At 42.0% G+C, this 144,179-nt stretch overlaps 1 protein-coding gene across 1 annotated transcript; it reads right to left on the bottom strand.

The window, feature by feature from the left end:
- Window positions 1–42,292: 42,292 nt before the first annotated feature.
- On the bottom strand, window positions 42,293–123,469 carry LOC146811660 (serine protease 27-like). Its single transcript, XM_085615094.1, has 6 exons — window positions 123,337–123,469; window positions 105,963–106,127; window positions 104,202–104,367; window positions 96,487–96,761; window positions 82,957–83,126; window positions 42,293–42,889 (listed from the first exon to the last, which is right to left on the bottom strand). The coding sequence occupies exons 1-6, from the start codon at window positions 123,467–123,469 to the stop codon at window positions 42,617–42,619; spliced, it is 1,182 nt and encodes a 393-aa protein (XP_085471220.1). The 3' UTR covers window positions 42,293–42,616.
- Window positions 123,470–144,179: the final 20,710 nt, after the last annotated feature.

Here is a 144,179-nt window from a genome sequence, read left to right as displayed (position 1 = left end):
CTTCATCTTGATAGGCTTTTAACGTTTCTGTGGGAATAGTTCCTACTATTAATTCTTCTAAAACTATTTTTAATTTGGACACATCTAAAGGCTGAGGTTCAGCATCTTTTTGCTGTAAACTCCTTAGCCATTCACTCAATTCATCAGAAGTAGGACCTATAGGAATTGTTTCATTTCGTGTTTGTTCTAAACCCTTTGGTGACCCTGGTGCTGATTCTGTCGTCATTATTGCTCTAATCATTAGACTCTGATTTACTGTCAACTGTTTAGGTGTTCTTTGTTTAGAAATTCCTACCGCTTGTCTCCATGGATTCCCCTTTGAACCTCTTCTTTGCATTTTGGTTTGTTTATTACTGTTATAAGGAATCGTCAGACAATGCTCACTATCCTTTTGTTTATCAAAAATAGGCATTACAGGTCTTATGGTTAAGGGAACAGTTACAGCTTCCAAATTTTTTGTTAATTCCCTAATCTTTTCAGTTAACTCTAAAGTTGCTTTTGCTAATTCAGCTGAATTTTCATTTGCCATTTTACCAGGTTGTGCATTTTCTGTTTCTCTAAAGGGATTATTTCTTCCTACCTCATGTGGTATTGATTCAAACTTTATATTTTGTGGTGCTTCTTTTACTGGGGCACTCGGTGTCAACATTGTGGAATTTGATTGATACGGGGTGGATTTTTATAAAACATGTCATCAAGAACATCATCCTCCGACTCATGCACACCATACTTATAACCTCCCTATTCTGTATTATTTCTTTTTTCTGTACATTTTCTACTACTAATCTCTTCAGCACTTCTCATAGGGAACATACCGACAGTCATATTTGCACTTCGCCATCTCCTCATTCTATCATCATGATTCTCTTGTCCACACGGTCTACCAAACATATATTTGTACCTTCTGCCACTCCGCTATCGTTCTCTGTCATACATCTCATCTTCACATTCTGTCAATGCTTTAGGTCTCGGTTTTAGTTTCATCATTCTTTCTCTTAAATTCCTCAATACCGCTAAATTGAAAGAGCCATGTTCCGGAAATGCCAAAACTCCATCATCTTTTGTATACTTTGCCCAATTGTCTAACCAAATACATGTATGATAACCATATTTTGCAACCATAAAGGATGCTGGTGTAAAGACTAAGGGCCTGATTTATATGTTGGTGGTATGCAATGGCGAAAGAATATACATACAGCCAACATTTTGGTCTGCCCGTCCGATTTAAATGCGGGCTGACCATAGGTTTGGCTGCGGTGGTGACTACTCTGTCACCACCATAGCCAAACCTCTCTGATGGCCTGATGGAGTAAGGGCCATTGGAGAAATGGTTATATGTCTGCCCATCCAATCAGCGACCATTGGATTGCCATAAACAAGGCATCAAAAGACCCCTCCTGACTTAGGGCAGGACTTCTGGCACTACTTTTTCAAATTCGTGAAATCCATGAAAGGATGTCAGACATAAACATTAAAAAAATAAAAATGATCCCCCTGCGCTGGGAGAGAAATCTCAATGCAGCAGGGACCGTGTATTTTTCCATTTTCAGAAATAACCCTCCACAGTGAGGGATTGTTCTGAAAGACAAAAGAAATGCTGTCCAGTCTGCCACATCGTAGGCTGGCCAGCATTGCATTTTTGCCAGAACAGAGACGTTTTAAGGCATGGGCAAAGTGGGCAATTGCCCAGGGCCTTCACATTCCAATGGCTTCCTCTGGGAAAGAAAACATTCTCTCGTTTTTCACCTGTTTCCCATTTCAACCTGTTTCCCTCTTCTCTGCCTACCTCTACCTCTGACTCTGTGTCTCTCTAAACCCAGTGTCATCTTAAGGATTTTTGACCCCCAGATAAGATATATATTTTAACTGTTTTTGTGTGACCCTTTCACTGAAATGAATCATTAAGTAATATTTAGCTTCATGCGGGCTTGAATTAAGAAGAAACAGGTAATAACATTCAAAGTTGCTCTGAACAGGGACTCTCAAAATATGCCTTACCCAGGCCCCTAAAATTCTTAAGGTTACACAGGCCAAAATTGCTCCTGGCGTGTTGGCATCACTGCTAACACAGGTAGGGTTCACTAAGGGCCTGATTTTGAGTTTGCCGTTCTGTGGATCGCCAAACCCAGGGTGAAGTAGTGGTGGGAGTGTACCCCGGCGATCTGACCGCTGTATTCTGAGTTTGGCGGTTGGATCGCCATTGGACCTCCGTAACCGCCGGTAATCCACGACCCCCTGTTGGTGACACAGTGGCCTGGCCCAGCAATATGCTGGCAGTGCCATGGCGGCACCATCAACCATTTTATGAGTTTCATAACCACCACAATTTTCATGGTGGTGAGCCCGCCATGAACACTGAGGTAGTGAGGAAACTAAGGGGGCCCTACATGGCCCCCTGTTGCCTCAGGGCCATGGGAATGCTTGCAGGGGGGCACATGGTGTTCCCCCCTGTATGCATGCACCCCCAGTTCCTGCACGGCATGGGCTTAACAATCCATGCGGTGCAGTAAATTGCTTTGGCGTACCCATTGCAGTGCCTTACTAAGGCTCACCGCCTGGGGCCGCCACAGCATCACCCGTCAGACCAGGAGAAAACTCCTAATCTGGAGGATGGTCTCAGTATAGTGTTGGTTGTGTGGAAGCAGGGCGCTGGCATCGCGGCCCACTGCCACACCACCAAAGTCGTAATCAGGCCATAAATCAGGTGGTTCAGCAGTGGTTCAAGAAGTAATTAACACCAATATTATTTAAGAGAGTTAACATTTCTTCCTTATTTCTGCATACAAAAGATAGAACAGTAAGAAGTGCACAATGGATTCATTTGAAATACATTCATAAATACATTTGTGTCACTGCACTACCTCTTTGTGATAAAGAATAGTTCTTATAACAATGTGTAACTTCGAAAATACCTGACAAAGTGAATAGATTTGGTGTTTGTATAATTATAAGATCTTCTAATTCATCACTAACTATATTGAAGATGTGCTGTACACCCAGAAGCATTGGATGCTTCTAAAGGAAGAAATGACATTTTCTGCACAGCCAGTGGTAGGTACAATCATACATATAGAGCAGCACAGTTGACAGCAGTATATGCATAATTCACTGTACATCAAGATAGTTGTAGTTTGTGAGGTAGCAGTTTAAGTTATTTATATTGAAGGGTTACTCCATTGAAGGTATGATAATCCCAGATATGAAAAGATCAAACATGCAGCCCTTTTATAGCCTTGAGGAAGAGGGAGGTCAGAGTACAGCACCAATCACAAAAATTACTTCACACGAGAGCGACCTTGGTCGCTAGTCATTCTTTTATACTGTGATAAGTTATTTGGCTAGTGTTTGGTAGCTGTTAGGAACTGTGTTTAGGGAACATGTGATTGCACGCTGAGCAGCGCCTCATGCCACTAAAATTGCTTTGAGGTTGAGTAGGAGTCCAGTCAAGTTAAGATTTATCTTGGTGATGCCCAGTTGTCAGCACTGATCCCATTCATGCATGTAACTGATGTCTTATAACAGGCCATAGGACTGACAGTTGGATCACAAAAGTTGATAGACTTTTTATTCTTGCAGATGTTCTCACAGAACACTCAGTCACTTAATACAATTAATTTATTTCTGCATTTGCTTGACTGGGTCCAGCCCACAATCAGAAGATGGGTATGTTTATCATCTAAACACTGTGCAAGGTACTGTTCCTAGGGGGTATGCATGGTTTCCAGAAAGCAATAACCTTGACGTCTGTAACACAGGTGGGATCAATTCCTAGCCCAAAAGTTGTTGAATCCATTATTGTAACATTAGCATAAACACAGCTGTGACAAATCCTATTTTTTCACCTTTGCATGAAATCAATCAATTAGATTAGTGCTGAGAAAAAAACAGCAACCTATCGCCCTAATCCTTAGAGTTGTTGAGTATGCTTATTAAACGGAGCCTGGAAAAGGGCACTGAATGAGAGGTTTCAGCTCTAGTTCTTTTTATTGGTGGAGCATCATGGAAACACATCTCCTCTCAAATCAATATTCCATTCCAGTCCTTTGGACCACAACTTTCTCCCCTTCAGGCTGCCAACTCGATTCCCAAAGTAAAAAGGAGTTATAAGGAGACCCCTTCCCCATTGCAAATTAGTTACCAGCCCCAACTTGAGTGTCATTAGCTCATCAATAGATTGTGATTGCAACTGTGGTCGTAAACTATCAATCAATCAATCAATCACATGTTTGAGCGCGGCTACTCACCAGTAAGGGTCTCAAGGTGCTGGGGAAGCGGGGAGGTGCAGGTTCCAGTACATCAAGGAGGGTGTCTGTAGAAGAGCCAAGTTTTGAGGTTTCTCATGAAGATGGGGAGAGATATTGGCTGTCTGAGGTGGAGCAGTAGGGCGTTCCAGGCTCTGGCCTCGAGGAAGAAGAAGGAGCAGCATCCCGATCTGGTCTTTCTGGCGTGAGGAACCACAGCGTAGGAGAGCTGGGCTGATCATAGGGTTTGATGGAGCGGGGTTTTCTTAAATTCTGTGTACCCCCTCTATTTTATGGGTTTTAGACTAATACGAATAATGTCTAATATTAATTATAATAATGGTTTGCAGTTTGGAATTAACCAACATTACTAATAAGAAACTACACGTGGGAACTGCATTTGCATGGCCTAATTAATACGTATAAACTGATTTGCGTACGCATACTAATGATAGATGATTAGAAATTATATGTTATAGGTTGCTTATGTGATGTAAATTGTGATTTTGTGCTTTAAAATAAGTATTTGTTGTGATGCGCGTTGTTTATTGCTAGATAAATACAGACACATAAAGTGTTTAATGAGGGAATAACACTGTAATAGCCTTTTCCATGTATTAATTACGTTTTGTGTTCCTTTTACTTAAGTTGACATAGAGAAGTGGCCATAAAATGGCTGCCATTCCTATTCCTTGACAAAGCGACTGAGTGAATCACAGTGGGGTGATGTGCGCATGCGTCACTGCCTGAAACGGTGGCTTCTACACGAACCCGACTAGATGATGACACCCAAGGACAGCCTGGGATTCCTGCCAGTTGACAGAAAGAGAAACAAGTTGAAAAGATATCTCGGCTGAAAGAAATAAAGATGTTACAAAAGAAACCAACGAAACATGTGAACCCAGACGGACTAGTGTGGAGAAATCCAAACAAAGGAGTGACTGATATTATGAACTGCCATGGTGCGATGACATTACAAGTCACATGACTTTGCGAGAATTAGGGAAACGCAACAGTTGCAACATTCACGGTCATGGATCTTGTGAAAAGAGTAAATTTAAAGACAATGGACAGTCCTTAAACCAAACTTGTGTGAACCGATGACTTCATAGATATTAATGCTGGTGAAACTGAATTTGACCCGGAAGGCTGTTTAAAAATGTTACTGATGAATATTAAAAATGTATTAAACTAGGGTGCAACATTTAGCGATGGGAAGCAAGTAGAATGATCCCAGTGGACCAATCAGCATTGTTTAAAATATGTACTGTATCATTTGTTTCCATTTATTTTCCTATAAAAGTCATAGACTAGAGAGGCTAAAAAACTTTCCTTTTCCATTGCTTATTGATTTCCTGACACTACGCTGACGGAGTGGACGGTGACTCTGCTGGACAGTGGTCTGCCCGAGACTCTGATGGACTGATCTGAATGCCCAAACGTCTTTGCGGACTTACGATTATTTATTGGCACAGAGACGAAAGATTTGAACCTGACTTAGATGACGACAATTAGCCAGAATAGGTAAATATACTGATAGGGATATTGAATGTATTATGACGTATTTTCCATGCTTTCTATTAGATAAAATATTTCTTTATTATTACTAGAACTGTGTCGGAGTATTTTATTTGAGTGATTAATTATTTCTAGATTGTTTAGAAAAGTTAAGTGTTGCTATACCCTGCAACTCAGCAGATCCATGGCCTATCCATGGGAGGATTTACTAGGTGATGTTTAGATTCTGGTGAGGTAGAGAAGTCTATTGCTCAATATAGATTGTGCGTATTTTCCTCCCATTCCAGCGTACGGAGTGATTATCACCTCTTGTGTGACTGTAGATCTATGCGGAATGAATGTTGGTGTGATGGGCCCCACCAATGAATGAGTGTGTGAATGTTGGAAGATCTATGGTTTTGTCGTTGTAAAGAGGGATTTAGCATTCCGCGCTGGAACAGTTTTCTTGGTAGCAGAGTTATGGTTTGCTATTGTCTTGGGTTTAGCGACGATTGCATGTAAATAGCTCATGGTTTATTGATTGGTATTGATTATGTACTAACACTCTATGTTGAGTTTCGTCGAGTTGTATGTTGTTTGCACGGCTTCTGGGATGTAGGAAGTCGGAAGTAACAGTTCCGTAGTAGAGCAGAGGTAATCGCTGCTCTCGGGAAAGACGGAATTGTGGTTGCCCGTAGGTACACAGGAAAACGTGTGACAAGTGAAGTTGCACGGCGCATTGTCTGGGTTCGATTCGACAACATCGTCGCGTGTTGTCATTAGTGACATTCTCGGTGTGAGAGGAGTGTGAATGATAGCGAAGGGTTATCTGTGAAATTTTGGTCTTAAGTACCAGGAAACCAAATGGCATGCCGATAACGCTTACCACTGAAAAGGTAGCAGGTACATTCTGAGCTTGTTAGAAGGACAAAGTATAGGGATGCGCTGCTTTGTTAACAAATGCTATATTCTGTAGAAGGGCAGAGGTAAGCGCTGCTCTCGGAAAAGACAGAATCTGTGTGAGTGTATTTTATTTTCCGTGTAAAAGTGCGTGAATGAAAAAGGCATTCAGGCTAATTACGAAACTCTGGTATCGTTGATGATCTAGAGAAGAGGGTTAGTTGATGCTTGTAAGAAGGGTAAGGTAGAGGGATGTGCTACTTTACCAACGAATGTACTGATTCCGTAGTAGGACAGAGGTAAGCGCTGTTCTCGAGAAAGATGGAATTCTTGTGAGAAAGGTCTTTTGCTGTTCCTTGGTTAGCGAAGCGGACAATGGAGATGTTGTAATGTTGTTACTAACAGAATTGTAGAAATTGATACGGGGAAAGATTTTCTGCGCGGAGTTTGTAAAGGAGGGGTCAGTCAGCGAGAGGAGGAGCAGGAGAACGGAGCTGCCGCAGCGGCTGCTGACATCAGTACGACCGCGCTGGGATTGGACAGTAGGTCAGAGGCGTGAACGCTCCCTATTGGTGCGTTAGTGTAAAGCCGCGCTGGGAGTGGAGAAGGACAGTGTGGCGTAAATGCTTCAGATTGGTGCGTTAGTGTGAGTCGCGCTGGGACTGGAGGATTGTAATAGTGACGTAGACGCTCCTGATTGGTGCGTTGGTGTGAGACGCGTTGTAAGTGGACAGAATCGCGGTACCATTGTAAAGGAACTAGGAGGTACGTGAAAAGTACGAAAATGTATTACAAACCACCAGAGAAAAAAAAGACGTGGTTTGGGAAAATTAAGAAGTAGTTTAAAAAGGACAAGCAGGTTAAAACAAGGGAAGGACAGTTACTTCCACCGCCGAAAACCCCTGCATCTTTAATGATTGCAAAATATGGCTATCGTACATGTATTTGGCTAGACAATTGGGTAAAATACACCAAGGATGACGGAATCTTGGCGTTTCCAGAACATGGTTCCTTCAATTTTGCAGTTTTAAGGAATCTCCGTGACAAAATGAATGACTTAGAACCAAGGCCTAGACCTACACAGTTTGAGGCATTGGCGGAATGGGAAGACGAGATGCATGAACGAGAAAGACAGAGAAGTGGTAGGGGATACAGGTTCATGTTCGGTAGACCCTATCGACATGAGACACATGACGATCGAATGAAAAGGTGGTGAAATTTAAGTATGACTGAAGGCATGTTTCCGGTGAGAATGTCAGGAGAGAATGAAGGACGGAAATGTACAGAGAAAAGGCGAAATGTGGAATCAAGTGGGTATGAAGCAAATGAATCAGAAGATGATGTGCTTGATGAGGTGTTTTATAAAAATCCACCCCCGTACCGACCAGAACCAGAAACTCCAAGTGCCCCAATGAAAGAAACGATGAGAACAATTAAAACAGAGATTATGTCACCAGAAGTAGGGAAATGTAACTCTACAAGAGAAGCAGAAAAACAAACAGAAAGTAGTAGGAATAGTGAAAATGCAGCAGAATTAGCCAAAACTACCCTAGAATTAACTGAGAAAATAAGGGAATTGACTAAAAATCTAGAAGCAGTGACCGTCCCAGTGACAATAGGTTCCGTGATGCCTATATTTGAGAAACAAAAAGACAGCGAACATTGTTTGACAGTACCATATAGCAGCAAAAATCTGATCATGGGCCCAGAACGGACTCAAATTGAGAATCCGTGGGGACCGACAGTAAATATGTTTGAACCGAGTGTTTCGAATAGTTCGTTTGTGAATCAGAATTATGCTGAAAGGAGTGGGATGACAAGGGGAACTGTATTGGAACCACAAAAAGCCCCGGAACAAGTAAATGTAGAAAGCACGTTAGGATCCTTGGTAGAAGAATTAAGTGAATGGCTTAGAGGGCTACAGAAAACAGACCAGGAGTCCCAGTCATTAGATGTGGCCAAATTACGAATGATACTAGAAGAATTAATAGTCGGAACTATTCCGGTTGAAAAATTGAAAAACTACCAGGATGAGGAAATATTATTCCTTTGTAAAAGTGCAACCTGAAGAGCAAGAAACTTGCATGAAAAGCTGGGGGAAATTGCAAATGAGATGGGAATAGAGATTGATAGGGTAAAGGCCCTACAAAAACCTTACAGAGTCGACTTTACAGAGAAAGATATTGAAAACCTGAACACTACAGGACGAATAGGCCAGATTAAAGATATAGTTGGTTTACTAAGAAAGTGGGGAGATGCAGACAAATGGAGGAGTAAGTGGTACAACAGATGGGATGATACCTCAGAGAAAGCAGTTTCAGCATTTCCTGTGAGAGAGAAAGAAAGGGTAGCAACAGAATATCCCATGAGAGAGATTCCAGGAGGAGGGTATGTGCATGTTCCATGGACAAGACAGGACATTTTTTTCTTTTACAAATGATTTCCCTCGACTACGCGAAAAGCCCGTCGAGTGGTACCGGCAGGTAGACAGTTTCGTGAAATTGTCAAAGGTATTGTGGATAGATTTGAACAGTCTATTCAACATAATTGTACCTGCTGATTTGTGGTCTAAGTGCAAGTTGATGATCAATTGGCCAACCAAGGAGTATCCTAGGGATCCAAAGACAGGAGCTCCCGATCCAGAAGTAATGAAAAAATATGAACAGGTTATAGTCTTCCTGAAGAATAAAGTACCCCCCAAAGAAACTGATTGGGTAAAGATTGACAGAACCCATCAGGAAAGCAAGGAGTCAGTACATGCATACTATGAGAGGTTGATTCAGGCGTTCAAGCAGTTCAGTGGGGATGAGAACCTCAGTGAAAAGGATTTGAGCCATTTCGTGTACAGGTTTGTATATGGATTACGCCCAGAAATTGGTGACATGATTAAACAGCACACGGTAGACTGGCAGAACAAGAAAATAGATGAAGTGTTGAGACATGCTAAGTACTTCAGTGACGAGATTGAGGCAAACCAGCGAAAATTGAAGGAAAAGGCAATGTGGGCGCAGGTAAAGGTAGCTGAATGACAGGAAGCTCAATTGGTCGAGCAAGCAAATAACCCAGGTGCAAAACTCGGATTCGGGAAAGGGAAAGGTAATCTAGAAGAAGCCAAAAAAAAGTTTCCATGTCATAATTGCGGCGAGCTAGGGCATTGGAAATCCGAGTGTAAAAACCCTCCGAATGCTAATACTGAAAATCAATCATTGAATCCACAGGTGCAGAAAGAGGTGGGTGGTCAACTGCAGCAGCAGCAGCAGGTGAATGCCTCACGGAATCAGGTGCCAAAACCGCCTTTTCCGCAAAGCAGAAACACACAGAAATATAGCAGTGAGTCGGGATTCTACAATGAAGAACAGGTAAATAAGCCATCACGCGCTCGCAGTATTGGCTGCGACAAGATGGAAGCGATTCAGAGGTAGGATATTGACGGTAACGAAAGGAGGAAGAGGAGTGAGTACTTGGCGCAACTCTAGAAGTAGACCAGACAGGACCTTTAGTGGATGGATAGGTTAATGATGAAAACATTACCTTTTTAGTGGATACTGGTGCTACTCGATCAACTGTTAGGTCAGCTGATGTTAAAAACCTTCCTCTTTCGGATGAAACAATCCAAGTAGTTGGTGTATCTAACCAACAGTTGAAGACATACCTTACTGAACCTGTAAAGGTTAGTATAGGGAAATTTTCAGAAATGCATCGATTTGTGGTGTGTGACACAAGTCCTCTTAATTTGTTAGGAAGGGATTTATTGTGCAAGATGAATTGCACCATATTTTGTACGCCTGATGGAATAGCTTTTGAGACAGCAGATGAGGACGTTTTGTATAAAATGACTATAGCTAACAGAGAGTGTGAAACTGTTGGGACATATGCAGTGTTTAATCCAGACGAACTACCTCCAGAATTGAAAAGGTCAGTAAAAGCAGAGGTATGGGATTTCACAGGAGAAGATGTAGGTCTAATGAGAAATGTAGACCCAGTAAAAATAACTGTAAAAGAAGGAGTAAGTTATCCAAACATTCCCAAGTTCAGACTGACACCTGACATAATTGAAGGAATTACTCCAATAATTGAGAAAATGATCAAGCAGGGAATACTGAGAGAGATATTGAGCAGTCCATGTAACTCACCCATAATGGGTCTGAAGAAGCCAAATGGGAAGTTCAGGATAGTGCAAGACCTGAGAAAAGTGAACAAGATTGTTGTGCCTTGTTTTCCAATTGTGCCAAATCCATCAGTGATTTTGTATCAGATTCCCCATGATGCAGAATGGTATACAGTGATTGATGTGTGCCATGCATTCTTTTCCATCCCGTTGCATCACGACAGCCAGCAGATTTTTGCATTTCGGTTTGGAGACCGTATTTTGGCATGGTGCCGAATCCCACAGGGGTATACAGAAAGCCCCTCAATATTTAATCAGCTATTGAAAAAGTCATTGGAGAGTCTGCAGATGCCTGAAAGTTCAGTGTTAGTGCAATACATCGATGACCTCCTTGTGGCATCGAAAACACGTGAGGCTTGTGAAGTGGATACCATAGCATTGCTGAATCATTTGGCAGATGGAGGATTGAAAGTATCTCCAGCCAAGCTACAATTCTGTAAGAAAGAAGTGCAGTATTTGGGACACAACATTGAAAAAGGGCTGAAGAAAATAACAATAGATAGAATCAGAATCATAAAAGGAATGAGAGCTCCCATGACCCAAAGGGAAGTGAGAATGTTTTTGGGAATGGTAGGGTACTGCCGCCAGTGGATCAGCAATTTTTCGCTGATAGCAAAACCTCTGGTACGGCTAACAAGGAGTGACATAAAAGATCCCCTTGAATTGAACAAGGAAGAATTGGCTGCATTTAAGAAACTAAAAGAGAGTTTGTGCGAAGCCCCAGCCCTAGGTATGCCTGACTATGAGAAAGAGTTTGAATTGTACTGCAGTGAGAGAAATGGCTGTGCATTGTCTGTGTTAATTCAAAAACACGGGAGACTGAGAAGACCGATTGCATACTATTCATCAATGCTTGACTCAGTGGCTGCAGGTTTGCCTGGTTGTCTGAAAGCAGTGGCTGCAACATGTCGAAGTTTGGAGCAGAGTGAGGGAATTGTGATGGGATATCCTTTGAAAGTGTATGTACCTCATGATGTGGCGATTCTCTTAACAAGAAGTCGTACTCAGTACATGACACACAGTCGGCTGACTAAATATGAAAAGGTTATCTTAGGAGCAACAAATGTGAGTCTTGCAAGATGTATGAATGTGAATCCTGCAACACTTTTGCCTGATGGTGTGGATGTGGAAGTCAGAAACAAAGCAGATCATGATTGTTTGGATGTTCTTGACTACAGCACAAAACCCCGTCCAGACATAAAAGACATACCTTTGCCTGAAAGTGACTATGTGATGTTTGTGGATGGGTCATGTTTGACAACAGAAGAAGGGGTACTAAGTGCAGCATATGCAGTGTGCACGGTTTCAGAAGTGTTGGAAGCATCCTATCTAAAGGGAGTAATGTGCAGCACATGGCCAAGGTGGTGACTATGTCACAACTGGGAACAAATTTGCTAATGACATGGCGCAGTATTGTGCAAGAAATCAGAATTCGGTCAATAGGGCAAAGGAGAAGGAGATGACTTCTTGTTCCTTAATGTTTACTAACGCTGTAGGAACATGGGAAGAGGTAAGACAACTGCAGGAAGAGGCAGGAGAGGAAGAAACTAGGCAGTGGGAAAAATCAGGATGTGCACCAAGGAAAAAGGACCAGGTATGGGTCTATCGAGATGGAAGACCAGTCATGCCTGATAGCATGATGTCTACCATGGCACGTATGTATCATGGACAGGGACACATAGGGAGAGATGCCATGATTAGGTCATTTAAGCAGACCTGGTACAATCCAAAATTCAGGCTTATAGCAGAAAGCCTATGTCAAAGATGTCTAATCTGTCAGCAATTCAATCCTGGAAGGAGGACAGTGGTGAGTCTAGGGACCATAGGTCGAGAAGTAGGGCCTTTCACCAGAATGCAGAGTGATTTCATTGAGATGCCTCCTTATAACAAATTGAGGTATGTTCCAGTCATGGTTTGTCTGTTTTTCCGGTGGGTGGAAGCATATCCAACAAGAAGAAATGATGGGTTGACAGTTGCAAAATTGCTTTTGAGGGAATTTATTCCTAGGTTCGGGTTCCCGGTGACCCTGGAATCAGACAGAGGAAGGCATTTCCATAATGAGATTGTGGGGTTGATTTGTGAAGCATTTAATGTACAACAGAAACTGCATTGCGCTTACCGCCCAGAGGCTTCTGGTGTGGTCGAACAAATGAATGGTACAATCAAGAACAGAATAGGTCAAATGTGTTTAGCCATGGGAATGAAATGGCCTGATGTCTTGCCTCTAGTTTTAATGACAATTCGAGCAACCCCAGATAGAATCACAGGGTTAAGTCCTCAGGAGATCATCATGGGACGTGCCATGCGACATGCTTTTGTTCCAGCCAACAAGTTAATGACAATATCTGATGACATGGTATTGGAGTACTGTAAAGGCCTGGCTGACGCAGTTCATTCTGTGTTTCACCAGGTTGGACCAGATGCCACCACCCTTGAGAGAAAGCCAGCCCACGATCTGTGCCCAGGAGATTGGGTGAGAATCAAAGTGCACAGAAGAAGAAACTGTTTGGTTCCCAGGTGGGGAAAACCAAGGCAAGTCATTCTGACAACGACCACAGCTGTGAAGTGTGCTGGACTGAAGAACTGGATTCATGCCAGGCATACTCTAAGAATACCGAATCCCGTTGGCTGTAAAGAGAAAGAGTATTACAACGAGTCAGAGTCTAATACTGAATCAGACAACGAAGAACCAGAAAAACCAGAGAGCTCTGGAAGGGGGGAGAAAGGACCAGAACAGATATTGGTTCCTCGAAGTATCCCTCTAAGGCACAGATTGCAAATCTCTGATGACAGCTCAGACTCTGAAGAGGAACAAAGAGGTCAAAGCTTCAGAGAGGAGAGGAGAAGAAGGAAAGAAAAGGAGCTTGGAGAAAAGGCCCTATAAGAAATTCGAGAACAAGAAGTTCCAGATGAAAACTCAAGAGAAATTCCACCTGAAGTAGCAAAAGAAAGTGAACAGGGAACAGGTACAGAGAGAGAGGGACAGATTGCAAAAGACCCCCGAGGAGGTGTAGGGAACTGCAACATCCAGACAGGTGAAGGGACAAGTAATCAAGATTGCGTATCGGAGACGCGAGGAGGGACAGAAGTAGAGAAACAAACATCTGTGGTGGACAAAGAAACTGGTGAAAAGGAAAAGCAAGTTGAGACAGAGTCTGAGGAAAGTGGAAATGAGAAACCTGAAGGCCGAGCTTTGAGAAAGAGAGCTTGGAGAGAGGAAAAGAATGAAAAAGATGAAAAAGGTGTCCAAGAAAGAACATTGAAAAAGACTGTTAAACCAGAGGTTTGGCCAAACAAGATAAGAAGGCTGAGATATCAGCTGACTAGAGTAAAACCGTCAGTAGCTGAACAGGTGAATGAAGTCACAAGTCAAGATAAGCCTAAGGAAGACGAAACAGCAGAAACAGCTGTAACTCAAGAGGCTAGGAGAATAAGTAAACCCAACCAGAAGTATAAGTCACCAGAATGGACGTACGTGGCACTGCCTGAAGAAGAGCAAGAGGCAGATAGTCAAGGAAATCCAGAGGAGGCTTTGCTGAAAGTGGTTGAAGAAGAAGAGGAAGCAGGAATCCTGAGAGTTATCTTGTCCAACATTGGAGAAGAAGAAACGGAGGTTCAGGAGATCCTGTATCCAGATTATGAGAAAGAACAAAAGAACAATGAAATGCCGAATTGAGTAAACAAAGAAGCTGTTGATTTGGAAAGTAGGAAATTAACAAAGTTACGTAGGAGCTTAGTAGCTCTAGTTTAGAAACTAGTCATTGAATAAAAGAGGCTAAGTCAAAAGACACAGTTCATTTTAGTAAAATGGCTAACACAGAGAAAAGTAAAGGTAGATGTACCTTCATGAGAAGATGGTGCAAGAAATGTTGTTGTTGTACAGGATTCTTAATGCTTTTATGGAGCATTCTAGCTCTAGTAATTTCTTTCAAAGTAACCATAGACAAGGTAGGAGGACATGTTGAAAATAAAACTAACATAGATAAAATTGTAAAAGTAGTACCAACAGTTAAAACTAATGTACATTTACACGAAGATAGGTCTATTAATGATATTTCTAACAATGTATTTTCGAAATTATTGGATGAATATGTAAAAACAATGGATGTAAGGGATTGCTACGTTTGCATGCAATTACCTGCTTCTGTGGCAGAGGGAGTGACTTATCATCATCTTCCAGTTACTTATGGAATAACATGCAGTATGTTAGTCAGTTTGTTTTATAAATTAGAGAAATTAGAATATAAATATTCAGATGTAGATAACATTCTTGGACAATTGCCTACGAATAACGAATCAAACCCAGCTAAAACTGCTAAAGTGTTAGGTGAAATTTTCATAGAAACTAATGAATTAACATTGGAATATATTTTTAGAAATAATTTAACTTGTAGTTTGAAGAAAGAAGAAAAGACATTTTTAGACATGGTTGAAGAAAGGAGATTGAAGATGCACAAGAAAGCAGAAGGAAGCAAAATTTAGTGCGCAGGAAAAGAGAATCTTGGACAGAAATTGTGGGTGATATTTTTAGTGCATTGATACCAGCAGTGGGAATAACTCTGAATGCAGGAAACATTAGAAAATTATCAACAGTAGTGGATCGCTTGTCAACAAGCACTGCTAATGAATTCTTATTGGTTAATACTGAAATGGTTGCCATGCGTGCTATGGTGATGCAAATTCGACTTGCCCTTGATATATTATTGGCAATAGAGGGTGGAGTCTGTGGAATGCTGAAAGTTCAACATTGTTGCACTTACATTCCAGACGAAAGCAAAGATCTAAAGGTCTATATCAAAAATATTACGGAATTACATGAGGAATTAGTACCACTGGAGGCTGAAAATGTATGGACGAGGGTTGGAAAGAAAATTGCTGCTATTAAAGATTTCGTAGTTAAATTAGGTAGTACCATTATAGGTAACATTTTGTTTCCATTAACATGTGTAGTTGTTGCCTTATTAATATTAAGGTTAGGATGTATATGTTGTAGAAATAGAAGATTAAAGAATAAAACAAAAAGAGAACACTTAAAAAGAAAAGAGAGAAGTCAAGATATTGAAATGGATGAGATTGCCTTAGATGAATTGAAAGAGAAAATATATAAGAAAGCAAAGAAAGAAGAAGCTGAAACTAAACTATGAATAAGAAGTCATTTCAAATCTCCGCTAAAAGGTGTTAAATTTGGGTGATATGTGGTGATTAAAGAAATCACCAAAGGGGGGATTGATGGAACGGGGTTTTCTTAAATTCTGTGTACCCCCTCTATTTTTTGGGTTTTAGACTAATACGAATAATGTCTAATATTAATTGTATTAATGGTTTGCAGTTTGGAATTAACCAACATTACTAATAAGAAACTACACGTGGGAACTGCATTTGCATGGCCTAATTAATACGTAAACTGATTTGCGTACGCATACTAATGATAGATGATTAGAAATTATATGTTATAGGTTGCTTATGTGATGTAAATTGTGATTCTGTGCTTTAAAATAAGTATTTGTTGTGATGCGCGTTGTTTATTGCTAGATAAATAAAGACACATAAAGTGTTTAATGAGGGAATAACACTGTAATAGCCTTTTCCATGTATTAATTACGTTTTGTGTTCCTTTTACTTAAGTTGACATAAAGAAGTGGCCATAAAATGGCTGCCATTCCTATTCCTTGACAAAGCGACTGAGTGAATCACAGTGGGGTGATGTGCGCATGCGTCACTGCCTGAACCGGTGGCTTCTACACGAACCCGACTAGATGATGACACCCAAGGACAGCCTGGGATGCCTGCCAGTTGACAGAAAGAGAAACAAGTTGAAAAGATATCTCGGCTGAAAGAAATAAAGATGTTACAAAAGAAACCAACGAAACATGTGAACCCAGACGGACTAGTGTGGAGAAATCCAAACAAAGGAGTGACTGATATTATGAACTGCCATGGTGCGATGACATTACAAGTCACATAACTTTGCGAGAATTAGGGAAACGCAACAGTTGCAACATTCACGGTCATGTATCTTGAGAAAAGAGTAAATTTAAAGACAATGGACAGTCCTTAAACCAAACTTGTGTGAACCGATGACTTCATAGATATTAATGCTGGTGAAACTGAATTTGACCCGGAAGGCTGTTTAAAAATGTTACTGATGAATATTAAAAATTTATTAAACTAGGGTGCAACATTTAGCGATGGGAAGCAAGTAGAATGATCTCAGTGAACCAATCAGCGTTGTTTAAAATATGTACTGTATCATTTGTTTCCGTTTATTTTCCTAAAAGTCATAGACTAGAGAGGCTAAAAAACTTTCCTTTTCCATTGCTTATTGATTTCCTGACACTACGCTGACGGAGTGGATGGTGACTCTGCTGGACAGTGGTCTGCCCGAGACTCTGATGGACTGATCTGAATGCCCAAACTTCTTTGCGGACTTACGATTACTTATGGGCACAGAGACGAAAGATTTGAACCTGACTTAGATGACGACAATTAGCCAGAATAGGTAAATATACTGATAGGGATATTGAATGTATTATGACGTATTTTCCATGCTTTCTATTAGATAAAATATTTCTTTATTATTACTAGAACTGTGTCGGAGTATTTTATTTGAGTGATTAATTATTTCTAGATTGTTTAGAAAAGTTAAGTGTTGCTATACCCTGCAACTCAGCAGATCCATGGCCTATCCATGGGAGGATTTACTAGGTGATGTTCAGATTCTGGTGAGGTAGAGAAGTCTATTGCTCATTAGGGATTGTGCATATTTTCCTCCCATTCCAGCGTCCGTAGTGATTATCACCTCTTGTGTGACTGTAGATCTATGCGGAATGAATGTTTGTGTTATGGGCCCCACCAATGAATGAGTGTGTGAATGTTGGAAGATCTATGGTTTTGTCGTTGTAAAGAGGAATTTAGCATTCCGCGCTGGAACAGGTTCTTTGGAGTGGGTGGAAGATGAGTCGGCTGTTCAGGTATGCTGGTCCGGTGTTGTGAAGGGCTTTGTGTGTGTGGGTGAGAATCTTGAAGATGATTCTAGTCTTGATGGGGAGCCAGTGGAGTGTGCGCAGGTGCTGGGAGATGTGTCAGTGTCTTGGCAGGTTGAGGATCAGTCTTGCAGCAGCGTTCTGGATGTTTTGTAGCTTGCTGGTGAGGTTTTTGTTTATTCCGGAGTAGAGTGCGTTGGCATAGTCAAGTCTGCTGGTGACGACGGCGTGAGTGATGGTTTTTCTGTGCTCGAGGGGGATCCATTTGAAGGTCTTACATAGGAGGCGGAGGTTGTGGAAGAAGGAGGATGCGACAGAGTTGATCTGGTGGTCCATTTTGAGCTAAGAGTCCAGGATGAAACCCAGGTTTCGTGCGTGGTCTGTGGGGGTGGGTGGGTTTTCGAGGGCAGGGGGCCACCAGGTGTCGTTCCAGGCAGCAGGGTGTGGGCCCATGATCAGTACTTCTGTTTTGTCGGTGTTGAGTTGTAGACAGCTGCTTTTCATCCATTTAGCAACAGCTTCCATGCCTTTTAGAAAGTTGTGTTTGGCTGCTTTGGGTTCGCTGGATCGGGAGATAATGAGTTTGGAGTCATCTGCGTATGAAACAGTGTTGAGTCCGTAGGTTCTGACTATGGGGGAGAGCAGAGCCATGTAGACTTTGAAGAGCATTGGGCTGAGGGAGGACCCCTGGGGGACTCCACAGGTGGTTGGTGTAGGGTCCGAGAGGAAAGGAGGGAGTCTGACCCGTTGCATTCTGTCGGAGAGAAAAGAGCGGATCCAGTCGAGGGCCTTGTACTGGATCCTTGCTTCATGGAGTCTGCGTGTTAGGGTGCGGTGGGAGACTGTGTCGAAGGCCGCTGAGAGGTCGAGGAGGATGAAGGCTACTGTTTCTCCTTTGTCCAGTAGGGAGTGGATGTCGTCTGTTGCGGGGAGAAGGGCGGTTTCTGTGCTGTGGTTTTTTCTGAAGCCTGATTGAGACAAGTCGAGGATGTTGTGCTCTTCGATTAAGGTGGTGAGTTGGCTGTTGATGGCTTTCTCGATGACTTTCGCTGGGAACGGGAGTAGGGAGATGGGTCTGTAGTTTTTGAGGTCGGTGGGGTCTACCGAGGGCTTCTTCAGGAAGGGGTTGATCTCAGCGTGCATCCAGGCATCGGGGAAGGAGGCGTTTGTCAGAGAGCGGTTGATGGTGTGGGGGAGCATGGGTGCGATGGTGTCGGCGGCTCTGTTGAAGATGTGGTGGGGGCAGGGGTCCATGGGGGCCCCGGAGTGGATTAACTTAATCGTCTTCAGTGTGTCTTTGGTGGTAAGGGCTGTTCATCTGTCCATCGTTGGCTTCAGGGTGTCGGGGGTGGTTGGTGATGGTTCTGTGTGTTGGTTGTCTTCGTTGAAGTTGTCGTAGATGTTCTTGTTTTTGTGGTGGAAGAAGGTGCTGAGTTTCTGCAGAGGTCTTGTGAGGGAGGGATGTCAGTAGACTCGCTGGTGGTTTGAGTGAACTTCTTGATGATGTTGAAGAGTTCTTTGCTGTTATGTGCGTGTGTGGGGATTCTGTCTTCGATCGCTGTTTTCCTCGTGTTTCTGATGAGTTGGTGGTGGGTTTTGGTGGTGGCTTTGAAGTTGTTGTGGGCTTCTGTGGAATTGGAGTTCCTCCAGGCCTTCTCGAGGCAGTGGCATGTGTGCCTGGACTCTCGAAGTTCGGTGGTAAACCATCTAGATTTCTTGGCATGGGTGTTGTTGTTCTTCTTGAGGGGGCTATGGTGTTGGCGCTGTCGGTGATCCATCTGTGAAGAGTTCAGGCTGCGGTGTTGGGATCATCGTCTTCCGGGGTGGTTGGGGTCGAGTTGCCGAGTGAGGAGGTGAGCTGGTTGTTGGTGATTTTGGTCCAGTTTCTCCATGGGAGCATGTGCTGGTGTCTGTGGATGGTTGGTGTTCTGAAGGAGAAGTGGATGCATCGATGGTCTGTCCACGGGAGTCCGGTGGTGTGGCTGAAAGTGATGGAGTTTCCTGTAGTGAAGAGGGGGTCGAGGGTGTGTCCTGCTGGGTGCGTGGGTTTGGTCATGATCTGGCGGAGTCCAATGTTGGGGAGGTATTCCAGGAGGGATGTGGTGTTGGGGTCTAATTGGTTGTCGAGGTGGAAGTTGAGGTCTCCCAGTAGGGTGTAGTTTGTGGATGTGATGGCTTGCGGGGAAATGAAGTCCGTGATGGAGTTGGTGAATGGTTCATGGGGTCCAGGGGGATGGTAGATGAGGGTTCCCCGAAGGGTGGTGGTAGGGCTGGCTTGTATCTTGAAGTGAAGGTGTTCCATCAGGTCTGTGGGCTCGCCGGGGAGTGTGCTCAGGCAGACTGTGGATTTGTGGACAATGGCAATTCCTCCTCCCAGGCAGGTGAGGCAGTCTTTCCGGGAGATCTTGTATCCTTGGGGAATGGTGATGGTGATGGCGATGTCCGGTCCCGAGGTGGTGTTGGGCCAGGTTTCCATGAAGAATGCTACATCCGGGGTGGTGCTGTCGATAAATTATTTTCCATTGGGAAATGGGAGTGGGGACACCTTTTTCATTGCCCCTGCTATTTCAAATTCAGAATCAATCACAAGTCCTTTTGCAAGCTGAAAGAATTTTCCACTTTGTAGAGGAGTGTTTGTACATAACAATACAACAATACAAAACATTCACAAACCCTATGATTTTGTGATATGAGACCGTTACTGATAAAACTGACTTAAATGCAATTTTCGCCTTAAGTACGAACTCACAGGTCTGTGCTCATCGTTTTTTTGATGGAAATTACAGAGAATGCAATCACATTAGTCCATGCGCCAAGACACTGCAACTTGGGAGGTCTTTTATGGAGATCCCTGGTGTTCCACAAATGCTCCTACTCCTTTACGTTTTCCTGCAGGGGAGGCAATTAGAAATATGATTAAAACCTTTGCAAGACGAAGGTGAAGGCATTTACTCTTCTAAAGCAAAGTAATCTCCTAGCGTGTGAAGGTCGTTATTTTTGTTTCATGTCCCTTACCTCCATTTTTGTCCCTGTTATGAACAGGGAAAAAAGCCTTTACACTGTCCACACTACATAGGACAGTGTAACCTCCTTCTGTGACTTTAATGATGCAGGACCATGAAGGCAGTTTCACCCATCAGACAGCCTGCTAGATGTTGATTAACATGGCATGCCTGTATAGAGGTGCAGCCTTGCTGACTAGATGCATTCGGATGCTTGGTTTCAGCAATTGTAGCTCTTGGGCCGGATCGCCACTGGTTGTTCATCTTCAGCAGTTGTAACTTCCCAGGGCAAATCATGGCTTTATCATCAGTGGCAAAAATGACTCCTTTTCCATAACAGCCCCAGCATCAGACAGTGGTGCATCAATCTCTTAACACATGGCATGGATGCTGAACAAAACAATGTTGATCTGTAGTTGAATATCTGGACAAATTCACTATGGGAACCACTTGAGGAAATTGTGAAACCCTTCACAATATAGGTCGATTCCTGGCTTTGTTCCCTTCTGGGTGTTTCTCATGCCAGAAACATGATTGTATTCTCGTCCTGGACAGTGTCTCCTACTGTAGGACTAGACACTCTCAGCTGAGAAGGCAGACAGACAGGCCTTTAGGTACAAGGCAATTCACCAGCTCCTTTATCAAGAAGTGCAAACTTCAGGTGATGTCCCTTGCCTCTGGGATACTGGTTGGCATGCAGATACCAGCCCTGGTCACACATCAGCTTTTCATTAATTCTGAAGAGCACTCCCTTCCTTGATTCTGAAGAACCTGGAACTAGCACACAGTGCTGTGGTCTGGGTCCCTCTGAAAAATGTCAAAGCAGGATCTGCCCAACAAGATTCTTACCTGGTAAAGGCAACACCAGGGTGAGGTATAGCATATAAACAGCAGTGTTAGAAAGGAAAACAGAACCGGACACTGACAATGGTTTTGGTTTAACGTTCCAGGACTGGGTTTTTGAGTCTGCACTCACGGGCAGGATGGCAATGTCTGAAGCTTGGAGAGGATGTCAACCTCAATTCCCCAGGTTGCACAAGCGATGGCCTAGTAGCCCAAAGTCTTCTGCAAGTAAACTGCCTTTCCCTAAGCCCTTCGTTAGCAATGACAGAACCACAGATTGGGAGGGGCCATGCTTTTAATGGGGCAGATTAAGAGCAGCTCTTACCTCTGATCACCCAATCAGAATTCTGGTGATGTTATGGTCATTACGTCTATCTGGAACTACACCAGTAGGGAATTAGAAGCCCTTTCTAATCTACTTTGAACTCAACTCTTTATAAAGAGAGAGAAAGAGATTTCAGATTGGTGAACATTAAGGCTACATGCCAGAGATGACCACTGCTTCTCCTTTCTCTCAAATAGGAATCACGAAGGGAATAAAAGGAAGTTATTCTTAGGGGTGCGGGGATATGAGTATTTAAGCTACACACCAGAGGTGGCTATTGCCTCTTCTTTTTCTCATGGCAGGGAAGACTTTCTTGAATAAGTTTATCTAGGGAAGGGTCTGGAGGAGTCAACAAATCCCCGCCATATGGTCAACTCATGGATAATATCTTCTTATCTAGAGAACAAATGAGGCTATAATTAATTGAACTGAATATCATAGGAATATGAAGGCCACTGATAAAGACATATAGGCATCAAAGACACAGAAGAGAATAAGCTGACAGAGATATTTTATAAATTTACTTTATTGCACAAATTGTAGTACGAACATTCTCTGACCTATGGATTGATCATTTCACATTTTCATATTTCTACTCATTTTTGAGACAGAGTATGTGGATCCACTGTTTAAGTTTCAGAACTAATTTGGGGTGATTATCTTTCAAATGTCATTTTTGGCTGTTGGTCAGATACAGCCATTGTGCTAGGTGATGTCTCTTACAGCAGTATCAGTATTGCCGGCTCCAAGAAGGAGCATCCAAAACAAGGACACAATGAATTGTGAGATCTCAGCACCTGGCTGTCACCAGCCTTCCTGAGCAGTCATAAAGTACAGAAAGTTTTAAACTTTGTCGCCTTTAAGAAGGTAACCCCCTTTATCCCTCTGCCTACCATCTGCCCTATGTTGTCGCGAAGAACTAATCAGCTGCTTTTAGTTAACAAGGACCTCACTGAATTTCCTTGGGTGGACTCTTTCCATACACCCTCCTTTCAGCATCTGAATCTCCACCCTGTAGCTACAGAGATGCAACCAAAACAGTTTCACTGCCTGAGAAAGCAGTATCTACTCTCAATCAAGTGCCATGATTAACTGGGGGCTATATAAAATTGATCCCACTAGTCCCAGCATTTACACTTTTGCCACACAGAGTCTTAATAATAAAAGCTTGCCACACATCCACTACACATACATGCACTTGGAATGTCACCACAAAGGTCTGTGAGTTACACAGACTATGGTACTGGTCTTGACACTCAGTGCCTCTTTGCTGGCCTTCCAAACTCTTCTGCCACATGTATCACTCTTTATCTAACCCTCAGAGTTCTTCAGACCACTTGTCTGGTGCTGAAGCTATCAGTGCTGGTCTTGGTTTTGAGGGCAATCACACCTGGCAATCTGGGTTCTTTGTTACTCAGAATCCCTCTATGGGCCATCTAGGATGATCTCTCTGGAGCCTCCTTCAATTTCTCTTCTGCTTATCATAGCCTTCTTATGATCCTGAGCACTCTTTAGCCCTTTGACCCCCTTTGTTAGCCATTAACCGTTTGTGCTGGCTTCAGCCATCTGACTTTTTCAAACTCTTTCTGCCATCCTTCACAGACCTCACTGCATTTCAACCTCCCCCACAGTTAGACCCCTCTGCCAAGTTCTAGTCCATCTTCCCTCTGATCCACACTCAGACTATCATGCCAGCATCGGCAGTTTCTGCTATCACTTAGAGGACAGAGTGTAACAGTCCTGGCTTCTTCTTGACTTCATATGCTCTGATTTTTCAGCAAATACTTACCAGTTCTATAGCTTGACTGAAACGAGGGGGAAGGGGGTATAGGTGCCGACAGCATTATAAGCATGAATAAGAGCCATTTACAAAGAGGGATATCCTAATGCATATGGCCTAGACTCATATAGATGTCCTTCTGCTCCTGGTCTTCTTCCTTCTCTTCCTGGTCCTTCTATGCCTTTTAGAGTTGGTCCTCCTCCTGGTCCTGTCCTATTCCAAGTCTTCCTTTCCTGATTTGTATTGGTGCTCCTGGTCCTCATCCTGGACCTGGTCCGAACAGCTCTGGTTGATCACCCTAATACTGGTTTCCTGAATCTGGTGCTCTTAGTTCTAATCCATCCTAATCCTGGTCTTCCTGGCCCATCTTCTGACTATTCCTTCCATTATCCCTTCCTGAACCTCCCGACCCTGTACTTCTGATCCTCCCTACCATGACCCTGCTGGTCTGCTGGGTTCTTCTCTATATGGTTCTGTTTCCCCTAGATCTTGTACTCCTTGTTCTTTTGATTTGGGTCTCGCTGATTCTCCTCTGCTTGTCCTCTGTCCTCTTGGTCCACCTGGTACTGTGTTTACAAGTATTCATCCCCCTTCTTGGGCTGGGCCTGGTAATTTTGTCCTTGGTCTTGCCCAATTGCTTTACATGGTTCTGGTTGTCCTTTTCCCCCTGATCCTTGTCAGCCTGGTCCTGCTACCCCAGCTCCTGGCTGTCTTACTCCACTTGGCACTTCAGTTCTTGGTCCCCTTGGGTCTGGCACTAGTCCCTGAGCCCTGATCTTTCTCATTAATCTGATCCTTCTCCATTTGGTTCCTGGTTCTAATGGCCCTAGTCCACCTATTCTGATCTGACTAGTTCTCCTGATCCTCCTGAATCTTAGCATGATATTTTTGGCCTTGTTCCTCCTATTGCTTGTCATTCTGATTTTGCACTAAGCTGTCCATTTAGTCCTGATTCTACTTGTTCAGGCCATTCTGTTCTTATGCATCCACCTTGGTCATCCTGTCATCCAGCCCCCCACCCCCCTTCTGGTCCTCCTTTGCCTCCTTGCCCTGATCTTCCTTGCCTTGGTATGCAAGGACCCGATTCTTCTTTGCCTCTGTGACTTGATCCTCCTGGTCCCCATGGTGAGGTCCCACTGGTCCCCTTTGCTATGGTCCTCTTAGCTCTTGCCCTGCTAACTCTGGTTGCTTGGGCATCTGCTCCCGATCCCCCAGGAATCTGTTCTACTTGTCTTCCATACTTTCGGTAATATTTTCCAACTACTGGTCGACCTATTCCTGGTCCTCATAGTGTGTGTTCTCTTCCTGGTTTTGTGCTCTTAGGCTTGTTTTCTGGTTCTCCTTTTTTTGGTCTTTGTATGCCCAGTACTCTTTGTCCTGGTCTCCCTGGCCATCCTGGTCCTTCAAGCCCTTTTCTTTATATTTCTTCCTGGCCCTCTCTAGACATTCATCCTCTTGACCTGGTCCTTCTGATCCTCATTATTTTTTGCAGACAACCAAATACTCCTAAACATCAACATCACACAAAATATCGGTTTGCCATATCTGAAGCTCCTGAAATGTAAGTTTAATTCCTATATTTCTTATTTTAAAATTATATTAACATAAATGATTTTTATTAAAAAAAGATATTAATGCTTTCCTAATTCATGCCCTGAACTTTGCACATACTCCTGTACATTTGCACCTAATTTCAAATACTTCCCGGATGCTGCATCCTAATTACAAGATGGCCTCCACCTTACTATTGCCTTGAGACTCTGTTTTCTTCATGTCAGCTAAATAAAGACCTTAACACTATTTATCTGACCACCTGTCAAATAGTTCATCTCTATTTAGCTTGTAGATGTATAAACAGTGACGTTTCAGATATTTAGCTGGCAGCTGACTAAATAACAGTGATTATGTGCTATTTTACTGGCCACTGGGTACGCAGAAGAGATAATGCACTGTTTGGCCAGAGGCCATATAAATAACCACTTTCATTTTTTTATCTGTATTCTTATTAACCCTGGGCGTAGTACTACGCTACGCTCGTGGAGCGTGAGTAGTCTGTGCTACTACGCGAATTGCACGTAGCACAGTGGTTAAAACGCGTAGTGTAGCGGGCATTTTTTGCTTGCTCGCGGTCCTCAACGTCAAGTTGGCGACCGCGAGCAAGCAAAATCAACATGCCGGCGAGACTTTTTCCTCATTCGCGATCAGCAACATTATGTTGCCGATCGCGGGCGTGGAAAATAAACCTCCCGGCGAGATTCTCAACGCGGGGAGGTCAGGTTTCTCATTGCGAGTGGTGGCGTATGCTCGCGACTGCTCACGTTGAGAAAGCTGCAGCTCGAGTACAAATCTACTTGAGCGGCAGAAAACGACCACTTGCACTGTGCAAGATGCCATTTGCAATGATTGCACAGTGCGGACAAGCATCCGGCACTGTGCAATCAGTGCGAACAGCATTTCCCTACCGCACTAAGCAGTTCACGTAGCTATGCATAGCGTGCATAGTGCAAAGTGCACTTCGCGTAGCTAGGCGTAGCGCTACTACGCACACTATGCTCAGGGTTAATTCTTATTATCATTTGAATTTATTTTAATGGCTACAAAACAGATAAAAAGAAACTATTTAAATATATTTAAATATGCACACATTGAAATGTATCCACTCATTAGAAGGATAAACACATATTCAGATCAATTGTTCTTCAACCAATTACCAAAGTTATAAAAGGTTTTCTTAAACTGGTTGAATGGCCGTTACTTTTTATGTACAACTACTTGTATTTTCTAGTGGCAACCATTTTTCTTCTCCATGCTAATTACTACAGTGGGCATGGGGACCTCCAATGGTGGATATACGGATAACTGCAACTGCTATAAAAATAAACTTCTGTGTTCCTGACTCCAGCCCTGCTATCTTGTGGTCACTGTATCAAACGCATACCATAGGGCTTACAGCTAGTTTAGGTTTTATACAAGGGCTAATACCAAAAACACCTGCATTCAAATAGATCCATCTTGATAGCTGGAGTAATTGTTTGAGATCTGCATATTGAATGTATGAAGATGCACTTGGGAGTAGTTTAGCTCCTCTAACACAGAAATTGTTCAAAGCACACATCTAGGATCATATTATAGGCAAGAGTGAAAGCACAAACATGCTTCAAGTTTAGATGCTTAATCCTCATTCTTTCCCAAAACAATTCTCTCATTTCTGACCATGAATTATTTGAATGTAATGGGAGATTTCTTCAATAAACTTGCCATCAGTGATATGAGAAGGCATAGCAGGTGTGGTCCGCAGTGTTCCCTTCCCTTAAGATGTCCCAAGATCTTCCTTGGTTTTGTAGAGTGAAATCTTAACGATAGACCCAAGTCTTCACAGCTGTCGGAGTAATACAGTAAAAAATGGAACTAAAGTTGCTATGGCCCCCATTGTGAGTGGTTTCTTAATTCTGATGCATCCAGTAACAGCATTTATTGGCCCCATTGGAATTATGAGATCCGATGTGTTTGCACAGATCTGTTTTTTTCCACACAGAAAATGAAGAATTACTGTTGGATTTGGATCTGGAATCCCTGCTTTCCTGGTAACTCCTCATTACTAAAAGACCCTTGGGGTCCACCTTCTGAAGGCCTGGATTTTCTCAACTCTTGAAGTCACTGGTAACCCAGCTATTGGGGGGGGGGGGTCGGGTCTGGGCCACTGGTAATGAGGGATTAAGTGGTATTTATGCAAGTACTTGTGGCAAAATGAATGGTTTTAGAAAACATGTTGCAACTTTTTAAATTAATATAGCTTATAGCTGACCCATTTGGGGATATGCTGAGTATGTATTAAACATATAGGGGGGTCATAGTGTTCTTTTTCTAACATCATGGTCTTTAAAGGGTTGTCATAGTGATGAGATTCTGAAAGAGTGATGCCTGTGTGATTAAGTGGTAATGCAACAGAGTAATGTTGTTGTATGTGGTTGGTGGGCAACATGAGGAGTCTGTTCATGGTCGTGAAGAGAACATAGAATTCTGGATCTTCACCTGGAGTTCAAGACTTGTGATTTTGAGACAGGAGGAGTGCACTCTGATGCCAACCAAGGGTCCTGGACCTGGTGGGGCATCTCTTGGGATCTGGTCTATCTGCAACACAGGCCAACAGCAGGACCCCAGGAGGTCCAATTTGTGCTAGTCAACTGGGCAGTTGCAGTGAGGCCTCTGGAAGCTAGTTGTGTCCCTGTATCTCAAACAGGAGATCAGACAATATTTCCATAGAGTCATATTCAGAGAGCAGTCCTTCTTCTGAATCTTCCACAGGTCCAGGAGGTTTTTGAACGTGCTACATTTATACCTAGTGCCAGATTTTGTGTGGGGGAAATCCCTGGTCTACTCTCCATCTCGCCTATGGTCGGTTCTTCCCCTTCTCCTGGGTTTGACTTCAAACTGTCTAGGGTGGCAAAGGCAAGGAGAGGCCTAGTGTCAAATTAGTCTGTGTGTGCTGCTGGCAGGTCCTTTGAAGTGTAATTGAGGCGGAGCACAACTGTCCTGTCAGGAAAACTCACTCACTTCACATCTAGGCCCCTTATGTCCCCTTTTGACCCATGTCTAGAGGGAATGCACAACACACCACAGGAGAGCCTTTCACAGCCAAGTGCCCCTGGATGCTGGCAGAATGGTACATTTGTTTTTGGCAGAAAAATTGCAACTTACCTCAAGAGGCATTTTCATAATAGTAACTTAAAATCCAACTTTACCATTAAAGAGGATTCTAAATTATCATTTTACTTGGGTGGAAGAAGCAGTTATCTATCTGTTCCTAAACTGAAGTTATCACTTATTAAGTTTATTTAAATACCAGGCACCTTGCTCTATGATCTTTAATGGCCTATCTTAGGAGGTGCCATCTAAATAGTATAAAGGAATGCTTAGGCCTGCCAAAAAGTTAATTTTACCAGGTCAGAATGGCAGTTTAAATCTGCACTACAGGCTGCAGTTGCAGGCCTAAGACATCTTTTACAGAGCTATGTTAGTGGGTAGCACAATGAGTGCAACAGCCTACTAGCAGCATTATTTTACAGACCCTGGATACATGTTCTACAGATTACTTGGGCCATATCAGTAAATTAAATGTGGCAATCAGGTGTAGGCTAATTTTACCATTGTTAGAAGACAGGGCACAACTACTTTACCACTGATTAGAAGGGCTAAATTACTAAAAGCCAACAAAAACGGCTTTGACAAAGGAAGGCAAACATCTACGGTGACCTTGCAGAGAGGGTTTGATACAACAGATTCATCTTCACTTTAAAAACAAGTGGAATGGCTCCAGTTATCTTTAAAGGGACTAAGCACCCTGGAAACGTTCCCACTTTCCATCATGTTTCTAATCTACATTCATTTCAATTGGATCACCATCCAGAGCCATTCTATCTCATCCCCTTGGGGACTTTAAGCTTAACAGGTCTGCTGGTGCATTTAAAATACTGAACACAATATAATTGAAACAAAACGCACAAAGAGCAAAGGGTGAGCACACCTTGCAACAGTTGTTCCCGGTAAGGAGCGACCCGAAGGATGAAGCATGTGGAGTGGTCAGCTTCCTATTTATAGAAAACCACCTGACATGCCTTTTTTCCCCAATAGTAGATCGTAACAAAAGAAGGTGAAGTAGGTAATTCTTATTTACACTGCTTTGGCCTGAGTACCTTGGTGTTTGAGTCAAAGTTTAAGTATGTCATCGTTAATCAACTTTGTACTTCGTTTCACTTGTAATTCCAATGATATATTTAGAGATTTCAGCACTTTCAGAAATTCTGGCTGACCAAAATCACGGCTTACAACTCCACACCATTTAAAATCAGAATTTAAAGACCATGATCTGTCAGTTTTGTATTCAGAGACTTTACTTTCATCGTACAATCATCTTGGGCTTTGGTTTTTAATCATCTCATAAGTCATGTTTCCTTCTCGATGGATATTCAAATCGACTAGTTACACATGGTTTCTAATAGATTCTTTTCTATGAAATATTCTGAAATTGTGGACAACATTTTCAGCTGTAAGCAGTGTTTTTTTACTAGGTTCTCTTGGTTTTAGTTGGTGTTTTATTAAAGAAGTGAAATGTATCATGTTTTTCTGCTTCACAAATATACCCTACAATCCCCAAAAAATAGTTTGTGCTTCAAAATACAGTAGAAATCGCCTGTAACTGGTCACCTGGAATTTTTACAAGGGTTTATGGTTAAAGTTATCACTAATTGCATGCCTTTTTGCCTAAAAGAGCCCCAGTACTGTTGACTTAACTCTTAGGAATGTGCCTACATAAAGAATAAGGGCCTCATTTGGAGTTTGGTGGGATGGAAACCTGCTCCTTCACCTCTAAGCATTGAGCTTTCCCTGCCACATTAGAGTCTGTGGAACTGGGAGTGTTCTGGCAGCTGTGCAGAAAACCTTTTTAACAGATTACAGTGATGGTCATGGTGCCGTATTGGCGTTGGAGTGACCATCATTGTTTTCCATGAGTCGGTGGTGAATGGGGGGCACAGCAAATCAGTGCACTGTAAAATAATGGTCTCACACATTCTTGAAGAAAACCTTGTGTGTCAAGGCCATTACTATTTCCTTTTCCGCAAAATAAATTCAGAGCAGGTTGAAAATGTTATGATGATCGTTTGGCCTTCATCTGAGCCTTAAGTGCTTCCATAGATGCACTCAGTTGTGGCTGACACCCTAATATTGGGTGGGGCAACCACTGACCAACAATGCCTGGTCAACAACATAGCTGTCAGTCATGGCTAGTTATAAACAGAGTTTTTTAATGAACCGCCGCTGAGAACTCTGTTGTTGAGGCTGAAGGCAGTGTGAGTCTTACAGCGCATCAGCGGGTTAAGAATAAAAAAATTAAAATGTACTCGCCCACTGCATGCACTGGTGTTATGTTTTTTTGTATAGGTACCCCAATATAGGCTCAGGTAGCAGCCTAACCTTTCACCTATATTCTCCCCCACCATTACACTACATAACAGTTCTTGGGACTGACCTTTTACCTAGTTATGGTACTGCTTACAGGACGTGGGGATTTCCCTGAAAACTAGCCTCATTCATTATGCATGAGGATTCTTGGAAACTCAGAAGGACCACCATCTCCTGCATAATAACTATGTTTAAGGGTCATTCCTTCTGTCATCCTAAGTCCGACATGACACAGCAAGGTGTTTCAGCACACCTATTTTACACTAGAATGATGCTAGTTCAATAAATGCTTATTGAAAAACGTCCGCACCGTTTATTTTGTGTATCTCTCTGAGACAAAGTGAGCACAAGTGACTGAGTAAAAAGTACTGTACTGTTTCCACAATCCCTGTTGGGACAGAGTTGTCATGTTCGATAGTTGCCAAGAACTATTCTCTCCTTGGTAAGAGGGGTTTCTAGTTGCATTGTGAGCTAGCTGGTATACAGGCAAACATACCCGGTGAGGGTGTCTGGAATCAGACTGGACACCAATCCCACAGTCTATGTTGTCTAAACGTGCAGATCCCCTTGGCGCCGGCCTGGTCTGCAGGCTGCAGCAGTTCTTCACACTAACCCGACTGCTGCTCTCATGCTGCTGATGTTAGCAGCATGAGAGCAGCACTAGGATCAGCTGGAGTGGGCAGCCATGCTCCTGTAAGAGTAAAGCTACTAACCAACACTGGGTCCTGGCTCAAAAAAACTCAGTAGGACTGAGCCCAATTAACCGAAAAAACAGAACATACTGTCCAAACTGAGAATGACTGCACATTTCACTTTGTAACTCCTATCATGAAAAATAAAACATGAGAGGAGGGCTTTATGAATTTCCTTATTACTCAGGAGAATATTTATTATTTATTTCACGTTTCTCTCCTATTGTGCGCTTAACAATAATTCATTGCGCGTTTATCTTTTATACAAAACAACACAATACAATACATTTCACAACAAAACATAATGATCTTAATCCCCTGAATGAAAAATACATACCACATTCACTCTTCAAGCATTCATGGCCAATATACTCTTACATACAATACACATGCACTGAACAAAAGAGGTCCTAATGACACCTTTCCTTTTTTTTTGGTAGATTGACTCCCGAAAAACTTATAAGTCAAAGTACTTTATCTCTTTTTGGTACAATAAAGGTACAGAAGAACGTTGTTAATAGGAAAATCACAGATAGGTGCAATAAAGGACCAAACTGGTCGACGCGTTTCGAACCCCTATATTTTTAGGTTCTCTTCAGGACCAACCAATTTCTGTAACAAAAAGACAACAAATCTGTTTTAGGTATTTTAAAACAACTCAGAATTTCTAAAGAACCGCCAGCGTCTAAGCACACCCACCTTCAAAAAGTGCCTCAAAATTGGAGTCTTAACTGTCTGTAATCGATCCAACTTGCCCCAGGGCTGTGGAACACAAATGGAAACCACTTATATTATCGTTTTTCATCCACAGAACAGAAGAGACATACAAAAGACAAACCAAAAGGCTGTTGAACATATCCGTTTAACTCACCATTCGAGATCGATCTGTTATCTCTACGGGGCGGCCCAAACACTGAAATGGAAGTTGATTAAAATCAATCGGAGGATGGATGGGTGCTAACAACCACTCAAGTCCAAAATGAATCCCATATTAGCTTACCGGATTCGGGGAAGGCTGCCTTTTTCGCCGGCTAACAATCAAATGCTTAATTTTTCTTTCTAAGAGCGAAAGGAAACACTGGTCGGTAACCTCCTAATAATCTCCAAGGGCTACAGTGAAACACTAGTACGAACCGGGGAAAGGTGCTTACCTAAGTGAGTTCGCTTGCTCGTCTCACGTTGGAATCCCGTGCCGGCATCTGAAAACAAAAGGCGGTAGAAGTCGTCGTAAAAACTGCTCCGCTGGCCAAAACTAAGTTACAAAAGACTGCGTAAAACTTCCTGAAGAGGGAGACGGCTTACCGAGATTCCTCCTCCAGCTTCTCGTAGCTGCATCAGTCCATTGGTAATACTCCTAAGGAGTCTGGGAGTGAGTAACGACTAAATGCTCCCGGGTCAAGGAATCCCGTTGGCTACTGGGAGATGTAGTTTTTCTGTGCCGATAGTTGAACGAATGGTGGGATATTGAGTTTTTTTGGATGGAATGCTAGTCAATCGCCTTGTCGGTGTCTCTAAGCTTTGTCTGCATTTAAAATACGAAAGACATAGTAAAAGGAGGGCACCCTAAATGGAACATCTTCAAACTAATATGATCTAATCAAACAGAAATAACACCACGAGGTCTTATGCTGTGACCATCGCCATTTAGACCAATGGTCTGAAGATCTCCGCTATTTCATTTAGACCATTAATTGCCGTGTTAAATTTCATGATAAGTAATGCTTCGCGTTGACTTAAATGGCCTTCCAAATCACCCCCGCGGGGGTCTCTCTCAATTTTGGACAGTACTGTTTATTTGAAGTCTTCCTCACTATGTGTCATTGTGACCCAGTGGCTGACTAGTGGGGCATTTTCCACTCGTCGTCGAATCCTCGACTTATGCTGGGTAATGCGTTGCCGCGCCTCCTGGGTAGTCGTCCCGATGTAAAGCTTTGGACATGGGCAGGTAACTGCATAAACAACATTCCTCGTTTTACAGTTTGTGAACGTATTATGTCTCCAATGAATATTGTTAAACGTGAAGACATCTCCTTCTGTAGTTTGCTCACAGCATGTGCAGGTTCCGCATTTGTGGTCTCCTACAATTGGTGGCATATCAAACATACTTCTCAAAGTCGGAGGTTGCTGTTTTGGTAAAGCCGCTCGCACGATATGGTTGGCTATACTTTTCTCTTTTTTGTATGCAAACAAAGGAGGGATGGAAAATTCCTCATGAAGGTCCTTAATCAAATGCCAGTTAGCGAGGATGAGTTTTCGGGGTTGGTGTGTGTTAGGGCAAAATGTTGTGACACAGACTGGTCTCCTGCCCATTTTCTTTGTTCTTTGCTCCAACAATGTTTCCCTTGGTGTCCACCAAGCTCTCTTGAGGGAATGTTTAAGTAATCTTTTGGGGTATCCCCTCGCCAATAGACGATCTCTTAGTTTGTTCGCATGCACAAAATACTCCTCTTTTTTTGTGCAGTTCCTGCGAATCCGCAGGAACTGGCCATATGGTAGGTTTTGTCTCAGACTTCGAGGATGGTTGCTGGTATAATGTAGCGCCTTATTCCTATCCGTCGGTTTCCTAAAAAGTGTAGTTTCTAGATGTCCATCTGATACCTCCACTTTAACATCCAAAAATGTGATCGATTCATTTGATGATGCACAGCTGAACTTAATGTCATTTGACCTTTCATTGAGCCAACCAACAAACTCATCGAGTGATCGCTGTGTGCCTGTCCAGATTAGAAAAATGTCGTCAATGTAGCGCATGTAACTGGAGATGTTTGCCAGAAAAGGGTTGTTATTGTATATGAAATTATTTTCATATAGACCCATATATAACACCGCTAATTCTGGGGCAAAGGGACATCCCATAGCCACGCCTCTTGTTTGGAAGAAGAACTGTGAATCAAATGAGAAATAGTTCTTAGACAATGAGAACTTGGCTAATGCCAAAAGGAATTCCGTGGGTACTTGCACCGGTCGCTCTCTTTGACCCAAGAACCACTCTAAAGTCTCCAATGCTTGATCCTGGGGAATCTGGGTATAGAGCGATACCACATCCAATGTAACCATCAGTTGCATTGTGTTATCAAAACACACGGATGCTATTCTGTTGAGAAAGGCAGTAGTGTCTTTCAAATGGGCCGGGATTTCCTTGATGAATGGTTTAAGGAAAAAATCAATATATTGAGCCACTGGCTCAATCAGTGACTCACATCCCGACACTATAGGCCGTCCTGGGGGATCAAGTTCACTTTTATGCAGTTTGAGCAAAACATAAAAGACCGGTATTCTAGGGTTCTTATTCTGTAGAAAGATGCATTCTTTAGGACCGACAAAACCTTGTATGTAGCCTTCCTCGATAATATGGAATAGTTGATTTTGTAATTCCTTTGTTGGATCCTTGGAGATTTTTCGATAACATGCAGCATCCTCTAACTGGCGTAGTACTTCTTTCTTGTATTTATTCACGTCCCAGATAACAATTGCACCACCTTTATCCGCCTGTTTTACCACTATCGATCTATCATTCTTCAGGTCCATCAGAGCATCTTTCTCTTGTTTGGCTAAGTTGTACTTGACATAGCCTCTTTTGCCTTCCATTGCCTGTATTCCAGATAAGACGGTTCTTTCGAAGGTACTAATTTCTTTAGGGACTTTGGGGCCTGTTGGACAAAAAGATGATTTTTTCCTCAGTCCAGTTAGTTCTGTTGTAACAACTTCAGTAGAGTCCGAAAAAAACGTTTTCAAACGAATTTTGCGGCAAAACTCCATTGTTTCCAACTTCATTTTCACAAAGTCTGTTGATCTAGAAGGAACAAAACTTAAACCTTTCTCCAATATTGACATTTCAGCAACTGTTCGAATTTTATCAGACAGGTTGAATATCGGCGAGGAAACTAGCTTCTGTAGTACTGGCGGCGTGTCCTCATTTCCCATGGTTGGGAGTATCGCAGCCGTCCTCTGCCTTGTCGTTGGCCTCGGGCTAAAAAACGTGCCTCCTGGTTAGATATTTGCGGGTCCTGATTTTGTTGATTAACCCTAAGATTTTGATTTGCCCTAGTGTTTGTGTCCGTAACCTCGCCCGAGGATGATGATGATTCCGAGAAGGTGATGAATTTCTTTCGTGACCGTCCTCGGTAATTTTGGAGGTAGTTTCTCGAATCGTTATTAATATAAAAGTCTTTGTTTAGATAAGGGTAAGTAGATTCCAATGAAAAATTATTTTTGTCCAACTCAAACTTATTGCTTTTTTGAATGACTGTGTAGTCTTTGAACTCCAAAGTCTCCTTTTCAACCTTTTCTAATAGGGCTTTTGCGTCAGTTAGATTAGGATTGTTTTTAATTTCAGTCTCCAAGTCCGCGATCTCTTGTAATTGTACCAACGACAGCCTATGTGCTGTCTCCACCATTAGGACCATTAGGTCCCGGCTGCATTTCGTCTCAATGCAGCTATAGCCTTTCTTGTATATCGGATCATCAATGAACACGGCCGGGATGTTACGTATCTGTAGTCCCGATGGAATTGTCCCTTCCCTTAGGTGTTGTAATAAGAAGTGCCCATGAAGGTCCGTCCGTATTTGTTTTTTGCGTAATCTCGTTAGTTTGTCTGACTCATTCTGTGTTTTTGCAGTGACACTTAAGGTGGCAGATGCAAAGACTGGTGGCTCTCGTATTAAATTCTGAATATGTTCTTCGCTATAGGCGAAGGCATCTTTTTCTGCCATCGCACACTAAGATGGGGGATGACAATGGCTCAAACATACAAAGACGTACTGAACAATTAACAACACGACAGTTTCACAAAAACATCCGATGCAACGCACGGCACATGTATTTCACACCAAAAGTCGCTAAAGCCTCGTGGCCCTTTTTGCCACTCGAACGACCTCGCGGGCCTCTGCCCGCTCCTAAAGCTACTAACCAACACTGGGTCCTGGCTCAAAAAAACTCAGTAGGACTGAGCCCAATTAACCGAAAAAACAGAACATACTGTCCAAACTGAGAATGACTGCACATTTCACTTTGTAACTCCTATCATGAAAAATAAAACATGAGAGGAGGGCTTTATGAATTTCCTTATTACTCAGGAGAATATTTATTATTTATTTGACATTTCTCTCCTATTGTGCGCTTAACAATAATTCATTGCGCGTTTATCTTTTATACAAAACAACACAATACAATACATTTCACAACAAAACATAATGATCTTAATCCCCTGAATGAAAAATACATACCACATTCACTCTTCAAGCATTCATGGCCAATATACTCTTACATACAATACACATGCACTGAACAAAAGAGGTCCTAATGACACCTTTCCTTTTTTTTGGTAGATTGACTCCCGAAAAACTTATAAGTCAAAGTACTTTATCTCTTTTTGGTACAATAAAGGTACAGAAGAACGTTGTTAATAGGAAAATCACAGATAGGTGCAATAAAGGACCAAACTGGTCGACGCGTTTCGAACCCCTATCTTTTTAGGTTCTCTTCAGGACCAACCAATTTCTGTAACAAAAAGACAACAAATCTGTTTTAGGTATTTTAAAACAACTCAGAATTTCTAAAGAACCGCCAGCGTCTAAGCACACCCACCTTCAAAAAGTGCCTCAAAATTGGAGTCTTAACTGTCTGTAATCGATCCAACTTGCCCCAGGGCTGTGGAACACAAATGGAAACCACTTATATTATCGTTTTTCATCCACAGAACAGAAGAGACATACAAAAGACAAACCAAAAGGCTGCTGAACGTATCCGTTTAACTCCCCATTCGAGATCGATCTGTTATCTCTACGGGGTGGCCCAAACACTGAAATGGAAGTTGATTAAAATCAATCGGAGGATGGATGGGTGCTAACAACCACTCAAGTCCAAAATGAATCCAATATTAGCTTACCGGATTCGGGGAAGGCTGCCTTCTTCGCCGGCTAACAATCAAATGCTTAATTTTTCTTTCTAAGAGCGAAAGGAAACACTGGTTGGTAACCTCCTAATAATCTCCAAGGGCTACAGTGAAACACTAGTACGAACCGGGGAAAGGTGCTTACCTAAGTGAGTTCGCTTGCTCGTCTCACGTTGGAATCCCGTGCCGGCATCTGAAAACAAAAGGCGGTAGAAGTCGTCGTAAAAACTGCTCCGCTGGCCAAAACTAAGTTACAAAAGACTGCGTGAAACTTCCTGAAGAGGGAGACGGCTTACCGAGATTCCTCCTCCAGCTTCTCGTAGCTGCATCAGTCCATTGGTAATACTCCTAAGGAGTCTGGGAGTGAGTAACGACTAAATGCTCCCGGGTCAAGGAATCCCGTTGGCTACTGGGAGATGTAGTTTTTCTGTGCCGATAGTTGAAGGAATGGTGGGATATTGAGTTTTTTTGGATGGAATGCTAGTCAATCGCCTTGTCGGTGTCTCTAAGCTTTGTCTGCATTTAAAATACGAAAGACATAGTAAAAGGAGGGCACCCTAAATGGAACATCTTCAAACTAATATGATCTAATCAAACAGAAATAACACCACGAGGTCTTATGCTGTGACCATCGCCATTTAGACCAATGGTCTGAAGATCTCCGCTATTTCATTTAGACCATTAATTGCTGTGTTAAATTTCATGATAAGTAATGCTTCGCGTTGACTTAAATGGCCTTCCAAATCACCCCCGCGGGGGTCTCTCTCAATTTTGGACAGTACTGTCCATTTGAAGTCTTCCTCACTATGTGTCATTGTGACCCAGTGGCTGACTAGTGGGGCATTTTCCACTCGTCGTCGAATCCTCGACTTATGCTGGGTAATGCGTTGCCGCGCCTCCTGGGTAGTCTTCCCGATGTAAAGCTTTGGACATGGGCAGGTAACTGCATAAACAACATTCCTCGTTTTACAGTTTGTGAACGTATTATGTCTCCAATGAATATTGTTAAACGTGAAGACATCTCCTTCTGTAGTTTGCTCACAGCATGTGCAGGTTCCGCATTTGTGGTGTCCTACAATTGGTGGCATATCAAACATACTTCTCAAAGTCGGAGGTTGCTGTTTCGGTAAAGCCGCTCGCACGATATAGTTGGCTATACTTTTCTCTTTTTTGTATGCAAACAAAGGAGGGATGGAAAATTCCTCATGAAGGTCCTTAATCAAATGCCAGTTAGCGAGGATGAGTTTTCGGAGTTGGTGTGTGTTAGGGCAAAATGTTGTGACACAGACTGGTCTCCTGCCCATTTTCTTTGTTCTTTGCTCCAACAATGTTTCCCTTGGTGTCCACCAAGCTCTCTTGAGGGAATGTTTAAGTAATCTTTTGGGGTATCCCCTCGCCAATAGACGATCTCTTAGTTTGTTCGCATGCACAAAATACTCCTCTTTTTTTGTGCAGTTCCTGCGAATCCGCAGGAACTGGCCATATGGTAGGTTTTGTCTCTGACTTCGAGGATGGTTGCTGGTATAATGTAGCGCCTTATTCCTATCCATGGGTTTCCTAAAAAGTGTAGTTTCTAGATGTCCATCTGATACCTCCACTTTAACATCCAAAAATGTGATCGATTCATTTGATGATGCACAGCTGAACTTAATGTCATTTGACCTTTCATTGAGCCAACCAACAAACTCATCGAGTGATCGCTGTGTGCCTGTCCAGATTAGAAAAATGTCGTCAATGTAGCGCATGTATCTGGAGATGTTTGCCAGAAAAGGGTTGTTATTGTATATGAAATTATTTTCATATAGACCCATATATAACACCGCTAATTCTGGGGCAAAGGGACATCCCATAGCCACGCCTCTTGTTTGGAAGAAGAACTGTGAATCAAATGAGAAATAGTTCTTAGACAAGAGTAAAGGGCTTTTGCCTGCTCTCCACCTAGTTGTCTTAGACAGCTGGGTGGAGAGGTTTACACTGCACATGTCAGGCTGGCTGTTAGAAATGGGGGTCTCTATTTGGCAATGGTTTTGCACCTTGTCCAAGTAGGGACCCTTCCTTCTAGTCAGGATAAGGGAGTTACACTCCTAGAATATCCCCTGTTCACCCCCTTGGTAGGTTGGCACGAGCTGGCAGGCTTATCTTAGTGTGTAAAGCATTTGCACATAACCAACAGTAAAACAGTGTAAGCACTACAAAAGGACACCACACCAGTTTAGAAAAATATCCAATATTTTTATTTACCTAAGACAAGACCAAAATGATGAAAATCCACAATACAGTACTTAGAAATCTTCAGTTAACAAAATAAACTTGAAAAACAGTTCCTTGAAGTCGATAGCTCTGTCCGGGGCTATCATGGCGTCGTGAGCAAACAATTCCAAACAGTTCTGGCTAACCGTGGCATCGCGGGCCAGCTACAGTGTCGGAAAGTCCCGCAAAACAGTACCTTTAGAAATGCAGGACGTCGCCAACCTCTTGTTAAGCTTCCGAAAGCACAGCGTCCGCAGGCGTTGGTTCCTGATCCTGAGGTGCAGGAGTCATCGGGCCGTTGAAGTCACACGCGTTGCAGATCGAACTCCTCGCGGTTGAAGTCAGGAGCGCTGGTGTCGGCAGACGGGGGGTATAAAGTGCAAAGTGCAGCAGTGCGGCGCGCGGTGCCCTCAGGTTGTGGTGCGAGCAGCGGCTCGGTGACGGTGTCAGATGGCATCGTCTGTGAGACCAGGGTCATTGTGCAAAGTGATGTGGTGCTCGACGCGGAGCTGGCAGGTTACGGTGCAAGCAGCGGTGGTGTCGCTGCTGAAGCGCTATTGTCGGCTGTTGAACTAGAGTCGTCGGTAGGCCAAGGCTTCAGTGCAGGATGAGGGCGGTGCATCATGTAACTTTACAAGCGGTGCCCTCAAACCATGGTGCAAGCAGCAGCATCGATTTTGTCATAGAGCGACATTGTTGGAGGTACCAAGGAGGCATCATGAAGTGAGGCAGTGCAAAGTGCGGTGCCCACAGGTCGTGGTGTGAGCAGCGGTTCTATGGCGGCATCAGCAGGCATCGTCAGTGAGACCAGGGTCACGGTGCGGCATTCTGGCAGTGCCCTCTGCGGTGCCTTCAGGACACAGAGTCGGCAGCGGCATCGAAGACGACGTTCTGCCATTAGCACAGTCCCCAGTGCTAATGGCAGAAGAGCTTGAAGTCTTTGCTATTCCTGAGATTATTGAACAGGGGGCACACTACTTTAAGCCCTTGGAGAAACTCACAAAAATAGATTGCAGAAAGTTCAAATCCAGGCCTTTCACTGCCCAAGACAGAAGCAGCCACTCACAGCAAACACAGCAAAGCAATTAGCATAGTGGTAGTTTCTTCTCACAGCTTCTTCAGCTCTTCTTCTTGGCAGTCTTCTTGATCCAAAAGAGTTCTAAAGTTCAGGGGTTTGGGCCCCACTTTTTATATCCCAAAATCCTTTGTCCTCTCAGGCAGAGAGTGCCTGTGTCCAGCCAGAACCAGTTCGCCCACTCTGGTGTAGCTTCCTGGCAGGAGGTGGAGACAGCATTGTCAAAGGCAGACCAGACACATTCAGGTGAAAGGAAATCTCCTCCCCCTACTCTAAATGCAGCCTAGATCTATTCAGCCCTTTCCTGACCCACCTAGACTCTCTGGAGCCACTGCTCCTCTCCAGCCCGTGTCATCCAAAACCCAGATAGTCAATCCACAAACCCAGCAGAGGCCCACTGGAGGGCTGAGCAAGAAAATACCTACTTTCTAGAAGTGGTATTTTCAAACACAGAATGTAAAAATCACCTTCACTAAAAGATGCATCTTTAGATTCTGAGTTCACGCATACTAAACTTTATTTCTCCACCTAGTTCCCAGGGCCAGTTATGTTTGTAAGACGTTATAAACAAACTCCCCATTATGTCCTATGGGAACAGGTAGCCTTGCAATAGTGAAAACCGAAAATGGCAGTAATTCACTATCAGGACATACCACACACATCATGGCATGTCCTACCTTTCATATACACTGCACCCTGCCCACTGGGGTACCTTGGGCCTACCTTAGGGGTGACTGACATGTAAGAAAGGAGAAGGTTAGGGCCTGGCAAGTGGGTACACTTGCTAAGTCGATTTGGCAGTCCCAGACTGCACACCGGCTCTGCAATGGCAGGTCAGAGTTACATTTACAGGCTGTTTGTGTGGGAGGCACTATCCAGTGCTGCAGCCCATTAACAGCATTTGATTTGGCATGCTCAGTGCACTTTAATAGAGACTGACAAGTAAATCAAATATGCCAATCATGGAAACACCAATTCATAACACGATTTACAGACAGGAGCACTTGCACCTTTACACTGATCAGCAGTGAGAAAGTGCGCAGAGACACTAAGCCAGCAAAAACAGAGTCAAACCGGGAGGTCAGAAAGCAAAAACTCAGGAGAAATATGCCAAAAGATGCCAAGTCTAATACTGGCCATCGTAAGACAGCTGGCCAAAGTGACATATGCTGTGTAAACTGGTAGAGTGAGCACCACTCCCCTCCCACAGTCAGTAGCGTGAGCAGCAGTGGTCCTGCCTCGAACACGGCTCGGGCTAAGCAAAGGGAAAAATAAAATGGTAATGAATTTGTTTTATTTCCATTATATTTTTCACCTTTTACGGCACTGGCAGCAGAGGGGCAACACTCCTCTGCCCTAATGGAGGGGCCACTACTGGACACACTTAAGGCTAAGAGCTTCTGGACAAGCACAGAAGTTAGGAATGGCTGTTAATTCTGCTTCAGTGGTGAATACAGAGCAGAAGCAGAGCAAGATCTCTGAGTATGGCAGGCGGTCTACTGGGCAGAAAGTGGCTTTAGCTAAGCCTTTTGCTAAATGAATGCACCTTGGGGTTGCCTTCCATCCTATAACTGTACTGCACATACACGTTAAACACTCTCTTTCATAGCCTCGAGTCCCTTTGTGGTTAGGACCAACCGAGAGTGCTACATCTCAGCAGATACATGTGATTGGAGACAGAGGCACTTTCAAAATATTACTTTATTGATAAGAGAAGATAATCCACAATTATTTTTGCGTTGTCTTCCAGTAGGTAAGCACACCCTTTTTCTTCACCGGGGAAGGTGTACTAAACAGGTGAGACTTTTCCTCGGCATGGAATACCTGGTATGGGGTGTTCCTTCATGGACGAACTTGAAGTATTGGTGCTGACCAGAATAATCTTGTTGGGAATGGCTTGAAATTCTGCTTCAGTGGTTATTACAGAGCAGAAACAGAGCATGATGGAACTCCACTAGGCTGCTAACTGTAAGTGGTCAGTAAGGACAATCCTGAGCAGCTCATGTGTTAGGTTACATTCCAGAAGGCTAGGAAGAGTATGGCAAGTGTCAATGTAGGGGGGATGTTGCCTGGATGGCCATTGCGTCCATAGGACAGGGTGATATTTACCAATCCAAATTTAAATTTTGGCACTTGTTCTTTAATCCAATGACTGTAGGAAGTAACTAAAGTGTAGATGCCGGGGCGATAGGGTAAGGCACATCCGACTCCCCAGCTCACAATGCCTGCCTGGAACCAGGTGTTGTTTATGTTGCACACCAGAGGGCCTCCAGAATCTCCCTAGAATAGAAATATAGAGTCATTAGATATGTATTGCGACAGTCCTAGCATGGACACCCAAGTCCTATGATGGTTTGACACAAGTATTGATTATCACATTGTACCCGCTTTAAGTAGCCAATTATGAGTTGCAAGCTAATGGAGCGGTGGTAAAACAACACCCAAGAATACCATCATCATGTCGCTTTAACCTGTATTAATGAGATTGAGACACACAAATTTAGAATATCTTCCAGTCCTGGAATTACAGGGCTGTTACTAGCTTGATATTTCCCCCAATGTTTGACCAAAAACTCAGCAGACAAAATGCTGGGGTGAAAAACTCCCAAACCACTAGCAATCTTTCTATGGAATTTATAATCCTAATTCAACCGATAACTTCTGTTGTTGGCTGAATCTGAATTGAAGACTAGTTCCTGACTGATCTCTAAGCGGTTAAACAAGATAGGGGTTCTTACGCCACTAAAGCACCCCTTATTGTGCATATGCAGATACATCATTGTCCTAATGCATCATAGCACAACATTTTTTGGAACTCCTTGTCAATGTACAAAATAGGTATTTCGAGGTGGTTGGCAACATTGAATGCACATTGGCAGTATCAAAGTCAGCCGACATTGATGTTGTTTAGGAGTCACCAGGGGTTGCAGCTGTGACCCATGGCTTGCCACATGCAACCCCTGGACCTGCCTTTGCGACCCCTGTCCTTAGTAGTGGCAAAGACAATGCCAAGACAGAAGGTAAACAGTGCTGTGATGTGCGAAGTTTACTTTTTGCAACTCCTATAGCTATCCTAGGGTTTAAACTCTTTGTTATGTAAAATAAATACCTTTGATTTGATTTGACCTACAACAATGCAATGTATACTCTCCCAAATACAAGGTACACATGAAATACAAAAATACATTTTATAAACAAGATGCTGCCTATTTTTATTACTGTGACCATATGGAAAATTATGTGTTGGAACAAAAAAAAAATATCTCTGTTCTTTTACTGAGGTGTTAACAATGGTAAGGAATAATTTAAGTCAATATCACAGTTCACATTCAGTAAATGGCCTGCATAAAATAATACACGAGAACACCATCACTATTGTCTTTTTTTTAACATAGTTTTGTTTGTCTTCTTGTAAGTTACCGGTACATTTTATGCTTTGGGGATAGACGAGGGAAACGATTAAATCATGACAGTGTTATAAATAATTTGACTTCTTAATGTTGTTTTGTGTTTATGTAGTCTCCTCTTCCTACAAACACTTCATTTTGCACAGAATAAAAACATAAATATGTAATGTTCCTATCTTGTCAGCACACTATTTAAAAAATAGTTAGTGTGCAAAATTATTATTTATTTGTTAGTAACTGTTGTGTTATTCTATAGTGCTTAACTTGAGCAATGTTAGTTACTGTGGTGCCAACTGGATTAATATCATGTAACATCACTTTCAGGAGCATTCAGAGTCAAAGGTTATACTGTCACTGATCAATGGTCACATGTCACTTCCTTTGAAGTCCTTGGGTTAATGCGTGGTTATGTGAAGTCGCTTCTGCAACCCCAGTTGTTTTGTTGAATCAGCGCCCATGCCAGGCGACATAATATCAAGAAAAGCATATAGAAGTTCAGTTTTGGTACGCAGGGTGAGAATACCCACTATTGCATTGAGCAGCACAAAATAACAGGAAACAACGTGTGACTGCATGCCTAATTTGCAGAGTTGTTTCCCATCAATCTATAGTGAAATAGACTTATTTGTTCACAATTCTTAAGGTGCATTCACATGACATTTGACCTCATGATATACTAAAATATGGTTTTAATTGACTTTTGGCCCTAGCAGTAGCTTAAGAAGTGCCTCACGCAGATTTTGAACTTGATAACATCAGAGGAAATGAGAAATCAAAATAGATAAAAATTCTGCAAATAAGGAAAAAATTGAAAAAAGAGGTCCACAAAATCTTGCTGGTTCTGAAAATTTGCAATTTTAATTACCAAACATAAGGGTAATTGTGCCTGATATTGGAGTTAATACCACCTTGCACCAGGGGCCAAGCCTTAGTTCATCACTTGTTACATGAAGTTACCTTGTGTACAATTGTGGCTAAATTGTTAACCAAGGAATAGCTACCATGGGTAACAAGATGTCACTGGCCTTAGACTAACCTCAACATTTCTTCCTCCCAGACACACACAAACTACCTGCAGAATTAGTGATTTTCGAGAAGATGGTGCTTAGAGATATAAATGTTTATGGCAACAAATGGAACTATGTTCACTGCAACGCCCCTGAAGAGGAAAACATCGCTTGAAAATCTCTAAGAAACAACACTGAGATTTTAGTAAAACCAGCAGACAAAGGGGGTGGAATTGTGATTCTGAATATGACTGACTACTGTGACTACATCTATATACAACTATAAGAAGCAAATTACTGCCTAAATATTGACTGTAACCCGACCAAAGACATATAAGCCACAATCCATAATATTAGCAGGAAAGGACTGGATCTAGAATTTTTGGGTCAATATGAATTTGAGTATCTGAAAAGACCTAATCCATGCATCCCTGTTTTCTACACATTGCCCAAGGTCCAAAATATCAAGAACTCCCCACGATAGACTTATAGTCTCCAAATGTGGTTGGTTCTAGAACCGCTTTGTAAGTATATTGACCTTTTCAGTAAAGCACGAAGGCCCATATTAGAGACAGCATGGATTTTATCAACACCATTGAAGGTACACCCTTTGATGAATCTATAGATATTTTTGTCACTATGGACATTCAAGCACTTTACACCAATATTTCACAACAAGAGGCTCTCAGGGTTGTCTCAGAAACACTAGATTGGAGACCACAACCTTGCCAGGATCCTACGTGGTTCATAGTGTTACTCACAGAAATAGCCCTCAACTAAAATTATTTCCTTTTTGGCAACAATTTTTACTTTCAAAGGAAGGGTGTTACTATGGGGGATGGGTTTGGGCCAGACCTAGCAAATCTCTTTATGACGGACTATGAGGCACAACATATATTTGCCAACAATCTGTACAATGATAACACCACAAAATGGACTATTTATATTGATGGCGTTTTCCTATTATGGAACGGTCCCATCTCCAGACTAAATGAATATCACAATTGGACGTTTAGTGACATCCAATTCACGATGAACCATGACATGCAAACAATTTCATTCTCACCTCTGAAGGTCCTATCAGACAACAAACCGTATACATCTCTAATCAGGAAGCCCACAGACAGAGGTTCTCTCTTACAATACAGGAGACACCACCCCCAAAATCTAAGAGAAAATCTTCCTTTTGGACTATTTCTCAAGATCAGATGGAGTTGTTTCCGTAAGGAGGATTATTTTATGGAATCTGACACCTTACTTGCAGGGCTACCTTAAAAGATTGGCCAAACAAGCCTGTAGTAGGGCTTGGTACTACCAAGAGAGGATCTCCTGGTACACTGAGCCAGAACAGAAAAAGTGGATCACTTGATTTGTGTAAATACTTTTCAGCACGGTAAGTAATGAAGTCAAAGTCATTGTCAAGAAACATTAGAATTTTATTAAAACCACAATACTGCAACCAGATAGACCTATGTTTGTTTTCAAGAAGGGACCCAATAACAAAGATTTGATAACCAGGGCAGCACTCCCCAAATCCCCTACACTGACATCACAGTGTGGTTACCCCCTGTTGCATGTCATTACAAATTTGGGCATCGTATAGCCTGCAATTATTGCAAGGACACAAAGGAGTTTGTTTATGATGACACATGGTTTGTTCTGAGATCATCAATGACAAATTGTAACTCTGATAATGTGGTTTATGCCATTGGTGTATGCCATATGGCCTACATTGGCCACACAACAAGGTGAAGAGTTGTATATTACAACACAGGAGTCAAATAAAATGTAATGTGGTGGGGTCCCCCTTGACTGAACATTTCCAGGAGCAACAGCACACAACAGAGGATATCTATTGGCAAGTGATTGAACTGATAGCACCGAACCCAAGAGGTGGCAATACGACACACATCTTGATGAACGGAGAATTGAGGTGGATTCAATATCAAATTAACTGAACAGCCTTGAGGATTGGAGACAGGCCACCACTTTCTAACCTTCATATTATATGAATTGCTGTTTTCCCTATGTACAGGATGAATGATCCTATGGCTATGTAATGTAAATGCTTACAAACAATGCATGTTATTAGTATTTAGTTTCACTTCTTAGATATCTGTGTGCTACCCGGTCTGGGCTGTCTTTGATATGTTTAAGGTCCCCCTGTGTTTTGGTATCTACAATTTGATGCACAATAGGATCTCCATTGTTGGGTGGTGATCCATGGTCCACTTCATTCCTTCAGTTTAGTTGTCTACTATGACATTTAAAAAAATCATTTTTTCTAAGCCCTTTTCAAGCTATAACCTTGTGGTATTTCCTTATGCGCCTTATCTACAGAAGGGTCTTTTGCAGGGTTACTCAGTCATTTCTGTAGTGGATTTAAAATAATGACCTTTTTATTCAATCACTTTTTTGTAATTAATGCTTGTTCCTTTTTTAAGAACCTACACTAAAGTATTCACTCGGGTGCAGGAACACTTTAATTCACTCCTTCCCCTTGTTTTACGGCCCCGTTTGTGAGCCACTTAGTCTGATGAATCTCCAATTGCACACTACATGAGACACAGACTAGTAAGAGACACACGACTGCGCGCTGCCTGTGCATTCACACACAGCGACTACAGAGTCCAACACTGATGTAAGTATGGATCCACTGCATCATAACACACCTTTTCAATTCTGTTTTCTGTGAGATGGCCTGCGCACATCCAGTGTTTGTTCTTCCTCAGACATATCCAAGGAGCTTATTTTGCATACTTGACAGTGGGTATGTTGTTCCCACTTTACACTGCCTGCCGTATCTTTTGTTTTTACACTGCGCTGTGGTGTTTTCTTTTATCCAAGCACACTGCCCATGCCTGAGCTCTCACATTTTTACCCAGTAGGGGTATCTCCCTCACTTATTTGTCCTCCATGGGTTAACACTGACTTGTACACCTACTTGTCAGATGTGCGAGTTATTATCTAATGCAATGCTTTTGACTACTCCCTGATGGCAGCCTCTTTCGTATTATTGTTTTAGATCGGTGTGCGTATTTGATGGAGCAAGGTTTCATATAAAAAGAAACTTTCTCGTATGCAATCCTCTCGAATAACCTGTAACATTATAACCAACATGTTTGTGAGTACTAACGTTGCACCACATTTTACATATTGTATCTAGGCGAAGCTTTTCTATGTATTTTACTAACCAGTAGCCCGAGTGTCCTTAAAATGGCCGCCAAAAATGCAGGAACTCTTCTGCACATACGTCTACTGCATCTACGTAGTATGACATCTCCTGTCGCTTGGTGGGAAATCTTTGCAGCTGCGCAATAGCTTTTAACATAGCTGCTCGAAAACCTCGCATTAACGCACATGCTGTGCTGAAAGTAACCTATGCAAATTTTACTAAGCCATTAATGCAAAAGATATATTAAGTTAATGGGGTTAGAGTAGAAGTAAGTGGTATACAGTGAATTCATTTAATTCTGTATTCTAACATGTTCTTCTCTGACTTTATTAATAGCTCGTATTTGGACCTTGGAGGGTGACCAACGTCCCTGTTCCTTCGCGGAAACTATGCATGCGTGCTATATCCTTGTCCTGAGACCAATGAAGTCATTGAATGGCTGCCAAACCATGTGCCCAGCAAGGACATGGGAAGATCAACTTTTGAACCTATGAGCGGAAGAAGCTGAAACATTGTACTACAGATTTATCGATCCACATATGAAATGCTTGTGGGAATAAAGCTTGTGGGTATTAAAATTAAGGGGCGTGGAATTAGACAATAGAACTAAAGAAAGTTATTACACTTAGTATGGTGTGATGCCCTCACCCACTGCTTGGCCCAATCAAGTTGAGGGGTGTACATTGAATTGAAACATTTGGGGGTGGATCATACACTCAAATTGGTATAACAGAGGTAGGTTTTAGTTAGTTAGACACACTTGACCCACTTGATGCCGATGCTATGCTGAGATGCTGCCCGATTTTGCTATAATCTGACTGAAGAATCCAACACTAGGGAAGAATCGCGGAACAACTGAGGATGCACATCTAGGAAGGGGTCCGGACGGGCCCGAGCGAGTAGCACCAGAGAGGGTTGTAACGCTGGAGTTACACTAGAAGAGATCACCTTCCCGATCCTGAACCTGTCCTGAATCCTTGATACTCTGATGTCTAGGTCCTCACATCATTCTAGGTAAATATAGCTCTGTGGGGTTATGCTCCGTATTTGCTCTTTGTTCTTTTCTCTCCTCAGGTACTGTCCTCACAAAGATTCTTGCTGAATTGAATTTAATCTAATTGTATTTTCTTTCCTGATGGAGATTTTGGTGTATCTGTGTCTAATTTGACCTGACTTACAAAATTATTAATTCAGATAAATCTTTAAAACTCCTACAGTGTCTGTGGTTCTTTAAATTAAAAGTTAAATGTGTTATTATTTCCTCCCTCTTCTAATCTACAACTAGATGTATCGACAAAGTACATTTACTTAGGAGACAGGGATGGTAAGAATACTAGTGTAAAGGTTCTCTAAGGTAAATCAAAATTGATGACCAGCATATATTTGCTAGCTCATTGAATGTATGAATGTATATGGGACCAAATGTTGTGTGTATGCATGTTTAGAGCTGGTAAACTCCGCTGCATCAAATTCTGTTTCACTCAGATTTGCTACATTACATTCATCTAAGGAAGAGGTAAATATACCTCAATGCATGTTATTATCCCTGATTTGTCGAATATTGTGATTTATAAGTCAACATGAACACATCATATGTTCCCCCTTATCATTAGTTTTTATGATTTTTTTGTAGCCGTCTTTTTTTTAATGTCCTGATGAATACTCTGACCAAATTGAAACTTTGGGGTCGAAACATTGACGTGTTTATTATTGACTTTAATGAAGGATTGCGATAGGCAGGATCCTGAATCCAGGGCCCCCCACATTAAGAATTGTTGCATTTTCAAGTCAACACTTATTGTGTTTTTGTATATGTATCACTGCCTACTGCCACTGTGCCGTCCACAAAGAGCACCTACTTGTGATGCAGTAACTGTCTGTTGAGACATTCATACCACATGTAAATGTTTATACCCTATGTATGCACATTCTTGTGTTCACAAATATATGGGTATTCATTAAACAGCTGGTCCTTTTCTATCTGTTTGAGACCACTTGTATTGCCTATACCTAGGAAGCAACAGCTTCTTTAGCTTCCCCCAAGGGAAACATTTTGTATGTAAACTACACTTTTAACTGCAGCAGAGGGAAGAGTAACACCAACCCAACTTGGCTCCAGGTATGCCGGCTAGAAAGGTTCACAGATGAAGAGATGAGTTGGCAAAGAGTTAGCCCTCTTGCTGTAGCCTCCTGGGTGTTACCACAGAAATGGTTCCTTGATAGTTAGCTATGGCGCTACAAAAAGACCTCGGCTGGGCAGATGTGCACTCCAAGTCCATCTTCCATGTTAACCTCGCAGTCAATTTCATCAGTAATTAGGCCTCTGTGGTGACTTATTTGGTTCCCTTTCTCTTTGTCACCTGAGCAGCCTAATTTCAAAGGGCATTTAACTAATGCACAATCACCTACTTTTCGAATAGCTTCTCTCCCCTCCACATGATGATTAGTTTTCTGCATTGAGAATCCAGCAACCCTCCTAGGTGGGATACTGGCTCCATAATGTGGTGGCTGGTATGCCCGCACATTCTGCAAATCAGGATGGTGGATGACACAATCTATGTGCAGGTGTAGGGACTAAGCTGAAGTGGCATAGAGCTGGTTCCATATCATATCCCAGCTTTGCTCACTTTTCTAGGAGATTGCATCCAGCACTCCACCCATGCATTGACCTTCTTCCAGCATGATGTGATGTATCAGTGATGAATGCACCTTTTTACCAGAAAGAATTAGAACTCTCACCCTCAGAATGATGGGCACTTGTCAGTCTTGTGGTCTGTCTGTCTGCACACCATGTGTCACCAAAATCTCTTCTGGCTTTGGCAGGAAATGCATTGGTGGCCATCGTGGTGGCAAAATACATTTTTTGAAGAGCAAGTGGAATTGTCAATGACCACTGAAATATTTCCCATTGAACGACAAGTAGCAAGAAATAGGGAGAAGTCAGCACTAACTCAGTACCAAGTTTGGGCAATCAGGTGTTTAGTCCTATCCATCAGAAGCTATATTTAATGTTATTGCATATGGTGGCATGTGTCAGGATATATGTTCAAGTTGAAAATGGATGAGATCCCAGCCAGTCCCTCTGGCATGGGGTTTTAAATTATCTCTCACTCTGCAGACATGCAAAGCAGAACCTTTGCTACAGTAATGTAATGTTCCTCAATGTTTGTGAGGCTACAGCTAGTGGTACCACTCATTAAAATCTATCTCTTAGTACATTGAGCCCCATTGAGATCCACCAGGATTTCATACCACCTACCTGAACAGTAGCATCTCCTTCCACCCACCACCCAGACACCTCTAGTCTGCAGGACTGCTAATCACATACATCCCATACATACACAGACCCAGATCAGGAGGACAGTATGCCCTCATATTGTTTCTAAAGCATACAACAGCCTACCACTCCACATCAGAGCCTCCTCTCATCGTGATGCACAGACCTGCCTGTGGCTATTCCAGTTGCTAAAGCCCCTCTCCTTTGTTATAGGCCCTTGCCTACAGCTCAAGCCAATAAGTAGAGATCGGGGGCTTCAACAACCAGTACAGCCCTTGACAACAGCCTGTAGGGCTATATCATAAATGTCTTAGACTCATGTGAACTTGAGGTAAATGTGCTCACAACAGGATAAGGCACCCAACACAGTGACCTTCCTACATTTGGGTGGGAAACAATATAGAGGAAAGCACTGATGAAGAAGCAAATTACACAAGATACCTAGTCACCAAAGTGAAGGCCTTACATTCTTTGCATCTTTTCTTTCAGGCCTGGTTGGTGGCCAGGTACTGATCTTTGGGTCTCGCACCTCCAGACTTGCAGCATATTTAGAATATTTTGTTGAGTATAGTGATTCAAAGTAATGGATAGATGTAAAATCTTTCAGATGTCACTTTTAGAAGTTGAAGATGCATTCAAACTGATCACAGCAGAGTTGTTTTGAGCATCTTTTCCAGTTTTAAATCCCAAAATTTGAGCTGCAACTTGAGCTGTAAAGTTACAAGATAACTCATGTCATGAAGCACACCATATTACAGTCCTAAGAGGTCCCTTAACAGGCTAGTTCTGGGAGACATTGCATTGATTCATTTCAACAGAACCAGTCAGAATAACACACCTGAGAAAGATTTGTAACTAGGAAACCCTGGACTGGAACTTGCTTTAAATGACACAGAGACATCTAACAACCTGCCTCTTGGTGCAAATGGTCCTGAATTAACCATGAGGAATGCAGATGACATCTGGAAAAGAAAGCTGTAGAGACCTTGATTAAATCGGATTGAATATTCCCATTTCCTATCGCTCCTTGTTCCACAGGTTTAAAGGCGTTTCTCTTCAAAGCAAGCACACAGCATGACAAAGTGTTGCACGCTTCAGCTGCTGCCTTTAAAAGTACTTATTTTTCAACAAACCGCGGCCTCTTTGTTGATACCATTGCAGCTTCCTGTGGCCACTGCTATGACATGCTCAGGGAGGCTCCCGTTCAAAGCCTTCATTCCTTGCAGTCTGGGTGGCAGGAAACCCCCTGGATGCTCTGGGCGATTTCAAATGATTTTATTATTAGGGTTAAGAGGGCATTTGATGTGTTTGAGGTTCCACAACCATAGAAGCCACTTAGCAAGCGCTTCCCACATGTTTTTTGTGATGGAGGGATATTATTGTGTTCGTTGGAGGAAGCCACTGCTCTTAACCACTCTGAAGTCTATACGTGGGATAAAAATACAATCCAGTAGGTCTCGCTTTTGCTGGAGTTGCGAGATCTGCTGCAGAGTCATCTACGGGACACTGTTCTTAACCTTGAAGTGTTGTTGAGGATGCAGTCGCCATGCACATGGAGCCAAAGCAGGAAGCAATTAAAATGGCCGCTGTGCTAAAATATAAAGCTCGGCACCTGTGCCATGGTGATATAAAAAAAGAATACTGGAAAGGTAAGAGGTACGTATGTAATGAATATAGCCTCAATCAGTGCTATATTTACGCCAATATCCAGCCGGATAGAGGCACTTTTAATATATACAATAATTAACAATGGAACATAAAATGCAAGTCAAATAACAGTGGGATACAAGCCTGTATCCGAAGACCTACATATCAGACAAACGGTAAAGTACAAAAGGCTCAGGCAGTTTGTGGTTGTTTCAATCAATGAATACTTAAATGGCAAAACAACTAATATGCAAAAGGTCACCTTCACACAAAATTATGTACAAGAAATACTGTGTGTAAGGTTGACAACTGTGTTGACGGCATTTCGATCCTTATCAAGAGGGTATCGGATCATCATCAGGACTAACGAATAAAGTGCCTGTAAACAATTGCCTAAGATTTCACTAAATAATGTGCATCATAGATACAGAAAGGAAAAAAGGGGGAAAAAAAGGGGAGAGAAATGCATATTGTGGAGTCAGTCGAAGAATTTGACAAGGACCAATTTACGCTAAACAGATTGTAATTAGAGCAGAGATAAGTGTCAGTTACGTGTGAACTCAAAAAGAACGGTGAAAATAAAAGGCGTAACACGAATGTTCAAGGTGCGGAGTGGTAAGGATGTGAAGATGCGAAATGCAGACGAAAAGTGGAGTGAGCGCGTTGGCCATGCATTATTGAGTGAATCAGTAAATGGCCGGGTGGGTCGATCCTGCGTGCAAGCGGTAGGCAGGGTGACATAGGTATTCAGAAATATTACCTCTGAGGGCGGCCCGATGGTCGTGGGCTTGGGAGAGACCCTCACGTAAATAAGAGATTGTGACCTGGGGATGAGAAAAGGGGTTCTCGATGGGTGAAAAGGGCGACGGGGCGAGTGAGATGGAGAGAGTCTCGCTCAGGCTTACCTAGTCAGGTTCAAGGCGGTTGCGAAAGAGAAGTATTGTGGGGACACGGGTTCGCTTAAGTCTTTTATTTGTAGCGAAAATATTTTATAAAATTCCACTGGAATATTGTCATCTCCAGTGGCCTTACCATCGGGGAGGCTAGCCAAAGCAGTTGCAATTTCCTCCCAGACAGGAGAGATTTCCATTTGAATGCTACTCTCTCTATCAAGTTCAGCTACCGGAATAGCGTCTAAGTAGATATTAATCTCGGATTCTCTAGATTCGCTAAACTTGGTAATTTCTTCTGTGTATAATTTTTCATAGAAGGCTCTGAAAGACTCCTCTTTTTACAGGATCGTTAGTTATCCCTTCAGAGGCAGTTTGAATAGAAGAGATTAAATTAGCGGTGACCCGTGGACTGGTGGAAATGGCCAATTGATGCCCAATAAGTTTGCTGCATTCATAGAGCCTTTCACGAGCCGAGGCCCATTTCGCAGCAGTTCTTTCTGCTAATATGGTCCCCATTTCTGCTTTAGCGACCGATATGTTGGTCTGCGCTTCCTCAATTCTAGAGCCCAGCTGGACGCCTATGGCCCTTATTAATTTTCTTTCAGCTTCTATCATTTGGTTAAGTAGGGAATCAGCCTGTATTTTCTCCTTTTTATTCCTTCTAATGGAAAATCTAAGCATCTCTCCCCTTATACCTGCTTTTAGTGTGTCCCAGACAACCATTACCGGGGCTGACCCGGAGTTAATCTCTAAAAATTCCTGTATCCATTTTTTCATATATTCTCGGTATTCATTATCGTACAGGGGGGTTTTTCAAAGGTCCAATTAGAGCTTGACCTACTATTTACCAGTCCCGCTATGTTGATAATAAGAGGGTTATGATCTGATAAAAGACGAGGAGCGGTATCAATAGCAGTCATACACCAGGGATGCAGAAACTAAAAAGTAGTCCAACTGAGCAAATGACAGATGAGGAGCGGAGAAGAAGGTATACCCATCCTGGCTGGGTTTCGTCTTGGCCCACACATCTTTCAGGCCATGAGTCTGGATCAAATTTAATGCAGCCTGAAAAACCTTAGGTTTTCCGCCCCTAGAGACCCAGGACCCATCTGAAAGCCAGGTGCTAGGGATATTTAAATTTAAATCGCCGCACAGTATAATTGGTAATGGCCAATGTGCCAGTTCCTCATTCACACCATGAATTACCCCTGGATCGTCGAGATTACTTCCATAAACGGAGCAGATTGTAAAACCAGAATTATTCAACGGAGAGGAGATAGAGCATCCTGCGATCACCCACCGCCCTAGTGAGTCAGATTTTACCTGGTTGACAACTAGGGGCAATCTTTTTGAGACCAAAATCCCGACTCCTTTAACCCTGGCACCTTGAGAGGTCGCTCCAATAACCTTATAGCCCAAAGTATTCAACAAGGATTTCTGGGCTCCTTCAACATATGTCTCCTGTAAGCAGACCAAATCTGCCCCCATTGTTCGCAAGATTTGAGCAGTTTTATGCCTTTTCGAGGGATCATTTAAACCGCAAATATTGAGCGAAACAATTCTAAGTTTATTTAACATATTAATTGTTAATGACTAGAGTCTAAATGCCTTAACCCGGTAGCTTCATCAATAAACATCGTCATCATCATCCTACCAACATCTATCAACATCCCAACACAAATTAAATAGCCTCCGGACACCCCACCGACCACCCCCTCCCCCTCAACCCTCCCAACCCCCCTTCCCCGCACCCACCATACAATCCCCTTATTGTCACCACCCCTCGTAATTCCTGACAGTTTCCTGTGATCGTTCCAAAATTTGCCAGCAAGGAAAAAATGTAAGCCAGTCCAACAATACAACTGCCACTACTTGCAATCCAGACCCCCTACCATTACCCCCACCCCTCCGAAAAAATAAGAAGTCAGGACAAACCTGAATGATGGTTAGCATGCGTGAACTCCTATCACCAAACCACACCTGGTCACAATAATTAGGCGACAACCCCCTCCCTTTTTTCTTTTTTTCTTTTCCCCCCTCCTATCCCTTTTCTTCTCTCGCCCCCTCCCCACAATATTCATACCTTTCCCCCTTATGGGGCGACCAACAAAACCAATCAATCAGAAGCCGTGATCCCCTAAAAGATAGAAGGTAGAAAAGTGTAACGTTTTGTGCAAGACATAAAGTGTCTATATCAGTTATGCGACGAGAGAAAAAAAAATGTTTAGTTCATTTTCTTTCTTCCCACAATGTCCTTCAGATATTCCCCAGCTTTAATCTCAGATAAGAAGATCCGCGTGGTGTCTTCAAACATAACTTTTAGCCTGGCCGGGTTCATAAGGTACACTTGAGCACCTTGCTGTTGGAAGGGTGTAATTAGTTGGCGTAACCTCCACCTGCGTTCAACTGTAGCGTGGCCAAAATCAGGCTTAGCGAAAAAATGTATTCCGTTAACTTCCTTTTGAGAGTTTGGTCTAACTTGATCGTATACCAGCTGCCTCAGCAGGAAATTTCCAAAAACAAACAGGAACACCCTAGGTTTATCAGTTCCAGGACGGCTGCCATCTCTTCGAGATTTTAAGTTAAACGGAAAGCGGTGTGCCCTTTGGATCTCTTGATCCCAGTTCCAGGCAGTCTCTATTGGAAAAGCAGCACAAAGTAATTTAACAATGTACCCTCTGGGGTCCTCACCCTCGACCCCTTCTGGAATCCCCAAAAGCCTTAGATTGTTTCCCCGCAGTCTATTTTCTTGCTCCTCCAGCTTGGACATCAGGTCAGTAAGGCATGCCGCGTGAGAGGAGCCTTGTTCCTTGACGTTAGTCATGTCAGATTCCAGAGACTCTGTCCGGGCCTCAACCATTGCAACTTGATCGCCGATATCCGTGCAGATCTTATTTAATTTCCGAATCCCTCCCTCAGCTTTTTTGAGGCCCCCTCAGCGGCAAGGCTGTCTGATCTTGCTTCGTCTTGAAATTTCTTAATAGACTCTAGAATAGAGGCCAGGGAAGGTTCGGCCAGACTACCAGTGATTGAGTGTGGGGTCTCTCCAGTTTCCTCGGGCTGTGGGTTGGGGGTGTCCCCCAGAGGAAATGACCCATGTGAGTCTGAGTAATCCCATTTCAGCTTACTCCGTGCTCTACTCCTAGCTTTCTTTTTTTGTTGGATGGTTCTAGATGTTGGATCAGATTAATTGCCATCTTCTTTGCTGCTCTCAGAGGAACTGGCCAAAACATCTTCATTCTCAGTGTCGGACAGTGACCCATCTGAGACAGAAAAAAAAATTCTGGTAGCTAAGTCAGGAGTTTGTAGACCAGGGCGGCTTCTTTCCTTAGGAGTAGGGATTCTTACTGCGCTGGTAGCTGAGTCTGGGATGAGGGTATGATTTAGTGCCTCTGTACTGGCTGGGACGCCTTTTGAGACCGTAGGCTTTAACAAACTCTCCCCCGACCCCGTGCCCCTGATTTTCCTGGTATTCCTAATATTATCTAACACGCTCAAAGATGGTTCAGTAGCAGGATCAGCGATTTCTCCCTCCATCTCCAAGCATTTCCCTGCAATACCTAAACCCCCTCACACACTTATATCTAATATACGTGATGGGCACATTGACTTAAACAGTGTTAATCAGATGACCGAGGAGACCCAGGATCTGGACTCCGTGCCACAAAATCAACAAGACGCCCCAGAAAATGTTTCAGACAATAACCCAATTTCTTAAGCCTAGTATGTATTAGAACATTCACTTATTTGTATGCAGGTTCCCCTTAAGACTAAAAAAATGTCAGGAGAAATAATGAGAAATGGTCCATGACTAGAAAACTAACTGGTGATTTTGATAACATTTTTTGGATAACATACTAAATCAATGAATTTCTTGATATCAGTTTAGGATAGACATGAAAGTATATGTTTCCATACTCAGGAGCCTGGTCACAAACTGCACACTGTAGTGTGTTTAGTAGCACTACAATAGTACTATTAACAGACTACAAAATGGTATTCAAAAACCTATTTAGGGAGGTCTCCACCTCGCCTATCTTTTCTACAGGGACATCTCCACTCAAACTGTTGCAATCTCTGCACACAAGTAGTAAATGTGGGAGGAACTGGTGCATGTCACTAGAAAATGAGGAATACTTATGATTAAATGGTTGAGGTTTGAGGAGGAGGAATGAAGGGTTAAGGCAGGGCAAGGAGGGTTTTAGGAAGGGACAAACATCCTCTTACAAAAGCGTGAGCCTATTGCTATTCACAAACTGCATTTCAAAACCCACCTACAAAAGCGTAAGCCCATTGCTATTTCAAACTTCACTTCAAAAACTGCTACTGTGAAAAAGGACACAAAACTGTAGTAATTGTGCTCCAGCACATTTCACCACCCATCACATCTGGGCTGACCACACAAGAAATTAGCTCATGCACCAAACAACAGTTTTCTGCTTTTACTATGTTGGTAAATATGTTTGTTGTTTACTCCTCATTTAGAGGAATCATTATTTGAGGAAGAGATCAGTAAACCGGTAAAGGAGCAACATCCTTGGGATGTTCAGGAAAGCTGTTTTTTTCCAGGTACCACTTCTCATTTGAAGTGATCCTTGACATTGTGACTGACTGGGAGCAGGAGCTTTATTAAGCTACTGCCCACTCTGACACTGTCTTTACCCATGTCAAAATACTGTTTGCATTCCATTTCATGGACACTGGATCTTGCAAAGTGTCAGTTCTGACAACGTGGGCATGTCACAGGCCCGCCAGTAGTGGTGAGGTACTGTGTGCATCAACCGGAGAGTGCACCAGTTATTATCACCATACCATAGTCACTGGTCGCAAGGCAAAGGGTGTCAAGAGAATTTTAAGCTTTTGCCTTTCATGTGGGAGGTGTCTTTGACTGCAAGCCACATGTCACTTCAGTGACCTCACCACATATCACTCCTTTTCAGCAACAGACCCTGCTGTCACTTCATCAACATGAAAGCTGCCTGTGATGAGGGGCTGTTTCACTGATGTGCATTCTTCCTTTCCTGGAAGCATACATTACATCTACATCTTTGGTTAGTCATCTCTTGCATGTAGCTTGGTTGCTATGGATTTCAGTGACATATGGCTCATTGGTAAGTAGAACATCTCACACTGGGGGATGTGTAAACCTGGAGGTGGCATCTCAAGTATACTCATTGATCACTACAATGTAACACACACACACACTGACACTTTCTACGTGGATGTAGGCATGATGTATTACATGTTGAATAGAGATCCCCTTTGAAGAAATATCACACCTTTGTAAACTCTCTCTCACCATTTCTCATACCCTACAGAACAGTAACCAACCACACTACCTTATCAGAGATTAAATAGGGCACACATACGTGCATGAGACATTATTGATGGCACTTTTGGAACCCTTAAGGGGTGATTGAAGATGTCTTCACCATCTATGGGTGTGATCCAGCAGTGAACCAGCAATTATACCTTTCGATATTCATGTACCTCCCATTAATGTTTCAATATTGTAAACATATTAAATCTGATTGGACAGGCAAGGGGGGGAAGATCATCACACCATGTTTATGTGTCGTCTTAGTCTATCATTCTATTTTTCACAAATCCAACCCCTTAATTTTTATTCCAAATTTGTATTCCGACCTGTATTCACATCTTATTAGAAACAATTGTTTTTATTTTCCGTGAACATCCCTTCAGCCAGAAGTCTTTTGTGCTTGTTCCGAGGGTATGTAACTTTTTTGTCCTTGGATCGCATTCAAGAATATCGTCACACTTCTGTCTCAATCTCACCGGGCATGCACGTGGAGCAGGTGACTAACAGACTCTGGATTCATACGAGAGGCCCAAATTATGCATTAATAGGAGAGTCCGAAAACCAAATGTTATTTTAAAAAATAAATGGTTTCACTGTATACAACCTATCTCTACTCTAATCCCCTTTAATCAACATTACTTCCCCTGCGTTAGCATTAGTAAAATAGCTAGGTTTAGTTTCAGCAAAACAGATGCTCAGCATGTGAGATTTCAAGCGTTTGCTCATGCGCAAGAAATTCCCTCGAAGCGACAGCTCATCATACTGCATAGATGCAGTTGACGCATGCGCAATAAAGATTTCCCATTAGCAGCCATTTTAGATTTTTGCTCGAGTTATTTATTAGTAAACACATACCCAAGCTTCTCTGTCTCTTTATGTTCAATGTGATGTGTATTAGTTTTATACAATACATGGTTCATACACTGTTAAAAGTTAAATGAGAGGATTGCTTCCGAGCAAGTCTCTTTTCTATGAGTCCTTGCTCCATCAGGTGGGGGGGGGGGGGGGGTCCTGCTGCATTTCTCAGACGTTGTGTATAAGAATGTTGTATCAAACATACAAAAGACAAGTGGAGGAAAGCTATAAATTGCTAAAGAGTTCTTTATCAAGTGGAAACCAGTAATAGGTTGCTTGTGCTCCGTATCGGTGAGGACTGGGCCTGGCAGTTCATGCTGGACTGTTCCCATGAAGGGCAGGGACAAGATGATTTGCATTTGGCTGGGTCCAAACTAGGGTGACACGGTGAGAAAAAGAACAATGGGTTGGGATGCTACCTGAGTGATTGATAGTGGATGGACAAATTGCAGGCATTCCGCCCATCAAATTTTGTTCAATTTAGGATTGTTGTAGCCTTTTGTGTGTTGTACAGCATCACCATAAGGTGGGGATTATGTTAAACCTTGACCCTGATCAATGCCCACTTCCTGCTACCAGTGGTGGGGTATACAACAGAGCTCAGGGTACACTGTTGTTGGATCAAATATATGTTAACATTTTTCTTGTGCTTCTAGTTTAGTTGCTGCATTCTAGGGGTTGGACAGTCTCTGGATGATGGACTTTTTATGATGGACTGAACATTTGTCCAAGTATATCATCCTGAGGGAGCTCTGTTTAATTTATATAAGCAAACACACAATACTCTATTTGAAAATAATTTTATTTATTTATTTATTTATTTACGCAACTTTTATAGCGCGACAAATACCCGAAGGTGTCTCGGCGCTGTGGAGCAACTGGAATCTATCATCAAGTCATCCTTTTACTGATTAAACAGCCATGTTTTCAAGAGCCTGCGGAAGCTCATCAGATTCGGGGCAGTTTTGATGGCTAGTGGCAAGAGGTTCCAAAGTTTTGGAGTGGCCACTAGAAAACGCCTGTCTCCCCAGGTGACCGATCTTGTGCGTGGCACCGGGAGGAGACTGTTATTGGCCGATCTTAATTGCCTCCTAGGAGTGTACAGCTGGAAAGCTTCAACCAGAAACCTAGGTCCAATGCCATGTACAGCCTTATAAGCAATACAGAGGGCCTTAAACTTGACGCGGCTCTCCACTCTCAGCCAGTGAAGCTGACGAATACCAGGCGAGGTGGATTTGCGACGAGGGATGTTAAGGAGAATCCTAGCAGCCGCATTCTGAATAGATTGTAGCTTCGTTGTGACACGCTTCTGGGTGTGAAGGAGAAGTGCATTCCCATAATCTATCCTGGAGAAGACTAGGGTAGAGACCAGGGTCTTCCCAGCTGACGGCGGGAGATAAGGCAGCAACTTCTTGATTTTTTTCAAGATGAAAAAAGACGACGACACAACCTTATTGGCGTGGAGGTCGAAAACCAACTTATTATCAAAGAGCACTCCCAGGTTTCTAGTTTTTTCTACTGGAACAGGTGGAGGGCCAAGCTTTTCTGGCCACCAACCAAAGGACCATTCAGGGGAGAGTCTTCCAAAGGTCATGACCTCAGTCTTATCCGAATTGAGGCGAAGGCAGTTCAAAGCCATCCAGCTACTGACCTCAAGCATAGCTTTCTGAAAGTTGGCTGCTACCGTGAGACCATCCTTATGAATGCCCAGCACCAGCTGGGTATCATCTGCATACGATGTAAGCTGTATCCCATAGGCCTTTATTATCCTCGCCAAGTCCGCTACATAGATATTAAAAAGCATAGGACTTAGCGAGGAGCCTTGTGGGACTCCACAAGGGAGTGCAGAGATAGGGGAATAGAAATCTCCCAACTTTACTGTCTGGGTACGGTTTGCCAGGAACGATGAGATAAGATCCCTGGCGCAACCGTTAATCCCCAAAGCGGTGACACGGTCGACCAAGGTGGCATGGTCGACCGTGTCAAAAGCTGCTGATAAATCCAAAAGGATAAGAACAGCCGCCCCTCCCTGATCCATGATCACCCTGATCTCGTCAGAGGCCTTTATCAATGCAGTCTCTGTTCCATGCCCTTTCCTGAACCCAAACTGCGTATCGTCGAGAAGCTGGTGAGTCTCGACGAACTCTGAGAGCTGTCTATTCATCAGGTATTCGCATACTTTGGCAGGAAAGGGCAGGCACGCGATCGGTCTGTAGCTTACAACAGCTGTGGGATCTAAGGAAGGTTTTTTCAGGAGGGGTTTTATGACAGCGTTCTTCCATATACTTGGAAATTGGCCTGTCAAAAAAGCAGAATTGCAGATCTCCATGAGAGGGCGGGAAATCACTTCTGTGAGTTTTAACATCACGGATGGAGGACAAGGATCCAGTGGGGAGCCTGATTTGATAGTAGAGACGATTTTAATCACATCCTCATGTGAGGCGGGTAGAAAGCATGAAAAATGGTCATGGTTGTAGTAGGACAATGCTTCTTTCCCGCTCCCACCTCTACATTCAGTTCTCGAGTTATCTTCAAAGGAAGCATATATATCTGCAACCTTTGTGATAAAGAAGGCTGCTAATTCGTTACAGAAGGCCTGTGAGGGCTCCACTTCAGGCCCGACAGGGGGGGTAGACAAGCTAGTGACAACAGAGAAGAGTTCTCTGGCCGAGTTAGCAGCGGTCTTAATTTGTGCTGAGAAAAATTCGGTTTTTCGGGCCAAGATTGCCTTTTTATAAATCTGAAGGGCATCTTTATAAGTTTGTCTGGCTATGGGGCAATAGACCTTCCTCCAGCGCCTTTCTAGATTTCTGCAGTGTTGGCGATGTAGTCGAAGATCTTCATTGTACCAGGGGGCCGAGGGGGATACTCTGTTGGGCTTCGTAATTTTCTCTGGAGCCACTAGGTCAGCGGCGCTTCGGATCCAGTCCTGAAAAGCCAGGGCCGATAGTGCCGGAGTGTTTCCACCCCGAGGACGGGAGGAAGCCAGGGAATATAGCATCTGAGGCATGTCTGCAGTTTTCCAGGCACGAGTGCCCATTCTGGTTCCCGGCCTAGAGACTAAAGGGGCAACAGGTCGTATGTCTATTTGAAAGATAATGGCCCTGTGGTCAGACCAAGTAATTGGGATGATATCTAATACAGATATACCAGGGTCATTCGTAAATAGACCATCAAGGGAATGTCCAGCTTGATGCGTAATGCCCTTGACTAGTTGGTGCAACCCTAAGTTGGAAAAATCAGCTATGAGTTGGGCAGTATCGGAGTTGTCCTGCTCTTCCAAGTGAAAATTAAAATCTCCCAATATAGTGTATGTATCAGAACATATAATATTGTCACTTAGGTCAGAAAGGGAGGAAAGAAAAGAATTGCGGGGGCCAGGGGGACGATAAAGTATGATACCCTTTAATGCCTGCTTGGGGGTAATGCTAATGGCAAAAGCGGCTGATTCGCAGTTAGCCGAGTTTATAGGATCAAGTGTGGTACGATATTTATCCTTAAAAATAATAGCAAGGCCGCCACCTCTTCCTACAGGCCTGTCATGTCTGACAACACTGTACCCAACCGGAGTAGCATTACAGAAATCCGGACCAGACCCGGCATCTGTCCAGGTCTCAGTAGCAAACAGTAGATCCAAATCATGAGTGACGATAAATTCATTAATATAAAAGCTATGACATGGAAGTGAGCGCGTGTTAATGAGCGCCGCTCGACATCCATGCGAAGCTCTGTTTACTACAGCATAGGACCTGCCATCCTGTAGGCCAGAATGGGCAGGAATGCTGGATTGGGGGAGAAGATAACCACAGCCTGGACACACAAATAATCGAGTGGCCATCGCATCTTTCAAGGGGGCCGTAGTACAGGTCGGACAGATCTTACCAACATGCAACTCTTTTAAATGCCGGGAAGAGTACATCAGTCGGGGGGCAGGGGTTATGGCCCTGGGCCGTGTCCGGCCGCGGACGGGCGCAGACGGGCTTGGCTTTGGCGCGGCTTCGGCGCGCGCCCGCTGCGCCAGCCCGCTGCGCCGTCTGAACGTGGTACTCATTATATAGAACGTGAGGAGGGCGGGAGGCCAGCGCGACTAGAGCGCAGCCCCAGCCCACACCCAAGATGGCGCCCGCCGCCGCCTTCCCCAAAACAAAAGCGGTAAGGCGAGGCAAGAGAATGAAAGTGCAGCGTGAGTAGGTGTCAGTGTGCCTGCTCTCAGTTCCCAACTAATCACTGTGATTTAAAAGTCCCCCAAATTATTTAGCACATAAAAATGATTTTACATAAAAACGCTACTTTCTGAACAGTAAAAACGATAGGAATTGACTGATTGACTGATTTGCCAATTCACTTTCTATGTTATTTCTATATTATTTCAACACTTTTCAATAATAACTCTAAAGTACAAGCTCTCACAGAGCACACTCAAGCGTCAAAGCATACTAACTAAAAACCTTACTTTTGAAAAATAAATGACAATACACAAACAAAATATGTTACAATGTTTTTAATAGAGAAATCCTCTATTGTTTGGGGTTTCTCCACATGCAGGGTCTCTCTCATGCATATGGCGGTATCCCTTTCCCATGCTGAGGGTTTCTAATCACATGCAGACTATCCGCCTGTCATGCTGACATCTCCACCCCACACATGGGGCAGAGAGCGGCACACCACTTCAAACATGTAATTAAATACAGGAAGAGTAAGTCTATAATATTGTGGTCATCTGAGTCATTCATTCACCACAACAGCATCCTCCTCAATCCTGCTGCTCCTTTCTACTTCCAAACCCCCAACGTGCCTGAGAGCAAGATGAGGAAGAATTTGAGATTATTTGTGAGGGTAGCCTCCAAACTTCTCTAAGCCATATAGAGGTCCAGGTACTAAGCTGAGAAATGCAGCATGAGCCCAAATTTGGAGAGATGTAGGCACACACTGCAGTGTGCTGGATGCCCACACCCTGCAGTTGAATGGGAGTACAAGAAGTGCTGGAAGGACCTTCTGGGTGTAGGTTCCCAGCCATATTCTCTGTACCCAGCATGAACCCACTGCATAGAAGGGTAAAGAGAGCATCCTGGCCAACTCTCCCCTCTCAGCTGGAAGAGCTTGAGCAGCAGGCAATTGATAAGTGTGTTATTTGTATAATGATTCAAGAGCAAGTATATTTTGATATTTGTAGCCAGTATATTTATAGTCTGAGCTTTGTTCTAACATTCCATGCTGTATTTGACCTGTGTTACTTGTGTGCTTTGTATAAAAGGAAAGTTTACAAATATTGACATGCATGTAAAGCATTTTTGGTTGGATTTACTAATCATCTTACCATGCCTTAATGGAAATGTGTTTCATATTCTATAGTTTGTGACTGCGGCTAACATTTAGGATATGTAACATTTCCATTTTGTCGAAGTTGTTTTATGCGAAAGTTACATTGTGTACTTTTACTTTAATTTCAAACCATCATATTGTTAAAGTAAAAATGTAAAACAACAAAATAATTATCAAAATATTATTTGCATTTTTTATATATATATAGATTAGAAATAATACAAATTCCTTTCTTTTAAAACCTTTTTTTGCCTTATGCAAATATACATAAATCAATGGTGGATGATATGTTCAAGATGTTATAAAACATCTTAAAACCTTCGAACCTAGGATTATGTAAAAAAAAAGCACTCTTTATACATACCGTCTTTGAATGCTTGATTTAAAAAAAGTTTTTAATATAAAGAGTATTTTTTTTTAATTGAATGATTGAAAAAATGATCAAGTGAATATTGGCATGCTAAAACTTTAACTCCTTCCTTGCGTGCGGAATTTCCGCGCTGTGCGGACGTTTCCATTAGTGGGCGGGTATTTGGATGGTCGGAGGCCGTCCTGCGCACTCGCCCACCGTGACGTGTGACGGCTCCCGGCCGTCACGAGCATGGAAGAGGTTAATAAAAATTCACTATTTTTTTTCATTTAAGCACATAGTATCCTTTTTAAACAAAATTGATTTTATATGCAGTATTAGACATATGAATTAAAAATGTCTTTCTTTTTTCATCTTTTTCAGCGGATCAGATTGGTCAACCATCATCAGATCAGGACCAGGATCACAGAAGACGATTCTCGAGTTAGTGGTGGTGGAGAATGAGGAGGTGGAGGTGGTGCAGGAGATTTGGGCAGAGGTGGTATGTTGCCAGCTGGTGTGTCCTTCCTAGACGGAGGTGCCTTTGTAGAATCTTGAGCAGGCATTGGCTGTGAACAATGATATTGGCCTGTTTTGATTAATGCCTCTATCATCTTCATGTGCAAGGCATGTTACCTTGAACTTTCTTCGCTCCAACTTTGAAGATATTCTTAGTGCATCTTTGTCATTCCATTTTGCAATGTAATCCGTAAATTGGTATGTCGAATAAACATCTGAGGGGGTCTTTTTTGGGGCACAGCTATTCCATGGAGAGGAGCCCATTGCATAAATATCCTCCTGTACGTTAAACTGCTAAGGAAACAAATGATCCTTTCAGAGAGCAGGATCAGACTATGCGAACCAGAGGGGTGTCATCAAAGCAGTTGTGGGGTGGGGAAGAATGATGAATGGGGGATACTAATTACTCATCATGTATGAAAGAAGACCAGAGGAACACCTTCATGGGAGAAATGTGAAGTAAATTCTACAGAGCTACATGTTTGTTGAAATATGTATCTTAACATCGCATGCAAATACATCGCATGCCTTTACAACGACTGTGTTGTTACAACGCGAACCAGTACATTGCAAGCCATTACAACGACTTGCTGTAGGGGGCGCGCTGGACTTAGGAATTGTATTATTTACTATTCCTACTCCACTTTGTGCAACAGAAGGGAAGGTGTTAGATTGTAAATCCAACACCAGCGCGTTCCCTACAGCAAGTCCTTGAAACGACTTGCAATGTAGTGGTACGCGTGATAACAACATGGTCGTTGTAACAACTGTGTTGTAAAGGTACCGCGTTGTGGAGATAGCACTGTAAACACTGTTTCCTGTTAGTTGACTGCTGTGTACAGAAGACTTTTGGATAGGAGAAACAGGCATCCCTGGATGGCTTGCTAAAGGCTGTGGACTGACAATCCTGAGCAACAATTTAAGAGGAATACTTCCCAGCCCTAATATAGTCTTCTTAGAGATATACTCTATGGGGGCAGCAAGGTCTTACATTCCTCAATCTGGTTCCTGCTCCTTCTCATATTCACCTCAAGCAGCATTAGCCGCTGAGATAGTTGTTTGGAAGAGGATTGTCTTCTCTCCTTAGATTGCCCACCATCCTCTACTTGTAGATAGTTCAGAATCATCATCCAGAGCAATGTCCAGAGCACCTGCAAGAACAAGATGTAAACAGTTTAAGTGCATTTAATACAGTTTTCTGCCTAAAGTTCCTTACAGTACTCCCATTGTTTGTTGACTTTTATTGCTGGTTTTCAGAATCTTCAAAGTTGACCTGTCTCCAGTGAATGTGCTCTGATCCCTAAAAATTTTGAAAATGGCCAAAACCTCAATTGCCATATTTAATGTTCCCATAAGGTCATAGTGTATGGTGACTAAAGTGCATGCATGGCATGAAAAGTTAAACGCCATCTGTGAACGACACCAGTACTGTGCCATTGACTAGTCTGACAAGACAAACATGACTCCAGGCCTACCACCACAGCCTGCTGCTGCAGTTTTAAAACATGAACCTGTCAAAAAAAAACTTTTAACTGGAGAATGCCTCCCTTTAAAATATTAATGAGTCACCCAATGTAGGCTTTGTGGCCAACAGGGCTGCTTGATGGTATCAAAAGCAGGACATGTACAAATTTAAAGGTAACATGTCCTTACAGTGGCTAGCACTCAAACACTGTTTTTATTGTATGAAAGCTGACTAATACTTGGAAGCAATATAATGTAATTATTCTGCTTTCTCAAGGTTGGGGGGGGGGGCAGCTAGAAAAATAATCCAGGGACTGTTTTTCATATTTATTAAAAGCCCAACTCAATGATAAAGTTGGATTTGAATTTTTATTAAGGAAAACTGAATTTACAATGTTACCTTTTCCATGCCTGAAGTTCTTGGAGGATAATTTGCATTAACCTACAACTGCCGCCCAGCCGGTGAATGGCCCTGATGGGGTAAAAAAACTGCTATCAGAACAAAAACAATGGCCTGGGTGTGGGAAGGTGTTTTTTTCATCTGGTAGGAAGACAGTTGGACAGTGTCCAGGAACTTAATTCACTTTAAAAGGGCCCTCTCCTGTCAGTCACATATACAGTTCCTACTTTAACAGCCCCTCTCTTTTTTCCTACCAGTCAGGCAGACACTGAGCCCAGTGCCAGAAAGCCTGCCACTAGAACAGGTTTGAAGTGACCCAGGAGAGAAGTGCTCATTACTCTAGCCACACCTCTGGATGGACACGTAGGCTTTGCACAAGTTGGGGCAGACTTTCTCCATTTTAAATTTTGTAAGTAAGGGGCACTGTGGGATTGTTTGCAAAAGAGCAGACAAAAAGTACTGCATAAGTGGGTAGGATACCCCTGGGAACCTTTACTATAATGGTGAGGGAGTAATCGCCCACCCACAATCTAGTAATAGTCATAAATGTGACACCTTCTTCCGAACATTCTGGATCTCTGGAAGAAGAGAGGAAGCAGTAAATTTGCAGTACACCTGCTATTTGAGACCCTTGAGGAGGCCTGAAGGGCTGAACTTGCTCTCACTTGAACCCAAAACAAACAAGAGTCAGTTGAGTGCTCTCTTGTGTAAGCTAGATGGCCACAGCAAGATTCTATTTTTCTAAAGTGTGCAGCTGCCTCTAATAATTGGACCTGATCTGGACCCTGCTGATGACCTCTGCTGGAGGGAGACTTTCCACCCACGTGCTGATCCTGAGGTCCTCGGACCCTTGGTCTTGTTAAACTTGACTTTTACCACCACTCCTGAAAACCTGGGACTTAGAAGTGTTTTGGCTTTCAAAGCCTTGAGAGGCACTGGGCAAACCTGGCATTCCAAGCCGCCCAAGGCATGACCTTGCTGTTCTTGAAACATAGGTTTACCCTGCTGAGAGCTTTTCTGCTGCAGCAAATCTTTTTCTTGGATACCCCAACAAGTGGGTATCTAGCCTTGTGATGCCTTTGTCAGAAAAACCCCTCTGCCTTGCCCTGCTGGAGGATTTCGAAATCCGAAAAAGAGACTAAGGGCCTGATTTAGAATTCACCAGATGGGTTACTCCCTGATAGACGTGATGGATCTTACAAATGTATTATATCCTATGGCACTTGTAATACGTCAGCTAAGATATCCTTCAGGTCTGTGACAGAGCAATCCATCCACCGAACGCTAAACCAGGCCCTAAGTCCAAAGGTACAAATCCTGAAAAGGGGAAGGCACCAAATGTATCTGACTGGCCAGAGGACTTTCCACAATGCAAAATTTTAATCTTCATGCTCGGAGCTTTTGCCGCCAAAACCAGTGGATTTACTGGGACTTCACCCAATGCCTATTCAACTAACTGCCTGTTGCCTTGCCCGCTAAAGATTCTGACTTCCAGAAAAACAATAAATCCAAAGGTTAAACTTGCATCCAGGTCAACCCTGATTGGTTTATCTCACCGTAGCTCCAATGCAACCAAACTGAAGTCACACCTAGGTCTCAAACTACCGTCACCATTGACAACCATTGTGCTTTGCACTTTTTGGTACTATGTTTGCTTAAACGTCTTGAAATTCCGGTTTCGCCCTTCGTGGATTTTCATCATTTTTATGACATTGTGCTCAATAAATTACTCTCTATAGTAATGGTTTAGGATTTTTATGATGTTATGTTTTTGACTTTTTAACTGTTTTGGTATTAAGAAATGCTTTACAAAATGTCTTCAAATAATGTGTGTGTTCTGTGCCATAGGGTAAGCTCAGGTTTAATTTACTGAAACCTTTAACTAGACCTAACAAGTTATTGACTTTATTACTTGTGGTGGACTACCATCAATGTCGTTTAATAATTCATTTTCTCTCATACTTTAGTTGACATTTTTCAGAAAATACAATAAATGTAGTACAATGTGGGCATAAAGAAACCTAGGCAATCAAAGGGTGAGCCATGCATGGAATTATTATAGCTCAAAAATTGACAACTCACTTCCTCAAGCCACAGATGTTTAATTTTTGCATGAACTCAATGATGGTAGCTGTCGAGCCAGTGTTCTCGTAGTTGATGTTGCCAAGGTATATTCTGACCTGGTAAATAAAGAGAGAAGAATTAGCTTCAATGATTCTTGACATACTATAAGAGTGATCTTGAGCACAAGTGCCAACGCATTAGAGATGAATATATTAAAGATAAATACACAATACAAGTTAATGAAATTAATATTGCTAGATACAGAAGTAAAAATCAGAGGTGCCCAGACTTATCTGACTGATGGATGTAGAGAACCTAATTGCGGCTAACAGGATATCCTCCGATGGCATGGTTTGATGTTCTCAAGGTGGATACGGGCTGTTGCAGGACTGACAATGCTAGAAGAGAGCGATATTTATATAGTAATTCCGTTCAGCAGTTCAGGCTGTAGCTGCGGCTAAAGGTCCTATAGGAAATTGCATGGGGAAAACACGTTTTGGGACCCCCCTTTTTTCTCGGCCCCTGTTAGATGAATCATCCCGAGACTTTCAGGATAGGAGTGGACTGGAGCTGGCCAAAAGTTTTGAAAATTTCGCGAAGATTCGTCAATCATCGCCAAAGTTATTCCAAATAGAATGTTGCAAATGTCCTATGGAAAATAGGTCCTAACTATAACTACCTACCGGCGACCGCCAGTAGATTATATATATATATATATATATATATATATATATATATATATATATATATATATATATATCGAATCCTCCTTCCGAAGTACACGCCGGTACTGCCAAAAGACACGGACACACAAATGCTGGTTCAAATTTCACGTGCTCAGTTTATTATTTCATAGACAAAGTTTGGTTCAGACGCGTTTCGACCGACACAGCGGTCTTGATCACATAATTAGCATGAACTGAACGTGACTTTTAAAAGGTGCCTACGCCCCCAGCTACGTGTAGACATAAACAAAATACTATCTCTCGGCTGCATTTGTCAATTGTATAAACACACAGGAATCAATTTAAACACATAAATGCAATGTTCATAAAAATATAATGGCTATTAAGGCATACATTTGCTTGTTAGCTAGATCCAGTCCAAATTGAACAATTCATTGGTTTTTCTCAAACCCAGGTTGTCAACCGTATCGCGCTACACTCTGTCCTTAGCTGCGATCTGGGTAATTTGCCTGCACTGCATTAAGTTACAGCAATTGCCATGGGTAGAAGTTAATCATAAGAGAACTCACCTCACCCATTATGTGCAAATAACGCCTATCCTGTGCAAATATAGCAAAAATCAGTTATCTGTACAAATACAGAAAAATTTGCAAACTTGCAAAAATATGTGCAAATCCAGCAAATTTTTTTAGATATCCGTGCAAATACAGCAAAATGTGCAAACCTACAAAATAATGTGCAAGACTTGCAAAACATTAAAAAGAGACCAATTCAACATTTTTAAACAATGGACCGGAAATCAAATAGAACATATCTAAATACATGTAAACAATATATCTACAGCCAATGCATGTCTAAAAAACGTACTGGGTATCTTACTTCGATGACACAAATGCTAAAAAAGACTAAGTGCAACAATCATATTTGTGTGAGTATTAGCCCAGAGGTAGCCAAGTGACTGAATCACCCTTATATATATATATAATACAGTATGATGTAGAGGAATGTAAGAGACCTCCATAAAAATATCATATAGTTCCTGAAAGACGAGGATGTACAAACATAAACCTAGTTTCCTATGCTCTAATATGTTGGAAATGAGACCTAATGTACGTACTTATTCCACAATGCATAAAGTAATTACATACATTGTGACTGCCTCAGGCAATTATAAAAAGTGATGTAGATCTTCCCCATTGTTCAACCCTCCTGGAATACGTGTGTCCAACTCCACTATATATTTACATTCCAGTTGCCTCAGAGCTTTTTCCCGGTTACCTCCTCTCTTCAATTTCGGTACTGAGTCTATAATATAATAGCTCAGGCAGCTCAGATTGTTATTGTGGCAAGTTTTAAAATGCCTCGCTACCGGGTAAGTTGGATCCGGGTTAACTATGGCCCTTAAGTGCTGTAAAATCCTAATATGTGCTTGCAGTTTTGTACTACCCACATACTTGAGTTCACATGTGCATTTCAATACATATACTACATGATCAGTGCGACATGTATAGTGTCCCTTGAGATATCTAGGGCTGTCGCTAAAAGGTGTAGTGTACTGGTTAGTATTTATGCCAAATTTGCACGCTCTACAGGAAGAGCATTTAAAGAATCCTTTCACAGGGGCTAGCCAAGTGCCACTGATAGATGTTTCCGGACTACTGGAAACCAGTTCGTCCCGCATAGAAAATGCTCGCCTGTATGTAATAGTTGGGGTTTTGGGAAGCACTGCCTTTAGGGTAGGATCTGTCAACACTATGGGCCATTCCTTACAAATGATGTTCTTAATAGTCTTAGCCTGCCTGCTATAGGTAGTGATAAGTCTCATTTCACTTTCATTAGACTCGTTGTCAGGGATATTATCAGTAAGCGTCAAGGTTTCCTGATGTGTAGTGTTTTGAGATATCAATAGATCACTTCTATTCCTTAGGTTAGCTTTAGTCATAGCTCTATTTAATCTTTTTTCATCATATCCACGCGCTAATAGCCTATTTTTGGCATCCAACTGATGCTCATCACATGCTGCTATAGTACTGCACGTTCTGTGGATACGTAAAAATTCCCCATAAGGAATACTATTGATAGTGTGTTTCGGATGGAAACTTTCTGCGTGTAACACCGTGTTCCCTGATGTACTCTTGCGATAAAGACTTGTTTCCAATTTATCATCTTTAAAATTGACCGTTACATCTAGAAAGTTTACAACATTGGTGCTAATATCAGCAGAAAATTCCAAATTTAAATCATTGTCATTGATATCATTCACAAAACCCAACGCCTCTTGTTCAGTTCCCTTCCAGATGACGAAAATGTCGTCTATATACCGCCACCATGATATAACCTTGGTGGACCATAGCTCCGCATGGCGGACCATGAGGACATGCCTCTCCCACCAGCCTACATGTAAACATGCATAGCTGGGAGAGAAGCATGCCCCCATAGCCACGCCTCTCAGTTGTTGAAATGTCTCATTATTGAATAGGAACATGTTGTTACTTAAGCACATACGAATCATATTAACTAACATGGTATTATGTTTGTAAAATTCCATACTCCTTTCACCCAGAAAGTATTCTACAGCCCGCAATCCATCGTCATGGGCTATGCTAGTATATAGCGCTGTGATGTCCATAGTTATTAAAATAACATCAGGTGGTAAAGTGAGGCTATTGAGTTTGTATAGAAAGTCCATAGTATCACGTATGTAACTTGGCAAATTCACTACCAAATCTTGAAGGAAAAAGTCAATATATTTAGAGGTGTTTTCAAACACACCATTAATTGCTGACACTATAGGGCGTCCTGGAATAGGCATAACCCCTTTATGCACTTTGGGAATAAAATAAATGCTAGGTAAGACCGGATGTTCTTTATGCAAATATTATTATTAGCGATTTGTATAGCGCCTGGTGACCCGGAGGCATCCCCGCGCTGAAAGGGCTAGTAATGCTCAGGGGAGGAGGAATTATTTAGGGAAGAGAAAGGTTTTCAATTCTCTGCGGAACCGGAGGTGGCAGGATTCCAGACGCAAGTAGCGTGGAAGTGAGTTCCAACCGGAGGACGCCTTTACTGCGAAGCGTCGACCACCAGAGCGCACCTTCCTGAATCTCGGAGCGTTGGCCAAACGTTCATTGTCAGAGCGCAAGGATCTGGAAGCCTTATAAGGAGTGACCATGTCTCTCAGGATCGAGGTGCCCTGGCCGTTGAGGAGTTTGTGGGTGGTGCACATGGCCTTGTTTCACCTCATCTTTGGTAAGCAAGCCCTCTCTGTGCCAAGCCTGTAGCTCATTTTTATATTGCTTGTGTGTGTTAGCAATCAGTGTTCTAGGAATCCTGCGATAACATTCCAAGTTGTTTAAATGATGGTAGGCCTCCTCTTTGTATTCCTTTTTTCCCCATAAGACCACGTTACCTCCTTTATCTGATTTGTTAATGATGACATTGTTGTTTTTCTTCAGTTTGGACATCAATTTGAAATATTCATTAAATTTGTGCGTAGAAGTTCTATTTCTGTTTTTCCATTGAGTTTGATGCTGTAGTTTTTTTAATTCATCAGTGATACGGTCATGGAATACATCAATAGAGTCACGTGGCATCGTCGGCATAAATGTAGACACTGGTTTAAATGGACTCTTACAGGATTTAGATATATTGATCCCTTCATAGTCTACCACCTCTTGTGTGGCGATATCAGTTTCCTGACTTCTGCTGAGTGCATTTAAAATTTTAATCGCATGCATGTCCGATGCTACCAGTCCCTTGGTGTTACTCTCCACTGTAGATGCACTACTTGTATTTGAATCCAATACCATCTCTTAACTTGCCTCATCACTTAGTTTGTTTTTGATGGTATAATATTTTTTTAATTTGATCTTCCGGATGAATTTAAACACATCAACCCTCGTATGCACATAATTGAAATTACTCTCTGGGCAAAAAGACAGACCTAATGAAAGTAAATGTTTTTCCGCCTCACTTAATTCGACATCTGTGAGGTTGATAATGGTGTTATCACTTACTTTCTGTGTTGCCTCCATTGTTGTCGCTGCTGATTTCGCCCTCATATATATATATATATATATATATTCACTGAAAAAACCATAGGTTTCACACACGTTATAGTTACGAATTAGCATTTAAAAAACCTTGCAAATTCAATTAAAAAACCATAGGTTTCACACATGTTATAGTTAGCTGGACATTTCACTCGTAAAAAACCAATGAAATTCCCGAGTTATAGTTAGTGTAGGCAACTATAACTCACGCGACCGCAATCCTCTGCTGATGACGTCAGATATTACATCACTGTATTTAGACACCTATTTACCCATGTCTTCTTCCATTAATCTTTAGCTATACATATATTACAATTTTTTATTTTTCAGAAAGACACATATGTAATCAGTGATGTAATATCTGACGTCATCAGCAGAGGATTGCGGTCGCGAGAGTTATAGTTGCCTGCACTAACTATAAAGAGGGAATTTCATTGGTTTTTTACGAGTGAAATGTCCAGCTAACTATAACATGTGTGAAACCTATGGTTTTTTAATTAAATTTGCAAGGTTTTTTAAATGCTAATTCATAACTATAACGTGCGTGAAACCTATGGTTTTTTTCAGTGAATTTGCACGGTTTTTTAAATGCTAAGTTATGTATTTATAAATTTTTTTTTTTTCAGGTTTTTCAGGTTTTTCACCGTGCGCGCAAAAAAAAGGTGGAAAACGTGAAAAGGGGGCAGAGTGGACAGTTCCTGACCCCCTAGCCTTGGTCAGGGGGTCACAGAAGGACCCCCAAGGGAGAAAAAAACTATTTATTTATTTTTTTAAATGGCGAGGTGCGCGCACCCTGCGCACACGGTGCACTTCGCGCACCGCGCGCGCGCTGTGGGCGGTCGGTGCACTTCGCGCACCGACCGCCCACGGTTCGGAGTGCGCGCGCGGTGCGCGCACCTCGCGATTTTAAAAAAAAAACCATTTTTTTTTTCTCCCTTGGGGGTCCTTCTGTGACCCCCTGACCAAGGCTAGGGGGTCAGGAACTGTCCACTCTGCCCCCTTTTCACGTTCTCCACCTTTTTTTTCACCCCCTCAGACTGCGAGAGACAAAATGGCGGCCGACACTTCCTGGTTTTGACCGATTCGAATGTTTACCGACATCTAACAACCAATCAGAATTGGGCTCGCGCACGGCAGGGTGCGCGCACCGTGCGCGCACAGTGCGCGCGTATAGATATTGATATGCTTTTAAATGCCATTTTCTCAGGAAATACTGAACAGATTTACACCAGACCTGCGAAAGGCACTTCCTTGACCTTATGGCTACCTCTCTGCCAAATTTCACGTGATTCTGTTCAGCCGTTCGGGCTGTAGCTGCGATTAAGGTCCTATGGAAAAATGCATGGGGAAAATGCGTTTTGGGACCCCCCTTTTTCTTGGCCCCCGCTTGACGAATCACCCCGAGACTTTCAGGGTAGGAGCTGAACGGAGCGCCCCATTTGTTTTGAAAATTTTGCGAGGATTCGTCAACCGGCGCCAAAGTTATTCAAAATAGAATTTTGAGATTTCCTATGGAAACTAGGTTGTAACTATAACTATCTACTGGCGACCGCCAGTAGATAATATATATATATAGAAGTCATTCTAAATCATGCATTAGGATGACATTGGATGGTTTCAAATGTTGAAACCCAAAAGGATATCTCTCCTGTATGTTAAGACAAGGCCTAACAGATATCTGATAGAGACTGCCTTACAATGCTAAATCTAAGGCCAGTTTTATGACTCAACACATACCTTAATCATCATTCATGGTGGAAATAGGGATGTGTGTGACAATACAAATAAAGCCATCCTGCCATTTACAAATAAAGAGAGGTTAGACTCAACCTCAAAAAAGAAGAGACAGAAGCAGATGTTGTGGCAGGTGATGGATCAGACAATAACACATGCCTTAAAAGTGAAACAAAATGAATGAGTATATGAGTTTATAATGGTTTAACAATATAAACATCAAAGTCACATTTCACTACAATTCTATGACATTAAAATCACAATGTAAAATATAGCATTAGGGTTTAACAAACCAGTAATAGAAATCCTCTACAGTGTGGTAGTATTATTGGTATTGGTAGCATAAAGACAAATGTCCAGTTCCTAAAGACTCAGCTCATGAGCCAACAACTATTTCCTCTCCTCTATTACGAATTTCTTCTCCTTTAAGACTCTGCCAGCCTCAGCCTTCTTTTTTGCTGTTTCCATTGCTAGCCTCTTCTCTTCCATTTTGAGCTTAGCCGTCTAAAGCCGGTACTCTCTCTCCTCCTTCCTATCTGCCAGCTCCTCTGCCCTTGGGCTGTCTAGGACCTACCTTAGGGGTGATATATGTGCATAAAATGGGACATTTTAGGCCTGGCAAAAGATTTATTTTGCCTGGTAGACATGGTGGAGTAAACTTCACACACAGGCTCTGCAGTGGCAGACCTGAGAAATGGTTATAGGACTACTGTAGTGTATGGCACAATCAGTGCTGCAGCCCCACTAGTAGCATTTAATTTACAGACCCTGGGTACAGGGGGAACCAATTTACTTGAGACTTATAAGTAAATTAAATATGCCAATTGGGGAAGAACTAATATTATATAACACTATGAATCCTCGGGTCAATAATAATGATGTGTGATTGTTGTAACAGATTACGTTTAGATGTCAACTCTCCATAGGGGAGAGATCCCTTTAAGGACGAATACCCTCACTCACCATAGGTGACATGCTACATCATTTGGGTATCTCCTCTCAGTGGAAATCCTAGTTCCACTGAGGGCTACAACTCGCTGTGAGGAAGGAGCTCAGGGATGTTTTCATGTAGAAGCTGCTACACTCTCGAGGATCCTAAAGTCCCATGGTGATTAGGATTAAGTGCAAAAAAACACAGCGCAAAACAGGAAAAAAAGTTATTTAAGACTACCTAGTGAGAGCAAAATAATCCAACTTTATTCGCTTGCTCTCTCTGATAGAGTTAAAAAGCAGTGCAAACAGCAGTATGGAAATAGACTGCCGGATTTTGACACACGGTCAACATGTTTCAGCCCCTATGATCTGATTCAGTATCCGGGCTTTCGTCAGGACCATAAAAAACTACAAAGCTGCTGCTCAAAGTGAAAAAACGCAAATGTGAAAAAACAGAAATTTTAAGGATACTAGACCAGTAATCCAGTGTATTCTTCAGTAATACTGGATATACCCAACTTTGTGGATATATACTCTCACCTCAACCTGGCGACAGCTCAGGGAAGGGGGCCCGCTCTATCCGTTGGTACCCCGTCGCGGTGCTGAAGCTGCGACCGGAGCAAAGTTGGGTATATCCAGGATTACTGAAGAATACACTGGATTACTGGTCTAACATGTAAACTCCTGGAGATTGAGGATGTCCTCTAAACTGTGTCTATTTGGATTTTATACTAGTGTTAATGAAAAAAAGAGCTACTAACTTTTTAGGTTTCAGATTAGTGTTGTTGAAGAAATGTATTGTCATGACACTGAAATCAAGTGTCAGCTCATGAAGGAACCTTTGGAAGGCAGATTTGAAGGAATGGGTGCAATCAGCAAGTGTCATAAGAGATGGTCTAGTACCAGCTGGGCAGGAAAGAGGAAGGTCTGAACATAAGGTATGTAGCACTTAAGATGTTAGAACATATATCAGACAGACTACCTCCATGATGAAAATCATGTAGCAATAAGCATATGAGTTTGGTTACTATGTTGTTGACCTGTTGATGTTCTTCATAGAATAAACATATTTTAACTTTCTGTCCTTATATTAACCCCTTCAGCGCGGATTACCGCGCCGTGCTGAAGGTTCGTTGTGCGGGCGGGGCCGTGACGGAGCGGTTCCGTCATCCGCACAGCGCGACCGATGCGCATGACGGAACCGCTCCGTCATGCGCATCGAAAGGGTTAAAATGGATTATTTGACATACTAGCATGTGGTGTAGTACCTGACACTGTAAGAGCACTCTGTCAATGAATGTGAAAACTTGAGCTGTGTATTGATTGCCAATGTGGGTTGTATTATTTTCTGTTTGAGGATTTTGGGGATATAATAAATAATTGTCTAGACAACCAACATTATATGTCCACATAATATTCCAAGACACCCCCTGTCATACGTCAATATACACACTGTTATACACTCACGTTTTTACATTCACATAACCACCAACATATCCACCATCATAAATCTCAAAAAAACCTTCAGGCATACAGAAAATCAGAAGCCAAAATACCCACATCATACATCCACAGACACTACCCACATCATATACCAGAGAATTCACTTACATGCCCTAGGCAGCCATCATCATAGGTCCAAACAATTAACATCGTGAGACACAATTGCCACAATCTAATGACAACACACCCAAAATAGCACTACAGAGCACCCACCATCATACCACAGTACACCAACATTCCTACCATTTTTACTTCAACACAACCAATACCATATGCCAAAACACCCACCATCATACATCCTCACAAACATCATGCACCAATACACCAACAGTCGTTCCCCAACACACCAGCCATCAAATGCCAACACACTCACCATCATATAGCCACAAATGTGCCAACAAATATCAATCATATGTCCTCACAACCAACATCATAAATTCATACACACAAACGCTCATATGCTAACACATCATCTATCACTTGTCTACAAAGCCAGCATTCGTTGTTAAGGATGATTAATATGTTAACAGTGGCTTCACCTTAAAATGTAAAAAAGCAATTAAAATATTGAGTTTAGCTATGGCTTTCATATTATGTCCCAAACTTGCAGTACTAAGTCTGCCTTCAGTCCCACCAGCATAAATCTTTGCAACGTCACATAACTTTTGAAACAGAAGCAACTACAGTATACTTCATAAAACATCAATAAGCACAGCATATCTGAACACTACCACACAACTAACTTCATATGCCAACAACCCCAACATAATATGCCAGCTTGCTTACTTTTATTCATGTTTATACCCACTGTCCTCTGGCAACAAACCCAGCATTATACAGAAATCCACTCAACGTCATTTATGAGCCAGGCTCACCATCATCAGATATCACCCATCATCAGATTTGTTTGCCAAACCACCAATACATTGTTACACCTATCAATGACAAAGCCTTGTGTTCTATCCATCGCTAAAGTTTCATACACCCACCACCAAACGTGCAGCCCAAAAACACACACACATACTATTATATATTGTGCAGCCAACAGTATACATTTACACACATACCTACAACCCATCTAGAAACTACACAGCCACATTCCTATGCACAAACACCTTTATCTATGAATGTACACCGACATCAAAAGCAAAGCTGATAATTACATATCTGGGTACTTTTATTGTACAAAAGAGAATATCTATACTTCATAGTTTCCTTTGAAGGAAAGAGCTTTGTGGTTTATGAAGTTGCCTTAACCCCTCATTTTCAATATTAGACCATATTACACAGTTATGTTTTATGCATCCTCTATATATTACATGTTTAGAAAATAATGTAGTGCTCCCTGTGAAATATGGAGTGCATTATCATAATATTAGACCCCAAAACACTGCCAAAAACGTATATACTTTCATGGCTTCGAGAATTATGCGGCATGGAAAACCAATTATGTGCAGGGATATCTAAATTATGGAGCGAAAATGCATAATATTCAGCAGATTCGCCACCAAAATGATTTTCATCCATTTGACCTACAGGCAACATTCTTTTGTGAAAGTTGCAAATTGTGCAGCAATATATATCATGAATTCAGTAAATCCATAATTGTACAGTAAGCAGGGCAGACATAGAATCATATACCTCTGCTGGCTCCTACCATTGTCCATTGTTTTAATCAAGTGCCCAATCTGTAAAAGAATAAGTGTTAGGCCAAAAGTTTTGCTTTCAAGCCCTTAGCTGTCACTACTGAAGATCAGGTTGCCGCATACCAGGGCTGCGTAGCCTTCAGTTCACACCATGCCTGATCAACCCCCAGACACTCCCTGATTCTTCATCTCAGCCCCTTGTAATTCTTTATCCACTTTTCTCCTTCTCTTTCTTTCCCTCTTTTGCATGTTTTTTCTCACGCAATGCATCAAAATCTGTAAAGTGTGTTGGTCCCCAAAATAACTGTTTTTGTGCCCACTCGCAAGCACTGAGATTAAGAACTGGTTTTTATTACAGATGTATTCATAAAAGCTAAACAACACCTAAATATTAGAATTCCAATCAGTGCTCATTCTTAGATACACTTAGAAGAAAACAGTTATTTCAAGCCAACTGTTACAATTTAAACATATATTATTAAAAGAAGTTACAGGCAACACATGTAATATCATCCTATATTGCTGTCTTTGGATTCTTGTTACAAAAGAAAAATCACTCAGCCTCTGGCCCATTGCTGTTTGATGTTTCCAGACCCCCTTGGTGCAATACTAGATCACGTTACATGTTTACCTGTTAATTATTCTCTATATATTACAGTTTTGGGTGAGTTTATTGCACAAACTGCAGTGATATAAAAATTCATAATTTACAGTGATAATTGAAGAATAAGGAGTTTCAGATAAAGCAGCCTTTGGTTCCTTGAAAATCACATTCTGGAATGGGCTTTGGGGGGCAGCCGACCATAGGGCGGTGTGCCTCAGGGGAGTTTGGAACAATGGTGCAGCCTAGGGCTACTTTGGGCTGGATATGGGCAAGGACAGGCTTCTCCAAAGAGTAGCTTGGGAGCTACTGGTAAGTACCTGTAAGTAGCTCTCCTGGGTGCAACCCAGTTTACTAAATTAGAAGCTTTTGCTTGGTTAATGGAATGTATGCGTACCAACATTTTAAAAATATGTATTTGAGAAAAAATGTGTGCCTTTTCAGAACTCAATACTGCTGGCAACTGTGCCTGATGAACTGGAGTGATTATTGCTGGTAATCTTGCGTATATGGTGCATGGTATATGGTGGCCACTAATGTGATACTGTCTGATGCTGTTACTATTACTACACTAAAAATGTATAGTAGCTTGTGGTTGTTTTTATTTAGCATAAGTATCACTTATTGGAAAAAGGGTTAGAGACCCTTGGGTTAGGCTATGTTGGCCTTCATGCCATTAAATATTTGGCCATTTTATATGACCAGTCACCATTTTGGTAGATGACATGGCGACTATCAGCAACAGCTAGTGAATTTCTTCCCCTCACCATGCCCTCAATCATGGTTCCTTTTTAGATAAGGTGGTAATAAGTAATTGAAGACTTTTAGGCTGTTTGTGTTGAGCACAGATGTTCAAGGAGGGTATTGTTTGTATTTGGTTGTCTCTTGGAGCAGATGCAAGCCAATGGGCGGTTTCAGTGGCCATGTTTATACATAAAGATGATGGTTGTGGACATAGGGGAAGCAGGACAATGGGGTTTGGTAATAAAGTTAAACCTGGAGGAAGCAACAGAAAAGGTAAGAGTTAGGATACAGTTAGATGATAATAGATGTAGGTGAAAGTGTTTATGGATGTAAAGGTTAACAATTCAATGTCAGGTTGGCGTTATAGTTGCAAGATGAAGATGTTCAGGGGGCGGGAGTCTTAGGGGTAGGGGGAATTAGGTCAAGTACTGTATAGTAAGGTTTAGTTTTGTGAGGCCAAGGCCTAGGGTTGTTGTTTGATGTGATGTGCAACTGTCTTCAATAAAGCGCCCTTTTTCACACAAGAAGTGAGTATATGGTCTGAGCTGCACCTTTTGGCCCAAACAGAAATCACACATTTTTGAAGCTATTGCCACCCAGTAAAATCTGATACAAGGCCCTGATTGCGATTAGAATGTTCAACTTTCATGAACAGACTCTTCATTTGGTTTAAGTACTTGAGAGCTCACTGATTACATAATGTACCTGGTTCCTATAACCAACTGCTAAATGACAAGTGAAAGCCTCACCTGGCAGGCATCTCTCCCGCCTTTTAGAAAGCCAGCGCAAATCATGTCACTCTTGATCATCCAATCTGTTGGCTTCTGCAATGGACTGCCATGGTAGAGACCATTGCATTCCTTGCGCCCAACGAGGGGAATCATCAGCTCCTGCAAAGTTCTGGGGGATGGGAGAGGCACTTATGAAAAAAGAAGACAAAGAAAAGAACACACATAAATTGACTTAGAAAGTAGACTTTGCCGAATTTAAATGCCATTTGAACATTGAGAGTTCTGAGATTCATACATCTTCTGATACATTCTAGTACTTCTCATTTTACCATTCGGTTGTTGTAATGTCATATTAGTAAGTGGAAACTGTTTGCTAACTAATTCCAGAGCACTACAGTTCTTGGCATGTAGTTGTCAATTTGCGTATTGCATCCTAAGGTCGAGGATCAGAAAAGTACCTGACCTTTAGAGCAGGGGCGGCTCCTCCTTTAGGGCGGAGGAGAGCTGCCCTCTGCTTTCTCGCAGTGTGAGAAGCAAAAATATAAAATGGTATTTTAAATACCATTTCATGTTTCTGCTTCTCGCACTGGGAGAAAGCGGAAGACAGGGACATGCCTGTTTGGGGGAGAGCCGGAGGGAATGCTTGGTTGGGGGTGGGCAGGCGGGTGGGTCGGGGAGGAGTGGCTTGCACCACTCTGAGTACCCTGACTGTTTGGTCGGCCCTCTGGGGCCGACCAAACCAGTCATGGGCACTCTACATTTTCTCTATGTAGGCCACATGCAGCCTACATAGAGAAAATGGCCTCCCTACAGGTACCTGGCTGGGTGCTGTCCGCATTAATCACAACGCTGCCATTGTAGCGTTGTGCTTGGCTTACGTGAGGGGAGGGAGCATGCCTGTTCCTGTTCATGTTCAGGAGCAGGAATATATGGGACCCAACCCAGGAGCAGAGGCGGCGCGGGACCAAGTCAAGTAAGTTCTATTTTTATTTTAACCACCCCAGCGTGAACCCCCGCAGGACCCCCGACCCCCCACCCGCAAGTATTGCGAGCCATGACTTCTTTAGAGGATGCAATTAACTCCATCATGAAATAATCATACAGTAGCTGTCAGAACCATTGAAATCTACTATATTTTCTTTACCAAAAGGCTTGTTTATTTTCTGAAACGCTGCACTGTTTTATTACAAAGAGTTGCACTGATGGGAATGCTATCACAAAGAATTGCATGACTGGGGATACCTTAAGAGGGACTAGCCCACAGCGAAAGTGATAAATAAAAACTTAGCATAATGTTTTTTATTAATATTATAGTTGGTGGGAAAATTAATTGTAAAAAAAGGAAGATTCGTTTTGCACCATAATATCGTGGATTGCCTTATGGAGAAGTAGTTTGGTTAAAATATATGTCTGTAAATTCTTTATTTATCCATTAATATCAGCATAAGCCTGAACGATATACATAGTAAAAACTGTTAAAACCCTCAAGAATTAATATCTTAAAAGAACACTCCAGAATGCATCACACAATTAAATACTATACTACAATACAATAAATTAAATGCTACAATTATTAAACAATTCTAAAATAATTACAATCAATCAATTTGAAATTGGATAACAGCCGACATATAATCCAAGAGTTATTACAAGATGATAGGAAACTGTCCTAAAAAGTAATGTGCCGTTGTATTTTCATAGATTCCAGTAGCCATACTCAAGTACGTTCAGAAGTCAATCTAGTTGTTACTTGTTCTTTTATTTGCCTATCACAATCCAGACCAAATATTGGAAGCAAATAGCAACAACATGATATATTGTAGAGCGATCTGTCCTGTAGCACAATATTAGGGCTTCAGTTTGGTTCTTAATACCATATTCGGCAAATAATGGTGTAAGCCATTTCATGCAAACCATTAAGGTCTTGTGGCAAGAAAGCAGGAAATTGGAAATAGTTCCATTAACCCACAGAGGACAATCACATCATTCATCGTTAAGATCAAGGGGCATATTTATGAGGAAAGTTGTTTTACTCTGCCCTGGGAAGGCGTTCCATAAGTATTGTGAGGGTGTTCCCACGTAAATCCAATGTTTTTTTAGGTATTCTCAGATTTAACAAAAGTGGTAGACCTGGGAATGCACCAAAAAGATAACGCCTTCTCTTATCTTTACTTTATTTCCCCTCATTAGTTTCTCTTTTTATGTGTGCCTCACACTTTCGTAGGAAGTGGAATACGCCTTGCAGGATTGTTTTTGTGAAGGAAGGTGTCCCTTTCTGCACAAAAACAATCCTGCATGCAACACAGACACCCTTGCAGCATGGTGCAAGTGTGCATGTGTTGGCACTAGGCAGACAACATAAGGCCAACGCAGGTACAAAGGAATGAGCTGGCGGACATAGCACAGGAAAGGACTTGCAGCACTGTGTCACAATCTTATAAATACCCCCCTACGCTTTCTCCGTTTGTCCATAAGGCTCTTCAACTGAAGGCAGCAGCGGCCTGTACAGGTAAGAGTGGTGGGCCGGCTTGAGTGGTGGGGGATATGACAGACGACCATGAGGGGAAATTAAATAAGTAATTCATTTTCCCTCGTCGTCTGTCGAAATCCCCCCACCATTCCTACCTGCATGGGCCGCTGCTAACTGAAGGGTGTGCAGGCGAAACTTGACATACAGTGTACGTCTTGCTTCTGGATGTATATCGTCCATATATGATTCAAAGCCAGACTTTTCTTTATATTTATGATATTATATGTATGATATCTATGAATCATGGAGCCAATGTTAACAGAATTCATTATGCTTCTCTCTTTGCGCCACCAGTACATCTCAGTCACTCTCTTAACTGTATTGCTGCCAGTACAGGCAGGATTTTCATATATGGTGTCACCGTCGAGCGACATCCCGTAGAGGGTTCAACCAATGCAATTTAAGTGAGCTATATGAAGTAATTACCTTCCTCAGCAAATAGTAATATATATCAGCATGCTTGTTCTTATGTAATTGAATCAAAATAAATCTGGGACAAGAGCAATAATATCAGCAATAGGTGTAATACCGAGTTCCAAATAAAGAGCATTCAAGGGAGTGCCAGGTCCCATTTATAGTGCAGTTCTTACTTATCTACTTTCTGGGGAATAGATACATCTACGAAGCCCCACACTTCATCTCTGTAAATAGTTTCATCTACCGCATTAGATCTATAATGAATTCTTTATTAACTGTGCGATTACTTAAAATCTCTACAGTATAAAACACATGAGCAACACCCCCCTCCCAATCACATTTCCCCTGGAGCTACCCGGTATTCAACTTAAAATAGCGCAATGGCTACATGGGCTCTATTTACTGCTATGCGTCCCTTTAAAACTTCCATTTGAAAATGAATTAAAATATTGGGTGAGCTCTCTTTCACACTTTTACTCCTGTAGGGATCAATGGTTATATAAGAATCCATCTGGGTAATTCCCTCCAAGATGTCAATTGTCATTGATAAAAGTTCTTGGTGCACCCCTAGTGGGCCCCACATTCTCTTTATGATCCAAGTGTCCATGCAGAGAGCCCCTGAGTTAAGTGATGACCGGCAGGGTTAGGGCACCAGATGGTTTTAATTACAGAATGATTGCGACCCTGATATCTGTGGCCTATTGGTGGGAATCAAGTGCAATTCTAATTTGGTGGGTAAACTTGCCAGCACTGGCAAGTAAACAAGTTGCGGTTTCTGAAAAGCACCATTAGATCTATATTTATGCAACAGGGAGCTCAAGGACTGACTCAAACCTTTGGTTGCATTTAATAGCAGCAGCTGCGGCTTCTCTCCCGGTGCCCCAACTTTTTCTCTATGCTGTTTCCAGCCCAGCTTATTATTGAAACGTCTGCCCAAATAATCAAAATTGCACACCCTCTCTAATTGCTTATTGTTAACAGGAATGAATACCTTGTAGGTGTCAATGGTGCCATCATGATAACCCTTGTTTTAGTTACGTTAACAATTAGCTACTTTCCTGTACAATAATCTGTAAAACCCATTATAAATTTATGCATGTAGAACTCTGTAAATGTAAACAAAACTGCTTATTCTGCAAATAGTAATATAGGGATTCTTCTGGTTGCACAGTTTTAGATTGTCCAAATTCATGCTCTCAAGATATGGTTCAATGTCATTCAAAAATAATAAAAAAAAGGTGGGCAGCTAATACACACTCCTTGTGCATAACCTGTGAGGATTGGAAATCTATCAGTAGCCTCTCCATTCAGACCATATCACACTTGTGCTGATTTATTAGAGAGTAGGCTTTGCAGAGCTTTCAATAATAGTTGAATATCCCCTGCTGGACCAATGCAAGCCATGGTTGATCTTCATTTACCAAATCAAATGCTGATTTTAGGTCAATAAATGTTAAAAACAAAGAGGCATATCTTTGTTTTTCATAGTTCGTACAACTTAAATACAGGCACATTGACTGCTCAATTGTTTCAAGACCCTTCCTGAAACCTCCTTTATTATCAGTCACGATATTCATTGTATCCACTCATTCTTGTATACGGTTAAAAAGAACACGTCCACAGATCTTACCTGCCCCATCTAAAAGCATGATGGGGCAATAATTGGATGGTTTTGTTAGCAATCCCTTCTTCTGGATACAAACAATTGTAGTAGTTGGCCATGACTCAGGAGTTGTACCGGATCTCAGAATCGATCTGAATAATTAAGAAAAACTGTAGCCCATATCAAAGGTGCAGTTTTAAAGACATCTACTAGAATAAGGTCTGGGCCGGGAGCTTTATTGGATTGTTTAGCAATAGCACTCTCTACCTCCTAAGTTGAAATAACTATGCTATCATTCTCTGTGGGCAGTGCATGGTCCCTCTTTATGGTTTGTGGGAATTTTATTTTAGTCCTAACTGGAGCATCGAATGCAAAATGTTGTACTCACTCCTATGCCCCAATATATATATATTGGGGCATAGGAGTGAGTACAACATTTTGCATTCGATGCTCCAGTTAGGACTAAAATAAAATTCCCACAAACCATAAAGAGGGCCGGGTTTTCATGATACCCCCCTTGCCTGTCAGAGTGTTTCAACCAATCGTAGAGGGACACACTGGATAAATATGTGGTTGGACACGAACACTGCATTTGGCGGCATTTGATAAAGTCTCTTGACGAAACGAACGCGTCATGCCCGTTGTGTTTTAATAAAGCAGGTGTTCCTGGTACCCGCGTGGGCTCAATTCTTTTCGGCTGAAAGGAATTTGGTGGTGGATATTAGTGTGCGGCCACAGCGCACATGAGCACCCACCCCACAAGTTGTCCGGCATTACAGTGGCGACTTTTTGGTTTTCCTCATGGACTGGGGCAATGCCGGACCGCCGCAACTACAAAGACTGCACCGACGCCAGGATTGGACAGTGACTTCACGTATTATTTGCACTTACGTAAGTGTTAATTTCAGGGTGCAGCAGTGTCTTTGCGGTGGGGTGAGGGTCCAGGACTGTTGCTTTATCCCACTTAACATCTCAGGGAAGGAAAGGAGAAAGCAGTCCCCGCCCACTTGGGGAGTACCTACGCTGATGGACTGTTTCTAATGGAACTCGGAGTGCCGGGTTTTCATGATACCCCCCTTGCCTGCCAGAGTGTTTCAACCAATCGTAGAGGGACACACTGGATAAATATGTGGTTGGACACGAACACTGCATTTGGCGGCATTTGATAAAGTCTCTTGACGAAACGCGTCATGCCCGTTGTGTTTTAATAAAGCAGGTGTTCCTGGTACCCGCGTGGGCTCAATTCTTTTCGGCTGAAAGGAATTTGGTGGTGGATATATATATATATATATATATATATATATATATATATATATATATATATATATATATATATATATATATATATATATATATATATATATATATATATATATTTTTTTTTTTATTCGGGCCCATATATGAATATAGCTGTTTACAACACATACGATTAGATCGCATGCCATTACAACTCAGTCGTTACAACGACCGCGTTCTTAGTACGCATACCATTGCATCGCTAGTCATTGCAATGACTTGCTGTTGGGGGTGTGCTGGACTTAGGAATAGGTTTATTTACTATTCCTACTCCAGTTTGCGCAACAGCAGAAAAGGTGTTGGATTTTAAATCCAATACCAGTGCGTTCCCTACAGCAAGTCATTGTAATGACTTGCGATGTAATGGTATGGATACTAACAATGCGGTCGTTGTAACAACCGCGTTATAATGGCATGCGTTGTGGAGACAGCATTGTAAACGCTGTTTCCCATATATATGTACATACATACACACACACAGGTTATTTTTGTACATGGTAAAGCCCCAAGAAATGAATGATCACATCTTCCTGACATTCTTTCCCACAGCTGCTTGCCTAACAGCCTCTCACATTTTAATTTGCACATATCAATGCTTTATGGCACCATCTCATTTTTATAAATATTATCTGATGATCTCTAGATTTATGTTAGGTTTATGTTAACTAGCATGAGCACTAGACAGCTCTTTCTTAATAGTACAACACTCATGATCAAACCAATTGCCACTTAATTAGTCATCATTAAAGTGGTATACTGCAAGTGCTTTGTCCATAGAGCTCTCAGAATCCCCACTCCATACTCTTTACCTCTATCTAGTGCTGCCTACAACTCGATCAACTGGGGCAACATGATTATACTTGTCTAAACTCCATCTTGCTGCCCCAATACCTAGCTGGACAGATATGCAATAATATGTTGATTCATCACCCTAATTATCTTACCTTATTACTTTAATGTCTCTCTCAAAAAGGCCAATAGGGCATTATGAACACTATTAGGTCATATAATCACCAACATGTATGATACTGTTGCCAAATCTTCAATGTTTATCAGAATGTAATCTATAACATATAAGTGTTTGTAACCTCTAAACTGCAAATTTCCTGGGTCATTTGAAATGGTGCCCCATTAAGGTATCTAAGCCCACAGGTTAGTACATTTATAAATTATTTCTTCAAGTACTCCCACTATTCGTTTGCATGATGGTTTCTGGGACTCCCTACGAGGAGTCCTCTTCAGGGATTACACTGTTGGGGTTACCATTACTCAAAGAGATATTGAAGCTTCTACAAACTGGCACTGTATGCTGGGGAAATGCTCTACAATCAGATCTGATCATTAAGATTAATTCTTTAAGAGCAGCTAAACTTTTCTTGTCTCTATCCTTCTTCCCTAGCGGTTTAAAGTTTACTATTCTCAATAATTTTTTCCTGGAGCCATCACCTTTCAATCTACTGCATAGCATATTAATAGACATGATTGGTACATTAAAGATTTGCGCAGACCCTTCCAATTTTGCAGACACCCCAGTGAATAAGTACCCTGAAAGTCTACCAGAAGCATATTTACTTACTGAAGCATGGTGAGTTTTACAGCCTTTCATAATAATGTCTGCCATAGCTCATGTCTAAAATAGGCAACATGTAATTTTGTTTGATAAAAGATCGCAATTCTCAATCCTGTAGCATAGCCAGTAAACCATGAGTATTCCAACGTACTATTTTTAGCACATTTTGCTCGCTATCCATCCAAATCTTTTCCTACTGTATGCCCCTATTCTGCCATGGCTCAGTTTCATGGATGGTGCTAAAACCTTGCTCTATGCTCCATAGGGTTGTAGCTCTAGTTGTAGCTCTAGTTCCAGGTAGTCACAGGAACATATGGGATATGTGGTCAGTGTGGCAGCATATGGAGGAGCATAGTCTATGATGGCTAAAACGTTCCTCTGGGGTATTGGTTCATTAAATTCTTCTGCTCATTGAATAGTTGTCTCAAAGAGTATACTTTTTTCACCTTTGTTCTTGGATTTGCTGTTTAATGTATTTTCCCCTCCTTTATTATCTTTCTCATTGTGACTCTGTTGTCTATTTGCATATGTTATAGAGGGGCCAATGTCCAGAGCCACTTGCATTGTTAACTGTTACATCTCCCCCCCCCAGCAGCTTCCGTTTGCATTGCTGCATCCTTTTTTAAGATCAATTCTCTTAATGTTCTCCCCATGAATCTGCAATATATGGTCAGTGTTCAAAATACATTTGTTGAGTAGAGGTAGGATCAATATCTATATCCTTTGTAGAGCTTTCAAGGATATGATACAAATGCTCAGTATTAAGGATATTCTTTAGAAGGTAGATCAAATATTATCAGAGTCTAGAGGTTGGACCCTTTGAGGCCTACTATTGATCTCTCATTATAATCAGATGTGCTCCCTTTGCCTTGTTTTATTTTCCTAACTAGGTTGAAGGCACATCTTTTTTTTGAGGGTGATTGGTACATCCTGAAGTTTATAATCATTAATAAGAGAAGATAAAGCTGAGACCATCGGACATGAGGATGTGCACATGAGTCTTCTTAGCTCCAACCCACACAGATGGTTTCTACCATTTATGCTTACCAGTATCTCATCACAACTATCCTCACCCCGTCCACAATAGGGAGCCAAGTTTATCTTCTGGATCCTCTTGGAGGTGGTGATTGTTAGGTTCCAATTTGCGTCATTGCATTTTTCATCCAAGGGAAGTTTGTGGTACTCTTATGATAGCTTCGGGTAGACCACTAGTTAAGTAATAGGAGATTGGCTGCATGTTCCCTCAAATTTGTGTATATGTTGGGGGACTCCCATCTTAACTTGAGTTGAAGGACCCCCATGGCCCTTAGGCAGCACATGCATTAGCTTGTTATAAACGCTTACTGAGCATCTAGTTAAAATGGCACAAGATTGGGCTTTTTTCACGCCATAGTGTGTCTTGCTGATCTAAGAAGGTAATACCTTCCTGCTGGCCTCAAGTAGGATTCTGTTCCAAATCAGGACCAAACATTGGCCAAATATATGTAAAGTGGGGTTAGGGACAGCAAAGTACAGGAACACCATACCTTATGTTACCAGATAAGTCAACTTAATGCCCTATAGATTGCCCCAATGAAGTTCCTTATCAAAAAAAAAGGAAGGGGTATAGGCTGAGATACAGGTAGAAGGCATGTAGTGTTTTTAATATAATTTTCCCATACACTTACTTCCTCAGTTGGGCTCCACTTTCCTCACTGTCTCATGCTACTTCCTTCTTTTCCTTGGATCTAGTGTCTGTCCACAGTGAAGGGAACAGGAACCCAGAGCAGGCACTAAACACTGGAATGACCCAATTATATTTATTTTCGACCAGCACACACATTAAATGTTGGTGTGGACTGCTCTGATGCGTACAACAAGGTTCTGTACTTGTTTTAGCCCATATGAAGATATCTGCCTTGTCATGTGCACTATTCACCTTCTAAGCAGGGGCACAGAGACTGTATCTCTCCACAGCTAAATACATGGCTTCTTTCTCTTTAATGTCTCCATTAGATGTTGTATGATGTTAAAGGCCTTACCATTGGTATTGCAGTTTTATTTTTTTGCTATGCTGTCTTTTAACTGAAATTTAAATACAATACAAGTAAAGCAAGCTTTGGCAAAGCCAATAGGCCTAGGCTCTATAAAGCCAAACTACTGGCTTTGCCAGTGCTTATTTACAGTCAGTTTCATGCAAACACATGCAATATGATGCATGTACACACATATGGATGGCAATTTTCCAACGGGTTTTCTAGTAATATAACCCATTACAAGATGGTCTTTGATGTACCTGCATGTGTTGAGATCTAAGGGTGCATGTAGTGGTGCATGCTTATGTGTGCATGGTGCTGCATGGTTTCCATTTTTAATTTACAGACAGCTAAGTTAGAACTATAAATTAACAGAAAATAAAGTGTACAGGAGAGCAAATAGGGAAAGCAAGTGGCCCGGTAACACATTGCAACTAAGTAAATAAACATGAAACATGGGAAGTGGGACAAAGAGTGAAGCTGGAGGCATCAGGAAAGAGAGTGTTAGGGGAAATAGACAGTAGCAAGGAAGAGAACAAGGAAACACATGCATTCCTATGAAGAGTTAAATGGAGAATAAAAAATGAATCTGTCACCTCAGCAAGACAAGGGTACCACTCATCCTATGAGAAGTTCGTAAGACTAAAATATTGCTAGGGCGACAAGCACAATATTAGGGGAAAATCCTTGAAATCAAAAGTGTACACATGGGATAGACAACAAAGCAATCCAGTCATGAGTAGGTTCAATCAACAAATAGGAAATGCTGTCTAAAACTGAAACCTAAAAAGCAACTTGAATTGGGAGAAAGACAACCATAAGAGTAGGTATAAGGTTTAGAGTTAGGATTGGGGTTTTTGTAAAGACAAGGTGCAGTACGATTTGCTTTGTAGATAAGGGTAACTATTAGGCAGAGGGACAATGTGCCTTTTACATACAATAATTAGAATTAGAATTTCAAAGTAAACTATCCTTTGAAGCACTGTACTAAATGGGTTGGTCCACCTTGGATATTTGCTTATGAGGACATGTGATATTACATTGTTATTTAGAAGTAAAACAAATGGAGAATGAAGAGTTATTTTGTGTACACATGATTAAAAGATTTTAGCATTGAAGACCTACTCTGTAGCAGCCTAAGAACACAGGTATGAAATAAAGGAATGATGCTTATCCTATTTTTGTACTTCTTTAATTTAGTAAGCAGTGAGGAAGCTGTTAAACTTGTAAACTGCAACAATAGGTATAGATATTGAAAACTGCAATTTGATTAGGAGAATCAGTTAAGCAATCAATTACTTCTTGCTATAATAATTTAGTACCAATTGGAGACATTGCATGGGCTTCCAGTCTTTGTGAGGTCTGTCATTATCCAAATCCTTTTGATAATACTACAATTATATGTATAATATTTTAACAGAAAGGGTCTTTCCGCCACCTTTCATTATCCATTGTTCTGTTGTTTTGTCAGTCACATTTATTGTTCCACCCACTGCAGCATTCCGCATGGGGGAATGGGTCAGCCTACTTAAGCCACACACAATGTATTTCCCTTCAGGGCCAGTTTTTTTGTTTTTCGTTTTTAATCCCTATAGTTGTGTCTTTTTGTTTAGAGCCCAACGCGATAGCAAGGCACTTCTGATGAGACCAAAGGGCACACTCCAGCTTCCTCAGAACCCATATTCTACTAATGCTGTTGTCAATTCCATTGGAGTGGCCTTGTTTATCTGACTACTGCCATTTCACATCAGCTCACATGAACTGTGAATAATATGAGCTGATTGGTTTGCTCTATCTTTGCAACCCTGTCTTTCTTTGTTTTTTCCTGTCTTCCTTCTTTCTTGTCTTCACCTTCTTATATTCTCTTTCATTCTTTCCTTATTTCCTTATTTCCCGCCCTCCCCATTTTCTGCCTTTGTTCTTTCTTGTATTTTTTCTTTCCTTCATTCTTTTTTCCTCTTTTCCTTTTTCCTTCTTTTCCATCTTTTTCTTTCTTTCTCCCTTTCCTTCCTCTTTTCTTTCTTTACTTCATGCATTATTACTTATTTTCTCTGTTATTATCTACTTGTGTTCATTCATTTTCTGTCTTTCTTTTTTCCTTCTTTCTTTCCTTCCTTCCATATTTCTATCCTTCCCTCTTTCCTTTACCTTCTCCTCTTCTTTAATTTTATTTCTTTCCTTTTTTCTTTTGTTTTCCATCTATTTTTCTTCTTCTTTCCTTCTTGTTCTTTGCTTTTCCTTCTTTCTTCCTTTCTTCTTTCCTTTTCCTTTGTTCCGTTCCCTCTGGTTTCCTTTTCCTCTTTGCTTCTTTTTACCTTTTCCTTATTTTTTGTTTTCATTCTTTTTTGTTTTGTTTTTTACTTTTTCCTTCCTTCTGTCCTTTCATCTTTCATCTTTCTTCCTTTGTTTCCTTATTTTTCCTTGTTTCCTTCCCTATTTTGTTCCTTCCTTCCTTTTTCTTCCTTCTTTATTTCCTTTTGTATTTGCTTCTTTTTTTCCACTCTTTATTACCCTTGTTTGTCCCTTCTTTCCTTCTTTTCTGCTTCTTTTCTTCTTTTTCCTTCTGTTCCCCTTCCTTCCATCCTTCCTTACTTCCTTCTTTCTTTTCTCCTTTCTTTCTTTCCTTATTTCTTTCCTTCTTTTTTGCCTTCTTTCTATATTCATGAACTGTGAATATAAGCGAATCAGGGTGCTCTATCTATCTTTGCAACCCTTTCTTTCGTTTTTTCATGCTTTCTTCTTTATTACTTTTTTCATGATTTGCGCCTTCCTTCTTTCCTTCTTTCACAATGCCAAACCAATTGGGGTTTTAGGCTTGTGCAATACAAGACGTTTTGATTCTACTGAAATTATGTGTACAACATACTTACTGACAGGTTTTTCCTGCCAGACGTCATCCATTTGTCTGTTGTTAGGTCAATTATTTTTTTCATCCAACCACTCCAGTATGCATTAAGGGGAAATACTTCAGCCCATTTCAGATTTTGGCTGACTTCACCTTGTCTTATGGCATACTGCACTTTCACAAGGAGCACCTCCACACACAAAGTAATTCCCTTCAATGCCCGGCAATAAAATTATAATGTCTGACTTTTTGAGACAAAAACAATTGTTGCCTTTAGTCAGTGTTTTTTCAGATTGATGATGGCCTAGCAGCTTCTTGGACAATACAGTTTCATTTAAAAAAAATCCCAAAACAAGAATTGCCAGAAAGGCGGCATTCGCCAGACCAATTGACATTGCCAGTGCTTGTTTTTTAATGCATCTGTAGACAACGTCCGGTTGAAAGGTGTTAAATGGAGTGTGCTGGGCATGTTGTATTTTACTCTGATACGTAAATTATTCACACATATCTAGAAATGTAACAGTGAGCTATGAAACATCCCCCTTTTTTTACCTCGTTTTACAGCGATGAGGAACATCCTGTCAGCTTATTTTATGAGTCACAACTTCTGTAAAATACCTTTTTTATGAAAAGTGACGCATCGCTGCGTGAAAACAGAGATGCGTCACTTTTCATTGCGCCCTCCTTGCGACATGCTGGATGCATTATATTTACAGTATGACGTATCGTGTCGCAAGGAGTTACAGATACGTCAGTATTTCTGACTTATCTGTAGGCGCAAAAATGACGCATTGCTGGAGTGTGTCACGAAAGTGATGCAACTCCATCAATGGTTCATTTCACATGGGCAAGTCCCATTTCAAAAGTGCCTGTGTCAGTTTTACGCCTGCTGTGAGGCAGGCATAAGATATTGACGCATTTGCGTCCTAGAAGTGATGCAGTGAAATCTCATAGATTTCACAGCGTCACTTCTACGAGGCTTACTTGCATCAAAATGCCAACCCTGAATACATTATAGCTCGCGCAGGTATAATGTGGCGCAGGGGTTTACAAAGTGACGCATCTACCTAGATGCGTCACTTTGTAAATATGACGCAACAAGGCACATTTTTTACGCTGCTGGTGGGTCACAAAAAGTGACGCACCGGCAGAGCAAAAGTGATGCAAGGGCTCATAAATAAGCCCCCTAATGTTTACGATTGGTGCATTTGTTTTCCAACTTATATTTTTGTGATATATCTAGGAATTTTCCCATCTAAGCATCTGTCTTACCGTGTTCCGCAATGCTTCCCCAGCCGGTTACCCAGCATTCCATCCCAGATGGAAACTGAACAGAGCTGTCCGGCAGACAGACAGGAAGGAGACGACTTGTGAAGGTCAAGGGTCTCTCCAGCTTCAGTAAAGCGATATCCCCGCCTCCTGTTGTACCTCGGAAGTGCGGGTTGAGAATCACGTGCTTCACCACCGAACTCCGACCATCGTGACGCCATTTCGTTAACTGATGCATTCCCAAAACTGCATGGAAATCTTTTGGAGAATCGTATGCCCTGGAAAACATCAGCCAGACAAAAAAAAAAAAACTGTAAAATGCATCTTAGAAAAGTCCAGCTGCCTAAAACTGGTGCTCTGTGTGGAATATTATAGGGCACTCTGTAGCCATCAATTAATCTATTTTTTCTTGTAAATGCACAATGATTAGGCCTTCGATTGACTTTAGAACATATTTTATTTATTTCAGTTAGATTGCCCATAACAAAATAAATCCAGGTTAATACAGCCACCGTTTGTAAAATTTTCCATGGTACTTAGGGCCTAATTTTGACTTTTGACGGTGTGGGGGTGAGTGGCCTGTCACTGTCTCACTCCTGCACCGTCAAGAATCTTGTGGTCTGGAGGGCAGTTGGCTTGGCGGTCCCGCTACAGTTCATCTTTCAAAGGCGGCGGTGCCTTTGAAAGAGGCATCTCAATGGAAACACCACACAGGCTGAGGGGGCACAGGGGGTCCCCTTTGTTTCAGCACTGCCAGCCATTTCAGGGAGGAAAGACCTCCATGAAACTGCTGTCTGTCCTGAAACTTGTAATATGCATGGCGGTACTGCAGCACCACCACCTGCATATTACATAGATCCTGACCGCAGCTCCACCATAAGGGAAGCAGATTCCATGGCAGACTGACTGGACCACCACTGCTGCTTCCATGGGTCTGTCAGTCCTCGGACAGCCAGACTCATAATTTGGCCCTTAGCGTCACAGATAGTTTGGAATCCCTTATCCCTCGTACTGCATCTGCATGAGCCAAATATGGAAGGATAGGATCTACCTTGCCCTGGCTGCTGTTCTCTTCAGCATCTAAAACTTTACCACTGAATGCCTTCTAAAAAACATGGCTAACAAAATTGAAAACATGTTAGCCATCTGAGGGGAGTATCATACCTTAAATAAAGGTTGATCTAGTATTTGCATAGAGTGTCCTACCTCCTTCTGAAGATCAACACCATCCTCCAATTTTAATAGAATCCTAGCTCTTTGACTAGCCCGGGACACCTCCATGTGCCCCTTACAAAAGTAGGTTCCTTTCCAAATAACCCAAGAAAACGTAATTTCTTAAACCCTTAAATCTATGCCCTATACATTTCTGATCAGTATCAGTTCTGGATACTCTTATGCATCTTTCTTCTCTCCTTTCCATGCCACACACAGCATATGTGCTGCTATACCTTAGAATTCAGATGTAACTCGAGGGATAGTACTTTTTGGCCAGCCCCTCTAAGGTACTACGTAATCTCTGTAGAGACTTGCATAGGTTGCTGCTTTCCTTTTTTATCCTAAATCAAGAAACATCATTGAAAGCAATAATTTAAGACACTCATTAACTGGGAAACTGCCTGTACGAACAATGGAACTTATACCCACTTGGGTTGTATCATTTGTATCCTAGAGCAGGTATACTCACTAGAGTATAACATTAGATGCCAATGTGAATACATACTGAAAGGACAGGAGTGTCTGTTTAAAGTTGTATTTCTAGCGGAAGATTTATAAAAAAGTCAAACCCACTAGGGTAAATACGCCCAGACGCGTCTAAAGCTAATCACTCCAGGGAGGGTTGATTTCCCAGTAAAGCGTGATGGGTCGAGACAATTACTTGTGTCTCAAAGCTTTACATAAAGTTTTATTGAAATATTACGAATGAAATTTAAAATTATACTTTATGTTTAACTTGGCTATTTATTGATTTTCAATGTATTGCACTGTAATATATCGCAACATGTGATTATACAATTTTTGTATCAATTGAGCAGCGAAAATGATAGTTGTTCACTAGCAAGAACTACGAGTCTTTTCTCCAACACACTGCAATTGTAGTCGTATCACGTGACTATGAACCCATGCATTACGATTTAAAATGTCTGATTTCCAAAATAGTTAAACTATTGCTGAACAAGCCTGCTTGGCAGGCGAAACGCGTCCTTCTGAGCTGTCCCAATAAATTTTTGGTCAGAACACAGCGTCGTCTATCTTTGTCGGTGTGAGAAAGAGAGAAAGAAGATTCCGGACCCTGCCTTGGTGGTCCTGCATGACGACGCACCCGTTGGTTTGGTGAGCGGCGGCTGTACCGAGGGAAAGAAAGCTGAATCTTTGTGCTCGCCGCCCCCCCGCACTGTGGATTTAAGGAGAAGCTGTTTATCGGCATCCAGATATCAGCAGAACAATCCCTGGAAATCTGCAACGTTCACGGCTGAGTCGGAGGACCGGCTCGCGACGAGACAGCATTGCCAGGTAGGATAAGCCGAGAAGCACAGAGCGGGAAACAGGGAAGCCAGGCAAAATAATTTACTCTATATTAGCAATAAGCTTCTAGAGACTAGCGGCTTTTGACCATAGGCATCAGTGCCTAAGTAATCAACAATGTCAGCGGCAGAACTGAAAGAGAGAGAGGAAGCTGCACTTGCTATCTTTGATGACACGAGTGTACCCACCAAACAAGCAGGAAGTCACAGAACTACTGAAGTAGTTTCTGATACTTTAATGCAACTAAAGCGCTTAGAGAAGCTAAAGCGAAGCGAACTTTCGAAATGGTGGGAGGCAAAGTCCCTCCAGCGTTATTTGGAAGTGAAACGAATCCCACGGGGGCTGCGCATCTTGGTAGCACCAACATACGAGGACCCAAATCTTAACATGTTATTGGAGTGGGCAGACAACAACCAAGAGGCATCACGAAAAATGCTGGCAATCTTAATCAAGTATGCTGACATAGATCGACAGAAAATCGTGGAGGAAATAGCTCAGATTCTTGACATGCTGTCTAAAGAAGGAAATCAAGAACCAATCATCAAATTTACAAAGGAAATGTCTGAGCGTTTAAAGAAGTTGGAAACAACAATCAAGGAAAGAAAAGCGTCAAAATTTATTAGAGATAAAAACGATTACGATCGAGGGCAGATTTATACCTTTGCCAAAAAATTTTACACCTTGAGAACACAGAGAATGAACCCAATGTCACAGGTCAGAGCAGAGGCACAATCAGAGTTGAGCAGCATCCAGAGCTCCGAAATTGACACAGACATAGATGAAGGACCAAGCCGACAACAATTACAAACTGCACCTTCCGTTATTGAAGAGTTCAGTTTTTTAGAACAAGAAAGAAAGTTCAACCTTCGCCCCAGATCCAAACCTCAATACGACAACAAACCAAGAGGAAGAGGCAGAGGAAACAGAGGCGCAAAGCAGCCAAACAACGCCAATATGTCCAATGCCAAAGGGAACAAGTAGAGAACACTGAAGCATCGGCCAATACAAGTACCATCATTAATCTAACAGATGTCAGTTTAACACCAAAAGAAGAGAACATTTTACGACTGGGATTGTCATACTGCCCTCCAGCAGATTTCAACTATGTGACAACCAGGGTAGACACTTTCAAATTTATAAGATCTTTAAAATTGAAAAAATTCTTTGCACAAAGCCAGAATAAAAAACATACCAAAACACAAGCAATGCCAGATTCATCTGATCAACTAAGTAATCTCTTGATTTCCGACATGGAGCTCATGTTTGAATTGGAAACTATGGACTATGAATCCGGAAGTGGTACAGTGACACCAGACACATCAGCGACCTCAGATTATGAGCATAATGGATCTCTTTCTAACAGTCAAGCGATGCAACTGACAAGGGAGCAAGATCTAAATATCGAAGGAACTGTAACCACTAACTTCCGGCCCACTTCTAAATTTATTCCTACTACTGCGAGAGACGCAGTTGATGTATTTAACGAGTTAGTCATAAATGACTTAAAAAATCTGGAAAAATGTACCAGCGTTCAACATAAAAAATTCACACAGCATGAAAAAGAGTACTCTGCATTAATCACCAAACTAAAATGTAAAGGTAACTGCATTGTGAGAAATGCAGATAAGGGTGGAAATGTTGTCCTCTGGGACAAAACTAAATATGTGAACGAAGCATATAAACAACTCAATAACTGTACCAACTATGTTAAAATAACTCAGGCAGTGATGCAAGGCAGTTTTGAAGTGTACAATGAACAACTTGATGAATGGCATAACAAATGTTTGATCTCGAGAGAAGAAAAGCAATTTTTGAAAGTATCTAACCCTACTACACCGGTATTTTATTTAATACCAAAAGTCCATAAGAATGTAGAAAACCCGCCAGGGCGACCGATTATTTCTGCTATTGGAGGGGCTTTAGAGAACACCTCTAAATACATTGATTCTTTTCTTTGCCCACTAACTAAATCTTTGCCATCATATATTCAGGACACGGGCGATTTCTTAAAAAGAATATATGATATACCTTGGGAGGATGATATGCTATTGGTCACTATTGATGTGACCACACTTTATACAAGTATCAGACATGAGGATGGCCTGAGAGCTATTAAACACTTTTTGAGTGTACGTCCAATTACCCTTTGGTCACACACTCAAATGTTAATCCAAATGACCTCGTTATGTTTGAAAAACAACTATTTCCTTTTCAACAATGATCTATACCATCAGACCTGTGGTACTGCGATGGGCACCTGCTTCGCCCCCAGCTATGCGAATTTGCATATGGGCTGGTGGGAGGAGCAGGTGGTCAGGGTAGAATACCACCAAGAGTGGGAGAATAACATTCTACACTGGAGTCGATTCATCGACGACCTGTTTATCATTTGGAAAGGTACGGAAGAGTCTATAAAGAGTTTTATTTAAAAAATTCAAATAAACTCTTTGAATCTAAAATTTACCAGTACAATTAGCAATAGCTCAGTTAATTTTTTAGATCTAACTGTGTGTATAGAAAACTCCAAAGTCCATACGAGGCTGTATAGGAAACCTACAGCGGGGAACACGTTGCTGCACGCAACGAGTTTCCATCCGCAAAATTTAATTAGAAGCATTCCTTATGGTGAGTGCCTCAGAACCATCCGCAACTGTAATGAGAAGCAAATCCTCGATACAGAACTTGACAAGTTGGAACAACGATTCCAATCCCGAGGTTATAAAAGGGAATATATTCAGGCTTCTATTAAACAAGCTAAAAAGAGAACAAGAGAAAATATTTTATTTCATGACAGCAAAAGTAAAACCAAGCGACAAAACACGCAGAACAACCAAGTTAGAATGATCACTTCCTTCAATCGACAACATGGTCAAGTTAGGAGCATCCTGAGTAAGCACTGGCACCTTATCAGAAATGATGCAATTCTGGGCAAGCTGATACAAAAAAGGCCTGCAATTACGTTCAGAAAAGCTAGGTCATTTAAGCAGATGTTGGTCAGCAACATGATTCCAAACCAGCAAACTACAAAAACACACACATGGCTAAGAAGAAAAGAAGGGTTTTTAAAATGCACAAAATGCAAAGCCTGTAGCCACGGGAAGAATACCTCTTCTTATAAACCTGGACTCTCTAAAAGAGAGAAAAAGATTAAAGGTTTTTTGTCTTGCAAAACAGAATATGCTGTCTACGTTTTGCAGTGCCCTTGCGGCCTGCGATACGTGGGCAGTACTATTCACCCAGTACATGTAAGAATTCTGCAACATCTGAGAGCTGTAAGAAATGGGGACACAACATACCCAGTTGCACAGCACTTTGCTACATACCATGACAAAAACGCGCATGAACTAAGCTATTTTGTCATCGACTGCGTGCCTCCTAGTATCAGAGGCGGCAACCGAGAAAAGAAGCTTAGAAGATTAGAATCGCGCTACATTATTGAATTAAATACCAAAACCCCTATGGGCTTAAATATGGAAGAGGACTTGATAACTCACTTGTAACTCAAAGGTACAATATCTATGTAACAATTTGTGATATAATCTGTTAGATTTGTCAATCAAAGAAAACAAGATTTGCATGCTATACCTCTCTCAGATTTCGAGTTTTAACTATTTTTCATTTTTTAATTTTTCCTTTTTTTATTTTTTCGAAACTGTCTTTATTGCATGAGGGAATATGAGTCGGAAATTGGAGTGAAGGATTTATACATTATGGCTGCTTAGTTGATTATTGAATGCAAGCTAATTATAAGTACAGAAACTATTGCCATTTTACTAAGGAATGTATAGGTTAAGATCACCAGCAATTGGTATATGCCCACTGGGGCAGAATTGAATCGAGTAATATTGCTTTTAAGACACTCATTAACTGGGAAACTGCCTGTACGAACAATGGAACTTATACCCACTTGGGTTGTATCATTTGTATCCTAGAGCAGGTATACTCACTAGAGTATAATGTTAGATGCCAATGTAAATACATACTGAAAGGACAGGAGTGTCTGTTTAAAGTTGTATTTCTAGCGGAAGATTTATAAAAAAGTCAAACCCACTAGGGTAAATACGCCCAGACGCGTCTAAAGCTAATCACTCCAGGGAGGATTGATTTCCCAGTAAAGCGTGATTGGTCGAGACAATTACTTGTGTCTCAAAGCTTTACATAAAGTTTTATTGAAATATTACGAATGAAATTTAAAATTATACTTTATGTTTAACTTGGCTATTTATTGATTTTCAATGTATTGCACTGTAATATATCGCAACATGTGATTATACAATTTTTGTATCAATTGAGCAGCGAAAATGATAGTTGTTCACTAGCAAGAACTACGAGTCTTTTCTCCAACACACTGCAATTGTAGTCGTATCACGTGACTATGAACCCATGCATTACGATTTAAAATGTCTGATTTCCAAAATAGTTAAACTATTGGTGAACAAGCCTGCTTGGCAGGCGAAACGCGTCCTTCTGAGCTGTCCCAATAAATTTTTGGTCAGAACACAGCGTCGTCTATCTTTGTCGGTGTGAGAAAGAGAGAAAGAAGATTACGGACCCTGCCTTGGTGGTCCTGCATGACGATGCACCCGTTGGTTTGGTGAGCGGCGGCTGTACCGAGGGAAAGAAAGCTGAATATATATATATATATATATATATATATATATATATATATATATATATATATATATATATATATATATATATATATATATATATATATAAAATCAAACTTGACAAAGGCCATTGTTGCACTGAATAAATCACTCGTGGACTAAAGTGGTGTGCCGCTTCCTTCCATATAAGTTTGGATTTTCTGCATATTTGTGGCTTCTGCCACCACTGTTGGTACCGACACCGAAGGGCAGGCGTCCAGCCTTGTGGCAGTTTCTTGTGACTTTATATATATTTGAACGTTGGGTACTTTGGAGCTTGTAGATATATATATATATATATATAATTTTATTTTTTCAAGGTCAATAACTTTCCTCAAAAGCTCAGTAACTCATGACACCGTCACCCACTCACTCTGTGATTCACAAAGAGGCATACTAGTCTGGGGTTTGCTTTTAGCCATTTGTGCAATTTTAAGCTTGTCAAACAGAAGTTATACTACTCAACTAATGAACAGTATTCCATCTACATTGGAATCTCGGAAAAGAGCAGGCACCAAAAGGTAGTAGGAAATGTGCAGTACTTACTGTAGAAAGCAGTGTGCAGCTGTCAACACCCAGTCTTTGGCGATTAAGGATCCTCCACAAGTGTGATGGCCACGGATCTGTATGCTGACCTGCCAAGGCCATTTACCTGCTTCTGAGTCCTCTCCACCCACAATCCGATCATCACTGATGACAGGTCGACCGCAAACTAGTGTAAAAACAAATTGTGTAGTGAGCTCTATATTTTGACTCGTCTGGAGGACAGTAGTCAACCTGCAATAGAAATGTTTGGAGTGGAGTTCAAATTTACACTCTACCAGAGTCTGGTGCTTTAGCACATAGCAATGGTATCAGGTAACTGAGCAGCATTATTGATTTCCCCTGAGTGAGGAGACAGGAATGGAGTATCTCTAGAAAAATCATTCCTTTTTCTTAGCTCAAGATTTTGTCCTAGACAATAACGCCAGCTGGCAGTCACATAGAAACACATGTACCTCTTTTGCTCCACAAGGGTATTGTCTCTTTGGACAGCATGGGAAATATTGAGACCTTTTGGCCTCCTACCTGGAAGTGGCCACTGTAGACAAGGACCAACATGTGAATGAACAGTTATTAAATGTGTCATTCTTAATTAAAGAGGTCAATGAAAAGTTGTACAAAAAGAGTAAAGAGCCCTCATAATTCTATCGACATTGATGCAGTAAAAAAAAAAACATATTTAATGGAGACAGCTCAGTATTTCCCAAACTCGAGGTCCACCGAGAAAAACACTAAGTTTCGTACATCTGCCTCACAAAGTGCAGATATCATGTTAAATAACATGATATCTGCACTTTGTGAACCAGATGTACGAACCTATATTGCAGATGCAATCACTGAGCTTCACAAAATAGGAGAATTTGCGACTGCAAAATAGGTTTTCACTATGTACTAATCATGTGTTTTTGGAGTAACAAAACTTATTCTGACTATTTAAAAGGGATTGTAGATCAATACTGGTTCACAAATTGGAAGGACCATGTTGTTGGCATCCCTTCCAACTTGGGAATTACTATGAGATGTACCGATGCATTGCGACGGTAATCCGGTCACAAAACATTGAAGAATTGCTGATTTCTGAGTTGAGGTGGTAGTCAATTCACAAAATGAAAGAGGTCTCTATTGGTCCCCTTCCCATTTTCACGAAAAGTAAACTTTTCTTTCTAAACTTACACCTATTTCCCTTAACAGTCGCATTATTTTCAAAATTATGCTTTTTTGAAAGATGGTCGCAGACATGGTGGCCTGCTGACTCAATCAGGCCACCATCCCTCAGATAGCTACCAAGCAGAGTGAGTCACGAAATGCAGCACAACTCATTAATAGTCATTTGGTAGGTGTAATTGTGACCCACTCTGAATCAAAATTTAGTGAACAAACCTATCAGTAGGTAGATCAGTTTATTAAATTCTTCCTGGTCACAAATTGCAACCATATTTTTACGACTACTAGAATCAGGCCCTATGTGGTCTATGTTGGTTGAATCAGGTAAAAAGCATTGAAAAGATTCTACATTGGTTTTTATCACAAATCTTTTCAGAGAGAAGGGCAGAATTGAATAGCAAAGACCCGATTCCGATTTTTCTCTTCAAAGCTGGAAGTGGATATGGTTTGAATGCAGCTGCGGCCGATGCAGGTAAGCGCCCCGGGGCGGTGGGGCAAGGCGGGGCAGGGAGATGTCGACAGATGATGGAATAGGGAAAATTAAATAAATCCTATTCCGTCACCTGTTGAAATGCCCCTGCCCTGCTCCACCGTGCTTACCTGCATCGGCCTGTATGCATGGTGGAGGTAAGAGGTCCTTTTCCCTATTTATAGTTAGTTCTTCTGGAAAAGACTGTAATGTCATCCCTTCATAATACATTTGATGAGAGTTATAATAACATTTAAAGATGAATTTACCTGCATGACTTGTGGCATACCGAACACCTGGAAAGAGAAATGGAAAAGATAATGTTTCTAATATTCCATTCAACTTTCTTTTAATCTTACTTGTAAGAAAAAGAAAAATACATTTTAGAAACAAAAGAGACGAAGAAAAATGGGATCTGAGCTTGAGATAGTGATACTAAAAATACCATGAGAGATTTAAACTGCTGAAAAAATAATGGTGATAGATGGGAAGCAGTGTATTTGGATGGAAAAGTTCTCTACATGGTGATAGAAGTGCACTACGGCCCTGAGCGACCAAATGTACTTCTGTCTGAATCCCTAATGATGATTTTTGATGTCATAGGTAAACACAGATCATGTATGTATGCCATGACATATGCCTGTCTCACAGAGTGCGGTCTATTAGACTGTGAGGGGTGCCCAAAGTGCTACCATCATAGTGTTAAAAGGCTAATGCCTTCACCAGGAGTTAAGCAGCACAAGCGTGGTGGTGGCCGCATACAGTGTAGTGATCAGTATGAATAAACAAGTCCTTTTTAGGTCTCGCTGAGCCCCAGCGCTTGCGCTGGCTCGAAGAGACATTTTGTATGTGGGATTTTCAAAGTGCTGCTGGCTGGCCTAACGCTTGCGTTCACGTGATCGTGCACGCGCGCAGCCGGCCGCCAGCAGCACTTTGAAAACTCGTGTGCGTCATCGCGATCACTTTCGCTTTCAGAGAGATTGCGATGACGCACGCTTTCAATGCTTGTTGTTTATGTACTGCACACCACTCGAAAAACATCCCCCCCATGTCCCCGCGACCCCCACCTCCCTTTCCGGATAATTTTTGTTTGCTTTCCCTCCGCTTCTGTATTAGCCTGGGCATCCGCTTCACGGGTGCCGTGATTCCTGTTTCGGACGCATTTATATTTTGGCCGCCTTTTCTTTCCTTTACGTCGCTGCCTCTATTTTTGGCTTTGCCCCTCCCTTCTCGTGATAGGAGCTCTCACCTCGAGCACAAACGCAGCTGTGGATTTGTTAGTTCACGTGAGAGTGCTGACACACAGATTTTGGAATGGAAATATGCCATTAGAACAAAATTACAAATGTCGTTCATACTAGGAAAAAAATCCCAGTATGATCGGTATTTGTAATTTTGTTTCCATTGTTCTATTTGACGCATATTTTTTGTAGGCACGAGATAGAGCCAGCACTGAAACTCGAACGGGTTCTTCGCTCATGAAGTCAGCAGCTCTGTAGCTCTCTAACGTTTAGGTGCCACTGAAGCCCCACCAATCCGGCTGCACCAAAATGCTGCTACGTGCAAGTGAGTGAAGCAAACAGCAACGGAAGATGAAGGCATAGTCCAGGCCATTGGTACTAGCCCATGCTAGCAAAAGATGTGTCTGTGGAGGGAGAAAGCAGTGGGAGGGGGGCAGAACATATACAGCTCAGGAGAGGTGAGTGCAGCCTGCTCCTGCTTCCCGTTCACTAATTACAGCAGTGTCTATTTGTCCCTATGCTTCTCTCCCCCAACATAGTGTTGCTCTCTGTAAAGCATGTGCTTTGCCCCGCCCCCTGTTCCGTTCCTCTCCACCCGTGCCCTCCTCTTCTATGCCTGTTGTTGATTCCCCCACTTGCACCCTGTGTTGATTCCCCCTTCCCTCATGTTGCTTCCGTCATCTTCCACCCTTCCCTGTGTTGCTTCCACGTACCCCCAACCTGTGTGTTTCTTCAGTGTCCTCCTGCCGCCTCCCATTGAGCTTCTGTGCGCTATGTTGCGTGCGCCCCATTGTTCTGCCCTGAGTAGCTTCTGCTACAGCCATCGTTCTGCTTTTAATAAAATACTTGTTTTTAAATGTCACTGCTTCTTCCTTAGTGTTGTCAGTCTGTTGCCCACGTTTACATGTAGATCTTCCCTTTCGTCACTGATTGTGATGCATGAAGTCCTCTGACCCTGGCAAACTTTTCTCTGATCTTTGGGTAATGGTCAGACTTCTTATTTAATTGCTAAGGCTGCTGTGTGCAGGTTTTTCTTGATTACATTTGATCCCGGTTGTTTCCATTCTGAAAGCGGGCCTACAAATCCCATAATGCATAATAAAAAAAGATCGATGATGCTTCCGCTGGGCTGTGTTATTTCATATGCCCTGGCTTTTGAAGGTTATGCTGGCTCACACTGCCACTCATGCCCCCCTTCGTTTGTTAGCGTGCTGGCTGAGGTGATCTGATTTATCTAAGCACAGGAGGGGCCCCCCTCCTCCTGCCCCCAATGAAGAAAGGAAACCCCCCGCCCAGAGCTTCTACTGCCAAGCTATTATGTGGGTGGGAGCGGGTGAATCATGCCCTACTTCCAGACTGCTAATCATCAGCGCTCTTTCGTGGAGCGAGTTATCGGATGTGGACAAAAAGGCCTGCAGCCCCCATCCCAAACCATGGGAAATGCTGTGTAGCTCAGCTGCAGGACTTCACCATGTCACAGCCTCTCAAGGGCAGCACGTGAACATTCTTCTTTCACCTAGCGCGCGCCACGTTATCTGATATGTTCTGCCACATGCACTCTTGATTGCAAGGCTTTGATCTGTGTTTATATTTAACTGTAGGGGGATCTCTGCTTTACCACATCACATTCAAGACTTTATAACGTTGGTTGATTTAGTACCTGTTTAATGTTATCTCTTTAAATGTATTCTGGCACATTTCCATTAACAACTGCTTATCAGTTAATTATTTGACTGATTTTCAACATGTTTACGTATCATAACAGGCTAGGGTAGAAGTGGTTCCACCCTCAAGTCTCTCAGCAGAGTTAATAATTAGAATTTCTGATTATTATCCACTTGGCATGCTCTCCTATTTTGTGATGTCCATTAAACAGATTTTGCTTTTGAGAATACTTAAAAAAGCCAATAATCACAATTGAAACTAAGCACTATAGAACGGGTTTGGCAGGCACATGTTACACCAATCTTATGGTTATATCTTACTGTGAAGTAAAAGGTATGCTTCAGTAATAAAAAAAAATTTGGATTACTTTAAGTTTAACAGTACATTTATGCACTTTGTGGTATAAAGATATGCTGTCTGTTGCATTTTATAAGTACATTATTTTTTTCTGCATTATGGAACTTGCCCACACATATTTTGCCGAACTGCATACAGTATGTGGCGTTAGCATGGGAAAAAGCTTAGTTCCAATTAAAATTAGGACTACAATTAACAAAATGTAAAAAAACATTCCAGTAGGGTATAGGATATTAACACCTACGACTTTGATGCTGCATGTACCTGCCAAAACCCTTCTAAAACCTCTTGACTAAGTTAATACATCTTCAGTGATAATATCATGTCATTTTGCCTGTTTGAGGCACTTGCTTAGACTTGCCAGTTTGGGGACACTGACACAAAGTTTTCAGCGATTTGGCATTGGCAAATTTGCAAAAGCTACCAGGGGGGTGAGCACAGGATAATTTGTAGTTTGCTAGTGCCTTATCTTGACGAGGATTGTGGTTGCTGCTTGACTAGCATCCCAGTCAACCGGTAACCCAATTTTTAACAGAGCTGAAGCAGGGTTTCAAACCTGGTTTCCAGCGGTCCATAGTCAGCAGCTCTAGCCACTAGGTGACCTCACATCTTATGAAAGCTGGGCTTACTTTGGCCTCAAATTTCAAGAGGACCTCCAGCTGAGCCGGAGTCAAACATCCGTCTCAAACCTGGGTCGAGTGTTCTGTGGCTCGCCCACCTCTATCAACAAGCTTTGAAAATGCAATAAGTGTCGCCTTTGATTAAGTTAAAGCCATTTGCTTTGCTAATGGTATTGTATAGCAAAGCAAATAGCTTTAACTTAATGAAAGGCGAGATCTATTGCATTTTTAATGCTTGTTAACCTGTGTCACTAGAGTGAGGCATACCCGCTCACTCACAGAAAAGGTTCTGCTGCAGGGTGCATACCTTACCCTTGGCCTACATCAGATTGGAGCAGTAGGTACGTTTATTTGTATAAGTTAATGAAATTCTTTACAATATTCACTTGAACAACATGATGCATCAAAAATCCATATTTACAAGTTCAAAAGAATAACTTAAAAACAGCTGATTCCTGGTCAATGGCAAACAGTAAAAAGCAGGAATTTCGCTTTTGCGATCGCCAATGAAGGTTTCACTTCCAATTAATTAAGTATGCAAAACTTCAGCGGAGAGATAGTTCTTTCAATGCGCAATACGAGGTACTTGCCTCTAGACTATTAGACTGAGGTCCTGGGTGCATTTTAAGTTTAGGATTACAAACAGGGTTCAGTTTGCATTTTTCGTGCTCTTAAACATAAAAACAAAAATACAACAAGATCCATAATGACAGGATTGATACTCATTACTTAAAACAATTGGTTCCTAATTGATGTCAGACAATAAAAGAGCCGATACTTCGGATTTATGATCAAGTATAAATTATTCTGCTCAAACTAAATAAGTCTGCCAAATTTTAAAATTTCGTCACGAATGCTCTCTTGGTTTAAATGGTTGGTTATCTTGAACAGGTTTTAACAAGACAGCAAATTGCGATCTCATAAACTGCCTGGTGCATTATGCATGAACATAAATACCTTAGGTCTCTTAAATTTTAAGACAGCCTTTCCAATGAATTTTAAACGTTTAGCATGTGTATATGCCGTGTCATTTATTGAACTTTCACAGGTTTTTGGCAGTTTGCGTATTGCAGTCTCGAAAGGTGCCTGCTGCTATGTGCTTAGAGATGAGTGACTTTGGGTCTCTTGATTAAGAAATCAGCCGGACCGATATTTAGATTCTAACATTGTGCAGTTTATGTAATAGGAGTGAAGAAAACAATATTGTGGGCGGGTGCCAGTTCCAGAAAGTGACAAAGCCCGGTCTCTGCATTTTTTCCCCAGCCACCTACATGAATCGTACAAAGCAGCACCCCAGATGCACATCTCCCCAAATACATGAAAGATGTAAAACGCTCTCTTCTGCTTCCCCACATAGGCAGCACTTGGTCGCTGTCTATAGATGCTTCCTAGGAGGAAGATGTGGCAGGATTGGGAAAATGCCCAATTGGGATCATAAGTATTTTTCCTTCATTATCCTGTTGAAGCCAGCACCCAAATAGGATTGGAAAATGGGCCTGGTGTAACTCTGCAGCACAATCCATCTATGGGCCCTTTTTTTGAGCACTATCTTGTCCTCTACTATTGACAACCTTTTCACGGTTTTATTTACTAGTTGCTTAAAGCTGTTGTGTGTTTCTGTGGAGCCCAGAGGTCTTCCAGGCCTTGGCAATGTAATGGTGCTGTCAAATAGTCCCTGTCTGCGTCTGCCTTACTTGAGTTTATTTTGTTCCATAGATGGGTATTCAATGTTCCTGACTCAGACTTCCTAAATCGTATGCCAGCATTTCAAGTTCTTTTTTGAGACTGTAGTCTGAGTTGCAGCCTAATTTGTGCGGGCGAGACATAATTGGGTAGATTGAAAATCATTCTTACTGATCTTGAGAGTGTACGATCCAGAATCAGATTGGTGTGAAGTGCTGCACAGCCCAGAAGTGGTGTATCTGCGCTGAGTGTATGTGTGCCTGGGAAGGGTACAATACAGGGATAGTGCAGTAGTAAGCAGTGTGGGCACGGTGTATGCCTATGCTGGATGCGCATATGCCTTTGAGTGGTACAGTACCTGAAGGATGTAGTGTTGTGCAGTGCATGCAAGATAAATGTATGTGATCTGTGAGTGGTATAATACATGAAGGATACAGTACTTGCATGTTAAATGCATATGCTATTTGTATATGTGCCTGTTAGTGGTACAGTACATGTAGAAGACAGTACTGTGCACTGCATGCTTGAAGTACACATGCACTGGTGTCTGTGTCCCTGCGGATGGTTGAATACCTGGAGGGCCCTGGGTTCCATTTTGGGAGAGCCAGGCCTGCATGGTGAACCATGGAGAGGAGGTAGAGAGAGCCCGCCAACAGATTTGTGTATTGCTGCATTCCTATAAGCTGCGTGGGACACTCACTAGGGAGGAGAGGACAAGGCTTCCCCTGTACACTTCGAAATGTGTGCTATTTGATTCAGTGAGAGGTCACAAGGAAGGAGCCTGGGCACATCTCAGGAAGGAGATGGGGATGATAAGAGAATCATAAAGAGTAGGGTTGGGGGCCCTGAGCTAACCTTTTGATGTACACATCACTGTGGCTGATATCTAGGTGTGAGCTCTGGTCACTCCCATAACCTAGATTGTGGGACTATCATTTTAGGCGACAATCCTGCTGTGACAGACTACTTTTCAAAAGGAAGAAGGAGCAGAAAGGTGGTACTTCAAAAGAAACAGAACCCCAACATATAACTTGAAAGACTCACACCCTAAATCACATTTTGTGTCTGGAAATAGACTTTAAGATGGGGAGGTTGAGATGCCAGAATGTTCGTCTGCCAAGCACTCATATCGGCTGCGTGAGGAGGGGAAGCTCTGCAAGACTTCTGCCTGTGGGCAGCATTGGGGAACAAGGCCCGTTACACTCCCTGCTGGGACATCACCCAGGGAATTCAATACCACCTGCCCTGAAGCTTTGAGCACCAGTGGCAGCCTGCTTGTTAAGACCAGTGTGCACTGTGAGGAAGAGGAAAGCGTTGGAGAAAGCAAGGTCCAGTGAAAATTCCTTGTCAAGTGGATTCGCTTTACGAGGTGTGAGGAAACGGCTACTGTACCAATCAGGTCATTGCCTGTGTGCAGGACAGAGTCAGCCACCCCTGTATGATAGGAGTTGGATACCGTCAGCTTACAAGTGTGATGTGCTGCGTTGATGGGGCCCGAGCTCGTGCATGTCAGTGGAGCGTCAACCCCATATTGCTGTGCAGAAACAGGCCATATCCCTGTGAGGAAGCAGAGCTGAGACCCCATGTACCAGAATGTGCTGCTGGGGTAACACTGCCAAGCAGAAAGGGGCCATAACCCTGTGTGGTAGCGGAGTGGCAGCTCCATCGGCCAAGAGAGGCCATCATGGGAAGTACTGCACTGCTGATTGGACTGAAAGCCATTGATTGTGAGTTGCACTCATCCCACATGCCAGAGGGGGTCATTAGGAGCACCAATGACTGTGACTTGCTCTGTCCCACTGGAGAAGTGTGGATGTCGAAGGAACACTGTCAGCCAAGTGAGGAACCGAGGACAGGATTGTCGTAGTAACCCCCATCGGGAACAGAACAAACACCTATGACACAAGAGGAGCCGCTGGAAGTCTCTGGTTGCATTAGGAGTGCAATTGTGAGTGAGATATTCTGCACTAGCGGAGTGTAGCTGCCTGGTTCCCCTGCTCCTAACTTACATGAACTTGGCTGGAGCTGCCAGGAGCACTCGTAGACGGGGCACACTCAGGAACGCTGAATGCTTTCCTCCTGCTGGTGTGGGTAAGACTGGTTTCAGGCCTGTCAGCCTTGGGAAAACTTGCTACTAGTAGCGCTGCTGCACTAGTACACTTTTGACTTTAACTGTGAGTGAGTGAACTCTTAAGGTTCGGACTGCTAGTGGGGCATACCCTGGATGTTACCAATATTGAATGGGGAATAGCCACAATCACTAATTTGAGGAGGGAGTGGGAGAACGAAAGCTGCCCGACCTAAAAGGGGATTGTGTAGTTGCTTTTGCACACTCTATAATCCCTTGGTGTGGGTAAGCATTAGAAAATGAAATGCCTTTTTTTTTCCATAAAAGTGAGTATTTGGCTGCACAATGATATATTGCTGCTGATGCGTGAATTTTGAGTTATTACCCTGTGTTCAGTCACCAATATTCACACTATGCCCCATCCCCCTCCCGAGTGAGCCTTGGACTGCTCAGATCATGCATATCCTGAGAGTCAAGTGCAGAAGGGGTACTTGACCCATGAGGAACTTCGATTTCTGATCACGATCGAATCGACCCGCCATTTTGTGCCCATTTTGTGTTGCCAGAACTCAGACAGCACGGCCAACAAAGTCTATTCTGCTTTTTCTGTAACCTGGTGTCGAAATACGCTTTCTGCCTCTGTTTGCAAAGCTGGTGTTTGGACTAGCCGAGTACACTAATCCCTGTCTGGCTTTTCTAATCCCTGTCTCAACTATCTGTTGGTTCACACTATTCTTTCCTGACCTTATCTTATCGTCTGGCCTTCACTGTCTTCTGCTAGCATTCTCTCGTTTCACAACTGTCCTCCAACACACACAAACGTATCTCACCACCTGCAAGTTAGTTATGAATCTGTTAATGAATTAACTTGAGGGAGGGGTGACAAACATAGTTGGAGGAGAGGTCTTTTCGAGTCATCTGATACTTTGTTTTCCAAACTCTCCTATTGGTTCTGACCTGTTTTCCAACTTTCCTTATTGGCTCTTTTCTTGTATACTCTGGGAGTTTACTCTGTTAATGAATATGTTTCCATATGATATATAAGACTGTGCGCCACAGAGTGAAGTGGCAGTCTCCTGAGAACCTACTTTATGTACTTCTAGGATAACTGTACTAGCTGCAGCTAATAAACCTGATCTTCTAACGCCGACAGAGTGTCCCGTGTCTCTGTGTAGCTGAGCAGGAGAACTACGGAGACTAGGGCGTACCCTGCGCCGCCAGGTCCAAAAGGTTCTGGTTCTTCACCCAGTTACTCTGAATCCATAGTAAGTCAGGCCCAGGACAACAGGTGTAAAATGCCTCACTCCCCACAGTTGGGCCCAGTAACCCCTGCATGCATCATGGCCCTCTGAAATAGGGTTCTGACACAGGGTGTTTTTGTATTGTGTTGATGTTTATCTGTTTTGGTGCTAATTAGAAATGGGTTCAGTATTAATGCCGAACTCCAAAGCACTTTTGACTCTGAGGTAGTAGCTGTGGTCAAGAAGTCAATATGCAGCTCAAGGGAAATTGAGTGAGGGTTGGTACCAGTTGTACGCTGACACATTTGTCAATGCAGTAAGGTCAAAGGGGGCACACTTTCATTGTGTTGAGATAGGAGTTAAAAGCCCACAGTGCTGTGATTTGTGGAGGTGGGGCCAGGCCCTTTTAAACCATCGCTTCTTGCCTGCAGTGCGGGATGCACCCAGGGGCATGCCCGGGTTAAGACCATCTTTGCTGGTCACTCGCCGGAAGTGACTGGGCCACCCCCCTCCCTCCACCCCCCCCCCCCCCCCCGGGCTGAAAATCAGGTATGCTGCAAGGTTGCAAGGTTAGTGGCCTCCTAATGCAAAGAGTGCTTGCCACATTACAAATAACAATTTCCTCGAAAGTGTTGACATGTTTTGTTTTAGCTATCTACAAGTATACCTTTGACTAAGGTGAGAATGAACTGAGTAGTGTATAGAGATATCCTGGCAAGAATGCAGAAAAGAAAAGCAGTTGAGGCCCCGGTCGGAAAGGCATTATTGAAAACATTTGTGAATCAGCTATCTAAGAGCAATTTGCTGAGAGAAATAAATGATTTATTTGATGAAGTTGAGATTATTTTGAATCCATCTTTTATCTCTAGTTCTCCCCTAGAAGCAAACCAATAGCAAACATATTTGTGAAAAAATCAGGGACGCCATGTAAAACATCTAGCCACTGAGGAGTTCTCCCTCTGTTGTTACAAAAGGGAGCGTCATCATGTAGCCTCTTCAGATTGAGACATTGTGTGAAACTTTTCCCACCTCAGTTCCTTGTGAACCTACCGTGGTTTGTGAAAATCACTTTGCTAAACTTGTTAATCCCACTAATCTCACCAACACAAATAGCTTCTCCTCTTCTAGCGGCATCACTTAACAAAATCCATTGTGTTGTGATGCGGTCCTGGTCATGAATGACCTTAAGATTGAATTAGCAGAACTCATGTTGTAGGTCACCATAACTACCCAACTGACAGCATTTACACCTTGTCTTCAACATCTGCTTTCCCTAAATTATCAGCCTGCCATATTACTGCAACATGGGAGTGATGATAGTCTATGTACAATAGGCAAGCACTAATTCCAACTTTCCGATGGAAGAGGCCACTTGGAATATCCGAGGTCGGTTCGAAAGGCCATGACTCCATGGAGTAAAACTCCTCGTACTGGCAGAAGTTGGGTTACACATAGAAACCCATTAGTTGTTCCCCATGAAAGATCTCACTGATCTGCTAAGGAGAACAGGTCTGCTGTTCCACACTTGCCTCAATCGGTTGTCTGATTTGCATTAGAACCTGGGACTACCACTAGCAAATTAATTAGTCCCATGTGTCTTGCCAGAAACCCCCCTCTCAAGCCCTTTTGGGATTATGATCTTAGTTCGGGAGGGGTACTTCCACAACGTTGCCAGATGTTCACGTGGGACAAGAGAAAGTAGAGACTCATTGACTAAGAAAGTGATCCATTGGATCCCAGATGTTCATAAACTCATTTCAGTAACTCACTCGGATATTGTGAGGGCCGCAGACAAATTTGATTATTTTGAAATATTATTGCCATGACGAGCCCTGACTGATGGGTTAGAAGGGTTGGCAGCTTGGCTTTGATGTCTTGTACCCAAGGGCAAATGGGAAATAGAGGAACATCTGAGGAAAGAGTGACAATTTCAAGGAGCGAAATCGTCACTGAAGTATCACAAAGATTTATTGAATTAACTTCGCAAGACTTTCACTAGGGAATGTAAAGGAACAGCTAAATCGAAATCCAACCATCCTTGGTACAACAAATAATACAGCACGCTAAGGCAGCATAATAAAATCTATTAAAGCCAAAGATCTAGAACAAATACATTTGACAAGGAGAAATTATAAGTTAGTGTTGTCTAAAGCTAGGTCTAATTGACAGACTGAAGTATGGAATGACCTAATGATCGCAGCCAGAATAGAGGATAACAAACCATTTTGGAATATATTAACTCATGGCAGCTGACACTCATTAACCAAAGTTGAGCATCACCTTCAGCCCTAAGTTTGTGTTGAGCACTTTCAGGGTCTATATTAAGGTGCCAAGTGCTCTCTAGTTATAACCCTTGCCAAGACTAATGAAATGCCAAGACCTTTAAACATTATTCTTAAGGACTCCCTTGATGACCTAGGGAGTTCCTGGGAAGGCATCAGGGCCCGATTGGATTCAGGGGAGACATATATGCATCCGAAACTCTTATCTGGGGCCAATATCTCAACCTGTTTATGAGATGAATTTTGAGGTGTGGTGAGCTCCCTAAATCCTGGTGTGATGCAGTGCTTGCCCCACCCATAAGAAGGCAGTCGTGATAACCCTCGAAACTATAGGCTAATTAGTTTAATTGATGGGCCAAAGAATCATTTCGGTTGCCAAATTTTTGGGACACCTACCAAGTGCATTATTCATAATAAGATCCTATCAGATTTCCAAGAAGGATTTCATTCGAAAACCAGCACAATCAACCAGATAGTTCGACCTTGCTCATTCATTGGAAAACAGTGATATTAGAGAAGGGTCATTTTTATGTGGCATTTGTCAATCCTAAATCAACATTTAATTTAATTCCTTGTCACAAGCTCTGGGGAGTTCTGGTCGCCATGGGAGTCCCTAGTAAAATGTTATGAATTCAAATAAGACTACGTGAGAATAATTATGCCAGAGTAAGGTGTGGTAGTAAGGAGGAGCTGACTAGTTCTAATAGGATAGAGAATGGAGTTGGTCGGGATCTTTTTTGGCCCCAACTGTCTTCTCTCTATATATCAGCAAGGTTGTGAAATATCTAGACGTCCTTGGCAAAGACTTCCCAAAAATAGGAGCCTTACGATTACTGGGGTTATTGTTTGCAGATGATAGAACTCTCATCTCTGAAACCCATGCTGGGCTGCGAGCATTGGTGGACTGTTTTTTTTTTTTACTTTTTGCTCTGAAAGGGGGTTGAAGTTCAATAACAAAAAAACTAAATATATGTCCTTTAACAACTTTTCCTGGTCACAGCAGATTATCAAGAGAGTGCTCAAGTTGCAGCAGAAGTCAATGTTTATATCAAAATTGTAGAAGAGTACAAAATCAAGAATTCTTTATCCAGCCCTTGAATTATATAATGTTAAGGCTAAGGTGACAGCCCTGTATGGATTAGAGTTATGGAGACATGTAAAGGAAACAAGGTTAACTGTGGTCCATCCATCATCAGCTTTATTCGGTCAAAATATATTAGACCATAAAAGCACATTAAACATAAATGCACATATGTAATACAGAAAACATTATCAATACCACTTCATTATCATAAAAATACATGTATATAAAACACAGTACTAAACACTAACACATTGTATTGTAGTTTCAAAACAGTTCATTCCATACCAATCTGAAAAATCATCTGTACCTTATGTTAGCTTGTGCCCGTTTTACAATTGTAAACGTGTAATCATAGTGAAAAATACAGGAGCATGAGAACTTCAAATTTGGGTCCGCCATATGATCCTATTTCCACTCAATTACTTTAATACTTATTAGTAAAATTACATATAGGAAAGACATCAGATTGGTATATTCAATATAAAACATGACACCAATCAGGTTGCCCACATGTTTCTACTAATCAATGTTGCCCAATCTGACTGAATTGTCTATATCCTCTAACAATATGTTCTTTCTGGCATAAAAAACACTACATAAAAAGGATGCCATTCTTACTCAGATATCAATAGTTGGTAAAGACTGTAGAAAGAGATAGGCCGGGCGACATTGAGTAAACTCTACTTGTTTGAAAAAACTTAATATAAAATATTTCCGCCACTTTTTGTAAAATGTAAAATACCACATGCATTGTAGTCTGTGTTGAGGAGTTATCACAGGGACATTTTGATAGATTAGAGGACCAATTGTTCGGTTCAGGGAAGGTAATCATGCAATGAAAAATGTCCATTTTAAAACCAATTTATATATATATATGCTTTTGGTGTGGTGCAGATCTCAGTTATAATTGCATATCGTAACTGGTTAAAATAAGCTGGTTTCTGAAAATGGTGGGTTTTAACAATGCTACAGATTTCCTGATATTCTCCAAGTGTGTTAAACAGTCAGCCTTTAAATCTTTCCTATTGATTTCAGCTAAGCATTTGGGGTTGGTAAAATAGTTTGGATGCCCCAAATCCTGACAAAAACACTCTATGTATCTCAACCATGGGATGCGAGTGTATTGGGTTGACTTTAAACAGTCTCGTATAACAGACCGATTTAGGGCAGTGTACTCAGACGTCCATACCTTGTGTCACAGCAGGATAGGTTGGATCTTAATTAAATCAAAAAAATACAGTACATCCAGCTCTGTGTGACACACAACGGTAGAAGCGGATTTGGGTGTTGCAGATGAATACCTTAAAAAATCGTTTTCCACTAGTTGTAATGCCATACAATTTGCTTCCCCCCATATGCCAGGCCTGAATACTACTTTACTGACACATTCTGCCTTGTAAATAGTAAGCATTTCTTGCGGCGGGTTTGTACCTAATCTTATGGCAAATTTATGTAAGGCATCAGGCACTTCTAAAAAGCTGTGTTCTAGCCTTAATGGTATTGGATCCATATACCATCTTTGTCAAATAAAACGCCCAGGTACGAAAAAGTGTTGGTACTTTCAATGCCAGAATACAGGATTCTAATTGGTTGCAGTTGCCATTTTTCCTGCCGCACCTCATTACAAATGTCTTAGTTTGGTTCACATGCAAATCAAGGTACTGCATATAGTTAACGAAATCATTACGTACCGACTGCATGGAGATTGGGGTGCATGCCATCAAGACAGCATTGTCAGCATAGAGAAGGGCAGACACAGGACAATGTCCCACATGGGCCAGATCTTTCGGTTGCATAGTCAGGGCAGTGCCTACATTATTTATGTAGAGCGAGAATAGAAAAGGTCACAGCCCTGCCTCACCCCCTTCTCTATGCTGAACGGCTGTGTACATTCAGCCCTATTCCCTTATCTGATCCTAGCCTTCGTGCCATAATATAAATCCCTCAGAAAGGAAATGATTGCAGGGTCCACACCGATGTCCTCATTATTGCCCATAGCTTAGGGTGTTTAACACAGTCAAAGGCGGAGGACAAATCTACGAATCCCAAGTACAGATCTTCGCCTTTAATCTTAGTGTATTTCCCTACTAGCATACTTTGTTTTAAATTATTTTTATTGAATACATGTTCTACTTGCAATAATACAGTTACAGAATAAATGTTTGTTAGACAGTTGTGCCTCACACTACACTCTGGCTCTTCCGTTAACGTTATACAGTTATTCCATTGACACTGTGGTGAATTGATTGACATGGTTCCGTACCCTTTTAGATTAACTGGTGTCCATTGCCCTACAAGCATACTTAACTTAAGGTTAACTTAAGGTTCTGTTCAATGGTCCCTACCCCAGTACGAAACCCGTATTCTATGTCAGCCAGAGCACCCTTAGTTTCAGCTCACTCTTGAAGTCTATTTAAGATTATTCTACTCACTATTACTAATGAACTGAGCAACGAGATCGGTCTATAGCAGGCAGGATTATGTTGATCCCCTTTTTTGCAAATGGAAAGAAATTCTGAAATACAACAGGCCTTTAAGACAACAGTTAAGATGGGTACCCACAGAGGAATATTAGCTTTGTACAAGTCCATCTCAATGGCATCAGGCCGGGCACTTTACCCCCTTTACTAGAAGTTATTGCGTCAGTCACTTCATCTAAGGTACATGGGGTAATGCTGAGCGAGTGTTAATGATCTAAATTACCTTTGATAGAAGGCCCAATAGAATCAGGTTTAGGGATCTGTGCAGAGTAGATGGCGGAAAGTGTTTGATCCAGTCATCCTCAGATATTACAACCATGATCCCAGGGCCAACATCCTCTCTCAGCAGGGCAGAGTTTACTATCTTCCAGAATGTATTATTGTAATTCTTGCTACTTGCTTTGCATAACACAACCCCAGCCTCTTCCTTTAATCAGGGTTTCCGCTGTTTCAGGGCCTGCCTATAAACAGGTCTGCAATGCTGGACCTAGGGTTTCTATGTAGTGCCTCTTTGGGCCTCTTATTTGCCTTAGTGCATTGTACATCACACCAGCCATTTCACAGCCTGACTAATGATTAAAAATGTTTTTATAATTTCCATCGGTAGTGAATTATGATCCAAGCATGTCTCAAATGCTTCCCCCATATAACAAATTAATTTTCCCAGAACATTCTCTAGGGTAATCTGATGCTACCTCAGTGAGAAACCATTTAGAGTGGCTAACTGTAATTCTCCACTAGGAGCCAGGCCAGACCCATGCTGTTTTCTGGTTAATATGTCCTTTGCAATTTGTATAGATTGTGGGTAACGGTCACTTAATGGTATGGAATGGGTTTTGAAGTTAAAAACACGGGGGCTCAAATTATTAGAAGTTAATACATAATCGATAGTACTGTGATTATTTCTCCCATTAAAGGTACACCTGAATGGAGCATATGGTGATACAATTTCATTTGAAAATAATAGATCAGCTTGTTTTAATTTATCTCCATAACAGTTATGGATGAAATGCGATTTACTTGACCCAACTAAATTGATCATGCCGCATACTTTCTCGGTGAGTGAGCTACACAGTTGAGTTTTAATTTTGCCTCCCCACACAATCAATTGCTTTTTCTTCTTACTATTGTCCATCTTTTCCAAGTAGTCGAATAACTTGTACAAATGCGTTATAATTTCATCACTTGGGGCGTTGTTATACATGTTTATCACTACCAACATGGCTGAACCTGACCCTTCACATGCAATCACTTGGTAATAGGGGTTGGCTAGTTCTTTAACCAATTTTAAAGGTTGTACGTTATTAGAGACAAAAATACATAAGCCACTTTTAGATCTACCATGAATCACTGGAACAGCGGGGACATGAAATGTCCTAAAGCCATTCATATGAACAGGTTACACCAGCCAGGACTCCTGGAGACAGATAAAGTTATAACCTTCTACAAAATCAAACCACTCTAGATTCCTAATTTTGTTCCGGAGTCCTGCCTCATTCCTGAACAAAAAACCAACATGTTAGATGGAAGAGTGGATAGAATCCACTACAACAGTGATTGGCCTCGCATCTTTGTTAGACCTGATGGCATGCTGTAAGGACTCAACGCCAGATGGAATAAATGGACCAGTTTTTACTGAAGTCTGCCCCCCCCGGGACGGTATAATGTATTTGTTCCCTCGTGTCTCCGCTTGGTTCCCTCCCGGTTCTCCACTGATGGTCAATTATTATCTTCAAGATTTTCTAGTCCCTGATATCTATTAAAAGTTGGAACATTGGAAATTCGGCAGGTAGCAGGTGGGGGAATGCTTACAGGCATAAACCGATCAGAGGGCCCTATTGAACCTGGTTGATAAAAATAACCCAGTGGATGTTAGAGATTGTGTTCGAGGTAACATGAGTGGGCCTGATTCTATTTAGGACAGTATCCACATGCCTCAGTGTTTTAAAAGGCAGAACTATGCAGTCTCCTGGTAGAGATTTCTGAGTCCTGCCCACCCATTTAATTTGTCTAACCATCTTTAAATTTGCAAACAAATGTTCGGTCAGACCAGATCTTACCCCTAGCCAGTTTAGTGGCTTGTTCTAAAGAGAGGTCCAAGATTCAAAAGTCTTATGCTTTAAAGGTGGGACACTTGATAAAACTATCACATATGGGGTGGCTGCAGGTGGGAGATCTAAAAACTCTGTTGGCTGTATTAATGGAACATCTACGGATGTGGAATTAACAGGCGGATGCAATGGTCCAACAAAGTTGTTCCCTTTGTTTAAACATGAACCAGTTTGGGCATAAGATGTTGTGCCCTGTGGGCTATGAGTGCATAAGTGATTCGATTGCCTCGCTGTATTAGTTACAGCTAGATTACTGCCAACTAAATCATTCCCAGTGGGCTCACTTGATAATCGAGAATTTAATTGGTCCAAACATGTTGCACATTTGGTTTCTAATTCTTTTAAGCAGGTATTATTGAATTCTAAGCTATTTTTCACAAACAGCTCTAGAGATTTAACTGCTGAACATGATGTGTCCAATTTTTCATTATTTAAATTACCACACTGCTGAGATTGTTCAGTATTTACCATCACTGGCCTATCCATAGACTTACTTTGGGGTTTAGTCCTTTTACTACGGGGTACCTCTTTGTTTAGGGAGCTAGCTGTAGTACATAAGCGTGTTTTTGTACCAATTTAAAAGGCAGCGGGGAGTCTGATTTGGAGGAGTTAATAGTGTCAGATATATTCTGTATTCACCCATTCCTTCCCTTATCTGTCATTGAAACCATACCTCTATCACAAGTTTTGGGGTTTTCATCATTATTAGCTAGGATTTGTAGTGCCATCAGGGGTGTCGTATTTTGATCTTCACAGAATAGCAATGACTGCTCATTATTAGGGATCTGCTTCTCAATTGCCCCCATGGCACCTGATATGAACTTTAGTAAGGAGGTCTGTGTATGTGTCTGTGGCTGTTCTAGGGATTTAGGCCTTCCTAGGTTTGGTAATAATTTCCTTTTTCCCATCTTAATCCAAATGACCCACACAATAATTTACAGTATATGATATATGTGCAATGTAAGAAATGACAGATTGAGTACTATTTTTTTTATATTTAAATAAATGTATAGAGCCTAATAAAACTAAATTTTAGATAACATTATTATATTATATTATTATAAAATAGTTCAGACAACCAACCCAGCAGCTAGACAGCACCAGACTTTAAAGCTTCTAATAAATGGACAAAAGGCAAGATTCCAAAAAGGTGGGCACAGAACAATACCTATTCTCTAGTTTTTATGCCAACCACTGCCTATTTGTCACCAATGTCCTATGTGTTCCCTCTACTGTCCCGGCAATGTCTTTATTAAACTAAAAAAGATGTATGGCGTAGGTACCAATACCGCTTAGTTCGTCCAGGCCACGGTCAGGCTACTTGCAAAGAAAAAGTACCTGTGATCCACTGCATTGATGGCCAATTGCTTCACCAGAATCCCACCTGGTAGGGTTTTAGTCCACCTCCTCCAGCTCCTCACCAGGAAGTAACCAAAACATGACTGTTTCACAGTACGTCCTAAAAGAGAACCAAGAGGGGTGGCCCAGCCCAGCCTCTTCCGGTCTCTGACAGGCTCAGACGGGTCGCCCTTAGCCCAGACACACCTGCGTGCATGAACTTATGCACCTCCTGGTGCTCCTTCAATGACGTTTGCGGCGTGACAGCCGAGATGCGGGCTGGAGCTGCGAGTCCTCACCCCTCCCGAGACCAGCAGCAGGCAGCAAGGCTAACTTATGCGCTTCCTGGCAGTCCTTCACTAACGTTGGCGGCGTCACAGCCGCTTAGCAGGCGGGGGCTGCAAAACCTCGCCCCTCCCAGGACCGGCAGCAAGGCAAGGAAAAAACAGGCTTCCGCGCTGCGGGGCCCTGGGTGAACTCATGCACCTCCTGGCGCTCCTCCAACAAAGTTAGCAGCATCACGGCTGTGATGTGGGCTGGGACTGTGAGTCCTTACCCCTCTCATGACCAGCAGCAGGCAGTAGGGCAAGTCAAAACTGGGCTGTGGTCAAAAATTCATTTTTGTGGTCCTTGTTAAATTTTTCACAGAGTGCCTCTCAGTTACCTTAATTAATTCACTTAGGTATGCATCCGATCTCCACAAAAGGTCAAGTTTCGACCTTTGCTGTATTGGCGAAGACTCTGGTCCACAGAGGAACTAGATCTATACAGGTCACCTCGCAGGAAATATTTCACACAAAGGGCTATATAAGAATTCCTGGTGTACGTTTAAAATGTGTTTTATAGCTTAGACCTAGCTGCTCTTTGGGGATCTGTTGTTTACACGAGCACAGCATTCCTATGTCACGCTTGTGCCCTGCCACGCACCTCGTGTTATTGTTTGAGGTAGAGACAAGCGTGAACTGTCAACTGTCATTCACAACCATGTATATATACATACATCCCCACTCCAACCAAAAGATGCACCCACATGCTCCCACAATACCAACACCCCTCAACATTATATTAAATTAAAGTGGATATCCTTCATTGAAGTCACCAAGTTTTGTTAGAGGGTCCCCTGCTAATGCTCATCTGGTGCCTAAGTCTGTCATTAAAGAAAAAACTAAAAGGCCTACATTTGGGATGAGGAGCTGCGAAAATATTAATTGGGAAGTCTGACAGATTTTTAGGCCACAAATCTACCCCATTATTTGAGTCGTACTTTGATAAAATGATGTGCTCCCTGGCTAAGCAGTTGTAAATAAAATTCAGATCGGAGATTCTGCCAATCGACAGTTGCTGTATTAGATGGTGAGAGAAATTCTGCTCCCCTTCTCTATGTCCCTCTTGCAGTTTTGAGACTGAATCTTCATTACTTGCTTTTTTTCTGCAACGCTCATTAAGTCCCTCATAAGAGATGGATCAAGCCAGTCTACCGTCTTTCAGGGGTCTGACAATCGTAAATAGCGCTGAGAATTTTAAGAACAAATAGGGTTGATGTAATTATTACCAGAGTCGCAAATTTTCTATCCTCTGCGTGGATTATGCATAAAGAAATGTCTTCCCTTTTGTTCAGAGCAATCTTGATTATATATCATGAATTTTATTTTTTTATGTGCAATATTTTATACAGAATTTTGCAATAAATTGTTATTGAATCTTTCCTACGGGCAATACCCTAGACTGAATTTTGTATTTACTATGAAAAGACGATTAGTTGGTTTTACACACTCTAGCTGATTTTAAATTTTGTGTGGCTTGATTGTAATGATTTAAAGTGTTTTATGTAACAGCGTGTTTTTCAGAATGATGAATCAGGAACAACCAATATGTAAGAAGTAAGAATAAGGTAAAAATGCAAACTTCTATGAAAATGTAACATCACCTGCCCTAACAAATCCATATAGAAAACAATGGTCCTAGACTATTTTCCTTAGAAAGGTGTTCATTAAGTCGAAATAGATAAACCCCCCGCCGTCCTGAGGAAGACCCGCCTGCAGAGGATACAAACCACCCTATATGCGCCAGGGTCGAAACGTCGACACTTTCCCCTAGTGGGCCTGTACCTTACTTCACCCCAGCCCTGCCTTTTTACAGATGGTTATACTCTGTACAACATCAAGAAACAGAAAATTACTTACAAATCCACGCCAGACAGGCCCCAGTGTAAGACTGGTGCTACTGTAAACCACGACCAGTTTACTAAGGACATTACTATATGTAATTGATTGTTTAAATTACTCTCTGATTTCCCGCCCTATATATCTGTTCTATTCTCATGAGCACATTTCCTTTTCCACACTCCCCCTGGAGCAACCCTCTTTTCTGTTTTGACGCATTCTCTACAGTGATCTGTTATAATAACTGTGAAATTAAACAGTCACTGTTGGAGCTATTTATGGTGCTTGTGTGTCATTTTGAGGATATACTTAATTGAATTAAGAAATAACTGGGGTACATTTATGATGCAACTTGATTTCTATGTATACCATGTTTATAGATTTTGACTTAATGAATACCATTCGAAGGATAATAGTCTAGGACCATTGTTTTTTATACCGAACATTAACCAGGTCCGTGGACTAATATGGGTCACCCCATTATTATGTAATGGCTAACAATTCCATAGACATGAACCTAAATAGCTTTGATTAAATGGGTGGGCTACCCTCTCACGCAGAAATGTATGTGTCAGAAGTAACCATTTTTATATTTGTGATTTCGAAAATTAAAAGGCATTATGGGCATTTTCTGCATTCTGGATACACAGAAAGCAATGCACCAATGTTAGACTATGGCCCTCTGTTAGTACACAGGGCGGTCTTCAAAATCTCTTCAGACAACGCTTCCATGTAAGGTTATTACCAAATGCTTTTCTCTGGACCTTCAGCATCATGAACAGCTCCTGAACTGTCCATGATGCTTAGATTTTTTAGCATGAAAATCGTAAGGAGGCAGGGGGGCTCTCAAAAGCTGGAGTAAATACATAATAAGGCTCTCTTTGTGAGAGAGTCATGTTAAAAACTAGACATTATTGTCACAGTAAAGTCCATTGCATTTTGTATCCTACACTTTTTCACTGTTCACTTGCTCACCACCTCAGCAACCCTCCATAACTCTACTTTTGCTTTGTGTTTTCAGAAATGATCAGTGTGTTGGTGTTTGTATTTACATAATCTTTAGGATTGATAAATGCTTACTTTCATCACCGGTGTTGTAAAAAAAATATTTAAACAAATCCTGTTGCCTATTCACCAAAATATAGTACATCTACACTGATAAAAGTATGCCAACATATGTGTGCAGATATACCGTCTTTTGCCATACAGAAACAAGCTGAGTAACAGCCCAGAAAGCTTCTCCTACAGCAGGTTTTCAGGATTACTACTGGGAAAGCAATGTGAGATGGCCAAAGGGTTCATTACTGCAGTCTTTTGCTGGAATAAATCTCCAACAATATACAGGGTGGGAAGGAGTCATTGCAGATTTCAAATGCCCTCAAATGTATAAGTTGTATAGTTTTTTGAGTGCCTTGCAAAGCCCACTTCCCACCCCTTGTGTCAGATTGGCTACTGCAAATTTCTACGCACTTGGGTCAGAGATATCCACAGTAGTAAATCCATTTCTGCCTGCCAACAATCCTTTGTGGATTCTCTGTGAGTGCCAATGGAGCTGCTTTTGTCTGTAAACATACATGTATGGCTGAAAAATACCTTTATGACTAGCCCTCATGTAAGTCTCTAGGTAAAAAGTGTTCATTTTGCTTATATGTGGGACATCCAGATTCACTTTTTATGTGTGTGTTTTTAATATATGCTTTTGAACATGACTGTGATGATCAGGACTTGGAGTGTAGCATGGTGCATGTATGTCTGTGACTGCTTTAGAAGATGTGATCTCTGCAAACCTATGGAGATCTACTTAAGATCCCATCTGTAACACCCTTTACTTCCAGATCCTGCACACATAGCCACAGAACACAACACACATCTCATATTCTGTGCTGGATCAGGACGGTCCACTGGCTTGCAGAACCACAGTAACTTCCCCACAACACGATGACATGTGAAGATTCACAACACGTGTCTGAAAATATCAACATGAATTGCTGTGTGAGGTTGAAAGTGATCTAGTTTCACTTTGATCAATATCTTGAGGGGTCAAAAAGTGTGCGTCATGCCACATGGCATTGGTGTAATCACACAGTGGATAGAAGAAGAAGGGAGGGAGATGAGAGGAGCGAGTGAGGGAGAGAATAAATAGCATGTGAAGAATGATTTGGTTGTAGGATGTTGGAAAATGGCCCTCTCAGAAGGGTCTCCCCAAACATTTTGCCTTTCACCTCTTCTTTTTCTAACCTTGGTTTTGTTGGCATTAGGGCTCTGAGCACTTTATTACTGCTAACCAGTGAAAAAGTGCATGTGCTCTCTCCTCTAACCATAGTAACATTGGCTCATACACAATTGCCAGATTTAATTTACTTATAAGTCCCTAGTAAAGTGCACTACAGGTGCCCAAGGCCTGTAAATTAAATGCTACTAGTTGGCCTGCAGCACTGATTGTGCCACCCACACAAGTACCACTTTAAACATGTCAGAGGCCTGCCACTGCAGAGCCTGTGCATGCATTCTACTGCCTGATTCAGGATGTTGTGTAGCTTTAACCTGAGTTCCTACGGAGTTTATGTGCTTCACTTTTAGTGTCATTTACTCATCGCATAAGGCAATTTGGCTGAGCCTTTATATGGGCAAGATATACTTTGGAAACAAGGTACTTACTACAAGAGTGGACTATTCTGCATATTTGATTATTGTTCAGACCCGGTGAGCTTTAGGTACCCCACAGCACTTCTATTATTTTCACTAAACGGTATTCAGGTGTCCCTCACTTTACACTGGTTAGAGCTGGTACACTTGCTTCTGGAGTTCTTATGCTTTAAGGGACACTGTGGTGTTCAGATTGTGGGTAAGCGATGCATCCAATGGTTTGGCGTATTGTTATTTTTATGTTTCATTAGTATGTTTATGTGCGAGTCCTGATGATAGTCTTGCAGAACTTTTTAGCCTCCTGAGCCCAAAACGTCAATAGTTTATCCTCTTTAACATCATTGATTACACTTTGTGGTGCTTCTGTCCTTTTTGACCAAGTTGAAAGATATGGAATTAACTATTGGAATTATGGATTTATCAATCTACTTTGTTAAGAGGATCATGTGCTTCCCTAGATCCCTGCAATGAATGCATACTAGTAATCTTTTAGGGATTATGTGGTGGCCACTGTTGATATAATGACGTACTGCTCTGTATATATTGCTGTATATAATGTCTTTGTACTACATGTATTCACAATTTATATAAAAAAATGATTGTCATTAAATAATTTACTTTTGCTAAGAACAATATGCCTGTGTTTTTTAAAACATGGGTGAATGATTGATGGTATACAATAGGATCATTGTCATGACAAGTTTAACTACTTGAATGATGTGCAAATAATTCCTCCGGGAACATTTTCCTATGCAAACTAGTGGGCCTGCAGCACTGATTGTGCCACCCACACAAGTAACACTTAAACATGCCTCAGGCCTGCCACTGCAGAGCCTGTGTGTGCATTTCTCCTGCCATGTTGACTTGGATTTTAAAACCCCTTGCCAATTCTTGAACTCCCCTTTTATTACACATAAGTCATCACTAAGGTAAGCTCTAGGTAGGCCATGGGGCAGGGTGCTGTGTAAGTAAAAGGTAGGATGTGTACTTTTAGGTTTTGCATATACTGGTAGCGCAAAACACCTATACTAGTTTTTCACTACTGTGAGGACTACTCCTCTCATAGTTTAACATTGGGAACTCCTTATTACTCTTCTAAACTGTAATTCCTGATTGAAAAAGAGTACCCCTGTCATGTTTCATATCATTGGAATGGTAATGAGGAATCAATGTTGCTGGCAAAGTTGGATTTGACCATACTATTTAAGAAATGCCACTTTTATAAAGTTAACACAAGGAGATGATGGATGGAGTGCTGAAACTTTTCAGTCACTCATCCCCAGTCACAGATCTGGGTTGAATCCTTCATCGTTCTTTAGCTTACTTCACCACCCCAGTTCCTACCCAGTTATATGCAAATCAGTCTTGACCCTGTGCCTCATGGGAACAGTCCAGCCCGAACTACCGAGCCAGGTCTTCCCTGGACCAGAAACAAGCATCCTGCCCATCAATTGTTCTTTTTGCATTTGTCACCCCGAGTAGGGACGGGTATGCCCAGACATGGGTCCTGTGCTCTCCATGCCACTGGAGTCTAGCTATCCTGGCTGATGAGGGGTGAAAGCCTGAAACCGGTCCTAGGATGCTGGTGTCCAGTACAGGGAGGACCTGGCTTGACAGTTTGGACTGTTCCCATTGGGTGCAGTGTCAAGACTGATTTGCATATGGCTAGGTTCAAACTGGAATGGCATGGGGAGCAAAGAAACAATGGATTTAGGCCCAGATCTCTGTACTGGAGTGAATATATGATATTGTTCTGCATTCTATCCATCAATTGGTCTTTTTACTTTTAGAAAGTTGGCATTTCTATGCTCTTAAAGCTTTGTGTGCCTGTAGCTTGCCTCCAATACACATCAGGGGTGGGCGGCAGCTTGACTTTGTGCATTTCCTCTAGACAGCCACACACAAAGGAAGGGTAGGTGTGTCTATCTGGGAGCTCATCTGCATCCTGATGGCTCATCCTAGGCAGGATGGGAGGAAGGACTCTACACTTAAACCTGAATGGGCAGTGCCCTGTCCCCACACAAAGGACTGATTACCCACTGCCCCCATAGTGAGTCTGGAGCAAGGGCTAGGAAGAAAGGACCTCTGTGCACTTCAAAGACCCTTCTTTGAAGTCATCTCCACTTCAAATACACAACTGGGTATAAGTAATGCATCTGTGACCCCACCAAGTTGGATACTTTTGGACCTGTAAAGAAACTCTGCCAGGAAGGAGGACTGCTGTGTTGCTACAACGACTGCCACTCTGTTGGAGGGTATCCCCTTAAGTCAATTTCTCTGCTTGCGGAGAAACTGTACGAGCATAAATGATTTTCTAAAACAAGCTGATATCTTGAAAGAAAAATTGCTCAATCGAGGGTACCCCATAAGGCTGATTAAAGACTCACTTAAGAGGGCTAGATATTACAACCGGGATGCCATGTTTCAAACTAAGAACCCTGAACAACCAGACAAATTGGTATGTGTGACCAAGCACTCCAATCTTGATCACAAGATATGCCAGACCATCAACTCCCAATGGTATCTACTGAATATGGATAATTGCGAGCATAAGTTACCTAAGCCGCTGTTTGCGTTCAGAAGGAATAAAACCTCAAAAATCATCTAGTTAGAGCTACGAACCCTGAATGTAAATCGTTTTGCTAAAAATCCATTACAGGGAGTCAGCTCATCAAAAGGAACCATCTATGTGGCTCCTGCCAAGCGTGCCCCAACGCCATAGTAGGGGACAGCATTCAAGTCAGTGAACAAACCATATCCCTCTCTGAAATGACCGACTGTCGCTCATCGAACGTCATATATATCATTCTCTGTCCATGTAAACTAGCATACTTTGGTGAAACCGTAAGAGAATGTAGAAAGAGAATTGGGGAACATAAGTCCAACATCATACTTAAGATATGCTCTGCCCCCCTGGTCAATCATTGGTCAGAGGAAGCCCATGAAGAGAGCGACCTGAGATGGTCCATTCTGGAGAAGGTGCAACCACAGGCAGGAAGGGACCTGACTGCCATCAGAAAGAAAAGAGAAGTATTTTGGATGTTCCTCCTTAATTCTAAGGAAAAAGGGTTAAATGAAATCTGCCCATGGGAGAATGTGATGTTATGATACCTCTATTCCTAGGTAATACCATTCTACCTAGGACTCCCTTACTCACATGATTGATTGTGCCTTCCGCATCAGCTATTCCTCTGAAACTGGACATCTATATATAATCTATTATTTTTCCTTGTATGGTGTATGACTCTTGTTGATGTCCGGAGATTTTTTGAAAATCATATTTTTCCTCCCTTTTTTCTTATTTCCTTTTTTGATTTATCCCTAGTACCCTATTTGTTGAATCTATCTTTGTATTTATCCTCCCCTCTTTCCAAAATGGCCACGGTAGAACTCGCTCTGTGGAACTGCCTAGTGTAGTTCCCTTTCTATTATTATCACTCTGACGTCTAGGGAGGAGCTTGACGCCCCCGATAGTGAATGGCTACCGTGTTCTTAGGATTTCCTTATATAGATGCTGAACACTACCTTGTTTGGCTCAGCTGATTTGATTTACAATGGGAATCTTGCTCCCCACACACCGCAGGAGGACTATGGCCACCGCGACTGAGATTAAAGTGAGGGTAAGTCCCGCTTGTATTTCCCCCTCTCAGAAGGTGCCTCACGATAAAACTTGTGTTTTTGTTCCCTGAACGCTCTGGGATAATCACTCGTTCGTATTTAATGGCTCACATTCAATAATCGATGTTAGATCTTAACTTTAGTTGAAACGTTATGTATCCTTTCTCTTTTAAACTTGAATTTGACTCTGACATTGCAGCAATTCCCTCCATTTGTGTAGGATTTGAAGACACATGCATACTCTGCATTGTCTTTTGAGACCAGACTCCCTACCTCCATCCACCTGATGTTTACATGTGGTTTTACGCACATTAGAGCTTTAACCACCAGGGACTTTTCTCCTTCCTGCGTACCCCATTAAGCCTAACGCTGCACTGTTAGTGTGATGCCACCTCTTAATTTATGGACGCCCACCGGCTTCTGACCTTCTGATAGCCCGTGTTGTAATATTATTTTCTGCATGACCATCATGCCTGTTATCTCCAATGAGATACTTTGTGTTTCCATGTGTATTTTGAGCCTTGAACTGTTTATTTAGGGGTGCTCGCCCCCCCCCCCCAGTCCTCCCTTTTTTTCCTATCCTCCTTTGGAACAGTTTATTTGTTTATTTTGTATGTTTCTGTTACCTTTGCAGATGTATTGTATATTTCTTTGAATATGTGCCTTTGAGCGCCATTCCCTTGGAAATTGGACAAAACTGCCAACATTATCCTCCTATATTTTGAACTACTACACCAGTGGAGTTGGATTATCGTCTTGTTCAACCTTCAACTGTATCTATTTAAGCGCCTTGGTAAGCTTAATATCATTATATTAGAACTCGAGATTGGTCTATTTATTCCCGAGACCTTTGTCTCTTTACATTCTCACTTTGCGTATTTTCTTCATTTTTTAGACTCTGTGTGAGCCCTCGGCCTACCGATTCTTTTGCCATTGTTGACTAACTTAGATGCCCTTTATTCAGGTATATGTTTCTTTGTTCTCGAATTTTGTAACTCTCTTAAACCCACCCTATTTAACAATATTCATTCTCTTCTTTTTCTCACTATGGGTACATCGGGTGATTGTTCTGTTAACGTACCAGTCTTTTACCCATGCCATTTCTTGGATTTTTCCTGTATGCTTTTAATTATCTATGCCTTTTTCTCCTGTGCACATCTCTCCCCCTTTTTTGATTTAATCGAATTAATCCTTTGTAAAATGACCTACGCTAACAGTGTTTAAGTTTCTCTCTTTTATGCTCTATATCTAGGAATTGTATTGTATGATACCCCATGCTTATTCCATTTCATTATCCTTTTTAGGCGAATCTATTCTTGTGTCCCACAACTGATTTGACCGCCCTGATGAAGGTGTGACCCATAAAGGGTTAGACACCGAAACGCGCGTTGGCGCTGGAGAACCTCGTGCCTCCGTTTATTTCCACCTTCTATAATTAGAAGACACATGAACGACTATTGACTACTTGATGCCCATCTTGTATCTTGCATCATGAATGTTAACCAATTTGAGCTTTGACCATATCACAAATCGTGAATTTCTCTTGAGTGTGGAGAGTGTATGAATATGGCTGTATTTGTGGTTGTTAGGATGTATTGAGTGTGTGTTTGTGGGACTCTATGTATATTTATGTACTTTGAAATATTTTTCTATCGCTTGTTACTTTTATGAATTTTGTTAAAATATTGGAAATATTTTTTTTAATATATATATTTTCTCTATCCTCTTTCGTTTATTCGATTGGGGGAACCTTTCTGTTTGTATGGCGTTGTCTTAAAACATCAGTGACTCTATGAGCACTCCTCTATCAGTTTTCAGGCAGCTTGTTTCGCTAGACTGTTTTTCTGGAGTCTACACTTAAACCTGAATGGGCAGTGTCCTGTCCCCACACAAAGGACTGATTACCCACTGCCCCCGTAGTGAGTCTGGAGCAAGGGCTAGGAAGAAAGGACCTCTGTGCACTTCAAAGACCCTTCTTTGAAGTCATCCCCACTTCAAATGCACAACTGGGTATAAGTACTGTGTCTGTGACCCCACCAGATTGGATACTTTTGGACCTGTAAATAAACTCTGCCAGGAAGGAGGACTGTTGTGCTGCTACAAAGACTGCCACTCTGCTGGACTGCTGCTCTGGAAGAACTGCTTTTCTGCTGTGCTGCCCTGCTGCCTGCTACCCTCGTCCCCTGCTGAGGAAGAACTGAATTCTTGCTTGAACCCAAAATGATCTCCAAGGGCATGCTGGCTTGCCTCCTGTTTTGAGACTCAGTTATCAAAGTCTTACCACCTGCTCCTGTGCCTGGTCCATTGGAAGTCTATTCAGGTGCTTGCTATAGTAAAATTGATGCATCTCTAGTCTGCTTGTAGCAGAAACAGTGCATCAACCCTTTTTTAGGAACAGAATCTATGCATCACCTCGACTGCGGAATCGACACTGACGCATCACTAGGCCATGCTCGTGACGGAACCACTCCGTCATGAGCCACAGGCGCGCTGTGCTCATGACGGAGTGGTTCCGTCACGACTCCGCCCACTTGCATTGTTCGCCCGCACAGGCAGGGAATCAGTGCCGCGTGGGCGGAGCGGGCGCCAACGGCTGCAGCATGACGGAACCACTCTGTCATGAGCACACGGCGCCCGTGGCTCATGACGGAGTGGTTCCGTCATGAGCAGGCAAGGGGTTAAGCCTACTAGTGCTGTTCCAATTTACCAGAGGATGAGCGCAGGTTCATTTAAAGTGTGTATCAGACTTACCCTGACTAGGACTGTTGTTCCTGCTTGGACAGGCTACATACCGCTGCCAAACCAGAAACCCAATTTCTAACATAGGAGTAGTGAGAGTGTGAGGTGAGTACGGGAAAGGAGAGAAGAAACAACGACGGAAGAAGGGAGGGATTATTGTAGGAGTAAAAAACACACTCACTCATCTGGAGGCATATAATCCTCAGGAGATAAAAATCTTCCATTTTCATCTTCGGTTCCTTCCGCAGTCTAATGCCGCAGCTCCACCTTTTCTTCCGTTGCTCAGCCTTTTAACGACCTTAGATGTCACTGCCTTCTCGTCTTGTTATTTCTGTACCTCACGTGTAAAGTGTTTGCATTTGTCAGGATGTTTCTCCAACAGCTGTTAGCTTCCCTGCTTTTTCATTGCCCTCATCGCTTCTCTTCTTAGCTCAGCAGTTCCCCTCTGTGCTGTCAGTGCCTCACTGGTTTTCTTTCTTTCTCCTCTTCCTCTAATTATGCCTATCGCTGTCTGTGGAACCCGGATGTGATCTTGTCTTTCAGCCCCTTTTTCTGTCCCAACTTTATTCGTGAGACACTTGCCGTCCTCTCTTGTGAACGGTTCTAATATTCCCCCCTCTTTGCTGCCTTGAAATCTACTTCAATGGCTTGTTCTGCTCGGTCGTTACTATGAAAGTGTCTGTCTCCGTGATGCGCAAGATTCCAAAAAGGTGGGCACAGAACAATACCTATTCTCTAGTTTTTATGCCAACCACTGCCTATTTGTCACCAATTGCCTGTGTGGTCCCTCTACTGTCCCGGCAATGTCTTTATTAAACTAAAAAAGATGTATGGCGTAGGTACCAATACCGCTTAGTTCGTCCAGGAAAAAGTCCAAGAAAAAGTACCTGTGATCCACTGCATTGATGGCCAGTTGCTTCACCAGAATGCCACCTGGCAGGGTTTTAGTCCACCTCCTCCAGCTCCTCACCAGGAAGTAACCAAAACGTGACTGTTTCACAGTACGTCCTAAAAGAGAACCAAGAGGGGTGGCCCAGCCCAACCTCTTCCGGTCTCTGACGGGCGCGGACGGGTCGCCCTTAGCCCAGACACACCCGCGTGCATGAACTTATGCACCTCCTGGTGCTCCTTCCATGACGTTGGTGGTGTGACAGCCGAGATGCGGGCTGGGGCTTCGAGTCCTCACCCCTACCGAAACCAGCAGCAGGCAGCAAGGCTAACTTATGCGCTTCCTGGCAATCCTTCACTAACGTTGGCGGCTTCACGGCCGCTTGGCACGCGCCAAAACCTCGCCCCTCCCATGACCGGCAGCAAGGCAAGGAAAAAACGGGCTCCCGCGCTGCGGCGCCCTGGGTGAACTCATGCACCTCCTGGCGCTCCTCCAACCAAGTTAGCAGCATCACGGCTGTGATGTGGGCTGGGACTGTGAGTCCTCACCCCTCTCATGACCAGCAGCAGGCAGCAAGGCAAGTCAAAACTGGGCTGTGGTCAAAAATTCATTTTTGTGGTCCTTGTTAAATTTTTCACAGAGTGCCTCTCAGTTACCTTAATTAATTCACTTAGGTATGCATCCGATCTCCACAAAAGGTCAAGTTTCGACCTTTGCTGTATTGGCGAAGACTCTGGTCCACAGAGGAACTAGATCTATACAGGTCACCTCGCAGGAAATATTTCACACAAAGGGCTATATAAGAATTCCTGGTGTACGTTTAAAATGTGTTTTATAGCTTAGACCTAGCTGCTCTTTGGGGATCTGTTGTTTACACGAGCGCAGCATTCCTATGTCACGCTCGTGCCCTGCCACGCACCGCGTGTTATTGTTTGTGGTAGACACAAGCGTGAACTGTCAACTGTCATTCACAACCATGTATATATACATACATCCCCACTCCAACAAAAAGATGCACCCCCACGCTCCCACAATACCAACACCCCTCAACATTATATTAAATTAAAGTGGATATCCTTCATTGAAGTCACCAAGTTTTGTTAGAGGGTCCCCTGCTAATGCTCATCTGGTGCCTAAGTCTGTCATTAAAGAAAAAACTAAAAGGCCTACATTTGGGATGAGGAGCTGCGGAAATATTAATTGGGAAGTCTGACAGATTTTTAGGCCACAAATCTACCCCATTATTTGAGTCGTACTTTGATAAAATGATGTGCTCCCTGGCTAAGCAGTTGTAAATAAAATTCAGATCGGAGATTCTGCCAATCGACAGTTGCTGTATTAGATGGGGAGAGAAATTCTGCTCCCCTGCTCTATGTCCCTCTTGCAGTTTTGAGACTGAATCTTCATCACTTGCTTTTTTTCTGCAACGCTTATTAAGTGCCTCATAAGAGAGGGATCAAGCCAGTCTACCGTCTTTCAGGGGTCTGACAATCGTAAATAGCGCTGAGAATTTTAAGAACAAAAAGGGTTGATGTAATTATTACCAGAGTCGCAAAGTTTCTATCCTCTGCGTGGATTATGCATAAAGAAATGTCTTCCCTTTTGTTCAGAGCAATATTGATTATATATCATGAATTTTATTTTTTTATGTGCAATATTTTATACAGAATTTTGGAATAAATTGTTATTGAATCTTTCCTACGGGCAATACCCTAGACTGAATTTTGTATTTACTATGAAAAGACGATTAGTTGGTTTTACACACTCTAGCTGATTTTAAATTTTGTGTGGCTTGATTGTAATGATTTAAAGTGTTTTATGTAATGGCGTGTTTTTCAGAATGATGAATCAGGAACAACCAATATGTAAGAAGTAAGAATAAGGTAAAAATGCAAACTTCTATGAAAATGTAACATCACCTGCCCTAACAATTCCATATAGAAAACAATGGTCCTAGACTATTTTCCTTAGAAAGGTGTTCATTAAGTCGAAATACATAAACCCCCCGCCGTCCTGAGGAAGACCCGCCTGCAGAGGATACAAACCAACCTCTATGCGCCAGGGTCGAAACGTCGACACTTTCCCCTAGTGGGCCTGTACCTTACTTCACCCCAGCCCTGCCTTTTTACAGATGGATATACTCTGTACAACATCAAGAAACAGAAAATTACTTACAAATCCACGCGAGACAGGCCCCAGTGTAAGACTGGTGCTACTGTAAACCACGACCAGTTTACTAAGGACATTACTATATGTAATTGATTGTTTAAATTACTCTCTGATTTTCCGCCCTATATATCTGTTCTATTCTCATGAGCACATTTCTTTTTCCACACTCCCCCTGGAGCAACCCTCTTTTCTGTTTTGAAGCATTCTCTACAGTGATCTGTTATAATAACTGTGAAATTAAACAGTCACTGTTGGAGCTATTTATGGTGCTTGTGTGTCATTTTGAGGATATACTTAATTGAATTGAGAAATAACTGGGGTACATTTATGATGCAACTTGATTTGTATGTATACCATGCTTATAGATTTTGACTTAATGAATACCATTCCAAGGATAATAGTCTAGGACCATTGTTTTCTATACCGAACATTAATCAGGTCCGTGGACTAGTATGGGCCACCCCATTATTATGTAATGGCTAACAATTCCATAGACATGAACCTAAACAGCTTTGATTAAATGGGTGGGCTACCCTCTCACGCAGAAATGTATGTGTCAGAAGTAACCATTTTTATATTTGTGATTTCGAAAGTTAAAAGGCATTATGGGCATTTTCTGCGTTCAGGATACACAGAAAGCAATGGACCAATGTTAGACTATGGCCCTCTGTTAGCACACAGGGCGGTCTTCACAATCTCTTCAGACAACGCTTCCATGTAAGGTTATTACCAAATGCTTTTCTCTGGACCTTCAGCATCATGAACAGCTCCTGAACTGTCCATGATGCTTAGATTTTTTACCATGAAATTCATAAGGAGGCAGGAGGGTTCTCAAAAACTGGAGTAAATACATAATAAGGCTCTCTTTGTGAGAGAGTCATGTTAAAAACTAGACATTATTGCTTTGGGTTTTCAGAAATGATCAGTGTGTTGGTGTTTGTATTTACATAATTTTTAGGACTGATAAATGCTTACTTTCATCACCGGTGTTGTAAAAAAAAAATATTTAAACAAATCCTGTTGCCTATTCACCAAAATATAGTACATCTACACTGATAAAAGTATGCCAACATATGTGTGCAGATATACCGTCTTTTGCCATACAGAAACAAGCTGAGTAACAGCCCAGAAAGCTTCTCCTACAGCAGGTTTTCAGGATTACTACTGGGAAAGCAATGTGAGATGGCCAAAGGGTTCATTACTGCAGTTTTTTGCTGGAATAAATCTCCAACAATATCCAGGGTGGGATGGAGTCATTGCAGATTTCAAATGCCCTCAAATGTATAAGTTGTATAGTTTTTTGAGTGCCTTGCAAAGCCCACTTCCCACCCCTTGTGTCAGATTGGCTACTGCAAATTTCTACGCACTTGGGTCAGAGAAATCCACAGTAGTAAATCCATTTCTGCCTGCCAACAATCCTTTGTGGATTCTCTGTGAGTGCCAATGGAGCTGCTTTTGTCTGTAAACATACATGTATGGCTGAAAAATACCTTTATGACTAGCCCTCATGTAAGTCTCTAGGTAAAAAGTGTTCATTTTGCTTATATGTGGGACATCCAGATTCACTTTTTATGTGTGTGTTTTTAATATATGCTTTTGAACATGACTGTGATGATCAGGACTTGGAGTGTAGCATGGTGCATGTATGTCTGTGACTGCTTTAGAAGATGTGATCTCTGCAAACCTATGGAGATCTACTTAAGATCCCATCTGTAACACCCTTTACTTCCAGATCCTGCACACATAGCCACAGAACACAACACACATCTCATATTCTGTGCTGGATCAGGACGGTCCACTGGCTTGCAGAACCACAGTAACTTCCCCACAACACGATGACATGTGAAGATTCACAACACGTGTCTGAAAATATCAACATGAATTGCTGTGTGAGGTTGAAAGTGATCTAGTTTCACTTTGATCAATATCTTGAGGGGTCAAAAAGTGTGCGTCATGCCACATGGGATTGGTGTAATCACACAGTGGATAGAAGAAGAAGGGAGGGAGATGAGAGGAGCGAGTGAGGGAGAGAATAAATAGCATGTGAAGAATGATTTGGTTGTAGGATGTTGGAAAATGGCCCTCTCAGAAGGGTCTCCCCAAACATTTTGCCTTTCACCTCTTCTTTTTCTAACCTTGGTTTTGTTGGCATTAGGGCTCTGAGCACTTTATTACTGCTAACCAGTGAAAAAGTGCATGTGCTCTCTCCTCTACCAATAGTAACATTGGCTCATACACAATTGCCAGATTTAATTTACTTATAAGTCCCTAGTAAAGTGCACTACAGGTGCCCAAGGCCTGTAAATTAAATGCTACTAGTTGGCCTGCAGCACTGATTGTGCCACCCACACAAGTACCACTTTAAACATGTCAGAGGCCTGCCACTGCAGAGCCTGTGCATGCATTCTACTGCCTGATTCAGGATGTTGTGTAGCTTTAACCTGAGTTCCTACGGAGTTTATGTGCTTCACTTTTAGTGTCATTTACTCATCGCATAAGGCAATTTGGCTGAGCCTTTATATGGGCAAGATATACTTTGGAAACAAGGTACTTACTACAAGAGTGGACTATTCTGCATATTTGATTATTGTTCAGACCCGGTGAGCTTTAGGTACCCCACAGCACTTCTATTATTTTCACTAAACGGTATTCAGGTGTCCCTCACTTTACACTGGTTAGAGCTGGTACACTTGCTTCTGGAGTTCTTATGCTTTAAGGGACACTGTGGTGTTCAGATTGTGGGTAAGCGATGCATCCAATGGTTTGGCGTATTGTTATTTTTATGTTTCATTAGTATGTTTATGTGCGAGTCCTGATGATAGTCTTGCAGAACTTTTTAGCCACCTGAGCCCAAAACGTCAATAGTTTATCCTCTTTAACATCATTGATTACACTTTGTGGTGCTTCTGTCCTTTTTGACCAAGTTGAAAGATATGGAATTAACTATTGGAATTATGGATTTATCAATCTACTTTGTTAAGAGGATCATGTGCTTCCCTAGATCCCTGCAATGAATGCATACTAGTAATCTTTTAGGGATTATGTGGTGGCCACTGTTGATATAATGACGTACTGCTCTGTATATATTGCTGTATATAATGTCTTTGTACTACATGTATTCACAATTTATATAAAAAAATGATTGTCATTAAATAATTTACTTTTGCTAAGAACAATATGCCTGTGTTTTTTAAAACATGGGTGAATGATTGATGGTATACAATAGGATCATTGTCATGACAAGTTTAACTACTTGAATGATGTGCAAATAATTCCTCCGGGAACATTTTCCTATGCAAACTAGTGGGCCTGCAGCACTGATTGTGCCACCCACACAAGTAACACTTAAACATGCCTCAGGCCTGCCACTGCAGAGCCTGTGTGTGCATTTCTCCTGCCATGTTGACTTGGATTTTAAAACCCCTTGCCAATTCTTGAACTCCCCTTTTATTACACATAAGTCATCACTAAGGTAAGCTCTAGGTAGGCCATGGGGCAGGGTGCTGTGTAAGTAAAAGGTAGGATGTGTACTTTTAGGTTTTGCATATACTGGTAGCGCAAACACCTATACTAGTTTTTTACTACTGTGAGAACTACTCCTCATAGTTTAACATTGGGAACTCCTTATTACTCTTCTAAACTGTAATTCCTGATTGAAAAAGAGTACCCCTGTCATGTTTCATATCATTGGAATGGTAATGAGGAATCAATGTTGCTGGCAAAGTTGGATTTGACCATACTATTTAAGAAATGCCACTTTTATAAAGTTAACACAAGGAGATGATGGATGGAGTGCTGAAACTTTTCAGTCACTCATCCCCAGTCACAGATCTGGGTTGAATCCTTCATCGTTCTTTAGCTTACTTCACCACCCCAGTTCCTACCCAGTTATATGCAAATCAGTCTTGACCCTGTGCCTCATGGGAACAGTCCAGCCCGAACTACCGAGCCAGGTCTTCCCTGGACCAGAAACAAGCATCCTGCCCATCAATTGTTCTTTTTGCATTTGTCACCCCGAGTAGGGACGGGTATGCCCAGACATGGGTCCTGTGCTCTCCATGCCACTGGAGTCTAGCTATCCTGGCTGATGAGGGGTGAAAGCCTGAAACCGGTCCTAGGATGCTGGTGTCCAGTACAGGGAGGACCTGGCTTGACAGTTTGGACTGTTCCCATTGGGTGCAGTGTCAAGACTGATTTGCATATGGCTAGGTTCAAACTGGAATGGCATGGGGAGCAAAGAAACAATGGATTTAGGCCCAGATCTCTGTACTGGAGTGAATATATGATATTGTTCTGCATTCTATCCATCAATTGGTCTTTTTACTTTTAGAAAGTTGGCATTTCTATGCTCTTAAAGCTTTGTGTGCCTGTAGCTTGCCTCCAATACACATCAGGGGTGGGCGGGAGCTTGACTTTGTGCATTTCCTCTAGACAGCCACACACAAAGGAAGGGTAGGTGTGTCTATCTGGGAGCTCATCTGCATCCTGATGGCTCATCCTAGGCAGGATGGGAGGAAGGACTCTACACTTAAACCTGAATGGGCAGTGCCCTGTCCCCACACAAAGGACTGATTACCCACTGCCCCCATAGTGAGTCTGGAGCAAGGGCTAGGAAGAAAGGACCTCTGTGCACTTCAAAGACCCTTCTTTGAAGTCATCTCCACTTCAAATACACAACTGGGTATAAGTAATGCATCTGTGACCCCACCAAATTGGATACTTTTGGACCTGTAAAGAAACTCTGCCAGGAAGGAGGACTGCTGTGTTGCTACAACGACTGCCACTCTGTTGGAGGGTATCCCCTTAAGTCAATTTCTCTGCTTGCGGAGAAACTGTACGAGCATAAATGATTTTCTAAAACAAGCTGATATCTTGAAAGAAAAATTGCTCAATCGAGGGTACCCCATAAGGCTGATTAAAGACTCACTTAAGAGGGCTAGATATTACAACCGGGATGCCATGTTTCAAACTAAGAACCCTGAACAACCAGACAAATTGGTATGTGTGACCAAGCACTCCAATCTTGATCACAAGATATGCCAGACCATCAACTCCCAATGGTATCTACTGAATATGGATAATTGCGAGCATAAGTTACCTAAGCCGCTGTTTGCGTTCAGAAGGAATAAAACCTCAAAAATCATCTAGTTAGAGCTACGAACCCTGAATGTAAATCGTTTTGCTAAAAATCCATTACAGGGAGTCAGCTCATCAAAAGGAACCATCTATGTGGCTCCTGCCAAGCGTGCCCCAACGCCATAGTAGGGGACAGCATTCAAGTCAGTGAACAAACCATATCCCTCTCTGAAATGACCGACTGTCGCTCATCGAACGTCATATATATCATTCTCTGTCCATGTAAACTAGCATACTTTGGTGAAACCGTAAGAGAATGTAGAAAGAGAATTGGGGAACATAAGTCCAACATCATACTTAAGATATGCTCTGCCCCCCTGGTCAATCATTGGTCAGAGGAAGCCCATGAAGAGAGCGACCTGAGATGGTCCATTCTGGAGAAGGTGCAACCACAGGCAGGAAGGGACCTGACTGCCATCAGAAAGAAAAGAGAAGTATTTTGGATGTTCCTCCTTAATTCTAAGGAAAAAGGGTTAAATGAAATCTGCCCATGGGAGAATGTGATGTTATGATACCTCTATTCCTAGGTAATACCATTCTACCTAGGACTCCCTTACTCACATGATTGATTGTGCCTTCCGCATCAGCTATTCCTCTGAAACTGGACATCTATATATAATCTATTATTTTTCCTTGTATGGTGTATGACTCTTGTTGATGTCCGGAGATTTTTTTGAAAATCATATTTTTCCTCCCTTTTTTCTTATTTCCTTTTTTGATTTATCCCTAGTACCCTATTTGTTGAATCTATCTTTGTATTTATCCTCCCCTCTTTCCAAAATGGCCACGGTAGAACTCGCTCTGTGGAACTGCCTAGTG

The sequence above is a fragment of the Triturus cristatus genome, chromosome 7 (assembly GCF_964204655.1).
Source record: "Triturus cristatus chromosome 7, aTriCri1.1, whole genome shotgun sequence".
NCBI lineage: Eukaryota > Metazoa > Chordata > Amphibia > Caudata > Salamandridae > Triturus > Triturus cristatus.
Note: the sequence above shows the minus strand (reverse complement) of the source record. Positions and strands in the feature narration are given on the sequence as shown.

Bases quoted from the DNA above. Each gene is read 5' to 3' on its own strand.
- LOC146811660 (XM_085615094.1), bottom strand. From the start codon at position 123,469: ATGGGGGCAATTGAGAAGCAGATCCCTAATAATGAGCAGTCATTGCTA. The intron at 96,762-104,201 runs GTAAGTACTGCA...GATGTTTTCCAG, and splicing joins GCTGCACACTGCTTTCTACA to GGCATACGATTCTCCAAAAG. The intron at 83,127-96,486 runs GTAAGACAGATG...TTTTTTCATAAG, and splicing joins GGGAAGCATTGCGGAACACG to TGCCTCTCCCATCCCCCAGA.